Source organism: Medicago sativa, chromosome 7 (genome assembly GCF_051527215.1).
Source record: "Medicago sativa cultivar Bolivia chromosome 7, Bolivia_mono, whole genome shotgun sequence".
Lineage (NCBI taxonomy): Eukaryota > Viridiplantae > Streptophyta > Magnoliopsida > Fabales > Fabaceae > Medicago > Medicago sativa.
Window position 1 is genome coordinate 87,277,593 of NC_140755.1, and position 117,060 is coordinate 87,394,652.

Consider the following 117,060-nt stretch of genomic DNA (forward strand, 5'->3'; position numbering starts at 1 on the left):
CCCTTCTATTTTTTGCCAAAAATAGTTCCTGTTTCATGATAAGTCCATGTTCACAAGCCAAATCAAAGACCTCAGAGTGTTTTGATCAAGAACTCACCTTATCTTCAGTTTTGATCAATCTCATTCTTGAAAGTCGCAAAAGAACAGCTGCATAGAATCTCGGAGCGTTTCCACCACAGGTGACCGCTTCCATAGGTCCACATCCCCTAAATGCTTTTGGACTAAATCTAGCCTGTATACTAGAGACAGTATTGAATGATAAATCTATGATTCATTGGTATATTTTACAAATTTACATTAAAATGATAACATGTCAAGTTTCAACTAATGTGACTTTGACCTGAATAACAAAAACTACAAATTCAAGAAGTTCAGGAGCAGGATAATGAATTTTCCGTAGGAACTCCTAATTGACCGAGTTCGCATTTGGAGACGATAACAGCAACCTGGAATTGCAAAATCATCTTATATTCATGTAAGAGAAAAACTTAAGATGATATGTATTAACTGTTAAAATACCCTGGAGCTGGAAATATGTCACATCATCATTGTATCTTAAAATATTTTGGAGTTCCTAAAATGATATTATAGGAGTAATTTCCGTATTTCATGAGGTATTTCCTTCTTTAAATACAATTAAGAATCTAGTATTGCCACAAGTAGAGTTCAGTTCTTTGTACATTGTATGGCATCAAATCAATATCAATTTCAGTTATTCATTAGCTTATTATCTCTTTTCTTTCATCCATACGAAAACCCTACATATTAACAAAAAGGACCAAAAACAATTTAAAACAATACAAGATTTAAAAAAAAAAAAAAAAAAAAAAAAAAAAACTAATCTAAAAAGTTGGATGAAGCTTTGGAACTGCTACAGTTGGGCTGGGAACAGGACCATATTATAGACTCTCACAAGTTAGAAACTGCTTTTAGATCTCAAGACAATGCAGAGAAATTTAACAAAAACATTGGTTTTGTTAAACTTATGAAAATGAAAGTGACTAAATGCGGTAACTTACATTATCAACGACAATCACGTCTACAGCTTCACTTTCTGTTAATGTATCAACCATATGCTCCACAAATTTTCAGCATAATCGGGATTTGAGATGAGAAGGTTCTTGGTATTTACACCCATTGACTCCCTAGTGAAAGGTTTAATGCACTTTCTACATCAAGATACGCACAATATCCTGCCAAAAGAAAGAATAGAATTTATTAAATTGACAGGAGACGATACACAAAACAGCAACATTCTCCAACAGACATGGGGAAAAAGGCTAAGACTTAAGAATACTGAGCATCTTGCATTCAACCGACAAGTAGTTTACACAAACTTTATTCAATTATTAGGCCTAAAACTCAAAAGAAAAGTCTCTGAGAGACAATCATCTTAATGCGCTCTGGGCACGCTCACACAACAAACAATAGTATAGTTTCAATAAATAATATAAGCAGAAATCCTTCTCAAGAAACTAATCTACTTCCAAATGGTGGAGATGCTTACAACTACCTGTTTTTCATTTTCCATACATGACAAGAACTTCTTGGAGATCCTATAACCAAATTATTTGATTAACTTGTAATTCAAACAAAGTTCTTAGCCTCTTATTGCTTAGTATTTTCGCTATGCTAACCTACTTCCAAATTATGGAAATCTTATTAGTTTTTAACCTGGTGGCACTATATGCATTAAGGAACAAAGATGATCAAGGAGACAAGAATGAAACAATTTAGCTTCATTTAATAGTAATTGTACATTTCATTTTTCATATTTCAAAAATTCCAGCATTAATTTACTGGATCATCGGTTGGCAAAAAAATACTTCATCTATATATACCTCTCATTGCTACAGGTATAATTCTTAATTCTTAAACTGCAAACACCAATAGACAATAAAGCCATCTGATGTATGTAACAAAATTGAAAAATAAATAATTCTTATGATATAATATCACATATATAATAATAACAACTAGATAATAATACTTATATCCTCAGCATCTTTCAAAAAACTGACCCTTCAGCAGCTTCATATGAGTCTTTGCTTGCAGTACAAGGTATTTGATCATCGTTTACCATGCAGTAGGAGTAGCTACCTTGGGCACATAATTAAAATGTCCCCTCATTCCTCCTCCTCTTCCTCCATTTCTTCCTCTTCCTCTACTCATCTGATACAAATTACCATTATGATAACCAGGGTTCATAGACCGAGACATGTTGTTTTCTCTCTTTCTGTTATACCCATCCCATGTTGCCCAATTACTATTCCAACCATTTCTTCCTTGATATTTGTTATGCAAGTCAACACCATAGTGCTCCCTCTGAATCCACCTCTGAGAATCATTCTGACTATTTTTCCATCCATATTCTTTTGCATGTTCATCAACAGGAGCACGATACTGTTCCCAAGGGTTCATTTCCCATCCCTGAGCAGCATATTTTGGTTCAGAGGGCTTTGGTACGTTTTCTTCTTCGTCCCCCCATCCAGGACCAGTCAATGACTGATTCAAGAGGAGAGAACTACCGAGAATCACGACTGCCTCGGGTTTTTGTTCCATGTTGCGGCGGGCCTCTGCTTCTCTCTCCACATCCAGATAAAGTTCAGGGTCAATACTTGCATTCCAATCTACATCGTCGATGTAAATATTAGGATCAGGCAATGGTATGTCGCAGGGAAGGTCGTTGATCTCAGCCCAAAACCTGTTTTTTGCATTGTCAAATGCCTCTTTGACAGCAGAGTCATTCCAGTTTACCACTTTGGGGTGCAGACACATATACTTATTGCCTTCTATTACCTTTCTCCATGGAACTGAACCAACCGAATTACAAAACTTCTTTTCCCACGAAGGCACTGTTGGAAACCTCTTAGCTGTGAACCAAAAGGAATACATGGAATCAATTTTGATAATTTATCACATCGAGATAGCATGACGCTTAAATGTAATTCTAACATAATGTGGCAAAGGAGTGAAAAACATGCAAAACTCGTGAAGAAGAATAAATACTTGTTTATTCAATGGCCAAATCTAGACCACTTTAGTTCAAAATCCGAAACAAATTGAATTTTTACATAGCTGGAGGTACAAAAGATCGACCGCTAAGCTTTCCTATTCAACAATTGAATGACGTAAGGATATTTTAAAAAGTAAATATGCCTCCAGAAGATTTAATTAGTAGATACCTAGATAGTTTCAGTTTAACATACAACACTCCGAGTTCGAGTAAAAAAGAGTTGGCTTCCTGTAAGCTACATCAATATAATGAGGTAGGGTTTTGTTTACAATGTGTCATATCAAGATTCGATTACTAGATATTCAATTAGAAATAGCATAACCATAGACAACATGAAATCAAAGCACGGCACAGACAAAAGTGATTACAGAACATAATTGGCAGAACATCCAACACAAACAGAAACATAGTTATCCATCAACCCTGTACATTTCAATAATTGATTGACGTAGGGACCAACCAACCTGATGACCATGCAAAACACCAACCAAAGAAATGACAACATTTCATATCGTTAGTGGCACTCCCTTCAGTTATTGACAAGGAAATGAAACCTAAACCCTCCATCATATATATTTTACAACCCCACCCTGCCCTTATCAATTGAGTCAAACAAGAAAGTCCAAAATTTCAAACCAAAATCCCAATTGAACACATTCAAAAGTGATTATAATCAAAGTTTTAAGAAAACCATTTGCTACCACAATTGAAACAGCGTATCAAGATAATTTTCAATTACTCACAACACATGTATGTGACATCAATCATTCACAATATCAAAATTCCAACATAACTTCATTTTAAAACATTGATCAATTCTAGCATTCCTTAACACAAATCAAAATGAAAAAGAGTAAAAATAGTTTCACAAAAAACATAAGTAATCCATGCAAAAAAACTGAAGAATGGAGAAAGAGAAAATAAAATGGAAGTAATTAACTAACCCAAAGGTGGTTTTCCATTATTGGATGAGGATCTCCACTGACCCACTTGATGATAATTACTGAACCCTTGGTTTTTTGTCCAATTAGCCATTTCCAGAATCAAAAGAGAAAGACCCAGATGAGGAAATTGAAAAGTTTTTATCGAAAACAGCGAAGAAACACAATTGAAGCAAAAATTAGCAAGCTTTGGGGAATGGGATTTCAGATAGAGAGAGAAAGACACGTGATGATGATGATGATGATGATAATTTGGACTCAAACAAAGACAAAATTATTCCGAGGTTTCTTCTGGCTTATGACATCACTTTGTACTTAGTACTTGTCTATGACTATGTCTATGTGGAGTATTATTTATAGCACATGTTTTTTACTTTCCTTTTGTCTTCTTCAAAAAAAATTTTATTTACATTTATTTTTTTGAGTGATTATGATTTATGAAAAGGTGGCAACCCAATGGCTTAAAATAGTATAGTATCTCATTTTTTGATAATTAATTAACAAATATCTCTATGTGAAATAGAATAATTACATGACAAAGTTATCAAATCACATAGTCGATATTTGTTTGTATTTTAGAAAATTATTATATGACAATTGAAGTTTTTTTTCTAAGGAATGTCAATTGAAGTTATTAGTTGAAGTATCAAATAATTTTGAAATTTCATATATGTGTATATTTTTTATTATTTATTTTTATATTCATTTTCCTCTCCTCAAACACTTTTAATAATATTATTTTCTATAGAAATACAATCTTCTTCATCATACATAATAATGTATTTGTTTGTTTTTTTTATATTATTTCTTTCTTATCAATTTCGTTATTGGAAAAACTTTTCATTTCTTTCTCTCTCACCCTCTTTTAATATTATTATTTAGAAAAATGCTAACAAGTGTCCTAAGCGTATTGTTTAAGCATCTAAAAGTAGCAATTTTTGCATTAGAAATTGTACGGTTATGACTTTAAAAAGTGTTTGACTTGTATTTTCAAGACATAGTTTCTTTTTTTGGGGTTCCTTAAACAATGTCCTTAGGGCACTTGTTAGCAAGACCCATTTATTTATTGATACAATTTGTCCACGTGAGTTTAGTTCAGTTAGTATGGATATTGCATATATATGCAAGGTCTGGGGTTCGAACCCCGGACACTAAAAAAAAAATTATTGATACAATTTAATATTAGTTTTCTACAAGATTGATACAATTTAATATTAGTTTTCTACAATAAATTTTTTTTTTCCATCATATATAATATACGATGATAAAGTTATTTTTGTTAAGGAATGAATAAAGATAAAGTTATTTCTTTTGCTCTAAATATAATAATATATTAGTAATAAAGTATCCGTTTTTGTTAATGTTATTTCTTTCTTTTTTTATATTTATTTCTAATTGTTTTTAATTTTGGAAATATTTTCATTTTTCTCTTTTTTTCTTTTTCACTTTTAAAATTATTTTCACATGGAAACAAATCTTCATCATTTACGAAAACATGATTTGAATATGCATTTATTTTTATATCAATTTTTTACCAATGATTTAATAATCTTTGAATGGAAGGATGTAATGCTTTTTATATTTTTACATATTTTTTCATCAAGATTTTTTATTAAATAGGATATTCTAATATAATATTCTAATATAATTTTTTTTAGTAGAATAATATCATTTATTAGTCCTACCTGTTAATTTTCACAATTTATTTTAATATTTTTTTAAAATATTTCGTCTTCTTTAATATTTCCTCCTTTTTTTTTTGTGGTGGCCGGGGTTCGAACCTCAGACCTTGCATATATTATGCGTTGTCCATACCAACTAAGCTAAGTTCACGAGGACAATATTTCCTCCTTCTAGTCGTGATTGATAAGTACTAGCAATCAAGTAATAAGTTACTTTATTGATATTTCATTTGATTAATATTAAATTAAAATTAAAGCATTTAATGTTTTCAAAATATAAATAGTGTTTAATGAATGAAAAATGTTTTAGAAAATATTAATTTAAGGTGTCTTGAATGAAACAAGTTCATATTTTATCTATTTTAATTTTTATTCAAATAAAATGTTATGATATAATAATTTGAGTTAATTTTGTCATTCTAGTTTATCTTCATAAATATTTTTTGATATTTTTTGTTCACGTCAAAAAGTTTGTTGAATAGATAAATGGCATCCTTGTTGCCATATTTTCCACAACTAATTAAAATACTCCCTCCGTCCCTATATCTAAACACCTATTTGACTTTAATTTTTCCCTAAATGTAAACCCCTTTTCAAATTACTAGATGCATTTATTATTTTTTTCCTAAACATACCCTTAATTAATACTCCCTCCGTCTCACAATAATTGTCTCTTTACCAGTTTTTATTTTTCTCAAAATAATTGTCACTTTAGAATACCAATGCAACATTTATTATATTTTTCCATTATTATACCCTTATTTATTAAATTTCATCCAACTTAACTACTCCACTAACTACAATTAATAAGGGTGTTTTAGTAAATGATACTAAATTTACCATCAAAATCAACACAACTAATCATTTCCTTAATAACCGTGCATAAACCTTAAACGACTACTCTATTATTTAGAGATGGAGGGAGTACTATTATTTTGTCTTGAAATATGAATAGTCAACTTTAATACACAAATAAACAAAGGATAATTTGGTAATATTAACACACAAAACAGACACATTAATTAAACTGACAACTTTTCTTAAGAAATGTAAAAAAAGCAAAGGGGGTTTACATATATAGGGATGAGGGAGTACACAACTTGTTATCTTTCATATTCACAAGATTAAGAATGAGTGTTTTATGCAGGTCTATTTCCACACAATAACAATCAAAATGACCATGAGTGACCTCTTCCATAGGTCCACGTCTCCCAAATGCTTTTGGACTAAATCTAACTTGTATACGTGAGACATTATTGAAGGATAAAGTAATGGTTCATTGGTATAAATTGATATTCAAATGATAAAAGGCACGATTTCAAGTAACGTGACTTTGATCTGATTAACAAAAACTAATAGAGTTTTGGAGTGCGATAATAAAATTTTGGTCGTGTTTGAGTCATCATTCACGAATGTAAACTTTGACTCGTTGCAATTCCTAATGGATCAAGTTCACATTTGGGAACAAGAGCATCAACCTGAATGATAAAATTGTTGAAGTGTAATTCAATCATGATTGTTAGAGTTTGGTTAGTAGTTGGTTAGATAACTAACTAACTTGTTAGTTAGTTACCTTGTGTAGCAAGTTAGTGTCTTAATTTTTGCTGTAACTATTAATACTAGACTTTTCACCCGTGCTATCGCACGGGTCTGATATAGATGAAGATTATTTTTGAACAAATGATTTTTAAATTGCTAGTTGCGACTAACATGTATGACATTTATATTATATTCGCAATAAGACAATCGAATATAATGACATGAAACAAAATAAATTTATCACAACTTTACACTAATATAAGATTTTATCTTACAAAAGTAGTCTAAGTTATAAGTTTTTGCTGGATGGGGTAATAGGAACGTGATCACTACTTGATATTTTTTAGACAACTTGATCACAACTTAATCATATTAATGTCCTCCACATGTTTGATTGTTTCCTCTGTGATCCAATTCAGTTCACTCTCTATACATCCAATAGCTTATTTTGTTGTTTCAAAAAAAAAAAAAAAAACCAATAGCTTGTCGCAAAAGTGTGTCTAGGAAGCTTATTAATGCATTGTTCAATATCAGTGATTTATGATTTTTAAGATTGAATTAGTAATGTGACATAAACACACTTCAGTGGAATACAATTGTATTTTACTCTTTATTCTCTTTCAATTTTACTAAAAGTGTGCCAATTGATTAGGAACATACCTAATATGCAAAACATGTAGTTTTTGAAAACTTGGAAATAAATTGATACTTCACTTGCTGTTAAAAAATAAATAATTTGATACATCAGACAACAATAGAACCCTTATAAGAGTGTGAAAGCCACTGATCCAAGATGACATCACTTCACTATAAAAAATCACGTGGGAGTGCTCTTGGCTTAAAACAATATGACTTTTTTAGGAGAATTGATGGTTGTTCTTTATATAGTTAGTAAAATTAATGTATTAGAATATTTCAGCATAACTATAACTATAGTTTACATAAGTATTCAACACCAATAAGTTGGTCACGGACTTACACCATTACAATGTGGGAAAAAGAGTGTTATAACACCAAAGCCACTAAAAAAATTCATCAAGACACATTATTTGCCTCAATTGAAAGAAACTTGATCACTTATACTCAGCAAACTATACAGAGGCAACTTCTGCCACAGAGAAGCATGAGTTGCACAGTTATAAGGCACCTCTCACAAAATACAACAGTCTAAATGAATTCGGCAAGCTGAAAAACAGTGATATGGATAGTCTGCTAGCTACGTCTCTCTTGATTGATACATCAACTCCCCACTGAAGATACAATACAGCAACCAAAATCCTGAAACAGTATGCATATATCAACACTGCAAAAACTACAACACACTACTCAGACAGAACAACTCCAACTCGAAGACAGGCTAAATCAAAGGCAAAATGACCAAACTATCATGACTTGACTTCCCCTTTTTTGGATAAGAAAACATGTCAAAAACAATAAGATTAAAGAAAACATGTAGAGCATCTCATCAAATATAGCTTTAGTTGACCACATTATGCCAGGTTTTGGTTGTGATATGTCAGGGTAAAAACAACATACTCTATTATCATATATCTTTTCTCTATCGAGACATGAAAAACTCAGGGCATGTGAAAAAGTAAAATACATCAAAACAACTTCCAAAATTCCTACAGGAACCAAAAAACATGATAAGTAATAAGCCTCCAAATTATTCATCAATGTATATCTAAAGACTAAAGAAAGCAAAATATAATCAAGCATCATTCTCATAGTTAGGGTACGTAAAACAGTAATTGTAGCCATTAGGGTTTTGGAAAAATTAGGGCTTCAAAATTGGCTTGGGACAACTTTTATATATAGATAGATAAGCTTTCGGGTTAACTTTTATAGATAAATAGATTAACGATTTAGTTAGGGTAAAACAGTAATTGTAGCCATTAGGGTTTTGGAAAAATTAGGGCTTCAAAATTGGCTTGGGACAACTTTTATATATAGATAGATTCTGAGTTTGTGTAATTGTATACCTCTATCAAATTTGAATATTTTAGATTCTCCTCTTATCTTTAACTTCATAATTCCTCTCTTTTTTCTCTTTCTTAGAGATCTTCTTATCTTTTTTCTCTTATCTGCGGTTTATATACCTTAGAAATACGTCATAATTTCAGGTTATTCATTACCTAATTCTTTCTTTTCCTCCTTCCCTACCAAACCCCTAATACTTTAAGAAATTATCAAAAGAAATAAAAAAAAAAAAATAGCAAGAGAGGATAAAGAAAGATAATCTAATTTAAATAATTGGATGACAAACTTGTTACTACGTACTAGAGTTGGGCTGGGCACATGACCATTATAGGCTCTCACCTTGAAATTCAGAGAGAGAAATTCAAACAAGTTTCTAACTAGACTCTTACTTAATGCCCATTCTTTCTCTAAGCTTCACTCTTGAGTTAACCATAAAATGATCATAGCTTCAGTTAAAATAATGACTGATATATGATATATCGATTTAGAAATATAACAATAAGAACTCATTTGTAGTTGCTATATATAGATTATTATTTTTTCCAGGTATGAATGTATGCAAAAAGGAACAGAAAAAAATCAAGAAGACAAGAATCAAACAATATAGCCTCATTTAATTGTAGTTGCATATTCATATTTCAATAATAACAGTACTAATACATTATATCATTGTTGGTCAAAGAAAAAAATACATTGTATCATGGATCACCACACAGGTATCTCATAACATCACATATATAATACCTAGATAACATAACTTATACCCTAACCTACTTTCATAAACTGACCCTCTACAAGCTTTATAGGTGTCCTTGATTGCAGTGTAAGACATTTGATATTCATTTACCATGCACAAGGAGTAGCTACCTTTTCCACGTAAGCAAAATTTCCCCTCCTTCCTCCACCTCCTCCTCTTCCTCCATTTCTTCTTCTTCCACTATTCATCTGATACTCAATACTGCCATGACGATATCCAGGGTTCTTAGACATAGATATGTTGTTTTCTTTCCTTCTGTTATATCCCCAACATCCACTATTTCTTCCTTGATACTTGTTATGAAAGTCAACACCATATTGCTCTCTCTGATTCCATCCTTGATAATCATTCCGACCATTTTGCCATCCATATTCTTTTGCAGCATGTTCAACGGGAGCATGATACTGTTCCCAAAAGTTTATTTCGTTGTTTTCATGTTGGTTCGATTCCCATCCCTGAGCAGCATAGTTTGGTTCAGAAGGCTTTGTTACGTTTTCTTCTTCGTCCCCCCATCCTGGACCCGTTAAGGACTGATCCAAGAAGAGAGAACTACCGAGAATCACGACTTCCTCGCCTTTTTCTTCAATGTTGCGGCGGGCCTCTGCTTCTCTCTCCACATCCAGATAAAGTTCAGTGTCGACACTCGCATTCCAGTCTATATCATCGATGTAAATGCTAGGATCAGGCAATGGTATGTCGCAGGGAATGTCGTTGATCTCAGCCCAAAACCTGCTTTTTGCATTGTGGAATGCCTCTTTGGCAGCAGAGTCATCCCAGTTTACCACATTGGGATGCAGACACATATATCTCTTGACTTCTATTAGCTTTCCCCATGGAACTGAGCCAATCGAAGCACAAAACTTCTTTTCCCACAAAGGCACTGTTGGAAACCACTTATCTGTTAGCAAAAAAGAATAAATAGAATCAATTGATATCTACTTGAACATAGCCAAAATCAAGACATTATAAGATCAAAATATAACCATAATCAAAACAGTTTCATGTATGCTACACCGATGAAAGGAAATTAAGCTGCATATTAACCAATTTAATGAGATAGGGTTTTGTTTATAATATGTCACGAAAAGATTCAATTTAATTTTTTTGATAAATAATTACAGTTTTGTAAACGACAAAAATCATCAAAATAAGATTCATAAAAATATATTTAGTTTCTTTTATATATTTAGCCCCTCGTAAAATTTCGGCTAGCTTCGTTGCTCATCAAAACAGTTTCATGTATGCAACATGGATGAAAGGAAATTAAGCTGCATATAAGAATAACCAATTTAATGAGATAGGGTTTTGTTTATAGTGTCACGAAAATATTTCAACTCACCCCACTTTTTCTATTATGCATCGATACAAATTAAAAAGAAAAAGATAAAATTAAAACAGTTTGACATCAAAGAGTAAATCCATGCAAAAACTGAAGAATGAATAAAAGCAAAGGAAAGAAACTAACATTGTTTTTCGTTATACGATGATGATGATCGGTAACCCATTATGACGATGATGTTGGTTTGGAACACAAACAAAGACAGTGTTTTGAGGTTACTTTCTCTCTTGCTTCCACCAAATATGACTTCCAATCACTTTACTTGTATCTCTTATATTTATTTATAGCCTATGTTGCCAACAAACAAATCTCATTAAGTTATTTAAATTATTTATTTAAAAAAAACAAAACAAATCTCATTAAGTTATTTAAATTATTTATTTAAAAAAAACAACTTTGCCGAATTATAATAGGAAGAAACAATCTTTTTTTAAAGAAACAATCTTATCTTCTATAACAAAATACAAAGAAAATACATATTTTGGGCTCTTTCGAAAAGGAAAAAAAAAAATCTTTTGGCCAGAAATCTTTCTTTCATATTTACTTTTTATTTAAGTTATTTTATCACTTTTATAGTATTATTTAAACTTAAATGATGAACTAAACAAAATTAGTTATATCCCTCTAAAATAATAACAAGAAACAATCCATAGTAGGTAGCGTTTGGCTTGGATTATTTCCGGTCTAAAAGCTAATTTAAAACAAAGTTAAAATTAAGGGTTTTAAAAAAGAAGTTAAAGTTGTTAGGTTACTTTATTAGGGTATTTTTAGAGCATGTTTGGCCCTCCTTATTTTCTACTTATCTTTCACTTCTAAGGAGAAGTAGGGTCAAACACAATTTTAACAAAGCTCTTTCTAAAAGAAGTAACTTATTTGTAAGGAAGAAAACTACATAGAAGTGACTTTGAAAATAAGGTGTTGAAATCAACTTTAAAACTACTTACACGGCATTTTACATTTTTGATTCACCATTCGATACCTACCTGGAACATTTTTACTTTTATTTTATTATTTATTGTGTACCTCATTTCAAATTTTGCTGGTGCCCACCCAAAGCATTAAATATTTTAGTTTTATTTTTTTATTTGTATATTAATTAAAAATGCTATCGCATATCCAGCCCAATGGCCAACGTTTTTATTTTCTAATAATTTCAATAGCAACGTATGTATACAACTAAAAATAAACTATCTAATTTCTTTTGAGGAAAATATTATAGTAATATATACATGTTGGGCTATCTAATTTTTTGACCAGATATTATCAAAATATTAATTATCAAAATGATTAAATATGTTACAAGGTATTATTATATTTATAGCTAATATATTATTAAATTCTCTTCAAATAATTACTCTTGTAAAATATTTTGTATGTGTTTAATAAAATTATTTATGAATTTTTATTTATCACATATGCAAAATTCATATATTTTCCTTATTTATCAATTAAGATCAAGATTTTCAATGAAAATATATTTTAAAAAAAAGAGTTTGTCTAATATGTATCCGGTCCAACAATAGACCATCATATTTTTAAAAAACTTTAATAAAATGTTATTTTTATTTTCAATTTTTTATTATCATAAAATTTATGCTTTACTATAATTTTTTTAACATCTATAAATTGTAAATGTCCATCTTCGGCCTATTTTTGAGAGGTCTATATTAGACAACCTTAAAAAGTTTTACTAATTAAGTTGGAAAAAACAACAAATAGCAAACGACTTTAACTTTAACTTTAAAGTTTTAATTTGCAATTTTATTATCAAAGTAACTTTTAGACCTCAAAAAAGTAGGGCCAAACGCACCCTTAGTTTTACAGCTATTTTTAAGTTAAAAGTTGTTTGTTAAAATATTGTACAAAGTTTTGATTCTAATATTTGGTTTTTTCATTTCCAATTATACCCTATAACGAATTCTGTTATGAGATTACTATATTTTTGGTGTCATTCAAAAAGATAAGAATTTATATTATATGGTATTATATTTGTTACATTGTTGGTGTCATTGAAAGTATATGTATAGTTTTTTTTAATAAGAAAATGATATGCATAGTTTGTTACAATATGCCTTGTACAAAATATATGTATAGTTTGTTACTAACAAGTAGTTCTAAAGTAACATTCAACAACTTTTGACCAAAGCTCATTCCATTCAATTTTATACATTAAAAAAAAGTACTTTTTTATTAAGTACTTAATTGATATTGTGTTTGGCCTACATTCTGCTTAAAAATGTAGGAAAAAAAAGTCGGGTCAAACTGTATCTAATTAAAACAATATTGGACACTATAAGAAAAATAGAACATGTGCTTTCCTATGGTTCTTAAGTAAAAATACACTTTAAATCAAGGTTTTACAACTCGAGAGTTTACCTCAACTCGTTTTGCCTAGGTAAACTCGACTCGAGAACTCGTACGAGTTTACCTAAAATTAAAATTATACTCCCTCCGGTCCTATTTACAAGAAACAATTTAGTTTTTAGATACATTAAATAATTTATGTATTTGATTTAGGTTCTTGACTAGATACATACATTATTCAATGTATCTAAAAAGTCAACTTTCTCTTGTAAATAGGACCGGAGGGAGTATAAAATTTATTATATGCATGACATATAAAAGCTAATATAATATTGTAAATAGGTCAATAGTGCATATGACTTAATTACAAAGGCAAATTATACCAAACTACCATAATAAAACGTTATGTTCAACTTAGCATCAAAATACAAAAATTAACGCACAAAATCATAAGTTTCATAAGTCTCTAAGTTTAAGTCATCCATAAAACCATCTAAAAAAGAAAGTTTCACAAGTTCCTAAAGTTGTTAATAAAACTATCTAGAAAATAAACTAGTTAATTTCTTCAAAAGGTCAATAAACACCACCACCGCAACCCTAACCGGCGTCGCAATCATCGGCGTCGAAATATGAATTTCCACCGTTGGAATCGCAACCCTAACTGATATGTGCTCCCTTGTTCATGGTTTGAGAACTTAGAGAAGAAAGAAAAAAAACGTTTCATCTCAGGAAGAACGTGTTACTGTAAAAGTAACTATTTAGTAAATGTTTCAGTCTTTGGACTTGTAGAAAATGAATTGGGTTTTGAAAAAAATGGACCCAAAAAAAGGGCCGTTTTTTTTTGTTAGATGTAAATTCGTAAAACTCGGTCGAGTTTACACGAGTTTACTGAGTGTTAACTCGGTCAAACTCGTCAAAGTCAAACCTTCCGATTTTACCAGAAATCGAGTTTATCTCCGAGTTAACACGATTTTGGTACCTAAAAATGTAAACTCGGAGTGTTAACACTCGATTTGCGAAACATTGCTTTAAATACACTTTATGAGTTATAACAAACTTTGACAATATTATGATGAATTTGAGGAAATCATGAATAATTTAATAAGAAGCGTATAAAAAGCACCTAACATAATGCACTCAAGTTTTATAAAGGAAAACACTGGTATATAATGAACACAACAAATCATAATTTGTAGGTTGCCTAAAAAAAATCATAGTTTGTAAATAGCATTCACGTATCGTTTGGGTACAAATTTAATGTTTCTATTTAACTGTGTTTTTTTATCGTTTATAGTTTAAGGGTACACAATATTAGAGGTGGAAATAGGCTAGGTCGGGCCGGGCTTTGTAAGGCCTAAGTCTGGCCTACTTCAAAAATTATAGGCCTGAGTCTGGCCTATTACCAGTCATAGGCTCATATTCGAGGCCTGGCTTGGCCTATTTAAAGGTCCGATGAATTCTGAAAGTCTATTTAAAAGCCTATTTTACACTAAAGTCTAGCAACACATGTAAGCCTACTACTAAATAAGCCAAAATTTACGAAGGCCTAAAGCACATGAATATATCTACAACTAAATAATGAAATCTTATGAAGGTCTAATCACATCAATATATATGCTACTAAATAACTAATCATATGAAGACTTGAGTTTATGAGAAAAAAAAACTTCAACGATATCAATAATGGAAGATATATTATACATAAAAAGCTTAATAGGTCGGTCCGACAGACTTAATAGGCTTTTATGTAAGCCTTAGCCTGACCTATTTAATTAAATAGGCTTTATAAAAAGCTTGAACCTAACCTTGTTAATAAACGAGCTAGGTCGAGTTAGGCTTTAAATAGGCTAGGCCATAGGCCCCTGTCGGACGGCCTGGCCTGTTCCCACCCCTACACAATATGCTAATTATACTCTCTATCAATTACTCCTACTAACTACTATATTTTTCATACAAACTAAATTAATATTTTTTTTCACAAACTAAAACAAACTAAATTAATATTATCTATTTGAAAAATTCAAATTTGTTTTTTTTAATAAATATTATTTTTTTTGTTATCTGCAAATTTAAACTTTGTTGGAACAAAATTTTGCTACTTATAATATTGGTTCCATGAAAAGTTGAGATTGTATGAATAAGATGAGTAACATTATTAAAAATTCAAATGCAAAATAAAAGAACAATTTTGACGGAAAGATTAAAATACCCGGTGGAATAAATTTTGTTTTGCTTTACAAACAATTTTTAGATGATTAACAGTTATTTGTTACGAAAGAGAGAGAAAGGTGGTATGTGGAAAGAAAAAAAATTGTTAGTGAGAGGGGGAGTAACTTTTTTTTGGGTAGTGGCCGGAGTTTGAACCCTGGACCTTGTATATTTTATGCATTGTCCCAACCAACTGAGTTAAACTCACGAGGACAAAGAGGGGGAGTAACTAACAATTGTTTCTTATGGGGGAGAAAAATAATAGGAATTTATTGGATATATATATATATATATATATATATATATATATATATGTATATGCACACACACTAGCGAAAAGACGGGCACTCACGCTCTTTTTATTGCACTAATGTTTGAAAATTATAACGATGTTTTTTTATAACATTTTGATTTTGATTAAAACTAAAACTATAAATGTTTGTTATTTTCACGTTATAACAGCCCAAACTACTCCCTCAAAAAAAAAAAAAACTAACTAACTATGATTATCTATTTCAATGACGCCAACAATATAACAAAAAAAATATAATCTAAATTCTTTTTTTTTAACACACCAACAAAAATCTTTATTATAGAAAAAGTTGGTTAAGGGTATAATTGAGATAATAAAAAGTAAGTATAAACATATTAATCTAGTTTGTTAAACTTTTTAAATGATAAAAGAAAAAAATCAAACATATACATACATATATATATATATATATATATATATATATATATATATATATATATATATTCATATCGTGTTTGTTACATTTGTTTTAATATTTAAATTTATTCTTATCTATTTGTTACATATGTTATTTGTATTGAAAATTGAGTGTACTTTTGGAAAGAAAAATTCAACCCAAAAGTGATGAAAGGGATAGTTTTCTTTATATATATATATATATATATATATATATATATATATATATATATATAGAGAGAGAGAGAGAGAGAGAGAGAGAGAGAGCGCAAAATAATAGGGATTTAGGCTAAAATATGGTTTTAGTCCCTGCAAATATGCCTCATTTGGTTTTAGTCCCTGTATATTTTTTTCGTAGTTTTTGGTCCCTGCAAAATATTTTGCTTTTGGAAATAGTCCCTACCTGGAGGGAATTTTCAAAAACAAAATATTTTGCAGGGACCTTTTTAAAAATCAAAATATTTTGCAGGGACTATTTTTCTACAAAATGGGTTCAGTCATTATATGACACGTGTGCAAATCATCATAAAAGTGGGGTTAGGGACCAAAACCAAAACGAGACATATTTGCACGGATCAAAAACTACGAAAAAAATTACAGGACTAAAAGCAAAACGAGACATATTTGCAGGGACCAAAACCATATTTTAGCCAGGGATTTATTGGTGGATTATAATGATGTATAATAGAAAGAAAAAACTCCAAAAATCCACTTCCTTCAAATGTACTATTTTAAAGAAGAAGCGAGTGAAGTAGTTTATAGCATAATAAAGTTTTTTATACATCTAAAATCGTAGTAAATAAGTTATCTGGTTTAGAATATTTAGTTTTTAATTTGGCTTATAAGAGGGTATTTGCAGGCTCCCATTCCCAGATTACAAAAAGAATTCATCATTGCCTCATCAAGCAAAGGGATATTGTAAAAGCTTTGTTTGAAATCACAACCTTATTCCTTACTAATTTGTTATGCTTTTACTAATTCAAATTTTGAGTATTTAGGTTGTTTGCTTGGAAAGAAAAGTCCCCAAAATTTCTCATACAATGGCTGCTTTTGATTTTCATGAAACACGGCAAACACTCAAGTCTAAATGGGTTTTTCCAAGCCTTTTTGGTGTGTACCTCTCTTCACATGTTGAACCAAGTTTGTGTTGTAAAAGTTCTTGCACTGTCAAGTGAAGTTACACTCCCTGTCATGTGAAGTTACACTCCCACCAGATGAAGGCAAGCCACTGTCTCATACAAGTATGTTCAATGACCCTCCACCTGCTTTCTCCAATTCTGATTAAATAGAATCCAAAATAGCATAAAAAAGGTTATCATAACCAAGCGAACCATCATTCACCGACACATTAGAAGTGAAAAGAGCATAATCAAGATGATGACACTGGTGTTGCCAATATTAAAACAAAAATCATGCACAGATTTTTATTTGATAAAAGAAAAATATATAAATAGCCTAAAGCTCTAAACACAAATTTCGCATTCATTACTAACTAAAATTTCAATAAACAAAATTTCTTAACCTGTGCAAGACGTGGGAAATAAAACGAGTATAATTTATTTGGTACTAATATGATTTACTTAGTCTTGTCAAGAAAAATTGATTAACTTAGAAATATATACTTTGAAGCATACTTTGATTTTTGTTTGACTAAGGGAACATATACTAAGAGAAAATAAGGCAACTCATCATTTACACTGCAGTCTTGTAATTGGAACCTTTTTTTGACTAATGAACACAAAAACACATTTCCTACAAATAGATAAGCAGGTTTCAAATGGTTTTCACACAGTCACATTATAGCACACGACAATTCCAGTAACTTCAATGCAGTTTGCTCATCTACAGAATGGTTGATGCCTTGAGAATATGATTGCAGTTAGGCTTAGATCCTCCATGGACATTTGTTGACGGGAATGTTTTAAGGCTTACCCAATTTTTAAAGATAACGTCTTCTCATGTCCATAACTAGTCACAAAATCTCTTTATTTTTAGCCAAAAATAGTTCAGCTGCTTCTCTAGTTCTAAAAGCTTCCCCTTCAATAAAGTTAGTTTCCTCATCTTTAATAATGAGTCCATGTTCACAAGCCAAATCAACGACCTCCGGTTCTACCCAAAATCACCTTCCAAACTTGATACCGATTTGGCCAGTTCAGTCTTTTCCATTGCTGCCAGTGCTAGTATATTTTTTACCACTTGCACACAGACCATAATACCCTCAACCTGAAAGCACCAGATGTCAAGAGAGAAGAAAAGAATTAAAACAAGATTGGTCTTTGGGAAAGAAAAGGAGAAATTGGGTAACTTTCTATATGTTACTAAGAAGCAGTAAGATACAAAAGTAAAGTAGCAAGATTGACAAGTCTTCCTCAATAAATTATTTAGTTATAGCCCTGAAACCTGATGGTATTTCAAATATATACCTCGCCTTATCTTCAGTTTTGATCACCATTTTTGAAAGTCGCAAATGAACAACTGAGTAGAATCTCAAAGCGATTCCACCACATGTGACTTCTTCCATAAATCCACGTCCCCCAAATGCTTTTGGACTAAATCTAACCTGTGTACGTGAGACAGTATTGAATGATAAATATAATGGTTCATTAGTACAGATTGACATTCAAATGATACAATGCACAATTTCAAGTAATGTGACTTTAAACTGATAACAAAAACTAAGAGTTTGGGAGTGCGATAATAATTTTCCATACTGATTGAGTCATCATTTGCAAATGTAAACCTTGATTCATAGTAACTCCGAATTGATCATGTTCACAATTGGGAACAAGAGCAGCATCCTCGAATGATAAAATTGTTGAAGTATAATTCAGCCATGTTAGTTAGTGTAACGCCCTCTTAAAGTGTCTAGAATTTTAGAGAGCGTTAAAATTTAATATTGGGTACATTAAATTGCAATATAGAAATTTACCTGTGAAGACTATTAATGTACATATGTCTCTAGGACTCCTGGTCTGATTATCTGATAACTTAACATATTATCTAGATGATATTTGTACTAACTGACGAGCACAAAATATTATACATAATCTGATACATAATTTCCATAAACTGATAAGGACTAAAATACATCACAACAAGTCCTGAGACATATTTCCACATATAGACATCACCAATGAAGCATCATAATCAATATGTAGCCTTTTCTTAATCTACCCTCTTGGATGACTGTGGACCTGAAAAATAATAAATGGAATGGGATGAGACATATTGTCTCAGTGAGCTCCACCTATCCTAGGCTGCAGGAAATCCTTGGGGATACCTATATGATTGCCCTCTGTCTAAATTCAACCTCTTTGAGGTTTATACATCTTTAACTTGTAATCATATCATAACTGAATATTTAATCACGTTAACTTTCATTTACGTTAGTAAGTTAGCGTTGAACAAACAATATTATCTGAGTTAATTTTACGAATAAACCCAGGTGGTGTAACCCCGGAATTTATTCCTCTGATAACCGGTAATATTTCCAACTGGCGGGAACCCAACTGACGGGGATACCGGACTCCTCTGATTATTGTGGGGTCATCCTCACGGATAGTGCCCGTTCCAACTGGCGGGAACCTTTTGTATCCTAACTGGCGAGGATAGCAAAAGCCACAATTCAATAAATCAATTAATGTCATATCTGATAATGAGAATTAAATTCTCGTCTCTAACTGAAAATGTGTCAATAAATATTCACTTCTCTAAAATGGTAGTTTACCCGGGTTAGTGACCTACCCATGACTGATATTCTTGGCTAATGTACTCTAAATATTTCTTACACCAATATATATACATTATGGTAGTTTGCGATTAGAGGATTTACATAACACATTTCGGCTACACATTCGGGAATAATGAGAGTTTAGATTCTTAGCCAACTAAACCATTATATTACCTTAAAAGTGTAATTTACATTAGCTAAGAATTGAAACAAAGTAGTAAAATCCAACAATTCTCACTTTCCGGAATTTTAGCCGATATTTGCATATTTATTCATACTTACGTAAAACTTGTCACGTTATTTTTCCTCTAATTTCTACATTACCATAAGCATATTTATCAACATAAAAGCTATTTTAGAGTACACTAGCAAGGGTGTAACTCTTAAATCAGATTGTCACTAAATCATGTCCTAATGTACCAAATCATAATCTATTATTCTAAAAGCATAATTTATTCTAAACATTCTTTCATATTAATACACATAGCAATATGGTAGTATTTGGTTGGAGGTTCTTATAACAATTTTCGGCTACATATCCGGAAAAATGAAAAGTTCAATCCGTAACCGCCATTGGTCGCGTATTCATTTAAAAGTTTTTCATTCCCGTTAGCCAAAGATAGGAACATACCAAATATTTAACAAATTTCCAATTTCTGGAATCTAGCCGAAATCATAAACATATTTTTTTTTAAAAATGTATTGAATCCTTGCCTAATAATTTTCCTCCAACTTCTATACTAACATAAGCATGGCAATTAACATAAAAGCAAATTCTAGAATATATTAGCAAGGGTATTAGGCCTAAAACATATTAGCACTAACAGGGGCGGAGCTGGCTATAGGTGAGGGTGTGCACCTGCACACCCTGGATTTTCGTAAATTTCATGTATCACCATAGGTATTTTGCACTCTGCACACCCTGGCTTTTCATCTTTGCACCTTGACAATTGAGTAGCACTCTGACCACTCATCTCTCAAACCCAACACTTATGTTAGTATTAAATGACATTAACCAATCTGTGATGTATACTGACAAAGCTGCGTTATCTTTTTTTGCTTTTTGTGCTATCATCCTAACATTTTTATTAGAAGCATAATTAAAATGTACAATTGAAGGAATCAGACCAGTGTTTCGTAGTTGTAGTAGCTTACTAAAATTATACAGTTTTCAATAAGCTAGCGCAATATTATTGTATAACCTGAAAAATATATATATAAACATAACTTTAGTTGTAGTGTCTAATGATTTATTTGTTGTTTTTAAATTTAAATAATACCCTATCATTGCTTATGCTTGAAATTATATAATTTTTTAATGCGAAATTATATAAGTGTACCCACAATATTTTATTTATCTCTATATAGGATTTGTAAACTCTTCAAAACCAAAACAAAAATTAAACTATATAAATATTTAGAGGCTAATAATATATTTTATTTTTATTTTTCATTTATTAATTATATTTTTTAGAGGATATATATATATATATATAAAAGGTGTCTTCTATCATAACCCATATATATATATATATATATATGATAATAATAATTAATTAAAATTAAATAATTCGCACCCCCTGGTCCAGGGTCCTGGATCCGCCACTGAGCACTAACCATGTCCTAAAGCTCAAAATCATGATTTATCAATCTAATAGCATAATTGGACTACCCAAAAGGAAAGGTTTACTAACTAAAGGAACTCATAATCTTGTGGAGGTTCCTCTAGAACACTTTGTGGCACAATCTTCAAATCCAAACCACTAGTTAAGCTCCTTCTCCTTCCAATAGTTCCTATAACATTCAAACAATTTAAAAATCATAACACCCATAACACATATACTCACTAGAAACATGATTTTGAAACATTCTCACAAGGAGCAATTTTTCCCAAAAATGAGGGTTTAGGGGCGGCCTCCATAAGGAGTAGGAAAGGGAAGAATTTTTGACACTCACCACTTGCTTATTCCACCAAGGGTATCCATTAAAACATGATTCCTAGCAATTTCCCATGGATTTGGAGACAAAATTGAAGGATTGGAAATATGAGGAAAGGGGGCGGCTAGCTTCAAATGAGAGGGAAGGATGAATTTTGCTTGTGATTCTTGCTATGCACTTGTTATATCACCATTACTAAGCTTGAATCATGACATTTGGAGTGATTTTGAGAGATTGGAAAAATTTGAAGATGATGATGAATAGTAGAAAGAGAGAGCCGATGGTTAGTTTAGAGAAGGAATGAAAATGTGTTTGAGAAAATGTGAATGGAAGTGTGGAAAGTTATATAACTTTCTTCCTTTAAAAAAATCTTTGGATGGCAATTGTCCTTTTTGCCCTTGGTTCAATATATTCTCATAGATAATTCGGAAAAATAGCTGACATAGATAAATGGCAAATGACAGTGTTGTTAAGCGGGATATTACAGTTAGAGTTTGGTTAGTAGTTGGACTTGGTTTGGTTAGATAAGTAACTAACTTGTTGGTTAGTTAACTTGTGTAGCAAGTTAGTGTCTTAGTTTTTTGCTTAAACTAAAAATACTTTGAGTATGTGTCATTGTATGATAACCTCTATCATTTTTTAAAATTTTAGGTTCTTCTTTTACCTTTAACCTCACAATTCCTCTCTTTTCTCTCTTTCTTATAGTTCAAGTTACCACTTAGCACTAACAAAAAATCATGTTATATTCACATGAGAGCGAAACTAAAATGAAATGTATTAACTGTTAATATACCTTGGAAATATGTCATCACATCATCATATTAAAATATCTAAGAGTATCTTAGATGATATTTTAGGAGTGATTTCCATATTTCAAGATATATTTCTTTATTTAATTACGATTAAGAAACAAATATTGGTACAATTAGACGTCGGTGATTTGTACACTGTATCCTATCAAATCAATAACAGTTTCAGGTTATTCATTCTTGAAAGTCAGAGAAACCCTACTTTTGAAACTTACGACAATGCACAGAAATTTAACAATGTTGGTTTTGCTAACTATTGAGGATGTAAACGACTAGGCACATTTACTTACACTATCAACCACAACCACGTCTACAGATCCACTTTTGTTAATGTATCAACCATGATCACCAAATGTTCAGCACAATCATGATTTGAGATGAGCAGGTTTTTGGAATTTACACCCATTGACTCCACAAGTGAAAGGTCTAATGCACTCTCTACATCAGGATTTTCACAGTATCCTGCCAACAAAATGAACATAATTTATTAGTTTGACAGGAGACAACGCACAAAACAACACATTCTCCAACAGAAATGGGGTAAAGGTTTAAGACTTAAGAGTACTGAGTATCATGCCTGAGTCAACTGAAAAGTTTTTTGCACAAATTTTATTCAATTCTTGAACCTATATTAAAAATCAAAAGAAATCACTATTAGACAAAAGCAGCTAAATGCAGTTTGGGAATGTTCACACTCTAGTTCCAAATGAGGAAAAGCTTACAACAGCCTCCGTTTCATTTTCCATACTTCGCAAGTATTTCTTGAAATTCAAACAAGATTCTTAGCCTCTTAATGCCTAGTTCTTTCCCAAAGCTTCACTTTTGAGTAACCAATTAACCATGAAATGATGACAACTTCAATTAAAATAATTAATGATATGTTGGTTTACAAATATATCAATAAGAACTCATTAGGAGTTACTATATAGATTTTTTTTCGGGTATAAATGTATGCACAAAGGAGCAAAGATAATCAAGAAGACAAGAATCAAACAATATAGCATCATTTAATTGTAGTTTCATATTCATATTTCAATAATATCAGTACTAATGCATTGGATCATCGGTCACCACACAGGTATTTCTTAAACTACAAACACCAAAAGACCATATAGCCTTCAGGTGAATGCAACAATATTGAAAAACCCATTATTCTTATATAACATCACATATATAATACCTAGATAACATAACTTATATCCTGCCAACTTTCACAAAACTGACCCTCTAGCAGCTTCATAGGTTTCCTTGCTTGCACTCCACAGCATTCGATCTTCATTTACCATGCACTAGGAGTAGCAACCTTATAAGCAAATTTTCCCCTCCTTCCCCCACCTCCTCCTCTTCCTCCATTTCTTCTTCCTCCTCTATTCATCTGATACTCATTAGTGCCATGATGATATCCATGGTTCTTAGACCAAGACATGTTGTTTTCTTTCTTTCTGTTAAATCCATCCCATGTTCCCCAATTTCCTCTCCCACTATTTCTTCCTTGATACTTGTTATACAAGTCACCACCATATCGCTCCCTCTGATTCCATCCCTGAGAATCATTCTGACCATTTTGCCATCCATATTCTTTTGCAGCATGTTCAACGGGAGCATGATACTGTTCCCAAGAGTTTGTTTCATTATTTTCATGTTGGTTTGATTCCCATCCCAGAGCAGCATAATTTGGTTCAGAAGGCTTTGTTAACTTTTCGTCTTCTTCGTCCCCCCATCCAGTAGGTCCCAATCCAAGACCAGAAGAGGACTGATTCAAGAGGAGAGAACTTCCTAGAGTCACAGCCGCCTCTCCTTTTTCTTCTATGTTGGGGCGGGCCTCTGCTTCTATTTCCACATCCAAATAAAGTTCAGAATCAACACTTGCATTCGAATCTACATCATCTATGTAAATGTTAGGATCAGGCAATGGTATGTCCCAGGGAATGTTGTTGATCTCAGCCCAATACCTGTTTTTTGCATTGTCGAATGCCTCTTTGACAGCAGAGTCGTCCCAGTTTACCACTTTGGGATGCATATACATGTACCTCTTGTCTTCTATTAGCTTTCGCCATGGAACTGAGCCCACCGAAGCACAAAACTGCTTTTCCCACAAAGGCACTGTTGGAAACCTATTATCTGTGAACCAAAAGAATAAATAGAATCAATTGATAGTTTAAGGGACAACTTATTAGCACACTGAGATAGCATGACACTAATATGTGATTATAACATAACGTGGCTGTAATAAAAATCATGCAAAACTTGTGAAAAATAAATTTTTTATTCATTGAATAGCCAAATCTAGGCAGCTTCAGTTTAAAACACGATATACCAGTTAGTATAAAGAAGAATGTAGTTGAAGTAAGCAGGAAATTTAGATATCTTTGCATTACTTTATTTCAATTCAATGACGACAAACATCATCATCATCAGGCGATTTTAAGTCTTAACCAATAAACATCTCCTTGAACATGGCCAAAATCAAGACATTTTCAGATCAAATATAACCATAATCAAAACAGATTCATGTACAAAAAGATACACAATTTAGCTGCATACAAGAATAAGCAATTTAATGACATAGGGTTTTCTTAACAACGTTTCACCAAGAGATGATTTCTAGATATTCAATTCGAAATAGCAAACCGCACCGCATGAATTCAAAGCACGACACAGACAAAAATTATTACAGAACATAATCAGCAGGAGATCCAACGCAAACTGAAACATAGTTATCTATCAACCCTTATGGAAAAACCCCAATTTTTAAAACCAAAAAACCCCAACTGAACCAATTCAAAAGTAAAGTGATCACAATCAAGGTTTTGATGTCTCCACAGCACAACTGTGCTCCGTCAACCTGCATGTGACAGCAATTATTCACAATATCATGATATATTTACCAATTCTAACATTCACCCACTTTTTCAACTATGCAACAAAACAAATTTAAAAGGAAAACAGAAAATAAAAACAGTTTCACATCAAAGAGTAATCCATGCAAAAACTGAAGAATGAACGAACCTAAAGGTGGTTTTCCGTTATAGGATGAGAAGGAGGATCCCCACTGACCCACTTGATGATGGTTACTGATCCTTTGGTTTCTTCTCCAATTATCCATTTCCAGAATCAAAAGATAAAATCCCAGAAGAGATAATTGAAAAAGTTTTATTGAAAACGGAGAAGAACACACAATTAAGCAAAAATTAATAAATTTTGGAAAAAGGGATAACACAGACACGGATTTTAGAACAAGGTTATGGAACTAGAGAAAACATGATGATGATTTGGAACACGGAGAGAAGAAGTGTTCCGAGGTTCTTTCTTGTATTTATAACACGTGTTTTTTTCACTTTTTCTTTTGTCTTTTACTTCATTCACGTTTACTTTTCTGAGTGATGAGGAATATTATTTGTACCTCAATTGGTAACCATGGCTTAAAATAGTAATGTATCTCAAATTTATGAATTAACAAATATATATAATCAATTCCTTCAAAAACAAATATAATATCTATGAAATTATAATGTATTAATTAGTGGTAGATGCTAGATATGTGTACCCTTGATTATTTGGATTAGGGTTTGATTTTTTAATCAAGGGAAGAGATCAATTCCTTAGATTGTTTTTAAGGATTAATGTTCACATTAAGTATGAAGAATATATTTAATTTACCAAGTTACTACAAAAAAGATGAAGAGTGAACATCTACAAACAATAATTAATGTTTATAATGAATTATTAATTAAAGTAACTATTTTGTCCTCGTGAACTTAGTTAAGTTAGTAGGATATTGCAATAATATATGTAAGAAACGAAGTTCGAACCCCAGACACTCTACTTATCCATACATAAAATGTGTGAACTTCAGCCACTATACTACTAAACCAAAAAAAAAAATATGAAGTTATGTATGTAAGTTAATCCTTCTCGAAATATAACATCATATAATGTTCATTTCTCTCTCTTTATCCCTCTTTTAATAAAATTATTTTTCAAAATTTGTTAATTTTATTTAGGAATTCAAAATTTTCATTTAACACTACTACATTAACAGAGTTGGATTTAAACTTGAGATATCTAGTCAAATTGAAAGAGGTTTACTATCATCTCATATGAGTATCCCGCTAAGTATTCTTTGTTGTATATATTGTATAATAATAATGTTTTCCTTAAAGGAGTACAATAATAATGTTCTTGCTTAAAAAATATTATAATATTAACAAAATGGTTTTTCTTTATGTTATTTCTTTCTTTGTATTTCCTATGCTTAAAAAATATTATAATATTAACAAAATAGTTTCTCTTTATGTTATTTCTTTCTTTGTATTTCCTATAGAAACACAATCTTTTTTCTTTATGTTATTTCTTTCTTTGTATTTTCACAAAATCTTTTTTCTTTATGTTATTTCTTTCTTTGTATTTTCTATAGAAACAAAATCTTTTTTTCTTGTGCAAGAAACAAACAAAATATTTTTTTTATCAGATATAATATGATAATAATGTCTATCGAAAACAAGTTAAAAAAAATAATGTTCTCTCTTTAAAAAATATTATAATATATATACTAGTAGTAATATATCCATTTTCGAAATATTTTCATTTCTCTCTTTGTTTAATATTTTTCGTATGGAAAAAACGTGACTGTTCATTGTATACTAAAAGAACAAGGCCTTTATTCATATTTAATTCGGCTTGTAAAAAGGTTATTTGCAGATTCCCATATTACAAATAAGTACTCACCATTGCATCTTCGGGGGAGATTATGAAAGCTTTTTTTTTAAAATCATAAGCTTATTTCTTACTAACATACTATGCTTCTACTAATTCAAATTTCGAGAATGTCCCTTGTGTTGCCAATGTTAAAATGAGAATCATACATAGATTATTTTTAATCAATAAAAAATTATATAAATAGCCTAGACACAAATTTCAATTTCATCACTAGATAAAATTTCAATAAACAGAAAAATATTTAACCTATGCAAAACATGAGAAATAAAGCGAGTATAATTTATCTGGAATTAATATGATTTACTTAGAAATATATATTTGGAAGCATACTTCGATTTTTGTTTATAATACATCTGAAATTTTGGATTTCAGAGTGTTGAAAAATCTGTTTCTTCATAGCTTTGTCGCCTGAAAACAGTTCACAAGCATAGGAAGACAGAACCATAGGAACCAGAAAAAGGGATACACAGATTCATCCAATAAATACATAAAATCTAAGAATCTAACTTGGAATTAGGGAGGAGGTAACAGAAAACAAGGCAACTCATAATTTACATCGCATGTTTCAAATGGTTTGACTAATGAATCTAACTTTGACTAATGAATAATACAATAGCAAGTATTTCCTAATACATAAGCAGGTTTCAAATGGTTTACAAAGAGCAATCAAATTTCACTTTTTCTACTGTGATTTTGCAGTATTCCACACCTAGCTCTAAAGTGTTTTTCACATAGTCACATCATAGCACCTGACAATTCCAGTAACTTAAAATGCAGTTTGCTCATCTTCAGAGTGGTTGATGCCTATTGAAAGCAATACTAATGTAATAAGAATATGATTGCAAAGTTTTTTGATCACATAATGTCTCCAATTTGGCTTAGACCATCCATGGAAAATTTGGAGGTTTAACTAATTTTCTAAAGATAAAGTCTTTTCATGTCCATAACTAACTTGTCACAAATCCTTTTATTTTTAGCCAAAAATTGTTCAGCAGCTTCTCTACTAGTAAAAGGCTCCCCTTCAATGAAGTAGTTTCCCTCATCTTTCATAATGAGCCCATGTTCACAAGCCAAATCAAAGACCTCTGATTCTTGGCAAAAGCCTCTTCCAAACTTGATACCCAGTTCAGCTTTTTTCATTGCTGCTGGTGCTAGTTTATTTTTTACCACTTGCGCACAGACCGTGATACCCTCAACCTGAAACACCAGATGTCAGGAGAGGATAAAAGAATTGATACAAGATAGGTGTTTGAGAAAGAAAAGGAGAAATTGGGTAACTTTATGTTACTAAGATACAAAAGAAAAGTGGCAGAATTGAGACAATCTTCCTCAAGAAATAATTTATAGTTCTGAATCAGAGGTATTTCAAATATATTAAAGACCACACCTTATCTTCAGTTTTTATCAATCCCATTCTTGAAAGTCGCAAACGAACAGCTGCGTAGAATCTCAAAGCATTTCCACCACAAGTGACCTCTTCCATAGGTCCGCGTCCCCCAAATGCTTTTGGACTAAATCTAACCTGTATATGAGAGAAACTATTGAATGTTAAATCTAACGGTTTCTTGGTATATTGCACAAATTGACATTCAAATGATAAGATTCAAAGTTTCAAGTAATGTGATTTTGACCTGATTAACAAAAATTAAGAGAGTTTGGGAGCGGGATAATGAATAATGAATTTTCCGTAGTGCTTGAGTCATTATTCGCGAATGCAAATCTTGATTTGTAGCAACTCCTAATTGATCAAGTTCGCATTTCGGGACAAGAGCAGCAACCTGGAATTACAAAATCATCTTATATTCATGTGAGAGCAAAACTAAAGACGAAATGTATTAACTGTTAAATATCTTGGAAATATGCCATCATATCATCATTGTATCGTAAAATATTTTAGAGTATCTTAAAGGATATTTTACAAGTGATTTCCATATTTCATGATTAATTCCCTTACTTATTTACAATCAAGAATCTATTATTAGAACAAGTAGAGGTCCATATTTAATCACATCAAATCAATAGCAATTTCAGATTATTCTCTCTTTTACTTCTTCATTCCCTACCAAAACCCTACAATTTTAAGAAATGATCAAAAACAATTTAAATATACCAAGAGAGCATAAATAAAGAAAATATAAATAGTTGGATGAGTGTCTGTTACGGCTACAACAGGGCTGGGCAAACGTCTACTGTAGCCTCTAATCTTGAAAATCAAACACTGCTTTTGGATCTCATGACAATGTAAAGGAATTTTACAAAAATGTTGGTTTTGATAAACTAATGAGAATGTAAAACCACAGTAACTCACACTGTCAACCACAATCACGTCTACAGCTCCACTTTTTGTTAGTGTATCAACCATGCTCAACAAATTTTCAGCACAATCAGGATTAGAGATAAGAAGGTTTTTGGTATTTACACCCATTGACTCCACAAGTGAAAGGTCTAATGCACTTTCTACATCAAGATATGCACAATATCCTGCCAACAGAATGAATAGAATTTATAAAATTGACAGGAGACAAGTAGTTTACTATGAATCTTGCATGCGGAAACTGACAAGTAGTTTGCACAAATTTTATTCAATTATTGTGCTATATTAAAATTCAAAAGAAATCACTATTAGAGAGAAGAAGCTTAATGCAGTCTGGACACTTTCACTCACTAGTAATGTTTCAGTAAACAATACTCTATACAAGCTGATATATTTTTCAAGAAACTAATCTACTTCCAAATAATGGAGATGCTTATAACTGCCTCTATTCATTTTCCATACTTATCAAGTATTTCTTAGCTTCTTATTGCCCAGTTCTTTCTCTATGCCTCACTTCTGAGTAACCGTGAATTGAAATGATGCCGACTACAGTCAAAATAATTACTGATATGTTGGTTTACAAAAATGACATCAAGAACTTGGAATTTCTATATGGTGATGTAGCATAAACCCTTAACCTGTACATTTTCCACTTAAAAGAAATTAAACATAACCATGCAATAGGAATTCTCATTACATGCTTGATGAATTAAATGCTCAACCAAGCATTAAGTTATTGTGTGTGTGCATGTGTAAAATGGGCAGCACACTGACTGTGGAGTAGACTCGTGTTGAAACTTAAGATAGCACAGAGTAGCAGTGGATCTTTATATTAATTTTTTATAAGTGTCTTCATATATCTGTAGAGTGTAAAGAAAATAATAATTTCCCATAACAAGCTCCGACAGTTCATTATTATTGCTTGGCTAAGATTTGATCCTTAACTCAGATCACTTCATGTTTCAGAAATCCTATTAATAATTTAATAGCCATTTTCATATTTGAAGTACAAATCATGAAATTCTTTATCTATGTGTTTTAAATATTAAAATACCAAAATAATAATATGTACCTCCAAGCTTTTGAGCTTCTTTAATAATTTGAAGGGCAAGTGTTGTCTTACCAGCTGCTTCTCGTCCATAAATTTCAACAATCCTACCCTAAAACATTCAAATGTGAGGCATATTAAGGAAACCTGTGGATATGTATTAAAGTGAAGGTTGTATTATTTGTGTCAGCGTAGTAGCTTATTTATATACTTTGTTAATTTATGCTACATTCGGAGTATAAAGTGTGGACACAGACAGAAACACAAACACACCAACACCTTAGGAAAAAAAGTGCAACATTGTCACTAGGACGATCGACCACATACTGTAAGCATGTGGTACATATCCCGATATACCAAACAACGATCTAAAGGATAACAATTAACAATACTAGTCTAGTTATCACCTTTGGTAATCCTCCAATTCCAAGAGCTATATCAAGCTTCAAGGAGCCTGTAGATACGACATTGGCATAGCGTACACGAAAAAACTTCTGCAAAGATAACATTGACTCCTTGCTAAACTCGCTAGCAAGCTGTGAGACAGCCAAACAAAGTGCGTTATTTTTCTCTGCTGCTTTGACATCGTCATGGATCGCATCACATTCTAAATCTGAAGCTTCAGCTGAAACTAGAAAATGTTTCAAACATTAACACCTAATTTTCCAGACTACAAGGAAGAGAGACATACAAACACAGAGCAAGAGAAAAAGAATAAGAATGATTCCTTCGGAAGAAAGCCACTGAGAGTTCATGCGAAATAGACACACGTGGGTACATAAGGAGATATGGGAACTAATACCTGTAGTAGAAAGCGAGCAGGTGTTTACACCAATCCTGGTCATTATTTCTCTAAATCCATTCTGTTCAAAAATAGTCATAATTTAAGATAAAAGTAAATAAAAAATAATCATTTCAGAGATAGGGAAACTTAAGAGCACAAAAGAAAGACAGAGAAACAAAATACAAAAGAAAATGAACTACTGGTAAATGATTATTGTAGAACAGCAACCAAATGCATATAATCACCACAAATTGCAAAACTTAGGTGCCATCAATTCCCCTAATCAGTGTTACAAGTGGTTCGTATCGAAAATTAGTTCCTCATTTGCTGTTAGATTACCTGATACTATCTCTTTCTAGAATAAAATCTAACTCTTTTATTTGCTAAGTGAGCCCTGCGTCCTTCAACGGTGGTGTTTTCAGATAAATGTACAAAATATGTAACTTTTTAGCACATTTGGTTGTTACTTTAATACTTGTAGTTATCAGGACTCAGGAGTTTCATTGGCTGAGCAAATGTTTTGGGTTAAGATAGAAACAGACAATTGACCACTACTCGTTTTCTTTTCTTTTTTGTTTGTAGACGAAGCGGCAAGCGCCACCTGAAACTCGAACACCACGTATCTGCGAGGTCCCGGGTTTGAACCCAGGTGAAGTGCTTAACTTGATGTATTAGTTCAGTCTATAACTATAAGGTTAACTACATCAAAGGCCATTACTTTTTGAGAAAACATGTAAACCTAAAAGAACCAAAACTCACATACATCACAGTACACACTGAGTGAATGATAATAACTATGAAATTAAATCCACAAATTTGTTCAATTGGAAGCATAATCACAGTTCAAATTCATGTTCTAATTGTTTAACTTATAAATATTAAAAAAAATCATGGTAAGCTTCAAAATGAGGATAATAAACACTAATTAGTAACAATGAATGAATAACGAGAGGAACCTGGCGCGAAGGGTGGAGGAGAGAGGAAGAGAGTAAAGGCCTTGCAAGGAGATGGAGACGAGTCGAAAATTGCATATTTTCGGAAATGGGAAAGGGAAGCTTTAGTGCGCTGGTCTTACTCACACTCATCGATTTCTTAACTTCATACCCATTTTCTGAGAGGAATCAATTCGAAGCTGAAGAATGAAAAAAGAGAGGAGGAAGGGTGTTTTTGGGTGGAGGGAAATGACAACCTCTTTTTGTTTAGTTTTTTGGGATCTACGAGACATTTTAATTTTTTTACATAAAATAAAATGTGGCATGAAAAAATAATATAATAATACGGTTATCAAGAAAAAATATATTTTTGGTCAAAAAATAAAAATAAAAAAGTATTTTGGTTGTTGAAACTCAAATATGATCAAATTAAAGGTTGATGGGAGTATTTTCACTATTGTTGATGTGACATAGTTTGGTGGTTGTTGGCTCCTAAGGGGAGCTTATCTGACTGAGTTGAACATCACACCTTAACTTAAAACCTTAAGGCGAGGGGTTTATGACTCATCTCACTTGTAAAATGTTCAACATCCACATGTTTATCATATAAAAGCAATCTTCCTCTTAAGTGTGAGTCGATATATTCTTTACGAGCATGCTTCCCCTTAAACATAATCTTCTTTTGCATCCATATTTACTTGCTTCGTCGTTGGTGACACTTAACGTAACACACTCCAATAAGACTTGTTATGCATGAACACTTTGTCAATAAGACTTATGACACAAGAAGTTGGTTCAACCATCAGTTTTGATATCATTGTTGGATCATGAGGGGGGTCATGGGGACCATTACATTCGGTCTCGAACAACCACGCTATTGAGTAATATCTTAATGCAAAACCTTAAGATAATGAATTTATGGGACTCATCACTTGCAAAGTGCTCAACATTCACCTTTTCATCTAATGTAAGACTTTTACTCATATTTGATATAACAACGGTGACTAAATCTATGATCAACCATGATCCCTTCATGTGTATCAATAAAATATCGTAACACACATGTCTAGAATGTGATGGACAACAGTCGTGTGAGTTGATACATTCATATAGTCACACGTTCATGGTTATCCAATCATTAATTTAAGATTGGTATTCTCAAGTTATAAAACAAAAGTTAAATCTTCCTTTTTTGAGTCGTTCAATTAAGATCAAATAGTGGTCGTTGTCATGATTTTGACCGCGCCAAATCCAATTTCTACATGCTCACATGAAATGCAAATCTTAATGATGATATAATTATTATTTTTATTGTCTTAAAATTAAAAGGTAACTTGTACATATATTGAAAAAAGATCAAACCAGCTTTTTCTTCATAAGAAAAATAGTTGCTTTCTAATTATTTTGTTGAATTAAATAAATATTTTGGACCAGACCAGTTGCCGAAGCAGCTTTGACGAGTCCACATTCGGTACAACTGCAGCAACGTTTTTCTCATTCTCATTCTCATTTCACACTCCCAAACCCAAAATCTGAATTGAATTCTCTACTCCAAATCCAAATCGAGCATTACTCTCTCTGCCATGGCAGCGACATCTCAGGCTCATCTCTTCTGCTTCTCCGCCACCGTTCATCGCAGTCTACACCTCCAGAGTCGTTCGCTTCCATGCCTCACCTTTCGCCCCTCCAAGGTCCTCTTTAACTCTTTTACTTTATCCAATTTTATTCATCAACTACGTTAAACCCTTCAAATATCATAGATCTAATGCAAATCTTAGTTATTGCCTCAATTATTTTGAATCATAAATTACTGCTATCTCTAAGTACCAAATTTGTTGACTTTAGTGTTGAAGATGGCTGCTTTCTTTTCTGCATTTCATTTTTTGAATTGATTTGATAGATTTGGATGATTAAATGTAAAAGAGACATATAAACAAATCCATTTTATTTAGTAGCTCTGTGATTTAAATTTGGCGTATTTACACCATTAAGCACAGCTTTGATGAAAATATATGACTGTAGCTATCTGTATGTAAATGAACAGAGTGATCGGAGTGTGTATAACGACGAAGTTGGCATTAATGATTTAATGAACATTAAATGCACAATTAGTTTAGTTTATCATCTATCTATGTTTATGTGAAATTAGTGGAAATCATGTTAAATCTTTTTGATTGCATAGGATGCCACTCCTCTGAGATTAAAATGCAGAGGGTCTATTTGGATTGACTTATTTGAGTTTATCTACTGACATCACTACTTGTGAGAGTGTTTGGGAGAGTTTATAGAAACAATTTACTACATTTTCATAAGTTTTCCAGGATAGCTTACAAAATTAGTTGGACTATATTTTATCTTTTGTTATAGAAATAGCTTATACATAAACACTTTATGACCAAGTACTTACTCAATAAGCGCTTAAGTAAAATATTTATAAAAAGATGGGCAATAGAGCTGGCTTGCAGAACGGTGTATATTATATATTCTTTTAAATGAAAGATTGCTATTGCAATTATTTTGATATTGATACTAAACAGGAAGCATATCTCATATAGTTGTCAGTTGCTATGAGTTTGGAGAGCCATGGTGCAGAAACTGCTGCTTCTGACGCCAAAAATACACTAAGTTATGCACCCGATGAATCAAAATTGAAGGTCGAAGAAAAACAGGAGTCATATTCAACAGCAGAAGAAAATGACACGGAAAAAATAGCGTTAGGAGAGACAGTGCAGGAAGGCGTTGATCAGCAGAAAAGAACTGCAAAAATTCATGATTTTTGTTTTGGCATTCCGTTTGGTAAGTGTTCCCAGTTAGATAGAATTTGGTATTAGTATGTTAGACGACTTTACTGTTAAGTCTTTAATATATTTCACTTTGGTGTTTGTGTGTAAAAGTTTGGCTTAGTTGCATTCTTAGTCTCTGCATTTGTCAACAATAACAACCAGAGTTTCCCACATGGTTGGGTTAGTTACATGGATTAAATGATGCTTGTTATATTGTCTCTTTCCTTTCACCCAGGAGAGGACTTGGGAGGGGGGTGTACTTTCAATACGATATTCTAGTTGACACATCTAATGTAGATTTTTTTATTCTTTAAAAAAGTTAGATCTAGGTAAGTTGAAAATAAGTGAAAGGGAAAAAGAAACCAATTATACTTTCTGTTCAAAGTGTGTTGTTGCAAGTTAAGTGAAAGATCTTGAAAATAATACAGTGAATTCATTTGCCTCAAGAATGCCTTTTTGAAGGCAAGTGTTGTATAGATTATGGCTATCACATGTCTCGTAGTTCAAGAACAACATTATGCTGAACAGGGTGTAGAACTTGTGGGTGACCTTTTGGTTGTAACAGCAATCCATAGGAAATGACCATACATTATTTCAATACAAAAAATAAAATAAAACTATGTCCTATTGTTCAATTTACCCTCTCTTTAAATATTTATCTGTCTTCTGTTGTAGGTGGATATGTTACAACCGGAGGCATTATTGGATTCCTTTTTTCACGGAATCCTGCAACACTGGCCAGTGGTGTGCTCTTTGGGGGTGCTTTACTATTCCTCAGCACCTTTAGCTTGAAGGTCTGGAGGCAAGGAAAGTCAAGTTTACCATTTATTCTAGGACAAGCAGGTATAAGATTTCATCAGCATTAAGACGCCATTGGCCTTGGAGTTAAAAATAAAGAAACATAAAAGACTGCAGCATGATTTATTTGGATAGTTGTTCTTTAATCTTGTTTCTTTATTTTGCAGCATTGGCAGGGATCCTTTTCTGGAAGAACTTTCAGAGCTACTCACTGGTACTACAACTTTTTTGCCAAAGACTCTCCTTATATAATTCCATACTTCATTGTTATACTCATTTACTTTTCTGCATGTAGGCAAAGAAAATATTTCCAACCGGCATCAGTGCTATTATAAGGTATCTCAATCTGTGGCTTCTAAACTGTTTATAATTTGTGTTTGAAACTGCTAATTGTTCTTTCATTCGGCCTGTTGGCTTTGAGACTATTCTGATTTTGATCTGACTCCATGTATGCGCTGTTTGCAGCTCTGCAATGCTCTGCTTTTATGTATACGTGCTCCTCTCTGGAGGAAACCCCCCACCCAAGAAATTGAAGCCATCTGCTTGAGTGATGAGATAATTAAAGGTTATGTTAGCCTATAGAACGCGCGAGATATAGTTTCTTATTTTTCTGTGAATTAAAATAAAGTTGTAAGGTTATTTAGCCAAGTTACTGCTGATGTATTTATTGCATTATGATTCCTAGGCATATAATATAGTGAATACTATTTGAAATTTGGTGGAAAAGCTTATTTGCTTGCTACAGCTACATACATAGTTTCGATACTAACTAACTACATGGCACATGCATTTTGATTTGGCTATGAATTTTGGTGCCTTGTAAACTTCCATATACAAATACACATTATTATGATTATTTGGTGATGAATTTTGGTCCTGATGTCCCATTGACTATTGTAGTTTTAGGTAAAGGAGATGTTATTTATTGATCATATCCTAGCCCTATAGGTACAAGGTCAGGACTTTTGCATGATTCATACCACTGGTGAAATAACAGAATTTTGCTACGGCGATATTACTTGGGGTAAAACTATGGAAATGGGAAGCTCTCATGTTTATCTTTTTACATTGCACCATGACTAGTCTTATATTTAGCTCATCCTGCTGGGTTTAGATTAAAATATAAAATATAAACATGGTGAATTTTCTGAAAAAAAAATTGACTCAGCCAAATATAAAAACAAAATGCTATTAAGGCTATTAAAATAAAAACTATCAAGGATAATTTACGTAATAACTTAAATAGGATAGCTAGTTGACTTGCATGAACATGTACGTTAATGTTTCATGTCATTTTTTAGATAACTCTTCGGTTTTCAAAGAAAATGAGTCTGTAAAACCTTACTGAAAAATTGTTTATGCAAGAATTGAACTCGGTTTCTCCCGAAAGGATTATTCTTTTGGTGATGGAGCCATTCAATCGCTTGGTTAATGTTTCATGTCCTTTTTGATAATTATGAATTGTATATGATTCTGATTTTAATAGTAATAAACTTTTCGCAAACATAACATGCTTTGTTTTACGTTGTCTGAGAAAAGTTTGTACGGTAGAGCACCATTTGGTCAAACGAAATCGACCACTTCAATTATTTTCAAAAATATTACTATTGTAAGACGATGGCTAGTTTTGCAAGGATTAGTGTATGTTTGATTTCAGTTTTGAGGGGTTAAAATTAATTCTAGAGATTATAGAATAGATTTGATCATATTTGAATGATTTAAAGAAGAATTAATTTTGCTTGTAGATTTTATACTTGAAATTAGAATTTGTAGTTTTTGACTTCTACCTGGAGATAAATTTATCGTTAAATCCATTTTTATATAAATATATTCAAACATAAACTACTCAATTAACTTTTTTCAAAATCAATTTTACAAAATCAGTTCTTTCAAAATTAATTTATGTCACCTTAGGATTAAACGTACACTTAATTGTACACATGAATACATACATTATGAAGGGTGGTCGATGGCTAGTTCAAGATGGGAATATGTGTTCTTCGTTATTGATGCATGGCTACTATCATGAACAAAATTATTGAGACCACAAGTGTGTAACTGATTTCTTAACTGATGTTGGGAACTTGGAAAGTGGGATGTTCAACATTTGATGCGTATCATTTTGAATTGGCTTGTTTATGAAATTGTAGGGTGCCTTTATCATTAGAGTTCTTCTTAGTTTTTTTGTTATCGAATAGTTTGCCAAAATATATAACTTCAATTTGTTTTAACTGCAAAATAACCTATATTTTCTATTTTCAAATATTTGCACAAAAAATGTTGAAAATAGAAAATGAAAGTATTAAACGTTTATGCAACTATTAAAATGCAAAAAAAAAAAAAAAAAACAATTTTGTCAAACCAAACAGACGGTAGTTTCGGGGTGCCGTTCACCGTGCGAGACCTCAATAGGTCTCTTACGGTACAAGACCTTCCTTTTTTTTTCCCCTTCCTTTGGACAATAATGTGACCTTTGATTGCAGGTGCTGTGCAATGGTTACCTAGTATAGGAGGTCAAAAGTATAAAAATAATTTTCACAATAATTTCATGTAAATTTTGTTGGTATTAATAATATACGGTCAATTTCGGAATCTATAAATAATATATAAAAATCATACTCCAGCAAAAATTTATAATTGTCCTTTTTAAAACTTATCTTAATTTTATGTGTCTAATAGTCAATTTGCAAAATATAAAACCAATTTGTTTCTTTCTTTTTTCTTCTCCTTATTGTCCAACTCCCTTGTTTATACTATATATAAAGAAAACTATCCCTTTCAGCACACTTTTGGGTTAGACTTTTCTTTCCAAAAATATCCTTAATTTTTAATTTTAATTGTAAATACAAATAACACATGTAACAAATAGATAATAATAAATTTAATTTAAGGAGAAAACTTATACACAATTCCTTATGAGTTGTTCTTACTGTTAGCCAATTATAACATAACACGTGGATTACTATACCACGTCACTAATCGTCCCCGTTAACCCTCTTTTACCTCCGTTAACCACAGATCAAAATCACAAAAAACTAGGATAAAACAAAAATTTATGTTACTTTTTTATCAACCGATTTTATGTTGTACATTTGTGTTGTTCCCCTCAATACAACCGACAAAGATTGCCAAGTATTTTCATATATCTTCCACAAAAAACAGTATTTCCATATTATTTTGTTACTTGCACAAAAAACAGTATTTCCATATTATTTTATTAATATAAGTTACTCTTCCTTAACCTTTGATCAATTGTAACAAACGTCAGCAAAAAATAATGGTAAAGATTAGACCTTAAATCCTCTAAAAAAAGATTAGTAACAAACGTGAGCAAAAAATAATGTTAAAGATTGGAATTTAAATCCTCTAAAAAAAGATTAGTAACAAACGTGAGAAAAAAATAATGTTAAAGATTGGACTTTAAATTCTCTAAAAAAAGATTAGGACTCAAAATATTTTAGAAAAAAAAAATTTGTTAGCACTATATTAAATATTAATTATCAATCAGTTTCCAGGAGAAGAACATAATTTGTTGTCATTTGACGAGGTTGAAGGGCATACTCATAACTTATATCAACAGGAATTCCTAAACTCAATTGCTCAAGAAAATATGCCACCACATATTTTAAAGGTAAAAAAAGGTGCACCTTTGATGTTGTTGCGAAACATAGACCCTAGATATGGCCTGTGTAATGGGACACGATTGTTATGTCGTGGTTTATTTAAGAATATGTTGGATGTGGAAATCGTAACAAGAAGCAATGCTGGAAAAAGAGCATTCTTTCCCAGAATTAAATTAAAAACAAATGTGAGTTCATGACATCCCTTTGTGCTTAGTAGAAAACAGTTTACCGTTAGACTAAGTTTTGCTATTACCATAAATAAGTCACAAGGGCAGATCATTCCCAATGTGAGAATCTATCTTCCACGACATGTTTTCAGGCATGGTCAATTATATGTAGCTTTATCAAGAGGAGTTTCTCAAAATTCAACAAAAGTTCTCATTAAAGAAGGGAAAATAGAAGGAGAAGATGGAGACTTTACGAAAAATGTAGCTTTTAAAGATATTATTTTATCGTAATCATAACAATGTTTCTTTTACATAACATGTCATTTATACATTTATGTTATGATGTTACTAATTGAAATATCAATAATTGTCGCAAGAAAGGGGGGGTTTGAATTGTGACCCTTTTTAAATTTGTTCCTGAAACTTTAAATGAAGTTTATATACTCAAGAATGTTCTTGGTTAAGAAATTAGTTCAAAACAAATAATCTTTGATATGAGAATAATATGAAGAATGATTATATAAGCAGAATGAGAAAAATGAAGTTTTAATTTGATTTTATCTTTAGTGAAGTAAGTTAACCGATTTTACTGAAGTATTATGGAAGTATTATATAAATGATAAAGTGATAATTTAATGAGGACCAGAGAACTCTGGATTTAATGAGGTTGTGATTAATTTGGACTAGATTATCTTGGAGAGTAATTTAATTAGTAAGACGATATTAAAGATTAGTTATTAGGACCAGAGCACTCTGGATTATAAAGTAAAATAAATGACAAGAGTAAGGAAGAGAGAATAACACAGGAAAGTTATCCTGGTTCACCAAACCCGGCTACTTCCAGTCCCCACACACCTCGTGTGAGATTATCCACTATAGTATACAGTTGGCAGAAACTTCTAACCAACACTATAAGGTCTTGATCACACCAGATCAGTCTGTAACCCCTGTATTTTCAACCTCAGCAGGCTTCTTACAATTCTTTGCACTAGCAAAAGAAAGGTTGAACAACACTATAAGGTCTTGATCACACCAGATCAGTCTGTAACCCCTGTATTTTCAACCTCAGCAGGCTTCTTACAATTCTTTGCACTAGCAAAAGAAAGGTTGAAATTTTCTATCTCAAACTATTAAGCCCAATAGACTTGAGAACTAATATCACGCTTTGTATGGTGATTGGTTTTGTGTTGATCTTGATATTTCAACACATGAAACTTTTACAAACACAAACTCAAAAGGATAATGATACAAATAAATATAGTGAGAGCTTATGGAGTTTGCTTATGTTTGTAGAAGAGCTTGATTGAGAGAATGATTGAGAGATTGATTGCTTTTGAGAGATAAATGCTTTTGTAGTTCAAACTCTTGCCTTTAGCCTTCAATGACCTCTTCTATTTATAGAGCACGAATAGCCTTTGAGGACAGGTCACAAAAGAGCTGTTTGAAACCATTTCAAACTGAAAAATGCGCTCCAAAAGTTGCTTGGGGAACAAGTGTGCAAGCTGTCTTCAGAGAACGTTCTCAAGAACGTTTTTCAGTGATCAACCAAAACTTGGGCATGAAGCAACACGTTTTTGCAAGGTGTCTATGAGCTGTTAGCCTTCTTTCAGAAACTTGGAGGCCACTTGAGATGATGTATGCTTGATGTCATTGTGTGATGTCATAGAGTGACTCCTTTCATGATGTCATGTGAAAATATCTTTTGAAGAACTTTTCCTTAATGGACCTTTTTCCATTCTTTTCTTAATGGGTCGAAAATCTCATGGGGCCTAATCAGATTTTATTCCTTTGTAGTCTTGTGGTCCATGTGCACATATTTGTCAATGATTGTATTAATTTATTTTTGCCTTTAAAAGCCTTAAAAGAGTCTTTATCCTTAAGATCTTTTATTCCTATCTTTAGTGTGACAAAGAGAATTAATTTCCATTGATGTAGACATTGAATGTGTACAAAAGTTCCAATTTGTCTATTTGCTTGCTCTTGATATTTCGATGGAAATACTTGTGTGATTATTTTGTGAAGCAAGAACGTTCTCAGGATCATTCTCATGAAACATGCTCACAAAATTCATTAGTAGATAACAAGATAAAATTTGTTTGTTATCTTTAAAACATCAAAAGAGGATTTTGCTTTCAACACTAATTACTATTAGAATAAACAATAAATGATCATTATTTTATCTTAATTTTATATGCGGGCAAACTAAAATATGTTGAGTTCAAAAATAATTTTGTTATATGCCTTGAGAATATTTTGTTTATAAATCAATATATCAATTATTTCCATTAATATTTTAAAATTTAATCAAAATTATACAAAGTTAGTCTTTAGAAGATTCTCATAGAATAGAAGTTAGTCTTTGAAAAAATTTCATAGAACGAAAGTTAATATTTAGAAGATTCTGATAGAATGATAATCAGTCTTTGAAAGATTTTCATAGAACGAGAGGTTAGTCTTTAGAAGATTCTCATAAAACGGAAGTTATCTTTTGAATGATTCTTATAGAAAGGAAGTTAGTCTTTAGAAAATTCTCATAGAACAGAAGTTAGTTTTTGAAAGATTTTCATAAAACGGAAGTTAGTCTTTGAAAGAATCTCATAGAACGAGAGGTTAGTTTTTAGAAGATTCTCATAGAATCGAAGTTAGTCTTTGAAAAAATTTCATAGAACGAAAGTTAAGCTTTAGAAGAATCTCATAGAATGATAGTCCGTCTTTTTGAAAGACTTTCATAGAAGGAGAGGTTAGTCTTTAGAAGATTCTAATAGAATGGAAGTTAGCCTTTGAATGCAAAACACTGTTAAATATTCGCACTCGTTGCAGATTTTATGTGTATCTATGTGCAGAAGCAAATTTTTATGTATTAATGAGAAAATCGATATGATATAATTTTAAAAGTTCATCACAATTTTCAAAATATCAACATTAATGTAGTGTTTTTATTAAATATCTTTATTTTATATGTAAAACACCGTTAAATATTTGCACCGCACTCGTTTATCAGCTTTTATTTAGTGAATTCAAACACAAAAAACCTATGAGTACAATTTTTTTAAAAAAAAAAAAAACTATATTAAAAATATCCATTCATGGTAAAGGGGAGTACAATTTAATTTAATTATCGAAAAATTCAGTTTAATGTTTTATTAATTGTATCAAAAGATCCATTTTCACAATATATCCAACAATACCGAAAACACTTTTTTATTAAATCTGATTCTAAATTCAATTGCATTCTTTAAAATCACTATACATGTTTAAATAACAAAATACTAGCAGGTCACAATTCAAAGTGATCGCATCCATCCATTAGAATAAAAGTATATCTAATGGATCAAATTCATTTTGCAACAAACAAAAAAATAAAATAAAGGTCATGCACCGTACATGACCCATGCAGCTTGCCTACCGTAGCCAGATTATTGGGGGTTAATTGGAGAGTTTGGATCGATGGTAGTATAAATAATAATGATGGCAATGTGGTACATCGTACATATATAATCAAAACCAGGGCACATCAATGTGAGTGTTTTGATGGATGTTGTCAATTGTGATAGACTGATAGTGGATTTTTTTTTTCTTTGATGCAAATTGTGGATGTGGATGTGGATGGATGAATAATCTAATTGGGTTGAATATGAAAATGGAAAAAGTTGAGTCAACTTTGCGTTATTTTGACAAAAAAATTGACATCAAATTACACAACTTAAATATATATAGTTGACAAAAAAAAATTTGGACAAGTATAGTTGACAAATTTTAATTGACGATTAATAAATTAGATTTTTTTTTTTTGAGAAAAAATTAGAAAAAATTATTTTGACAACATAAAAGTTATTCGAGACCGAGAACGGTATTTTCTACTGTTGTTATTTTAATAATATTTTTTTTCTCTCCTTTAATTTTTTGACAAGTTTGCTCTCCTTTAGTTAAATTTGACACTTATATTAAATGTATTTTTATATGATGTCACAATAGTCATCAAATATTAATGTTTCAAATATCAGAACTCTTAATAAATATAATAAGATTTGTCAAAAAAATAATAATAAGATATTACAACTTATTAATCATCATTTAAGAGCATGAATATCGTCCGAAAATGGATTTCTTGTATGTAGTGGAAATCTCTACAGTTTTCTGCAGTGTCAATATCAATACCATTAAACACTTTATCTTTCTTGATATCTGCATTAATTCTCTATGCTTTCACTAGACCCTGTAGAGAATCCAGTCCCATATCGCCAACATGTTTGGGCGGTTTCCCTATTTTCAATGTTTTTTGTCACCATGACTTTGATAATTGGTATGTACCCTTGGGTATCATTTATAAGCAAATTTTCACTTTTTAGGTTTATTGAATAAATGATGTATGTGATCTATATCATTATTGAATAAAAGGTCAAAATTTGCTTATAAATGAGACCGAAGAAAGTATATCTCTATGGCAACGGTGTTTTGTTGCTTTTCCATGACACTTGTTGTTTTTTAATCAATATACATGTCCTTTTATTATTAAAATGGTTGCTTTATTATTGAAGAGGATCAAAATATGAAGTACTTCCTCCATCCTAAAATGTAAGCAAAAAAGACAAATTGTTATCCTATTTAGTCTTGTTTTTTTTTAAAAAAAAAAACCATCTTTTTCAATAAAAATTTTTCTTTATTCTCATGAAATTAAATGCAAATTACATTCAATTTTCTTTCTCTTCCATTTTCTCCATAACCAATAGTCAATGAAAATTGTTTTTTACATCTTCTCATGAAACTTATTTCAAAGAAAACACAAAAAATTGTACTCCAAATTCTTATGTTTTAGTTTTCTTAACAAATGTGATTTAAGTTTTTTGGCTTACAATTTGGAACGAATGAAGTATATTGTAAGATAAGTGAGGCCCATTTTAAAGTTTTTGAGGAGTGGTACGTATGGATATTTGTACAACCCATAAATATGACAAATCATTAAATGCCCTACTTATAATAGTGTATGAAACTCAAAATGAGTTCCTTAAAAATGATTATTGGAGATGCTCTTAGAGTGCCCACATCGTTAAACAACTCACATTATTGTTGTTCCCTTTTTGTATGAATCGATGGGTGTGGTCGATGAAAGAAAACAAATATTGAATTCTATTGCTACCATAGCTTGATTAAGATACTCACCAAATTCTATGAAACTTATATTTCCCGTTCAAATTCCTCCAAAAAAATAAGAGAAATGATATTCTAACAACCATTTTGTGACAACTTATGTGACAACTTTATCTCTCATACTCACATTATCTTTTTACTTTCTCTCTCTATTGCTTTGGTTTCCGTGTCACTATCTACTTTTCCTTTGAAAATTGGTGGTTGTCACAAAAGTTGTTGATTTTTGGTTGTTAGAATATCATTGCTCAAAAAAATAATATACAAATTCATCTTGTTATGTTACTACCTATAATGAGAAATAATATTTATACAACCATATTATAACTTTTGACAACTCTATTTTTCATATTTACATTATTTTTTTATTTTTTCTCCTCTTTTTTTCTCTTTCTTTTGTTTTTCACCAATAAAAAGATAGAAAAAAATCGTCACAAATGTTGTCACAAATAATTATATAAATATTACTTCTCATCTATAACACTCTCATTAGAGATATCTAAATACATCAAATTACGATTTTGGTTGTCATTAGTTATATAATATTTTGAGTTAGAGAGAATATCTTTCTTTTCATTAGAAAGTGATGAATAATGGATTGTAATGGTCGTGCTGCACTGAGGTGACACAACTAAATTATATGGAATATCTCATATCAATTGTCAAAAGTCTGCATAACTGTGTTGCCTATGCCTAATAACCAACCCATATCTTCAATTGGAAAGGAAAAAGTTGATGATAGGGATTCCATAATAAGCGTGAACTATCATCTCCAGGGGTAGTGAACTATGTGTTTCCAAATGAAGACCACATCCTGCTAGGTTAACTTTGTAGACACGTACTAGCCAGTCATTTTCACTAGAACTAGAATAGATGGAGGTTTTGATCAACAAGTGGTTCAATAGTCAAATCTAATTAGCATGTTCTTTGTGATCTTGAATCTTCTTTTTGATGTTGTAATCTTCATGTTGTTAGGTTACATGACATTTTGTATCTCTGTTCCATCGTTGAATTTTAGGTGATAAAAAGCAATTCTGGCGCTTGAAAGCCATGTTTCAGTGACAAGCTAGCTAGACTATCAAGCATTGTTATAGGGTTTTTCAGGTAGGGGTTCTTTTCTTGCTAGCTATATGGACATGTACTTTAAATGGTCACTTCATGTCGGACCAACAGTGCTGACTACATTGTGCGAATTTTTCTTTTGCAAGCCCTAGTTTCCAAAAAAATTGTCCAATGTGCCCTACATTGAAAATAAATATCCAACATACTATACTTTCACTTTTGCCGTTACATAGCTCCATCTGAGATGGCACCATGTTCCTTCATGATGGCTCCATCTCAGATGGCGCCATCCTACTTGTTTTTTTTTTCGATTTTAATTTTTTTTGGCTTATTAATTAATACCTCCTTTAGGATAGATCAATCTCAGTTGGCACCATCCTACTAGGTTCTTTTAATTTATTTATTTTTCTTTATTTTTATACTAAAAATTCATTAAATAGAAAAAAAATATAAAATAACATAATAATATAGATTTATATATTAGAAAAAAATAAAAAAACAACAAAAGTACTACTGGCGTGCAAGATTAAAATTAGGGCAATTTTTACGATAACGACCCTCGTCTCGACACAATCCACATTTTCTTGGAACCTTTTCAACTTCATTCATTTCGGTCCTAATGCGAGTGGTATTTGGACGACCCTTTTCGGTCTTCGTGTAGACAAATTTGGGAAAAGTTCAAATCCTACATATGCGGGCCAATAACTCTGGTGGTGAACTGGATTGATATATTAGAAGAAAAAAAAATACAACGAAAGTACTATTGCCGTGAAAGATTAAAATTAGGGCAATTTTTGTGATAATGACCCTCCACCTCGACACAATCCATATTTTTTTGGAACCTTTTTTATTTTATATTTTTTTTCTATTTAATAAATTCATTTAATAAATTTTCAGCATAAAACTAAACAAAACAAAAAAAAAATTAAAAGAACCTAGTAGGATGGTGTCAACTGAGATGGAGCTTTCCTAAAGGAGGTATTAATTAATAAGCCAAAAAAAATTAAAATCGAAAAAAAAAAACAAGTAGGATGGCGCCATCTGAGATGGAGCCATCATGAAGAAACATGGTGCCATCTCAAATGGAGCGGAGCTATGTAAGGGCAAAAGTGAAAGTAGGGCATGTTGGATATTTATTTTCAATGTAGGGCACATTGGACAATTTTTTTGGAAACTAGGGCCTGCAAAAGAAAAATTCTTGTTCTGCTTGATCATGTAGCGATAAAATAAACAATCTGATAAAATAATTAATGTTTGATACTAAAAATGAGTTGAACAATAAATTTAAATATAAAAAAATCATAGAGTCAAAAGCCGCAAAATATAGCTCTCAATTAGAATTAATTTTAACGATAAAAACAATTTTATTTAAAAACGATTTGCTCGTTAAGAAGTTGAGGTGCCTGCACTTAACACTGTTTTGTATGGAATGAATTTTAGATTAAATGGAGAGAGACCCATTTAGGGTATGTTTGGATGATCAAAGAAAGTGAAAGGAAAGATAGCAAGAGGAAAGATTGTTGAAGGAATAAAAGTGGGTAGAAAGTGAATGGAAAGTGAGATGATTTTTTAGTTGTTTGGTATAAATGAAAGTGAGAAGAAACTGAAAGGAAAGAAAGATATATACACATATCAAATGACAAAAATGCCCTGCATTAAAATGAAATACTATAAATTAGTGATTTTCACTTTTAAAAAATAAAACAGTGATTTTCATAAAAAAAAAATACGATATTGCCTAAAAAAAGTAACAGTGTGAAATTAAATAAATTTTATACAATAGGTGCCTTGAGATTGACGTGAATGAATTTTTGGCAAATAAGCATGTGTGGATATACTTCAAAAAGTGAGGGCCATATTGTCATTTCCCCACATTAGATTCTCGTTTCATGCTTTCTTCTCATTTTAGGGAGGAAAGTATTTTAATGTGGGACCCACCTAAATTACACAATCATTACACTTTCTTTCCTCTCTGACAGAACATCCAAACGATGGAAACACAGTTTTCAATGAACTTTCTTTCCTTGCTGGTTTCCTTCCACCCTCTTTCCCTAGAACCAAACGCAACCTTAGGGTTTGTTTGGTTGCAAAAAGAAAGTGTGAGGAAAGATAGTGAAAGGAAAGATTGTATAAGGAAAGAAAATGAGTGGAAAGTAAGAGGATTGATTTGGTTGTTTGGTATAAGAGAAAGTAGAGAAGAAAGTGAAAGGAAAGAAACATATACTTTTTGTAATTGACACATATAACCCTAAATAAAAATAATTGATAGATTAAAAATAATTATATTTAGTTATTTACTTCTACGTATTTATTTTATAAAATTTAAATGCAGTTAGTAAGTCAACTACTGTGATTTAAATTTTTTAAAATTTAACTACTAGTACAAGCTGTATATTCATAAAATTTATAATACACCACTATGTTAGTAATTTAACTAAAGAAAGATGTATATTCATAAAATTTATACTCCCTCCGTCCCGGAATATCTGACCCATTTTCTAAAAAAAAGTGTCCCAAAATTACTGAGTTATTTTAATTTTCAATACAACTTTCATCATTCCCAATACAATATAACACTAAATAATAATACTTTTATCATTCCCAATACAATATATTCCATTTTTCCCTTTATTTATACATTTTTCTTAATCTGTGTGAAATGAGCCAAGGGCTCAGATAAATTAGGATGGAGGGAGTAGTTAGTAATTTAAACACAAGTACAAGCTAAGCTACTAGTACTATGATAATGGTGTAGTAGGTTATGAAACGTTTCTACATAAAATAGTAAAACTGTGATTTTTAGAAAGTTAAAACAATATGGTAGTAAGGGCTATATTGTCTTTTTAATTAAAAAAGTTTGTCCCTCCACTTTCTCCTCATGCTTGAACGGAAAGTATTTTTATGTGGGAGCCATGTGTCTCATTCTTTCCTTTGCCACTTTCACTTGTTCCAAACTATGGAAAATGTTTCTTTCCACAATCTTTCTCTCCCCCTCACAATCTTTCCATAGAAACAAACACACCCTTAGAGAGTGATCAATTAAATATTATATTCAATGTGTCATTGTCTCTCTCGAATTAAAATCTTTTTCATTTGACAAAATAAATGGAGAAAACAATTTGGAGAGAGATACCATAAAAAATAGATAGTGGGTCTTTCCATCACCATCATTAAATATTTTATATTTTTTCAAAAAAAATTGTGTCTTTATCTCTTCAAATAGAAGAAATATAGATGATCTTAACTCGTCTCTCTAAATGGATGTTTTTTTATACAAATTCACCTATTTATTTATTTATGAAAAATGTTATGTGGACAACATTTTTGTGGTGCGGCACCATATATTTTTTTTTTTTAGGAAGTGGCACCATACATATAAATGGTGTTGATATATTGCGGGTAAATGTCTCTTTGTGCAATATTGCTTTATAGGTTAATGGATATGTTGGATATTTCGTTGATGGCAATCTCTTTTATCAATATTATTTGAATTATGTTTATTTATTATTTCTTGTACTTAATACTGTTCGGTTCCTTTGATCTTGAATCGAATACTGATAGAAATTTCTATTGGGTTAGCCTTTTTAATCGAAACCAATATCTACTAGTTACTAGGCTGAGAGATCGAAAACTCACATTTGTTGGAATAAACTTCAAATTTGTGATAAAACTCAAGTGAATCATGAAAACAAAGTGAAAGGAGAGAATAGAGAAATTTGAGTTTAGATAGAAAAGAGGAAAAAATGATCAATGAATTGTAAATGTTTGTTTAACTTGCGTGATTCTGTTCATACTCAATTACAATGTGCCTCTTTACAGTAGTACAGTTGCATTCTAATGTTCTCTTTATATACACAGTGTAAAGTTTTAACTATAACCATGGTTATCTGACTAACAAGTAAACCTTATGATCAAGAAACTCTCTAACTAACTTAATCTTATCCAACTAACTAAACTATAACATATATACATCTTACAACTATACGCTAGACTAGTAAACCAACCTATCTTCGGGAATAAGCCTCTAGGGTTGATCCTTTGTGTTGACCCTCTAGACCCATAATCCTCGTTACATATAATCCTCTGGACAACTAATATGAATTGGGCAAATAGTCATTTTTCGTCCCTGAATGTAACGAAATTCCAAAATAGTATCTGATTGTGCACTATGTTAGTCAAAATAGTCTCTGATGCTAAAATGCTTCGTTAATACAAGCATATCAGTCCCTCAATATACTTACTTACCACCATATTAGTCCATATAAGTACTTAGTTATTGCCATGTCAATTCATATAAGAAAAGAGTTTATGTCAACATTGTCACATGGTTTTAACATCAGAGACTACGTTTACTAACGAAGTGTACAATCAAGAACTATTTTGGAATTTCAAAATATTGAGGGACTGTTGTGGTTACTCGTTACAAATTCAAGGATGAAAATGACTATTAACCCATTATGAATTATTGTTTTTTTTTTGTCAAGTAACTTAATGGCTGGAATTCACACATTTTAAATACGGAGAAAATGATGAATTTATGTGATATAAAGGTACACATATATTTGTTAAAGTATATTAAGAGGACAGGCTACAAAATTCTGTAAAAAAAGAAGGTATAGTCTTCAAAAAACAAGATTTAGATATAAGTACCTCCTATATTTTCCACAATAATAAATATTTTGGACAACAATAATAAATACTACTCCTATTGAGAGTATTAATTACTACAAATAAAAATAATGGCAGTAAAATAATTTCACACAAAGGTAAATATTTTACAGGAAAACACATACTAGTGATAAGAGCTTTTAATCGTAACCTCAAGGTAGTGACTTTAAATTCTCCTGGAGACACTTCTAAAACGATTATTTATGTGATTTTAATAAAAATTTCTCTCATCCCCAATTTTTTTTTTTTTTACATATCAACAAGTACCCTAAATAATTTAACATCATATCTTTTTATGAAAGAACTGATTAGGGAAGTTTTAATAAAAAAAATATTAACGTAACTTGTTGTATTTAATTTTTTTTAGAAGGTTTATGTTTCTTATCTATAATGTTAAGAGAACATGCAAAAATATGATAACCTAGCTAGGAAAAAAATAATCACACAAAGATGAATATTTTAATGTCTAAGTAAATGGGGAGTAAAAATATATCATAAAGTAGAAAAAAAAATCACAGGGAGGCTGAACATTTAAATTAAAAAAAAATTATCATCTAAATTGTTTTGAATAATAATTTTTATTTCATAGAACTTTTTTTTTTTTTAAAAAAAGTTTATTGGATAAGAAAAACAAAGTTGTGTTTTAGAGCCCATACTCAAGCACGCGAGGTGTGACACTTAAGTGTGAAGAGTGAGTTTGGTGATGTGTCATGGTATACTAACGTGGTAGGGTACATATGAAGATTGCCAAGTGGCATGCTTTTCTCATTAGGGATAAATGCATGTCCAATTGAGTGGTGCATTTGTCTCCAGTAAGATTTAAATAATCTTTTATAAATAATTATATAAATTTCTCATTAAAATTTGCTCATGTGACTATTGTCATGTATCTAATGCATTACTCCATGAGTAATATAACAAACCATATGCATGATTGTTTAGTTACTTATATTAAAAAAATGGGAATTAATTCAATATTTTATAAAATATAACAATTGTTCAACATTTATACCTATTTTATTTAAGTGTAGTCTTTTTTTATTCTAACTAGCGGAAAGACGGGCACTATCGTGCCGTCTGTCCGCTCTTTCTGCTGCGCTAACGCATGTGATTATTTTATTATGTTTGTTTGTATAATTTTGATTAAAATTTTTAAATTTTTAAATATTAATGGAAATTATTGATATATTGATTTATAAACAAAATATTGTCAAGACATATAACAATTATTTATGAAATCAACATATTTTAGTTTGCCTGCATATAAAATAAAGATAAAATAATGACCTTTTATTGTTTATTCTAATAGTAATTAGTAACATCTTAACATAAATGTATAAATGACATGTTATGTAAAAGAAAAATTGCTATGATTGCGATAAAATAATATCTTTAAAAACTACATTTTTCGTAAAGTCTCCATCTTTTCCTTCTATTATCCCTTCTTTAATGACAACTTTTGTTGAATTTTGAGAAACTCACCTTGATAAAGCTACATATAATTGACCATGACTGAAAATATGTCGTGGAAGGTAGATTCCGACATTGGGAATGGTTTGCTCTTGTGACTTATTTATGGTAATAGCAAAACTTAATCTAACGGGAAACTGTTTTCTACTAAGCACAAAGGGAAGTCCTGAACTCGCATTTGTTTTTAATTTAATTATGGGCAAGATTGCTCTTTTTTCCAGCGTTGTTGGGACCAAATATTCTTGTTAGCACTATATTAAATAAATGTTAGCACTATATTAAACATTAAATATTAATAAGTAGGGTTCTCACAATTCATAATTTGTTCCCTAATATTTTTTTAGAGGATTTAAAGTACAATCTTTAACATTATTTTTTGCTCACGTTTGTTACTAATATTTTTTTAGAGGATTTAAAGTCCAATCTTTAACATTATTTTTTGCTCACGTTTGTTATTGTTCTTTTTTTTAGAGGATTTAAAGTTCAATCTTTAACAATATTCTTTACTCACGTTTGTTACTAATCTTTTGTTAGAGGATTTAAAGTCCAATCTTTAACATTATTTTTTGCTCATGTTTGTTACTAATATTTTTTTAGAGGATTTAAAGTACAATCTTTAACATTACTTTTTGCTCACGTTTGTTACTAATTTTTTTAGTGGATTTAAAGTCCAATCTTTAACATTATTTTTTGCTCACGTTTGTTACTAATTTTTTTAGTGGATTTAAAGTCCAATCTTTAACATTATTTTTTGCTCAAGTTTGTTACTAATCTTTTTTAGAGGATTTAAAGTACAATCTTTAACAATATTTTTTTCTCATGTTTGTTACTAATCTTTTTTTAGAGGATTTAAAGTCCAATCTTTAACATTATTTTTTCTCACGTTTGTTACTGATATTTTTTTAGAGGATTTAAAGTACAATCTTTAACATTATTTTTTGCTCAAAGTACAATCTTTAACATTATTTTTTGCTCACGTTTGTTACTAATCTTTTTTTAGAGGATTTAAAGTCCAATCTTTAACATTTTTTTTTCTCACGTTTATTACTAATCTTTTTTTAGAGGATTTAAAGTCCAATCTTTAACATTATTTTTTGCTCACGTTTGTTACTAATATTTTTTTTTAGAGGATTTAAAGTCTAATCTTTAACATTATTTTTTGCTCAACCAGTTTTTGTTACTGCAACAACATCCGGCTATCTCGCCTGTGTTATTTCCAGTCTGCATTCAGAATTATCAACTGAAAATGAGTAGAAAACCAAGCACTTGATGAAAGGTTAAGGAAGAGTAACTTATGTTAATAAAATAATAAAATAAAATGGAAATACTGTTTTTTGTGGAAGGGATATGAAGATACTTGGCAATCTTTGTCGGTTGTATTGAGGGGAACAACACAGATGTTCAACATAAAAGTGACATGAGTTTTTGTTTTGTGCTAGTTTTTTGTGAGTTTGATATGTGGTTAACGTTGGTAAAAGAGGTTAACGGGGACGATTAATGACATGAATTTTTTTGGTAGTGAATACTATTTTTTTTTTGTAGTGATTAGTGACATGAATTATTAATCCACATGTTATTTTATAATTGGCTATTTGTATTTAAAATTAAGGGTATTTTTGGAGAAAAAAAAGTCCAACCCAAAAGTGTGCTGAAAGGGGTAGTTTTCTTTATATATAGTATAAATTATAAACTTTATTTCAATTTTTATTTTTTCTACAATATTAAACTAAATCAAATTTGTTCTTTTTCATAAATTAATTAACTAGTGTCAAATGACAATTCATAGATATTATTTATAGGAAAATGCTATTTATCTAGAAAAATAGCATCAAGAATTTTTCAAGACACATGTGGCAAGTTTTAATTGCATGATTTATTTGTCCACTTCCTATTTTTCAGCCACACCTCCTTGAATTGTGGCAAATAGTGCATTGTGATTGGTTGCTTTTTATTCTTGAAGAATTCTTGATGTTTTTTTCTAGAGATATAGCATTGCTCTTATTTATATTGCAAAAAAAAAAGGACAAACAACACTAACTTGCCATCTCCACGCTAGTACGAAGATACCATTTTGCGGTCAATTTTTGCGGCCAAAAGAACTAACAACTTCAATACATAGAATTGCATAATTTTGTACTTGAAATTTTTGTTCCCCCCACCACATCCTCTCTCTCCCCCTTGGATGGATTTCTCAATATAGAGGGGTTGTACGTTAAGGTTCCTATAGTATAGAGGATAACATAGCACGTGAACTAGATAGTGTATATACCATACATGCATGTGCTCACAACTAGGAAAACTACTATGTATAGCCAATGGCTATGCTTGCTTGGAAAGTTTTGCTATCAAGAGCTATATAGTGGTGTATTTTCTTCGTGATATTACTTTTCTCCTTGCATATATATAATCATCAAATCAAAACGCTAATACAATATTAGGGTTATCTCCACTAGGGCACTTCTCCGTTACATGATCAATTTGCTTGGTAGGGGACACTTTTAATTCTAACTTCTAAGCCACAGAGACATGAGAGTTCTCGTTCCTAAATGAGGCCACTTTATGATTAATTTGGATTATCTAACCATTAATTTGGATTATCTCAGCCATTAATTTGTTGACCCAAAAACATCTTTTCCTATATATAGTGATACGAAGAATATCTGTTTGATATCGATAATTCGGTGTATAGCCACTATAACCAATCAAATATATTGGTTAGCTAGTGCTTTTGATGACTAAAGTTTGTACAAGGACTTGAAAGTTATATACAATCACACAAGATGTATACTATTTCAGCCCATCCTCATCCCACGAGATATGCGTCACAAATGAAATATACCTGCAAAAACATATACACCGATAAATTTAAAGCATAATCTAATAGACACCAACATGTGTGTACTTCGGTTACCTTGTAATCGGTTGGCTGAAAATCCGCTCTTCAATCTTAATGATCTACACCCGGTCACTATTATAAGCAAAAATCTACTTCTTAGGTTCATTTGATAAATGATGTATGTGGTCCATTAAATAGACCACATACATCATTTATTGAATGAATCTAAAAAGTGAAATTTTGCTTATAATAGTGACCGGAGGATGTAAGTTTGATACTCTAGGTACACCGAAAATAACGATGTGCTCAATTAATTTTGTTTTATACTTTTATTCAAAAAAAAAATTGTTTTATACTAAAATTCAGTTAGAATTTATTGTTCTCTTACATACTTGTCTCACTCATAAATATATTTTGAAACTAATCATATGAAGCAAATAGTGAAATTTTATTAAATGTAAGTGGAAAACTTTTCTTTTGATTTTCACTCACATTGTATGCCACTTTATTTAACTAAATTTTTTATCTTTTTGATCTAAAATATTTTCAAAGTGGTGCAATTTACTCTACATCACCAAACTCTCATTTATTTGTTGGATTAACCGAGATTAATGACATAATAAAATGAGGCAGAAATTCATGTGTATAAGGATTAAAAATATATTTAATTCAAATTAAAAATATTATATATTTACAACTTTAATCACTGGTGCCTTAGTAAAAAATATGAGTCTAGGCATATATGCTCGTGAACCTAGCTTAATAGATATAGATAATACATTATAATATGAAGGGTCGGGGTTCTTACTTATCACCTTAAAGGGTGAATTTCACACTAGACTTTTTTTTTTTTTAAGGGAGATGGGCATATGGGCATCTATACATTTGTTAATGTTGATATTCCATATTGGTAAGCACAATAAATGTTCTAAAATACCCAAGAAGGTCCCAATGTGATCATAGTGATGATCTCTTCTAACTTTTTTTGTTAACTCTTTGATCTTAAAGGGAATAAGATATTAATAATTTGGAGTTCAGTTGAGAGGTAAATAAAGTTTAAGCAATTGTTCTACTCGGAAATCAAACTTAAGTTATTCTGAACAATTCATCATTTGGTGGAACTGACTGATTAACCACTTTAACTCAATCATTTGATTATGTTTAATCACTAAACTCTTGAGAGATGACATTAATCATATCCAACGCAAGAGATAGTGTATATAAATGCACGCATATGAGACCTAAGTTATATCAAATACTCCTACATGTTTTGAAATAGTAAAATCTCAAACTCAGTAGAAAGTCATGAGCAAAGTGATGTTTTTAAAAAGTAAAGATCTTATCATGGAAAGTTTCTTGTAATGGATAAAGCAGACAATAATAAGTTGTGCACAATTAGCACATTTATAGAAACCCTCTCATGACACGTTTCGGTTTTGGAATGGTTGCAAGTCTGATAAATTACTCACAAATGATGCAGCATCACTTTCATGTCTGATAACTTCATGACAAGTTACACCCAAGTCAAGGTCTATACTTGCCCCCATCGTTTTGATTCAATATCTAGCACGTGAACTGATAACGAAACTTCACAGAAGGAATCTCTTGAGCTGGATGAACCTTCTTCTACAAGGAAAAAAATGGTGGAAAAAGAGCATATTTATATGGTGTGGTGGTGCACGGTGAAGACAATTTTCTTACTAAGAAAAATGTTAAGTGTGTTTTTAGGGTTTTTTTTTTTGTGTTAAACGTTCGGTACTTAAAGAAAATGAGTTGGTAATCTAAAATTCGGTAGAAAGATAAACAAAGTTTGACCAAAAATTAATGTTTTTAGGGTATTTTTTGACAAGTATCTGACTTATTTTTTCAACAAAAATTTTCTTTTGATATTTCATAAACAATATCCTTAAAGCAATTGTTATCATGAATGTGTTGTTTTACCACACCATATGCTTTTCAAGTTTATTATCAAACTAATATCCTTTTCAAATTAGTTACTCCAACATTTATGGATTTTCTTTAAATGCATTTTTGGATTTTCTTTATTTTTATTTTCACAATTGCCACCAACATTTATGGATTTTCTTTATTTTTATTTTCTTTAAATGCATTTTTGGTCATCTTATTTTTGAAAAATTGAAGTTTGGTCTCTCTAACATATATGTGAATTGCATAGAAAATGAGGTGTTAAAGGATGAAACTGAGGCACAATACCAATGGGTCCTTCAGAAAAAGATACTGAGCATTTTATAGTAGTTCCCATAATCAAGCTTTGCTCCTTAATAACTTTTTAATAAGAATATATATAGGAAAACAAAGACAGAAGTAGAAGAGGCTAGCTAGGGCTCCAAATAATACCAATAACAAGTATTACCATTTACCAATACAAGAGAACTGCTGTTCAAAAAAAAAAACAATACAAAGAGAACTAAATGATATATATGCACACACATGCTATAGATTAAAAATGACAAAACCACCCAAATATGGATATAAAAAAACTTTCTAGCATACATATGTCTTGAAGTAGTTTACATGTAAAATTTTAATTTTGGATGGTACAACACTACCTCATAACCACCTCAAGTTATCATGGCTCCACACCCAAGCATCTTCACTATCCTTTTTTTGCGGTGTAGCTTTCCTAAGCTCATCCTCCCATATATTCAAATAAGAAATGTCTTTCTCTTATTATAAACAAAATAAAAAATAAATAAGGAATGTCCACTTCAATTTAAACTTGTGATAATCTTGTAGATAAATGCGACTTTAGATATCGACTTCAATTAATATTAAGCTTGGTGTTCTTTTTGTATTTTCCACATAACATAACATCACTTCACTTCAACTTTATATTATAGGATCAAATTTAGGAGTTAGGAAGATGCTAGCTTTCATTCCACTACTGGTATGCGGATGCCCTTGTGACCATCACGTGGACAGTCCCTACATGATTCAATTTTCCCTTTCTTATTAAGATGTCAGTCTTGCACAAAGTGCTTCTCCAGTTCATGTCTACATCGGCACCAAGAAGAAACCACTTTCATAACACACAAACATGATTATTATCGTTTTACCATATATATTGCATTGCACTCAATCACATTAATTTATCTTCATCACACGTGTCATATAATTAAGTCATGTATTTTTTTGTTTTGGTTGAATTTGAATCCTCGTATATACGACCATCATCATGCAATAACATTAAGCAAAATTTATTTGCATATAACAAGCTAGATTATTTCATCAAAACTATGATGACACCAAAGAACTAAAAAAATCAAACAAATCTAGAAAAAAGAAGACTATGTTGACTACGATAAAAACCATCCAAAATGAAAGTAAGTGCAAGAGAACATCAAGTATGATTTCAAGATGAAAAATCAAAACCACTAACATATAACAGAACTGTTTTCTTCTCTATAAATGAACACAATTGCAATGCAATATCACATCTATTTTTTAATCTCCAAGAGATTGGTGGAGAATTCTTAATACCTCTCACCACATTGACCACAAGCAATTGATATATGTATATAGTTGGTTAATTAACTAGTGTAGTGACTCGTGACAAACATGAGTGACTTGTCCAAGCTTATATGATATTTACCTATCGTCATATTTCGGTTAAAAAGAAATATAAAATAAATAAATTTTAAAATATAAGAATATAATCGTTAATTGTTTTCATGTGTGAATTAAATAATTATGTAAAATTCAATATAAATTTATATACGTGTGTGTATCGATATAATTACAAACTACGTATATAAATAAATTTAGATTGATTACAATAGTACTTTTTTTACCAAATTAAAATTATTAATTAAATTTTTCTTTTGAGAAAAAATCATTAATTAAGTTTATATTTAGCATTCACAGTCATGTATTCAAAATTATATATAGAAAAATTTGAAATATACTTTACTAGTAGAAATCAAACTTAAGTTAGATGAGAGAGAGAGAGAGAGAGAGAGAGAGAGAGAGAGAGAGAGAGAGAGAGAGAGAGAGAGAGAGAGAGAGAGAGAGAGAGCAAATCTAATGATTGAAATCAAGGTAGGACAAACCACAACAATAGAATGCACATGAGAGAATTCAGACCCCTAATTAAATGTGAGTTTGTTTTTCTTCATAATAATCACACTAGACATGCATAATTATGTGAGATTAGGTTATTGGTTATTGTTGTATGATATTGGCTATTGGTTTACATATGACCACAAATGTTAACTACGGGTTTGGATCCCCTCAATTGCGGGAGAAAAAAATAACTTGAAAGTTATGTGGATGATCTCATTATTAAAATGTCTTGGGCTCTACAACTTATAAAATTATAAGGACTTAAAAAAACTCATAGAAAATATAAGTAGGGTCCAATGCATTTTAATGGTGTGATCCAAGTTTTTTTCACAATTGAGATGATCCAAATCTGTTAACTACACTTTATTCTTTGAAAAACGCTAACAAGTGTGTTAGGATCCTTGTTAAGAAGCTCAGCGCATTTAACATTTTTAAACTTTAAAAATTAATTTTTCCTTCATAAAACTTAAAATTTATTTCCCTGTTCTTAATAAGTACTTATTAGCATAATCCTTATTTTTATTTTCTCAAAAAATTTAAGAGTAATGCTAGGGACACTCTCTTTTCAACACTCTCTTTAACACTCACTCTCTTATTGGATGAAACTATTGTATGTCCCACCATTTTAAGTGGAACCTATTTCCAATGTGTGAGACCCACCTTGATTTAAACCAATAATGAAGTGGGTGTTTGGGAGAGTGTTGAGAAGAGAGTGTTACTAGCACTACTCAAAATTTAATGACATAATGTAATTACAGGAGCATCTATAAGGAGTAAACTAGGAAAATTTTAAAAATTTGAGAAGGTCAGATATTTCAGGACAATGCTTTTTACAAATAGGTCGTATATTATGGATAGAGAGAGTATAAATTCTCTTGATATAGATGAACTTAAAAAAGTTTTCGTGAGCTTAGCTCAGTTGGTAGGGACAATACATAATACTCCTTCCGGTCCTTATTATAAGAAAAAGTTGACTTTTTAGGTTCATAGAATAATTAATGTATCTTATTGTAAATATAGACTAGATACATCACATACACAATGAACCAAAAAAGTCAATTGTTTCTTATAATAAGGACCGGAGGGAGTACTTATTAGCATAATCCTTATTTTTATTTTCTTAAAAAATTTAAGAGTAATGCTAGGTCTAGGATTTAAACCCGACCATCACCAAAAAAAGATGAACTTGAAAAAATATATTGGAGGAGAATTTTGGTTGATTTAGCCTCTAACTCTCGGTCGACGATATACTTGATTTCTCCACAATCATTCAGCATGTGTTCAAAAGAACTTGAAAAAATATATTGGAGGAGAATTTTGGTGGGTTTAGTCTCTAACTCTCGGTCTCTGCAATTATTCAGCATGTGTTCAAAAGACTCGATTTTGCAGTTAAAAACTTATCGTGACCCGGCGAGGATGAAATTACAAATCAAAGCTTTTAGCTTTTACGGTGAAAACTACATTGAAACGCGAGAGTAGATCGGTCACCGCGGCTGCAAACACATGCTTAGTTGGTAGATTACTTTTAGAATAGGTCCCCAGAAATTTGTGTCCCATGACCTCACTAAACTTGAACACCAAGAGCCTTACGGTAGGGGCCAACCCGGCAAACACTCTAAAACCAAAATTAAATTCATACTGTTTTCAAAATCTGACAACAGTGACTTCAGCTTAAGTGCATAGTCATCTTCATGGGACCTCAAATTTTCCAGGTCAATTGGTACTCCATGATCATGAACCCAGTCCGTGCAATGTGGGTCCACTATTCTTTACATAATATTTTTTTTCCGCACATTAAAAATGCACAGTGAACCTCTAAAAGAAGCATAGTGAAGTTGGTTAGTTACACACACAAAAATAACCAAATCACTTATCGATATGTCAGATAAATAAGATACATTGAATGAGGCATGATTTGAAGATGCAGCAAAATATGAGAGACTTTTGTACTAGTAGAGGCTAAAGGCACTGTTTGGTAAGGCCACATAACTAGCTTATAGCTTATAGCTTATAAGCTCGTTTGACAAAATAAGTTCTGTTTGGTAACATTTTTTACAACGAGCTTATAGCTTATTTCACGAATTTCAATGAGCTTATAAGCTATTTTTCAGAAGCTACTTCAAGTAGCGTTTGAGCTTATAGCTTATAGCTTTTCATGTTTTATTCCATTTATACCCTTACCACTTTAACTAAAACCCATGTTTACCCTTTGTAATAAATAGCTATTTTAAAAAAAAAGACATGTTATGTACTTATGTTTAATTAAATTTCAGATTTCATTGGTTGATAATAATTTTTTTTTTAAAAAAGGCTGATAATAAAATTACATGCTCACGTTATGTTTTGGTTACAAAATATAGACTTGCTTTTACATAACATTTCCCTTAAAAAAAATGTTACTTTTTAGTTAAAAAAATTACGCTATGTTTTAAAAAAAAATTGTTGTCGCAATTAACTTTTTTTTTAAGAGGGTCACAAGTAACTTTTGTTTAATTTTTTTTGGAAAGGTTTTGCTTAATTTTTTTTTATATAAAGTATAAAAACTAAAATAAAATAAACAGTTATTAAATTTAAAATATTTAAATTATCAAATATCTTAAATATTAATTTATAGTAGTATAAATTTTATATGAATTAATAATGTCCTTTTATGTAATTTTACATTTATCAGCTAGTTCAACCGCTATTTTTACCAAACACTTTAATTAGCTTATCAGCTAAAAGCTATCAGCTAGCTTATAAGCTATCCACTATTTTTACCAAACAGAGCCAAAGTATATACACAAGTTCGACCAAAATAAAGACTATTAAAGCAATCACCTTAAACCTAAAAAAAATATTTGTATGAAATCTTTCTTTTTCTATTTAACGTAATTGGGTTGACCTGATGGCAGTGGTTTGAGATTTTAGATTACTATTCTCAAAGTTTTAAGTTCAATTCTCTCAAGTACCATTTTATATGAGATAATTTGACTTTTTCAAAAAATAAAATAAAATCATCATAGATCTTTATACCCCAGTAATGTGTGAATTCTCTAGATGTTTTTGCATTATCGCTTTTTTAAAATTATTGTGTACTAAATTTTCTTTAACGTGAATACTTTACAAAAATAATAATTAGAATTAAGTAAAAAAATTACAGAAAATAAAAACGGCAACACACTAACTTTAGATTACTTTCCTAAGGTGTTTCGTAGGCATGACAATGGGGCGGGATGGGGACAGGTTTGGCCTTCCCCATCCCCGTCCCCTACTCCCATATACTTACATGTTATCCTACCCATACCAAACAGGGATGAGAAATTGAATCTCATCCCCGTCCCCAATGGGTTCGGGTATTCCCGCTCCATCCCCGTCCCCGCACTAAATCAATTTTTTGAATAAAAAAAGAGTTTTTTAAGCTTCAATGGTAATGTTGTGATGCATTATCCAACAATTTGCGCTCATTTTAACATTTCCTTACCGAATAATTCAGTTGCTCCTTTAACTATCAATGAAAGTTCTTATATCATGACAATTATCAAACCAAATAACATGGCATATCATTATCAACCCCCTTTACAAAAACAAAACAATGACCTTTCTACATTTGGGTAGGGTTGGGTATGGGTTCGGGGTGGGTACATATATCCCTGTTACCCGTCCCATACCCGTATTTTAAAATCGGGGAAAACCCGTCAAATCGGGGTTGGTTTGGGCGGGTACCCATGGGCACGAGTTTTGTTGCCATGCTTAGGTAGGATGGGTTTTAAGAGTCTTAAGGCATTTAATATGGCTATGGTTGGCAAGCAGGCTTAAAAGTTGATTTCTACTCTAGGGTCTCTAATTGCTCGATTACTCAAAGCTAAATATTCTTCTCAAGGTGATTATTTTGAAGTTGGTGTAGGCCATAATCCTAACAATGTTTGGTGTAGTATCTGAAGTGTGAAAGATGTAATTCGCCGCATATCAGTCGATGAAGCATAGATACGGAAGAATGCATACCAGCCTGGGATCATCCTTGGCTTTGTAATGCTGCACACATTTTTTCGACTACTCATCAACATTTTGAGTGGCTGCATATCACTATTTTCAGACTTGTTGATTACACCTCATAAGCAATGGAATATGGGGCTAATTATTGATTTTATTGACAATAATACAGCCAGTAGTATTTTTAATACTCTGTTGCTGCCTTCGGTGATTCATGACATGTCTACTTGAAAACTTGAGAAGGACGATGTTTATACAGTTAAGAGTGCATATAAGGACATTATGAATCATGATATGGAAACTTTACAACATCGTGTGCCAGGAAATTGGAATTGTGTCTGAAAGGTTAAGAATTTCTTGTTGAGAGCTTGTCTCAAATGTTTGCCTACGAGAATTTGATTGCAAACCAAAGGTGTTCAATGTCCTGATCAGTGCACGGTGTGTGAAGGCTACGGTGAAGATAATATAATCTGTTTTTTATATGTAGTAAATACGTGCTTTGTTTGCAGTGTACCAGATTATGTAGTCCTTTGATGGTTGCCTTTGATCCTGCTGCAAGTTTCCCGACAAGTGGGTTTCCTATCTTTCAACATTTGGATCAGCTGCAACAACAAATATTTGGTGTGACTCTTTGGAGTATCTGGAAGCATAGAAATAACAAGGTTTGGAACAATGTCATCGAAACAGCTCAAACTATTTGTGAACGTGCAGGTTCCCTTCTCATTAGCTGGATGAATGTCCAAACTATTCGAAATCATACTTATCGACATTCCACTACACTGGGAGATCTGCATTGGCATAAATCAAGTCCTCTCAGGTACAAATGCAATGTAGATGCTTCCTTTTCTCATGCTTTTAATCGAGTTGGCATTTGCTATGTGTATTCGAGATGATGAGGGTCGTTTTGTGTTAGCTAAAACCGAACGGCTGATTCCACTCCTTGATGTGGACTTGGGGGAGACTTTAGGTTTATTATCAGCACTTTATTGGATGTGCGATCTGTAGTTGTGTATTGTGGATTTTGAGCTTGATTCCAAAATTGTGGTGGATAGTCTCTATAGTAGCAAAAGTGGCGTTTCTAATTATACTGCAGTGATCAATGATTATAAACCCATGTTAGCTTATGATTTAACAACCTCTTATGTTAGGTTTATTTGGAGACAAGCCTACAAAGTCGCTCATAGCTTTGCTAGGGTGGTTTAGTGTCATGCTAATTTCCATATTCATATTAAGATTTCATCTTGTATCTCTCTTATAAATAAAATGCAATAAGTTTCTTCTTTTCAAAAAACTTAGATTACTTTCTTGTGCAAGTATTCTTTTAACATGCAAGACATAAGTCTATCATTTTCTATCCTTTGTAATTAAAATCCATTGTCAAGATATTCCTTTTTGATATGCAAACTATATCATTAAAATCTAATTTAATTCATCAGACTACATGACTACACCCTCTGGTCACTAATATAAGCAAAAATCCACTTTTTAGATACATTCAATTAATGATGTATGTGTACATCATTAATTGAATGTATCTAAAAAGTGGATTTTTGCTTATATTAGTGACCGGATGGTGTATTTTATAGTGTTGTTATATATTCATTACTTTAATTCAAAGATTAACGCGTAATTTTATTTTATAAAATTTGGTATCCGATCAAATGATCGACTAATATAGACACCATTTCCACCTTATACTTGTGGGGAGTCCAATTGAAATAAGGGAAAAATTCTACATGTATCAACCTAACACAGAAATTGTTGGCATTTAGAGGATTTAAACATGAGACATTAATAAGAACACACTTTGATGACCCAACTCTCAAGTATACGCCACTATACCAACCCATGAAGTTTAAGATTAACCCTATGGTAATTGATATTTATATATTTATACATATTTAATATATTTATATTTTTACATATTGTAATTTGAGTATCCAAATAATGTAATTTATTTTTTATTAATGAAAAATAATTTAGCTTCTTCAAGATCTTAAGTTCGATTCTCTCTGATGTCAATTTGAGTGAACTAATATAGTTTCTTAAGAAAAAATATTTTTTATTAATGAAAAATATCTTTGAATCAATTATGAAAATCAAATTAAATGAATGGGTTATACATCACATCTAGATGTCGAATCAATATTCAAGTTCTAGTATACACAAAATAAAATGAGACCAATTAGACTCAACTGGATAAACTTGTGCATGTGAAATGTGAAATTTTGGTTCTTAGTTATAACTTTTTTACCCTTTTCTTAAACTCGGTATCCAATCAGTTATCGACTATAGATAAATTGTTGTGTTTAATTATATTTCAAAATAACCATAGGACAGGAATATAATAGCGGTGTATATAAGCAAAAAAAAATTGTTACTCAAAGCATATGAGAAAGTTTGGGTTTTTTCTTCTTCAAAAAAAAATTTGAGAAAACTTGGACAACACGTAAAAAAAAATCATTGCATCTAATTTTCTATTTAAAATTTATTCAAATGTATTAAATTTCATATTAGTGATCAATGAGGTTACGTCTAACAACAAGGGAGAATGAAAACGACACAATTGAAAGAGGTACTCACATTTAATTTCCGTACACTTTGTATATGATTACTACCGGTGTATGGAACTTGTGGGAAAAAAAAATTATTTTACTTGTACTTTGTATCTATGACCAATATACACATGATGAAAAATTTGTTACCATTACAAGGTGCATCAAACGCACCTCAAGGACACCTCCATCAGACTATCAGGTTTGCCTATAAAAGGTGGTGACCTCTTCAAATTGTCTTCTCAACTTTTCATTTGCATCAAACATTTCCTTATACCTTGCCTCAGCAGAACAGTATTCAACCCTGAACCCCCTCTCTTATTAAGCAATTTTTATAAGAAGAAAAAAATCATGGTTTTAAAACTTATTGGTTTCTCAAAACATGTCATATTTTCATTTACAAAAACCATTATAATTCTAATACTTAATTTTATACTTTACAAAGCTGACTCAGGCTGCAACAATTCTGTTACAACTTCATTAGTTCAAATTCCACCCTATGATGTTATCATATCACTACAATCACAATCCTTTGATGGCCATTTGAGCTTAAAGGACAATGAACATGCTGCTAATGACTTTGGCAACATACACCATTTTCCTCCTCTAGCAGTGTTACATCCAAAAACTGTTTCGGATATTTCACGTGCCATAAAACATATTTTTGAAAAGGGGTCTGATTCAGAGCTGAAGGTAGCTGCTAGAGGCCATGGACATTCTTTTCAAGGTCAAGCACAAGCACATCAAGGACTAGTCATCAAAATGGAGTCACTTCAGAGTCCTGAAATGAAAATTCATACCGGTGAATTTCCTTTTGTCGATGTCTCAGGTGGTGAGTTGTGGATAAACATTCTGCATGAGACTCTAAAACATGGATTGGCACCAAAATCTTGGACAGATTACCTTCATCTCACTGTTGGAGGCACTCTTTCAAATGCTGGAATAAGTGGACAAGCTTTTAGGCATGGACCTCAGATTAATAACATCTTCCAGCTGGAAGTTGTCACAGGTAATGTGATTTTAGCCAAACACATAATTTCTTTGAAGGGGTGGTTTTGTTTTAGTTTCTTTATAATGATGTCAATCACTTTGGAATGACTTCCAATCATATTAATCTAGTTTTCAAAATGCTTTGTTGCAGGAAAAGGAGAGGTGGTAACTTGTTCAGAAAACCGAAATGCTGACCTTTTTCACGGTGTTCTCGGAGGGCTTGGTCAATTTGGCATCATCACCAGGGCTAGAGTTTCTCTTGAACCAGCACCAAAGATGGTGAGTGTTCCCTCATTTTGTAATATATTTTTCAAAGAATCAGGTTATATGTGTGAGTTATCTTTCAACTTCGCTGAAGACTAATTTTCTCGAAGAATCTCGCTGACCACCTTTATTGAGACCACCCCTCTCAACCATGTTTTTTTCAATTCACAAGGCTCTAACTTAATACCTTACTTAAAAAAATATGACCCTCACTCTACTCAGATCAACTTAATGTTAGTACATCATTCTCTAATATGACAGATCAGAAAAAACTTCTCAAGAGTAAATTTTTTATGACATAATCTGTGACATTTTACAGGTGAAATGGATTAGGGTGCTCTATTCAGATTTCTCTATATTTACAAGGGACCAAGAGTACTTGATATCACTTAAGGACAAAATTGATTATAATGAAGGATTTGTAATCATAAATAGAACTGGCATCCTTAACGGTTGGAGATTATCTTTTGACCCCAAAGACCCTCTTAAAGCCAGCCAATTCAATTCAGATGGAAAGACTTTCTACTGTCTTGAGATGGCAAAATACTTCAACCCTGATGAAGCTGAAGTCATGAATCAGGTAAGACACCAGTAATCTTATTCAGTGTATGTTGGATTGATGGTGAGTTTGACAAAATTACGGTGACACCGTGATTTTGTTGAAGCTCCAAAGTGTAGCTTTTTTCAAAATAAATTGCGGTGGCCCGCCGTGATTTCCTCATCCTCACCTTCAATCTTATATTCAGGTTTACATCATTAGTTCTGTGAACAACTTTTCATTTTTTTACCCATTAAAATGCAGGATGTTGATCACCTACTGTCACAATTGAGTTATATTCCACCCACACTCTTCCTATCAGAAGTTTCTTACGTGGAATTTTTAGACAGGGTGCATGTTTCTGAGAAGAAGCTTAGAGCACAAGGCTTATGGGAAGTTCACCATCCTTGGCTGAACCTTATGATCCCAAGGAGTGAGATTCATGACTTTGCTAAAGAAGTGTTTGGCAATATTCTCAAGGACACAAGTAATGGTCCCATACTCATTTACCCTGTCAACCAAACTAGGTATCTATCTAGTCTTAGCTTGTCAAACTTTATGCCTTCAATCAGTACATGTTTGGATTCACTTTTTCGAACACGATTTACCATATTTAGATATTCTCGAGTATAATTATTTTTATTTATCAAGTTAGTATTTGGACCTTAAATGGAAAAGAAATAATTTTGACCTCATTTTCATTGTTCAATTCGCTTTTAAGTGATTCTATTCAAACATAAATTGTTTTATTTTCACCAAATTGAAGAACCAATTTACACACACTTGTACTGTTCTTGACTTTTGTTCTCATGATCAGAGTCATTTTCTCCCTTTCATTGTACCAGATGGAACAGTAAAACATCTTTTGTCACCCCAGAGGAAGATGTTTTCTACCTAGTGGCATTCCTAACATCAGCAGTCCCATTTTCTACTGGTGAAAACAGTTTAGAATACATTCTAAACCAAAACAAAAGGATTCTAGATTTCTGCACCCATGCTCAACTAAATGTGAAGCAATACCTTGCACATTACGACACACAGGAAGAATGGCAAGTTCACTTTGGGTCACAATGGGGGGCATTTGTGGAAAGAAAAAGAGCCTATGACCCACTAGCACTGCTTGCCCCTGGCCATAGAATCTTTCAAAAGGCAGTGTCTTCCTCCATTTAGTTTTAGTCTTTTAGAATTAAGGTTGTAAAATATTGATTATTAACCTTATATGTTTTCATGCTCTCAATAATTGTAAATTTGTAATCATGGCCATTGAATTTTCACTTCAAAAAGATATGAATGCTCACTTTTTGGGCCATAACTACAAAATTGACTAAGGAAAACACCAACAATTCGTTAGTGGGACTATGAGCATTTGGAAAAAGGGGTCCTCTATTTAGTATGCAACAAATTTGAGTTTACATCTTTGCACCACCTTTGTAAGGAAAAATAAAAGCAAAGAAAGGGAATATGAGCATTAGGAAGAGCTTTTTAAAAGTTTATTTCCACTTTCCTTGTGACATTGCACATACGAAATAAACATATATTCATAATCAAGGAGAACCAAAGAAATTATCTATTTTCCTTTTTAACGTTTGCAAAATCAGGGTTGCTTACAAGGATTTCAACAAACTAACCGTAATACCCCACCCACAATGTAACACTAACATATACTACATAGTAGTACTAATATTACTAATATTTGTCATTCCAAATAAAAACAGTAAAAAGACCAACTATATTTACAAGAAGATCTTTTCATAGTATTTTTAACAAGTTTTTCTCTCGATATTACATGATTCATCGAGTTTAAGAAGGATGGGTTAAGTAGACAAACACAAGATTATCACCCTAGTTAAAGAGTTGCAAATATAAGTGCATACAACAGTGACAATAATTATTCACCCTTAGTCGCACCAGTCCAACCAAGTCCGGGCCTGCTTACTTTATCCTGTGGTTCCTCATAGTCTCTTGCATCACGGATTGAAGCTTCAAAGTCAGTCGAATCACTTGCAACAGGAAGAAAGCTACTGATATCATCTCTGGCACCAAATCCCCCAGCTCGAATTACATCATCAGCTGTTATGGATGCCTCCATGTTAACATCCCCGGATACATCACTCTCCTCAAGAGATGTACCCTTTGGACGATTTTCTCCACCTTTCGAATCACCTGGCTTTGTCTCTTCGACATCTTCCGAGCCTCTTGTAAAATGTTTTAAAACATCTTTGTCATCAATCTTAGAAAGATTGGTGTCAGTAGATACATCCTTCACTGGAGTGCTCCCATTTTTATCTGTTGAACTCAAACAGGAAAGGTCTTAAACAAGAGCATCATGCAACATTAAATAACCATTACATTACATTGAATGAAAGCAAATAAAGTAGAAGTAGCCTAAAATACAGAATTACTGGGTAAAGAGAACCCTATTAAGTAAAAAACTAAAAATTCATTTCCAGATTACCTCTAGAGTAGTTCAGAACAATTTGAAATAAATATATCATGCAAGTATGCAACCAAGGACTAAGAAATTCTTCCAATAAAAATATATTATGCAGAAAGCAAAGGTTAAAAAAAGTAGGGAAATGCTAACGAGTGCCTTGGACTGTTTAAGAATTTTAAATGGTAAGAATCATTTCTAAATTTGGGATCTTTAACCAGTGTTTCGGGACACTTGTTAGCAAGACAAAAATGTATACACTATTTTGAATAGGTGAAAAACTTAATTAGTTTTATATATAGGCTTTTGAAAAAACTGTTATATCTCTGTAGACAAAATGATTTGCCCACAGTGCTGTACTAACATGCATTAGGGTACAATTCCACAGCTGTAAACTTAATCGATTTTTTATTTGTAGGCTTTTGAAAAATCTGTTATATCTCAGTAGACCAAATGATTTGCTGATAGTACTCTAACATGCATTAGGGTACAGTTCAGCAGCTATAGATTTATTGAAGTGGAAAAATACATTACACAGAAAAGGAATTCATTCATACTAAGACTTTAAAAGGCCAAAATAATGAAGATAATTTTGGATCAAGTACGAATGATTTCCATGAAGAGTAAATTGTGTATGGATGAATAGTATACAGTTTGTTTGCATGTCACTGCTTTGGCATGCTACACTCATTAAGTCTATCCTAATCTTTTCTTCAAATAAATAAATTTGATTTCCTAATTTCGACAGTGATGTGTCAACCAATATTCACGGCTTTATTACTTTATCACAAACACTTATTCATTTGTTTTATCTGAATAAATCAAACAACATGATTTACATTCCCAACTGCTTTACTTTCTTTTTTATGGGCAAATGTTAGTAAGTTAGTTGCTATGTTAGTCCTTAAATGCATTACTTTTTTTTTTTTTTAAACTCAGTATCCGCTCTAAGGACCAACTACTCCGAGTGATCTAATCTCACAGTTCACTTGTGGGGGACCATTTAAAACCAGAGCAAAGTTCTAAATGGACTAACCTGCCAAAATGCATTAAGGGATCGAACCTAAGACCTTGAGATGAGCACGCTCCAGGGTCTAAGCAGTGGCGGAGCTACACCAGGACTGGGGTAGGCCATGGCCTACCCATTTATTCTGTGAAAATACCATAATACCCCTGAGGTAATTTTAATATTGCTACATATGCCACTAGCCAACTACACTTACACTCCAAATTTTCCTCCAAAGTCCAAAACGTGAAAGTTGAAACTGGAAAGAAAAGAAACTGCTTTCTCTTCTCTGCATCTCTGCATCAATCTCTCCGCATCTACTCTCTCTGCAAACCGTGAAACTGGAAAGAAAAGAAACTGCTCTCTTCTCTGCATCTACTCTCTCTGCATCAATCTCCAGAATCAAAGTTTCATTGGTCTCAATCTCTCTACAAACCCTAAAAATGTAAGTGTATCTCTGAATTTGATTCTTTATCTGTTAGTAATGATAGTGCTTCAATTTCTTTTTGTTTGTTAATGAATTTGATTTGATTTTTGATTTGGTTTTCAATTTCAATTTTTACATAACCCTAATCAAAACAAAAGGGGATTTTTAGTGTCACGGTTTTGCGGTTTATGCAGATGTTTGCTCTGTTAGTATTTAGCTTCTGATTGCTTTTTGGGTCTTTTAGTGTTAGTAAGCTTTGCTTTTGGTTTTGGGACATTTTCTTTTGTTGTTCTGTTGCAAATGAGCGTAGTTTTTCTGCAAGCTAAATTGGTTTTCCTTCTTTACTTTCATCTCTAAAAGTCTGGTGTTGGTGTCATAGTTTCGGTGCTTGATATGAGTTGTTGTGTATCCATGATATTATCACCCATGAAAGCTTCTGATTAGTTGCAAAATTCTATAAAATTTGAATCTCCATCTCTATCTCTTACGGGTTTCCTGTGTTAGGCATGGCTGGTTCTATAAAATAAGGATTTTTTATTTTTTATTTCTTTAGCTTCCTTATGCAACAGATTCTGCAGCTATTTCTTAGTTATATAAACACTGCAGCTGCTATAATTTTGTTGTAGTAAACTATTTCACACCTGATTTGAAAGTAGCAAAGAGTAACTTATTTGTTACCTATATGAATTAATCATCTTATTTGTTACCTATATGAATTAATCATCTTATTTGTTACCTATATGAATTAATCATCTTATTTGTTACCTATATGAATTAATCATCTTATTTGTTATTAACCGTTTGTTGTGCAAATCTTTCTCACTGGCCAATGCTAATGAAAATATACTTATATGTTGTGCAGGAAGAAGAAGATGAAGAATCAACAAATCCATTCATTTTACAAAAGGAAGGCCGATGATATTGTAAGAGATGAAGAAGTTATAATTTCTTCATCTGAACCTGAACAAGTTTGTGAGAATCGAAGAATTGAAGAAGATGAGCCTCGTCCTTCAATTATTGATGATTTCAAGGCACTCGGAAAGCGTAAAGTGCATCTTTAGGTATGTAATGAACGACTTTATTATATTATGTAGTTTAAATTTTGAATGATCGATTTTTGGTTTATTACGATTTAAATGTGTTGTGTTTAATATGATTTATATATTTTAATTTATTTTGATGGCGAGATGGCGGCCACCCCAAACTTTTTTGTCTGGCTCCGCCACTGGGTCTAAGTCAACATCACTGAACCAACCAAAGTGAGTTTTCCAAAACCCAAATGCATTACTAACTTTAGCATAGTAATATCAATCATCCACCCGGATGGAAAAGTACTTGAATTGAGTATAATCTATACAACTAATAGGGGATATACATGATATTTTTAGTGTAGCCAATTTCAATATACTTAAATTACCCTCAAATTGTTTTACTCTTAAATTCATTATTTATTATTTATAACTCGGTTGCTATAAATATGTCTTTGCACCCTTAACAATTCAATAATTTTTCAAATTTAAATTTACACCAGAATTTAAGAAACTAAAAAACTAACTACAATTTTAGTCAATATGTTGGAAACAATTTTTATACATGTCCCCGTCTTTACACAAAGTAATGAATAATAGCACCCACCTTGCATCATTTTATCCGATTTGTATTTGAGTGCATTCCTTATCCAGTTCGTTCAGATTCCACACGAAATCCTTGACCTGCAGTGCAGAAGAAAGTGCGAAGTAGACATCAAAGAAATAGCAATGAAAAGGAATTAGGAGAATAAAGCAGTAGAAGTAATACCTAATTGATTGAAAGCGAAGGATATAGAAGAAACGTGACGAAAAATAGATTCTGGAGTTGTGTTTGTAATTGCGGTGTGTGTATTTGTTGACGACAGAGCTGAAGAAGCCACGTGTGTCCAACACTCTGCGTTTTGCCAACGCTGGAGTCGTTTTAAACTTTTAAGGTTTAATTAAGTTTTGGGTACTTATAAATATCTGCAGTTTTGTTTTTAGTCCCTATAAAAATAGAGTAATGATATTTTGACATCTATTTGATGACAACTTTGTTGACAACTTTGTTTTTCTCACTTCTTATTGGTCAAAAACAATGGAGAGAGAAAAAGTAAGAGAGAGGATAACAACATCATGTGAGTATGAGAGAGAAAGTTGTCCAAAAGTTGTCAAAAAGTGATTGTCAAAATATCATTTCTCTAAAAATAAATCACATTTTTTAGTCCCTACAAAATTTTCTGTTAGTGTTTTTAGTCCCTGTTAAATTAAAATTTGTTTAATTATGCTTAAAATTTTAAATTTTTTAATGATTTTTTACATACTTGTTTAAGACATTATAAAACGTTCCGCCGCAATAAGTTAACTCAAAATTTTATATTTAGGTCCAAATTTTCGTTAGTTTTATCTTCAATTTTTGGCGTTTTAAAAAATTATATTTAATTCATTACATGTTAAAAAATTCTAATTTTTTATAAAAGAGATTATTATAATGTTTTAACATGTCTGTTAAAAATCATTTAAAAATATAAAATTTTAAGTATAATTAAACAAATTTTAATTTAACAGGGACCAACACATACTCTTAGTCCTTGTAAAATTAAAATTTGCTTGATATTGTGCTTAAATTTTTAAATTTTTAACATATTTTTTACATATTTAGAACATTATACAAAGTTCTTCCGAAAAAAATAACTCAAAATTTTATTATTAGGTCCAAATTTTCATTAATATAATCTTGAAATTTTGGCTTTTAGAAAAATTCATATTTAATTCATTACATGTTAAAAAAAACTAAAAGATTTTATAAAAGAGTGTCTTACGATGTTATGAACATATCTGTAAAAAATCATTCAAAAATTTAGAAGTTTAAGCATAATTAAACAAATTTTAATTTAACAAGGACTAAAAACACTAACAGAAAATTTTGTAGGGATTAAAAAGTGTGATTTGTTTTTATAGGGACTAAAAACAAAACTGCAGATATTTATAGGGACCAAAAACTTAATTAACCCAACTTTTAATAATAAACACTCTACGTTTCAAAGTTTTAAGGAATTCAAAATTAGAAGTAAAGTTTTAAGGAATTCAAAATTAGAAGTTTTTTTTTATAGAAAAGAACGAAATTTTGACTTTACAAAATTGAATAAAGTTAAATGCACAACTTTTAAATAATTTTTTTTTTTTGCATAGGCCCTTGGAGCACATGTTAACATGTGACTTGTTTTTGTTATACTTACAACATGTGAAGCCCTGATACTTCAAAATGGATGACGTATCGTATCCCCTGCGTATCCTGCACCGATACCTGCCTGATACTTCCCGATACGTATCAGGAGAGTATCTGAAGATTAAATTTTATTTTTTTAAAAAATAATTATCCGATACTTCCCGATACGTATCAGGAAAGCATTCGATAATTATCCTGCACCGATATCTGCCCAATACTTCCCAATTAATGTTAACTAAAATCACTTAACTCTTGAGTATAGTACTTCTTTTTTGGATCGATATAGTATAGTGCTTCTTTTTTGGATCGATATAGTATAACACTAACAATGTTCCTTTTGGATATAGTATATCACTTATGGTGCTCTCTTAATCGTCAATATTATTTATATTTATGTTGATGTGCTACGAGTCTATGACTGGTTTCTTTTGTTTGTTAATATATTTGCATATTGAAAAAATGTTTATAATTATATTGTACATTTAATTATATTTTTTAATTAACGTATCCCAGACGTATCATATCTTGATTTTTGAAATTTTCCCATATCGCCGTATCGGTGCAGTGTGTAAAAGAAAATGGTATACTGGTATATTTCATTGATATGAAAGTAGGGAATATATACAAGGTTTCCTCCATGATTATAGGAGATAAAAAATGAAAACATAACTACAAGAAATAAATGGAAAGATATACAAGGATATGAGTCAACTATAATTTGAATTCCAAATTACAGCAAATCCCTAAAACTAGTCAATTCAATTAATTCCAACATCCCCTCTCAAGTTGGTGCATGAATATCACACATACCCAACTTGTCAAGAGAGCCAGCAAGAGTCCTGGAAGTTACTGCCTTAGTAAGCATATCAGCAAGTTGTTGTTCTGATTTTACAAACGGAAATGCAATAATACCAGCTTCAATCTTTTCTTTGATGAAATGCCTATCAATTTCCACGTGTTTTGTGCGGTCATGTTGGACAGGGTTATGAGCAATCTTTATGGCAGATTTATTGTCACAGTAAAGCTTCATTGCATCCTCTTGTTCACATCCAAGATCCTTTAAAAGGTTTTTAATCCATAGCAGTTCACATATTCCTACTGCCATCCCCCTGAATTCTGCTTCGGCACTTGATTTAGCAACTACTTGTTGTTTTTTACTCCTCCAAGTTACTAAATTTCCTCCCACAAAAGTGAAGTAGCCTGCAGTAGACTTTCTGTCATCCGTAGATCCGGCCCAATCAGCGTCGGTATAACCTTCGACTTTGAGGTGACCATGGTTTGAGAATAACAAACCTTTTCCTGGAGCAGATTTTAAGTACCTCAGTATTCGTTCCACCGCATCCATATGCGGTTTTCTTGGGTCATGCATAAATTGGCTCACAACATTAACTGCATACGCTATGTCTGGCCTAGTATGAGACAAATAAATTAACTTCCCAACTAATCTTTGATATCTTTGACGATCCGTACTAGGCGCATCAGCACAACAAAAGTTTTTGTGATTTTGTTCTATGGGAGTTTCAATTGGTTTGGATCCAAGCATTCCTGTCTCAGTTAACAAATCTAACACATACTTTCTTTGAGAAAGAAAGATACCATGCTTGGACCTTGCAACTTCGATCCCCAAAAAATACTTTAGATCTCCAAGTTGTTTCATGTCAAAATTAGAAGCTAAATATCGCTGCAAGCTCGAAATTTCATTAGGATCATTTCCAGTCACAATCATATCATCAACATATATTATCAATGCGGTGATCTTACCATGATTATGTTTAAGAAACAAGGTGTGATCGGAATTACTTTGTGTGTAACCAAAAGACTTCATAGACTTAGTAAACCTTCCAAACCAAGCTCTTGGTGACTGTTTTAATCCATATAGGGCCTTTTTAAGCTTGCACACCATAGAAATATTTGAGTACCTTGGTATGCCAGGGGGAGGATCCATATACACTTCTTCTATTAAATCTCCATGTAAAAAGGCGTTTTTTACATCAAATTGAAGAAGCGGCCAATCTTGATTTGCTGCTAATGATAGTAATACCCTCACTGTGTTGAGTTTTGCAACTGGTGCAAAAGTTTCTTCATAATCAACTCCATAGGATTGAGTGTAACCTTTTGCAACTAATCTCGCTTTAAACCTCTCAACACTTCCATCGGCCTTATGTTTGATAGTAAACACCCATCTACAACCTACAGTGCTCTTTCCAACCGGTAAGGAGACAAGTTCCCAAGTAGCATTTTTCTCCAATGCTTCCATTTCTGCTGTCATTGCCTGTGTCCATCTCGAATCTGCTAGAGCTTCCTGCATGTTACTAGGTGTAGATGCAATGGATAATTGAGATGCATAATTAGCATATGACTTGGACAACTTTTGGAATGACACATAGTTATTTATAGGGTACTTTACCTTACAATTAGGGTCAGGTTCATACCTTATTGGAGGTTGTCCTCTATTAGTACGAGGGGGAAGAGTATAAGTGCTAACAACAGGGTCAAAATTTAATGGACTTGAAGAAGAGTCATTATTTTCTATATCAGTGGAAACATAATTTTCTGTATCAGCAATAGAATGAATAGAAGCAATAGTTTCAGATGGTACCTCTGCAGAATTTTCTGAGGATTGGATCAGCAGTGGGCTTGACGTTGAAGAGGAAATTATACTATCATCTTCGGTCATATTCTCATTTCCAATATCTTGATTCTCATCTTCAATATCTTGAATTTCATTTTGATTTTCTATTGGCATAGTATCAAATAACATGATTTCATGGATGCGTATTTCATGATTCTGCACCTCTACATCACTTCCCCTCTGAGGTGAAGAATGGAGTGTTTTAGAAAGAAAAAACAATTCATGTTCATGAAAGGTAACATCCATTGAAACAAAATATTTTTTTGAAGATGGATGATAAGCTTTATATCCCTTTTGAGTGGTGCTGTATCCCACAAAAACACATTTCATTGCTCTAGATTCTAATTTTGTTCTTTGGTGAGGATGTAAATGTAAATATACGACACAACCAAAAATATGGGGTGGTAAATTATTGATAGAGTTAAGTGTGCAGTGATTAGAAAGAACATCAATAGGTCTTCTAAAATTTAGCACACTTGAGGGGACTCTATTAATAAGATAAACTGCAGAGCTTAAAGCTTCACCCCATAGATAAGAAGGAACATTACTCCCAATCAAGAGTGACCTAGTAATCTCCAAAAGGTGTCTATTTTTTCTTTCAGCTACTCCATTCTGCTGAGGGGTATTAGGACATGATGTTTGATGGAGAATACCAACTGATTTCATAAAAGTTGTCAATTTATTATTGTGGTATTCTCCTCCATTATCAGACCTAACTATCTTGATTGGAGTATTAAATTGTGTTGTTATCATTTTGTGAAAAACTTGAAAGACACTAAACAAATCACTTTTGTGTTTAAGAAAATATAACTAAGTCATTCTTGTACAATCATCCACAAAGGTCACAAACCACCTCATTCCATTATTTGTGGGAAAGGGAGATGGTCCCCAAACATCTGAGTGAATAATTGAAAAAGGAGCATCAGCTCTACTATTATTTATAGGAAAAGAAACACGGTGACTTTTTGCCATTACACAAGTTTCACATTTAAAATCAGAGATATTACAACGACTAAACAATGAAGGAAACAGTCTCTTAAGATAGCTAAAAGATGGGTGTCCTAATCGCTTATGCCATTGCCAAATATCTTCTATATTTCTAGCTTGTAATCCATCACTCATAGAGTTAACTAGTGCTTTTCCTTTGGGATGTTGAGAGTTACCTTCAAGATAGTATAATCATTCTCTTCTTTTACCACTGCCAATCTTCTCCTTTGTATGAACATTCTGCAAAATACAATGTGTGGGAAAGAACAAGAAGGCACAATTAAGGGACTCGGTTAGTTGGCTAACAGAGAGAAGATTGCAATTGAGAGAGGGAACAAAGAGAACATCATAAAGGGATAATGATGGTGAAATTGACACTGTACCAATACCCATAACATGGGAAGAAACACCATTAGCATTTATAATGACTCGAACAGGACTATTAGAGGATAAATGTGTAAACATATATTTATTATAAGTCATATGATGAGTTTCACCAGTATCAATTATCCATTCATTACCACAAGTAACAGCAGAAAAACAACAAGCAGATTGAGATGTACCTGACATAGCAACAAATCCAGAAGCACCGGTAGTATTGTTATTGAGAGCATCCTCCTTTTTCCCTTTTGGGTGCCATTGAGGATAACCATGTATCTTAAAACAAGTATCTGCGGTATGGTTGTTTCCATTACAGTGTGTACATTTTCGGTTTCCTTTATTGGAATTAAATGGCTTTTTCATAGCCATTGCAGCACCTTCACTTTGTGTTGTACAAAGCATGGCTTCTTGGCGATTTGCCTCAACACAGACATTTGCATATACAGTTTGTATACCTGGAAGCGGTATGGTTGCAAGAATTCGACCACGTACCCCATCCAAGTGTGAATCAAGTCCTGCTAGGAATATGTATACACGTTGCGCATTCAGTTTGTTGGTATATGTCTCAACATCTTTAGTGCACACCATGGTACAATCTTCAATCGCATCAATTTCCTGCCATAGTTTCTGTAATTTTGCAAAGTAAGTAACAACAGATCCACCATCTTGTTTAATAGATATTACCTCACAATAAAGCTGATATGCCTTTGATGCATCTTGACTAACAGAGTAAGTCTCCTCTACCGATTCCCAGATCTTCTTGGCTGTAGGTAACCGGATGAAAAGCGACCTAACATCTTTTGTCATTGCATCCAGAAGCCAAGACTTGACCAAACAATTCTCATCTTCCCAAGTTTCATATTCATCAGAGGTTTTCGTTGCAGGTGCGACCTTCTTTCCAGAGATGTAACCCCAATGTTTACGACCTCTAATCTTGTTTTCTGCATTTAGGGCCCATTCGGTATAGTTTGTGCCATCAAGACGTTCAGGTGTGAGGGATGAATACAGATCATGCGTATGTGGAGCAGAATTTGATTTTTGAGCAGAATCTGATTTATCACCAGAATCTGATTTATCTGACCCATTCGCCATTTTCTTACTCATAAGCTAATCTCCAATTCCTAGAAATGAGAGGTAATTGGAGTCGGCTCTGATACCATGTAAAAGAAAATGGTATACTGGTATATTTCATTGATATGAAAGTAGGGAATATATACAAGGTTTCCTCCATGATTATAGGAGATAAAAAATGAAAACATAACTACAAGAAATAAATGGAAAGATATACAAGGATATGAGTCAACTATAATTTGAATTCCAAATTACAGCAAATCCCTAAAACTAGTCAATTCAATTAATTCCAACACAGTGTCGTATCCGTATCGTATCTCGTATTCGGGCTTCACAGCTTACAACTCATGAGATTGTAATTTCATGTAATCAGCCCCTTAAATTTAAGAATTGGCATTTTCTCCTTGCAAATCGTTGGACGTTTAACATTTTAGTCCTTCCATCAATTCTTTCTATTAAAGTTGGTGATGTGGAGTTTAGATGGTGTGGGAAGCTTTGTTTGAATGTGATTGATTCCACATAATACGGTGGTTTCTTGCCAGAATTATGTTATAGGGGGTAATTAGCAAAAATTTTAGCAATGAGTATTTCCCTCTCATTAGGCATGGAAAGGGGTAACATTTCGGTGATTTTGTCTTTATCCCTTTTTTAACTAATAATTCTCTCTCATAAAAATAATTTATTTTAATTACTTGTCTTTCATTCTTTTTCATCTAAAATACATTAAAGTCATCAGAGTCACCAAAATGTAAAGTCGTTCAAGTATTTCCCGCATAGAGAGTGAGAGAGATGGTGTTACGTCGAAAAAAAAAAATTCTAAAAAAAAGAGCAATTGTGATCATTGAGGATGTAGTTGAGTTGTCTAAGACATCAAAATAGATCATCCTTTCTTAGAGAATGTCTTATCTAATTCTAGTTGAGAATGTCTTAATTGATCATCATCTGCTTCCTATAACTGAGAGGTGGTCGTTTCAAATTGGTGAAAAAGTAGTCTCTGCCATTGGATTTTTTTTTACAAAAAAATTTATTCATTCATGTTCAAGTTCGGCTCATTTGGTTCATGAACCAAGTTCAACGAGTCAATTGTCGAATCGAATTACGAACTTCAATAGAGTTGGTTCGGTTCATTGTCAACCCTAAACAAGATGCATGGGTCAAGGCAAAAAAAAATTCATGCCAACCACCATAACCTGGAGTCCATCCTCGTAGAAAAACGTAGGTGAAATCGCAGCCAACACCAAAACAAAAAATTGTCAGTACTTCCCACCCCCCACGCCTCCTCAACAACGTTGCTACCTCCAAAGGCAATCCAAGTGAATATCATAAAAACAATAAATTTCTATAAATAATGTGATAAAATTAAAGTGATCAAAATACTCATAATTTATTTTTGACTACGTTGCTACCTCACGTAATTATATTTATTTTTGACTAAATATTTTAATGATTATTTTGTGAATAAATTGGTGTTCGGATTCGAACTTCGAATTTGCATGTTACGACTGTTGTCCCATTCTATTACTTCATCCGTTTCAAAACGAATGTCGTTTTAGTCAATTTTAAACATATTAAGAAATAGAATGAAATAATCATTAGACATAACACTTTTACTAAACTGCCCTTACTTTATAAGAAAAAGACAAACTTAAGTTGAATTGAAAATTATGCAAGAGAAAAGTTGGAGTATTTATTGAGTGAAAATTATATCGATCTTACTCTCCTTCACTACCTTTCTTACAGAACCGAACCTTTTCTTCAGGTCGAGATATTCCAAATATGCAATTAAATAATTAACAATCAATTAATTACTCAATTAACCCAACCACATTTGATCAGCGTTGAAGAGTGTATGTGAATTTGAACTCTTCAACCCGTTGCAACAAACAACACCACAAACTCAATTCGAAAACCCTACTCATCCCAAATTCAATGTCACCGGCGCCGATGCACTTCCCTTCTCCGATCAACTCCGATGACACAACTCCACATTCTCCTCTCCCCTTTGCCCCTTTCAACGCCGACGCCGTCAACCCTCCTACCGCCGCAACCTCACGTGGAAGGTCGAAGCCGAGACTTGTCAAACTCAGGAAGCAATCGGCGTCACAAACCGCAAGGTCTAAGACCAGAACCACCGCCACCGCAGTTGAAAATGAAGGTTCTGGTTCCGGTTTCAATCCTTTTCGCTCCGATCAGGTAAGTGAGGGTTTTGTGTTTAGTGCTAGAAAAGTTGATTCTGATTCTGTTAGGGATTTGAATTCCGAAAAGAAAGAAAGTGATGGTGTAGAATTTGTGTTTAGTGCTAAACAAATTGATGATGCTAAACCGAATCCGGTTTCTGGTGATGTAAGTAAGAAATTAAACTCGGAAGAGGAGAAAGGGAAAGTTAATTTTACAAAATTTGTTTTTGGCGCTGTTAGAAACGATTTGCATTCTAGTTTTAATGTAGAAAAAGAAAAATCTAGTGTACCTAAGTGGAATTCATGGTTTGCTGATTACGGGGAGAGGGAATGTGTAAATGAATTTGTGTTCGGAAAGCAGGAATCTGTTGACAGCAAGAGGAATTCGGGTAATGGACCCGGTGTTTTTCATGCTGAGACGGAAACAAATGGTGATGTTGATAAAGGTGGTGATAAGTGTGGTAATTTAGACGAAGATGTTAAGTCGAAGAGTGGAAATGGAAGTGCTAATGGTTTTTCTGCTATTTTTACTGACATTTCTGATAGTAAATTAGTAGATGAGATAAATAAACTGAACATCAACGATCATGAGGGTGTTCGTATTGCTAGAGATTCTACGAGTTCACATGTAAGTAGTAGCAATGGTTTTGTGTTTGGAGGAAGTCACAAGGTTTCTAGTGTTAGTTCGGGAACTAATACTGGCGGTGAACATTTGTATACCAATGATGATTCTGACAGCGCCAAAGCTTGCGGAACAAATGGTGTCCAAAATGGAACTGCTCAAGGTATTGATCAGGATGCTACAGGAATACCTTGTTCTAAGACAACCACCAGTCAGGATGGGATCAGAGATTTTCACGTGTCTGAAGATGCTCAAGTGAATGGAATTGAAGAGTCTTGTACGGGCTTTAAACCTCCGGCATGGGATCCTTCTTGTTTTAAAGACAACTTATTTTGTAAGTTGAATAAAGAATTTGAACCCACACATAAGAGTAAATCTTCCAAAGAAAAAGGATCAAAATACATGAGACGAAAATTGAAGTCACATTCATTGAATAAGAAACAGACAAAGCTAGATCATTTGCCAAAAGAAAACAGTTCACTTGAAACCCCTGAATCTTCTGGTGGCTTTTCTCCAATGGATTTGTCTCCCTGTCAGGAAACAACAGCAGATGATGAAGATCTAAAGGCTTCAGAAGAATCAAATGTTCTGCACCCAGCGATTGCTACCGATTGTAAAGACAGTCAGAGAGGTGGAGATCTTGATAATGGCAAGTCCTGTTATGGAAGTTTTTCTGTAGGCGAATTTCATTTCTCTGGCGCTGATACAGTCTTGCCTAAGATGCAGTCCGAAGTGTTCGGTAGTAGCTTTTCTGGTGTTTCAGCAGATGCTGGGTCTGACCTCACCTCAAACTCTGAAGAGAAAAAAGCTGATGTATTTTTTGTTGATGGTCTGGGTGATTCGAAAGAGAAAGATTTTGCATTTTCTGCAGGATCCACTGTAGAGGGTACTTCATTGTATAAGCGTAAACAGAAGAAGAAATTTAGGAGGAAAATGGGGTTTGACTCATTTGTTATCTCTCCAAATGTGAATGGAAAGCCCGTATCTTCCGTACAATTTTCACCACTTACCACTGCGAACATGTCATCACATTCTGATGTGATGGACAAGTCTCAGGTGAACGATCTTTTCAAGGAAGGGGGCGATGCGTCATCTGCTACAATTGAAGCAGCCTGTCACCAATGGAGACTCAGGTTCTGTCCATGAATAAATTCAGCTCTTTTAATTAGTTTGGCCTTGCTAATTTCTGTTAGGTGTTTTTGTAATTGACATTCATTATTTTACGATCTACCTATATTTTATCTAGGGGGAACCGTGCTCATAAAGCTAAGGAATTTTCTAAAGCTGAGGAACTCTACACACAAGGAATAAATTCCGTCCCTTCTAGCGAAAGATTAGGATGCTGCATTAAGCCTTTTTTACTGTGCTATAGCAACCGTGCAGCAACACGTATGAGTCTGGGAAGGATTAGAGAAGCTCTAGAGGATTGCACAATGGCTTCTTCTTTGGACCCGACCTTTCTGAAAGTACAGATGAGAACTGCTAAGTAAGGGTTTTGTTTGTAGTTTTATAATTTCAAAATAGTGTTTTTTCCTCTCACTTATAATGACATGTGGTTTTCCTCCTCAGCTGTCACCTTTTGCTAGGGGATGTAGAAAATGCTCAGCGATGTTATAACAAGTGCTTGGAGTCCGGTAAAGTTGTTTGTTTGGATCGGAGAGTAACAGTAGAAGCAGCTGAAGGTTTACAGAAAGCTCAGGTATTCCAATAATTCTCTTTTCTGCTCTACTGTGACAGTTTTATTTTGATGTATTTTTGTGAAACTTAATATTATCTTTATATCCTGATCTGTTATTATGTTAGATATGGGCCTCAGGCTTGTTGGTGTTAATAGTTAGTAAAGGGGTAGGGGTGAGCTCTATAAATAGGAACGAAGAAGGAATCAATAGGCCGTTAGCGAGTAACTCATAATTTGTTCGGAGAGGTTAGGTGCTCTCAGTTCAGCCTAGAGTTGCATGTGAATGAGTGCTCTAATAAATTTTTTGCTTTTTCCTTCAATTTTCCAAAAATCAGCTGGTTCCCATAACTGGTATCGGAGCAATTTTGAATCTAGAAAATTTCATGGGTAGGAAATTCTATGGCAGCTATTGGATTACAAACAGTATTGGAGTCTACGTTTCTGGGGTTTAACATGAACTTTCACCTTGAGGACAAAGGTGAATGTTTGGTGTGGGGGTGGGGAGCATTTCTGTTACTGTTAGTTAAAAGGTTTGTCTTTTGCTGTTAGCTAGGAGGTTAGTTTGTTAATTAGACTGGGTTAGTTAGATGAAATAATCAAGACATGTTACCTGCAAATAGGGAGGAGGGATTAGAGAGTGGGCATCGTGTCATTTGAGAATAGCAGGGCCTTTTTGCATTGGGAGGTAGGTAGACCCTCAAAGTGCCGCGACTGTTCTGCAATAAAAGGGAATTCTTCCCCAGATTCCAGCCATGAGAAATCAGTTTCTATCATATCGCTAGCACCTGAGTTACATTAGTCAGTCCAGCAGCAATTGCTCGTCAATTCTTCTCTTCAATCTTATTTTGTTCGCTCTCACAAGGTACACACATTTTAGAAATGTCTAATGAGTGTTATCCTCATTAACAGGAAGTGGTTAAGTGCATGAATGCTGCTGCTGAGCTTTTGAAAGAGAGGACTTTGGATGCAGCTGGTTCTGCTTTAGAACTACTTACAAAGGCATTGTCAAAGAGTTTATACTCAGAAAGATTGCTCCAAATGAAGGCGGAGGCTCTGTATTTGGTATTTTCTATTCAAGTTATTTGTCCACTCATCTTAATGTGTTCCTGTTGTTTCTTTTTTTGTTGCTGTTTTGTTAAAATATTTTGTATAATATGACTGATAAAGTTGCTGTTTATTTATGGTTACAATGTGCAGCTGCAAAAGTATGATGCAGCAGTTCAGCTTTGTGAACAGAGTCTGAATCTTGCAGAAAAGAATTTCCGCACGGCAAATAGTGCAGACAATTCTAATAATCCCATCCATGATAGTTACTCAAGTGTAAAATTGTGGAGATGGTCATTGATATCTAAGTGTTACTTTCGTTTGGGAAGGCTGGATGCATCACTTAATGTTATTGAAAAATTACAGCAAACAGCATCTGTCAATGACAAGTAATTCAATCTTTTATCAAGCAAGGCTGATTTTCTATTTGCCATTTCAATCTAGCATTTTTTTTTTCCTTTCAATACTAAATGTTTTATGCTCATTTCAACTGTGTAGGTGTGTGATTGACATTGAAGACTTGTTGTCATTAGCTGCTACAATACAAGAACTTTTGAACCACAGGGTAATTTCTAGATGTCAATCTCCCTCCCTATATGGCATTCATGAATGCCAATGGTAGTTATTAAAATGTCTTAACGGGCCTCAGGTTTAGTGGCTCATCAAGCGTACTGCATACTCTGGATCCTAGATTTCTTGCATGTCCTTATGAAATATTATCACTTTTGAATGTATTCCATTTATGAATTAATGTATAACACACACAAATCTCTATATAAGAAGAGGCGTCCAAAAGGGCACGAATCTCTATATAAGAAAATCCATATTGTAGTTAGTTTTATCTGTTGGAAAATTAGTGTTACCAAAGAAGTGGAAATTTTTTATGTATTCTTTTTTGCAATGTGATATGGCAAATATAATAATTTTAGCTTCTGAATCCTGATTAAGTTTGATCCAAACAAAAGAATAAGTATGTTAACTTCTTTTTTTCCGAACTATTTGAAGATTTGTATCATTTTTAGGTAATTAATAATATTATTCCTATTATTTGTATATTGACTCTTATCCTTATTATTATTCTTCTTAAAACCAGCATGCAGGAAATGATAACTTTAAATTGGGAAACTATACAGAAGCAGTGGAGAACTACACTGCTGCTTTATCTAGTAATATCAAATCACGGCCTTTTGCAGCAATTTGTTTTGGCAACCGTGCTGCTGCTCATCAAGCTTCAGGTCAAATTGCTGATGCCATTGCGGATTGCAGCATGGCTATGGCTCTTGATGAAAATTATGCAAAGGTATGCCTTTCTGAAGTCCTTTCAATCAGGTGAAATCTTGACTTATAAAATTAGGAAGCAATTTGAAATACTGAGAGAAATTTTCATTTGATGTTTCATGAAATCTGATAATTTTTTATGGTTTCTAATTTATTAAGAACTTAAAGATGGACTGTGGAATAATTGCACTAGTTTTGCAGGCAATTTCTAGAAGAGCCACCTTGCATGAGATGGTTAGAGATTATGAACAAGCAGCTTGTGACCTCAGGAGACTTATTTCTGTTCTTGGATCTCAATCCAATGAAAAGGCCAAACATTCTGAATCGCCAAATGGATCAAGTGGTGGGAAAGAATCAAGGCAAGCTAAACAACGTCTGCTTACCGTGGAAGATCAAGCCAAAATGGGGACCCCCCTGGACTTTTATCTCATTTTGTAAGTTCTTTATTCAATTGGGGGTTAATTAAATCTTCTCTCTATATCTTTATTTAGATACCTGGAACAAAGTTTGCTTTTTGTTTGAATGGCTACCTGGAACAAAGTTGTATGGACAAATGTGTCAGAATCCCTTTTGGCTGCCACTTTAGGGTTATCTTTATGGACGTTATAGATGAGAACCTCAGTCGATGGAAGAACTTTTGTAACTACGATTTAGAAAGATGAGGAAAAATAGGAAGTGTTCCATGTTTCCGTAACCTCAAATTAGGTTATTTGCATAATTGTATGGATATCAAATGTTTAAAACAGGGAATTTTTAATGACCGACTAAGTGGCCTTTCATGCCTAGTGTTGAAGGAAAACTCTCCCTTAGGTTGAGAACTTTAGTGGATGGCAGAACTTTTATAAACAGCTCAATGTAGAAAGATGAGAAAAAATAGGAAGTGTTCTGAGTTGATGAAACCTGAAATTAGGATATTTGCAAAACTGTATGCATATTAAAAATTTTATTTTGAAAATGTGTAATGACTAAGTGGTCTTCCATGCCTAGCATTGAAGGAAACTCTCCCTTAAGTTGAATATTGGTTTATTTCCCTTTTGTTGATGTTTTGGAGGGTTGGTTACTCCATTTTTATGCCAAGGCATGCCACTGCCCACAAACAAAGACTTGCAGTGGTGCTTATAGATTACCTATCAGCAATGAAGGGCCATTTACGTGAAAGGAACCAAGACCATGGCATAGTTTGATCCCACCAATCGAGCCTACCCTCAATCGGTTTGGGTGCTAGCATGTGCATGATAGAAACTGGTTCAGATTGCAATGAGAAAATGTAGTTATTCTATTATCTCCCTTATAATATATGGTAAGGTAATATTTGCCTGTCAGGCTATAACCACTGATGTCAGTTTAATATCAGCAATGATATAGATGGATTCACAATGGGATGGAGCAAAACGTTAGTTGGACTTAAGAGGCACCCTGATCTCTCCTATCTATACCATAGTCACAGCCTCCTGCTGTCCTCCTCTACTCTATTCTCAGCTTAGATTTTTTTTCTAGCTTTACTGTTGAATTTCACCCTTATAATTATGTTTGCAGTTAGTTACCAGCCCAATGATACAAATTATTCCCTTGCCGACTTGGGGCTTTGACTCCGGCAATTCATCTTCACCTGTACCCTCACAATAGGATGTTTCTAAGCAATACTCCTCCCTCCCGCCTGCTCCCAATGCTTTATCCTTGTTCCCAGTGTGAAATGCAGAGAAACTAGTCCTGTATGGAAGTCATAGATTCCCACGAATTTTCTAAATTAGGAAGCACTTTCCATTTGATAAGTACACCTTGACCTCCTTCTAAATAGCTATTGGTCAATAGCTGAGAATCTCTAATGATTGAACTCTCAGCTCACAGTCCTCAAACTGAACTGGTGGTAAGGGATTACTCAAAGTTGTGGAAGAGATGGATTTCTTAAACATTGGCACCCGAAGTAACAGGCATGTGCTGCTGCAGCAGGTAAGTCCAGCTTGCATGCAACTTGTCTAAGCCTCTGAGATTTTATATGGCAGTCCTGGGTTTTTTGTTCATTGTACTGGTCAAACATACCCATCTTCGGGATTGATGCTTGAGATATACAAACTCTACTGGTTTTATACAACGTCTCTTTTGTTTTGATCAGTCTTGGCTCTGTTCTAGGCTCATCATACTAATTCCAAAATGATTCTTCAATTCATAAATCATTAGGTTCCTTTCAGCCAGGAGTTGAGTTTCCGTTTTAGATAGTTCAGGTGTAGAAAGATTTATACCACAAAGGGCCATAAAAGGAGAGTTAATTTTGTGGAACTGCTATAGTTGATATTGCACCTATTTTCAGTTCAGTGAAGCTATTTAGGCTACTGCTTAATTTTTGTACTGGCAAGACATTATAAATGAATTTAATGGCTATTATTCAGCTTCTATTGGCTGTTGTAGCGAGTTAGACTAGGAGCCCACTGAGACAGAAGCAGGAGTAGGCCAATTCACTGTATCTAGAAGCAGAAAAGTTACTTCGAACATATGAGTATGACCATGCCATTAGAATATAATATACCATTCAATAACATAAACCACTCAATCGTAAAGTTTGCCTCGTCACTACTGTCCAAATCACTTAAGATAGTCAGTAAGAACTACCCCAAGCTCAAAGCACCTCCTAGTAGAAGAGTAAAAGCACACGGTATACTATTATAAAGTAAATGTGGAGACTTCATGTTATGCAACTACATTTTCCATTTTTGGTTCACTTTGTTTCTTTAGATGCTTTGTTTTGTACACTTCATTTGTATAACCATTTGAGGCTATCTACTCTCAAGCAATTCTACCACATAGAACAAATATATTATATCATACATTTGAGCATATTAAGTTGCCCGGGAAAGAAACGTTTTCGGTTGATCAATAGTTGCTAATTTAAAACATCCAATTCTAAATTATGTTCTTTTCGATGTCAACAATACCAGAGGAATTAAACCATCGGATACAGCAGCTGATATCAAGAAGGCATATCACAAGGCAGCTCTCAGACATCATCCAGATAAGGTTTGAGCTTTTCTATGTCTGCATTAAGTTATCGTAATGTAAATATATTTCTTTTCGCTGTTTCCTTTTGGTATAAAGGATAGCCTAACCCACATTTGTAGTGTTTAAACTTACATTGGGATTTTTATTTTCCGCTTGAATCTAGGCTGGTCAGTTGTTGGCAAGAAGTGAAGTTGGGGATGAAGGCAGTGTCTGGAAGGAAATTTCCCAGGAGGTGCACAAGGATGCTGATAGGCTTTTCAAAATGATTGGAGAGGCATATGCTATACTTTCAGACCCTGCCAAGGTTGTATGCATGATTTTTTTCACTGTTAATTAATCTGAATGCACCATTGACTTTAGTTTGAAAATGCGATCTGGGTGAGCAAGAGAGATAGTAGACAAATAGCAATTGAAAATATACAATCCATGTACCAATAACATGCTCAACTGAAATGCTTAAGTTCACCCACATCTTAAACACACTAACTTTCAAGTTCATATATCATATGCTGCTAGCTCTGTGCAAACAAAGCTGACCCAATTAGTCGATAAGCAGGTCCTTAAAAGTTGTGTGAATTTACAGGCAGACTAGTTTTCTGAACTTATACTGTCCATTGTAATGTTGTTCTTTTTATTTTAGTAAATGGTTTGTTTTATTATCATACTAGGTATACGGAAATTGGAGTATGATATGCTCTGTTTTCTGCAAGACACATAATGGACCTCATTAATTGTGAAATGTGCCTTCTGGCTTTGTCAGTTGGGAAAGCCAGAATTTTGTACTCCCTCCGTTTCAAAATGAGTGTCGTTTAAGGTTCTTACACACTAATTAAGAAATATAATAATGATGTCAAAAGACATCAATTTTACTAAACTAGCCTTATTTACTATTGGTGTAATGCTTTGTAAGGGTACAATTGGAAGTAAAATAATAATTCTACATTGAAAAGTGCAAGTGACATTCATTTTGAAACTATTTTTTTTTGGCTAAAATGACACTCATTTTGAAACGGAGGGAGTATTAAATATACTAGACAGTTTTCTCCTTTGTTTTCCATTTTTCTGCTTGGTCCTGGGAAGTTTGAAGTTTTAGACTGGTTCAGTTTTTAATATTCATCAAGGATCTTTTTTTTTCCTTTCAGGTCAAGGATCATTCTTTATAATTTAATATAAAAACTGACAAGTTTTTCTTTCATTTATCATAGCGCTCGGAATATGATTTGGAAGAGGACATAAGGAAACTTTACAAACAAAGGAATGGAGGTGGCGCATGCAGGAGATCTTCAGACGTTTATGGGAATGGAAGATCACCCGATGGTTATAGATCTTCCTATGATAGAACTTCTAACAGACGATATGGACATTATTATAGAACATATGGAGATTCATATTCTCGATGGTAAGAGGTTAACTAGACAAAGGACATCAACGTTCCTTTGCCTGGTCCGAATGAAAATGACTTTCCTTCCCATTCTTGATGGACCCAAGTTTCATGATGGTGTGAAAAGGAGGCTCAAAACTGCTTTTGCAGGTAACATTGACTCATATACTTGGTCCGGTTGAAAGTGACTTTGGTCATGACTGAACTTTCCTTTATCTTTTAGTCTGACTCAGCGCTTGGGCCCTTGCTGCTTTATTCTTTTGGCCCGACTCCGGCCATTGCAAAAATTAAGATTGCGCATAGATATTTATTGCAAGCATGATATAACATAAGATCGAGAAGGCAGGAAAGGAGGCAAGAACAGGCCCCGCCATCAATCAGATATGTGCTTCACTAACTTAACTAAAAGCAAGGCATTGATACTTAATACCTACCTGCTTATTGTTGGAAGGGAAGGGGGTTATTTACGGAGAAGTTCTGGCAAAAACTTAGTTGTGTCCACATAATTTCTCAAATGTAATAGATGATGTAGAAGTTATGTATCTGGATTGTGAATCTTAATAGGAAGCAATGTATTGCAGTGCAAATCAATTTAACTTCAATGTTTATTTACACCTCATTTTTTGTCACGATCCCACTGGAGTGAAGAGTTGAACTCCCCACTTACTTAGATTGCCAAAAGCACCATCCAACGTCCTTTACCCATTTTTAATTTTTATTGTTTTTTTGTTTTTTTTTTCTATGGTAATAAATGGTTCCAAGTTGTAAAAAAAAATCTATAGTTGGTATAATTTTCCCTCAGGTTTTGTTATGTGGAAGTGTACCTGATTAATTGAGGACTCTTAAGAAGAAAATTGCTTCTCCCTTTCAAAATTGCTTATTCCCTTAATTCAGTGAGTTAACTCACGCTCGGCATTTTAAAGATCTGTTGAACCGGCTTAAAAAGTGATTGAACCGATCTTAGAAGTGTCGGCGTGTGTTAACTCATGTTGAAAAATGTTGAGTTAATTCACGTTGAATTAAGGGAATGAGCAAAAACGAAAGGGAGAAGAGCAATTTTCTCTCAAGAATGAGATGTTAGAGGGCATTTGAATCACCTCTTACTGATTCTTAGTTGATTTTGCAACCGATTACCTCTTCATAAACTCTGTTTCTGTTTTTTGTGAATCTCTATGTATTTGTAAGAAGACAGACCTCCCTGGCCTGTGTAAGAAGGAAAATTATAACTAAATTGGAACCGAATAGTTTGGCCTTCATTAGAGAGCATTGACATTTTATCTGAATGTCAAATTATAATAATACTCGCAGTTTCCAATAAATAGACTAGTAAGCCACAGTTGTGTATATACTCTCATCCTTTGTAATTTTAAGTGATTTTCTTGTGCATTTCAGAACAGAAGAACATTCATGCGTCTATAATAGTCTATTTACTCAACTGTATTTTCAACCATTTTATGTTATGTGATAGAAAGTAGTCTAACTAAATTTTTTTCCAACATACTTTGTTATATACTTATTTTACTCGCTGTTTCAATCTATTTGTCCCGTTGAACACTTTTTTGATTAAGATGCCATTTTAGAATAATAAGACGATTTTTATTATTTTTTACGATTATACTCGTTTATTTAAATAATCCACCTAATTACTCAATCCGTACTGCATGCTTTCAGTCACTCCAACTAATATGGTTTCTTTATTCATTACAAATTACACATTATTTTATCATAGAAATCCATACAACTAGTACTTCTCTTATCTAACGGGATTACATTTACCTCTCCAATCTAACGACATTAGTGGGGCTTGAACATGGAACTTCCGTGTTTAAGGTGTGTCGTTTTACCATTAGATCAAACTCGTTAAAATGTGCATTACCTTTATGACATTTATAACGAGATATTAATAACATGGCATTGCTATATCTCTCGACTGAGTTTGTCCCGAGAACTTCCTGAAAACAATTTCAGCCAATTAAAAAGGGCTTTGCACGGGCGTGGTGTGTGATGTGGGTACACCTTTTATAGCAATGCCATCGTGATTTCCTTATGAAGCAAGATTTCGGGATATCAAGTATTATCCTTAATAATAAGTATGTATTGTTTATGCTTTTGTTATTCGGGATATTTGAAGCTAGAGACTAATCTCAATAGATTTAGTTAAAAGAATCGTATAATGTTTAAATACTGTGAGAAATTTTTTCACTAAGCCATCACGACTAACAATATTAGCTGTGCTTTTTCTACCAAATCCAAAATCAAATTGATAAAAGCGGTTGTCATTTTCTTTTATACTAAAAAATTCCGCTTCGTGAGTTTTCGCCATAAAAGTTTCACTGCATAACATTTCTTTTCAAATAAGTACTCTTTGATACGTTAAAATCATACATAAAACCCTTGACGTCGCCTAATTTGAAAATTATGAAATTCCATTTTTTTCATTTATTTAATTAGGTATCAAGATATAATATTGTTTATGCATATGCCTTGGACTTTTCATGTGGCTTCATATAAGTCAGAAGACATCATGATTAATTAATTTTTTTGAACAATCCTAATTAATTAATTAATATTAATGGGGGCAGTAAATTAAAGTTTTTCTTTTTATATTTTTTTAACTATTTGTATTCTAACAAATACTTCAAGGGACAAATTCATTGAAGTCGATAGAATAAGAATATATCCCACATTTATAAGCAAAATATTATTTTTTAGGTTCATTGAATACCTTATGTATTTGCTATATAATATAGACCAAATACATTGGGTATTTAATGAATCCAGAAGTAATTTTTTTTTATAAATGTGACCAGCAGGAGTATATTATCAGACTAATTATTAATACATTTTCATAAGATATATGATCGTAATTTCAACTTATAATCATGACTCCAAACATCACTTTGTAGACAAGCAATTCCTACGAAAATAATCTACTTGCAAAAGGAGAAAGAGACTATTCAAAAAGTTTATAATTTGTAACCAAAAATATACAATCAAATAACTTTTACTTAAATAATCCAATTAAATAATTTAGTTTATCCGAAACTTGTTAAAAAGCATCTTTAAAAGAATATATTGCTAGTATAATTTGCATACCTTTTTTTTGTTTGACAATAGTATAATTTGCATACCTTTCGAGTACTATTCTAATAAATTGTAGTGTCAAATATTGACAACGATGCTAATGAAAGTTAAACTACTTAGTAAAAAGTAGATTCATGCTCTACTTAGCATGAGACCTCATTGTTCAATGGTCAGTATTATCATAACTTTTTATTAAAAAAAAATTCACAACAATTTAATTGGAGCAAGGTTGAACCAAATACATGAAGATATGAACTGTGATTGACTTTGAAGGTTGTTCTTTTTGTTTTTTTGGGGAATGATTTAGGTTGTTTTGTTTTGACAACGTTAACGAGTTAGGTTGTTCTACATTAAAATTAATCAAGATTTTTTTTTTTTTGAAAGAATTAATCAAGAATTATAGGTTGTTCTTTAAATGATGATTTTGCAATCGATTAAATATTTTTTGTCGTGATATTAATAATTTTAACTAATCAAATACACTATATTTAAATCATCCAATATCTTGTTCTTGTTATCATCCAAATCCAACTGGTTTGCCAGATTTTCCCCCCATTTTTGTGTAAATCAATACAACGGGTTATATTGTGCTATATATAACATAATTAACCATTCCTTAACCGACATACTGGTAACTTTTTATTTTCTTAAAAACCATAACACCAAATATTAATTAATATTTAGGGTTTTCTTAGTTTCTTTTATCATTGTTGCTCATAATAAGTTGTGTACGTGAAAATAGGCAAATTGAAAGGTAAGCGTAAATAAGAACCTTTCAAATAAAGCGACATTGTAGCACCCTTTTACATCTTCAAAGGAATAACTTATTTAAGAGTCATATTCAAAGGAATCACTCATTTAAGAGTCATTATTAATATACACACATTACATGCAAATATATTCTAAATTCTAAATATTAATTTCACCATCTCAACAATATCAGTGACATTCACACAACATCATGATCACAAACTTGTTCTCTTTAGTTTTTTCAGTGCTCATTCTCTTTTCCTCTCCCTTCCTCACATCAGCATCTGATTCTAATGGTGGTATGAATCATATATATTAGATATTTTTCTATTATCATATTCAAAATCTAATGTTAGAATATTTAAATTAAAAGTGGTAGATGTTGTTATTGTCATACATTATATGTTCAATTGATTGAACTAAGAGTTTTGATGATTTATATATCTTTTTGGATGTTTCTCACAAACATTATTATTTATCATGGTTAATTAGCTTGTATTTGTCCCCTCTCATTCTTAAAGCATTTATACGTATGCACAAATTTAATCTTGGGGCTTATTATTTTCTTTTTTCAATCAAACTCCCTCTAGTAAATGAAACTAATTTTGTTTTCCTCCACATTTTCGTATTGTATGTTCACATCGAAATTTTGTTTCTTACAAGATGAATGATCACATTTACAATTGAAATTGTTTCATTCTTGTGAATGATGATCTTGATCTAACAATTGTTTCTTATTTAATTATATTTTTTCTATTGTATATTTGCATGAGAATTATATGTGTATATATATGTCTAATGCCAATTATATGTTTTTTTTACTACCTTGATGATCGGCATAGTAGAAGAAAACAAGCATCTTCAAGATCCAACTGCTTTTTAATCTTAACCAATTACATTAAGAAAGTAAACATCAAACAAGTTGCTTTATATGTTTCATTTTAAGGCTCTTGAAATTTAGTGGTCCAAATAATTTAGAAATCATGGTCATATATAACCATTGGTATCTTAATGCTTGGTTTAATTTTAATGTTTTTGGTCATGGATTTTCTTCTTTTTTTATTAGGAAAAGAATACAACTACAAAAAAGGAGATAGTAAAGGACCAGAGAATTGGGGGAATCTCAAACCAGAATGGAAAACTTGTGGGACTGGAAAATTACAATCTCCAATTGATATCCTAAATAATAGGGTGCAAGAACTTCCTCAACTTGGTAAACTTGAAAAAGATTACAAACTTGGTCCTGCTTTCCTAAAGAATAGGTTTAATGATGTCATGGTAAGCCACTAAGTGCATTTTTGTATTGACGGTTCGTTTGGGATCACTACGGTGTGTCCATTCGACAAACTCATCGTGATTCCAAACATTTAGGGACCGCCAATCTTATTCGAACTAAACTTAATAAATACACATTTGCTTAAGGAGACTAAACATGTGCTTAATGTTTCAACAGCTCCAATGGAGAGGTGATGTAGGGAAGCTTAATATAAATGGAACTTACTACAAACTAATACAATGTCATTGGCATACACCTTCAGAGCATACATTGAATGGATTAAAGTGAGTTTTCCCTTAAGTTGTATAAGTTCTTAATATAAGCATAAATGAACTCATTCACACACCCTTTTAATAAATCATTTGCTATTACTATGTATTAATGTACTGTAATTTTTATCTAGGTTTGATATGGAACTACATGCAGTCCATCAAAATTCTAAAGGAGAGTTTGCTGTGATTGGGATATGGTACAAAATTGGTCGTCCAGATCCCTTACTTTCAAAGGTTCACTACATTTTTTCTATTTACTTATGGAAATTTATTTAAATGTATTTATACACATTATTCATACATATGTACTACCTGGTTAAAATGAATGTGTATAGTAAATTTAAGTGTACTTATAAATCTATATTAGTAAATAATTATAAAGTAAAATAAATGGACTTCCTAAATTCTAATCAAAGCTGAAATTCTGAGCTTGATCATATTAATAAATATGATAATTTATCAACATGATTACTCTAGAAATTTAATTGATATGCACAAATAAAGTCAAGCAAGTGTGACCATTGGATTACTAAAAATATATATATTTTTAATCATATATTTTTCTTTTTGGCAGCTACTTAACCACATAAAGTCAATCCGTGACAAGGAAATAGATGTAGGAATAATTAACCCAGCAGAGATATTCAAGTTCGCAGGCACAAAATATTACAGATATATTGGTTCTCTTACAACTCCACCATGCACTGAAGGTGTTATTTGGACAGTTTTGAAGAAGGTATATACTTTAATTTCATGTGATTCTCTTAACTATATCATACACTAATATGTGTATGTATTAGACACCCTTTTTAATGAACTTTTATAACATGTTTATTACAGGTGAAGACAATCTCAATAGAACAATTGAAGGCCTTGAAAGCAGTTAATCATGTAAGTAAATAAATACATACAAGTTAGAGTAAATACCCAAATTTTCATTGTATTCGTAGGACCATACCAATATATTCTTAGTCTTATCTAAATTATGACTGTTTCTACAGGGATTTGAGGAAAATGCAAGGCCAACACAAGATCTTGATGGAAGAAAAGTTTGGTTTTACAATCCTAGAAAGGAAAAAAAGAGTACTTAAATGTATGTAAGATGTGAATGAAATTTAAATGCTTTATTTATTCAGCTGGCAATAAAGCCGAGAAAAAAAATGACAACTGAATGAATAAAGGTCATTTCAAAAGTTTCAAGGCATGATAAACACATCTAGGGGTGTGGCAATTTGATTCATTCATATCCATCCATCGAACAAATACTTGTTAATGAATTGGTTTTGGATCCATCAATTTAAAACTATCTTTTTGTGTGCTTTAGCACAACTTAAGTTGTGTTTTGTGTGTTTGTCTTTGTGGTAAGTTTGCTCGTCATCTTATGAGTATTATCGGTTCTAGGTCAAAAATAAAATATATTTAAAATTAAATAATTATGTACTTTTATGTAATTTTATATTTACAACAACTAAATTTATCTAACCGTTTAACTTCAAACGGTCGACTAACTTTTAAGCTATTGACTAGGTTATAATTTAATTTTACCAAACAAGACCTTATTGGCTAATGAATTAAATGGAAAAAGAATAGAAGCAAGAGGAATTTGTCAGATTGGATGTTTGGGTTCCAACTTAACAAAATGGATTGGTCAATTTCGTTCTATTTACATGTTTTTAACGCATAAAAAAGATACTCCCTCCGTCCCTTAATACTTGACACAGTTGACCTTATTAAGCATGTCAATGCATAATTTTGAGCTTAAATATCTTGAATAATATATTAGAAAAAATTATGAAAATTTGATATTTTAAAAATACTCATCGAGACAAATCTAACGACATCTTATATGATATTATTTATCTTTGTATATTAGTAGAAAAATATGGTCAAAGTAAATTAGGTCAAAATTACACATTTTCAAATGGGTCATCTATTGCGGGACAAAGGGAGTAATAATTATTTTTTTTATAACAAGTAAATTATATATTCAACTACCATATAAAATATCCCTAAAAAAAAACTACCATATAAAATAGAGTTTAATTGTGGTGGGTTGACGGTCTAAAACAATTTTACACACACAACCAATCAAAACATTTTGAATCACCACATTAATTTTTAATTTACGTGGGCCAAATGTGGCAATTCAGATTGGTTGTGTGTGCAAAATTGTTTTGGACCGTCAACCTACCACAATTAAACTCTATAAAATAACCATATTAATAATAATATTGATACTTTTTTTATAAAAAAAAAAAGATAATCGGTAAAAATTTATAAATCAAAATAAAAAATAGAAAATATGAAATAAATTCAAAAATAATAGAAGATATATGAAATAGATGCTCCTTAATTTATCTTATTCTTTTCTTTTTGTGAAGCTTTTTTTGTCGTTTTGATTTGTCCACTTTATCAAAATCCGACGCTTTTCTTATAAACCTTAGCTAACCTCATTTGTTGTTCATCAGTTTGCTTTTTTTTTTTTTTAATTAAAATCACACTTCTTTAGTCTTTGTAACATTATATTTAGGTTTTTTAGAGATAAAGAATGGCGACAAGTTTTTTTTATAAGGATTAAAAATACTGACATAAAATTTTACACGAATTAAAAATGCTGAGGAAAAATTTACAGAGACTAAAAAATGCAATTTTATTTTGTAAGCACTAAAAACAAAATTTTAAATTATAAGAGTCATTTACTTAATTAACCTTACTTATTAAAAGCCGAAGCTTTTTCTTTGTTTTCTCCCCCTTTTAAAACCTTCATCACCCTCTCTAACCTCAATCGTTCCTCCGTCATCCTTTTTTTTAACAGACAAAAATGGAATATATATTAACAACAAACAGGCCCGCCTCTTCAGCACAAGACGTGTCAGAAGAGACGACTAAAGTTCACAAACAAAGTTCAAACAGAAAACTGTCATCCTTTTTTATTCTTCGTTTTTTTTGTTACCCTATAGCTTCATTATCTGTTTGTCATCATGATTCATGAGAGCAACGATTCATCAAATCTTGTAATTGAGATTTTAATTTTAATTTTTATTTGTGCCGTGTATATAATCGAGTCGGATAATATTTGGTTAAGGGAAATGTTAACAAGTGCCCGAGACACTTGTTAAGGAATTATAAAAGGAAATATTACCTCGGAAATTGTGTATTATACTTTTTGAAAGTTGAAAAAAATGATTTTTGCAAAGCAAATCTTGACTTTTATTTTTACTCTTAGTTTCTTAACTAGTGCCGGAGGCATCGGTTAACAAGACTCTTTGGTTCATGATGTTAAGGATTCCCTTGGTAGCCGTGTTTTTAATTTTAATTTTTATTTGCGCCGTGTTTATAATCCAGTTGGTCTAATTTTAATTTCCAAAGTAGGAGTTTTTTCTATGCGCCGTGTTTATAGAGTACGAAACTAAACATTAAGCTTCATCAAACAAAAAAAAAAAAAATCAACAACAAGCTTAAAAAAGGTACCCTAAACTAAAGATAATATACACTCGTATTGTTTTTTTGACAAAATACACTCGTATTGTGTTAACAACAATTATAATTGACTCCTTAAAAAAAAAGGTATAATTTACTAATCTTTTGGGCTTATTTGATAAATAACATAGAAAATTGTTTTTTGGACATAAAAAACTTCACAATGACATAAGTAAAATACTTAAATGCACCCAATGGTAGTTAACTACCGTTGAGGATCCGACATCAGTTAACTACCGCTGACCCTAGTGGTAGTTAACTACCGCTGAAATCTTTTCTCCAATTTTTTGCATATTCTTTACGCTGCCTTATTCTCCCCTAATTCTCTTCACTCTTCATCTTCTTCTTAACCCTTTCCCACATTCTCATTTTTACCAATTCTTCATTTTCATGCATTCTCTTTCTAATATGCTACAATTTTTTTGAATTGGGTATTTTTTGTTCAATTTTTCTCACGTTGAATTGAGTATTATTCTCACATGTTCAATTTTTGTATCCATGGATGCACAAGCTGGGTTAAATGCTACTATGTCATCTTCAACAAATTCATCAAATGAGTCACTCACTGATAACTGTTTTTCATTCCATTTGAATTCAAAACCAAACCCTTCTCTTTCATGGTGGTTACTTCATGAAAAACCAGACAAAAATGTTCATGTTAATCTCATAAAACAAGAACAAGGAAAAGTTTTGCTTTTGAAAGAATTATGGAGAAGGAAAAGTTGAGACAATTTAAAAGAATTGAATTGATTGCTTCTGAAAATTGTTTACAGCGCTATGATGGAAGCACTTGGTAGTCATTTGACTAATAAGTATTCAGCGGTATTTAACTACCGCCGAGGCCCAGCAATAGGGGTAATTTAGTCATTTACTTGTGTCATTGTGAAGTTATGAATGTCAGAAAAACAATTTTCAATAACATGACCTATATTTGCTGGTTTTCGGTGCAACATCACCATGGTCACATTTAGTTTTTTTTGACAAAACCATGGTCAGTTGGTCACATTTAGTTGTTGCACCATGCTAGATGTCACCACCTTATTAACCATAACGATAGTGGAAAATAAGTTAGAAGCACTTCAAAATTCGTGCTCATAAATTTCAAACTCTCATCAATCAAGCAAAGCAATCAAATGTTCTAGTCTTAGTTACCAAATGTTGCTCGCAATGACGGTCCTTAAACTAAAAAAATTTGTGATAAGACCTCTAAATTAATATTCTTCATGGATCTTATTACAAATTTTTTAGTTATCCATTTTAAACAAGTCAAACTTTTTTAAATTAATATTTTAAAAAAGGAATCAAACAAGTGAGCTAAGCTAACCGTTTTTTTAACCGTTTTTTTAAAAGCATACTAGCATGGTAAGCCAAGCATAACTGATACTATGCACTTTTAGCACACCTCTTGCAATTACTATAAGAAATCTGAATAGTACAGTCTGCACTTTTCAAGCACTCGTTGCTTTCGTTTGGTTTCTTTTACTAATCAAGTACAAGTATATGCAACAAGGATTTGGAACTCATTCATACCATTGATAACACATGCTTTAACTGATTAATAACTAAACAGAGAACTCATCGAAATCACAAATTCATTGTACTACAAGTTTACAGCACAGTTCCTTAAAAAAAAAAGTTTACAGCACAGTTAACATTTTTTTTAATTATCATATTATAAGTACAAAGTTTCTACTTCTATTAACGATGATAAATTTCCATTGGAAATCTGTGGGGCTTGAGTTTTTCTCTCCTAACCAAATATTTTGCATACCAAAAAACTTATTATCGTGATCTTACACATTCAAATTGTTAATTTATCTGCTAAGAACAAGTTGTAGAGTAAATGATCAATTTCACTTTTGAAATTGCAAGACTGTTAACTTTTCTTTTTATTTTGAAAGAAAGACTATTAACTTAAAATTATAAAATTAATGAAATAAAAAAATATTTAATTTGTATCCCCAGGGAGAGGTATACAATTTTTTATACTTACATTCAATTATATAACATATGTATATAATATATTTGTGAAATTCACAGAAAAAATAATGTATACATTATTGAAGATATTTTGAAAAATAACATTGTTAAAATTTTATCGTGATTTGATTCCTAAAAATAATGTATACATTATTGAAGAAATTTTACGCGTGTAGAAAAATAGTTTCATTGTTTCTTGAAAAGAAAAAAAATTGTTTCATTGTTGGTGCCTATAAATTAATCTAATTTCCTAAAAATATAGTATATAAATAATCTATTTAAAAATCTTTGAAATTAAAAATATTTTATCATATAATTATTTTGAATTTTGAAATACCCAATCTTAGGGGGGTGTATTGGATTAGGATTTTAAAAGACTATTTTAATAAAAAAAGTCTTTAAGATTTTAAAAGACTGTGTGAGATTGTATTGATTCTGTAAGATTTTAAAAGACTTTTTATGTAAAAGACTTTATACACTCAAAATTTTAATGGATTTATCACACTGACTTTTAAGGATTTCAAAGGATTTTATGGGATTTTAAAATTTTAAAGGATTCAATGAATTTTAGGGGAAAAAAGAACAAACTTACAAGCGTGAATGATAAAAATAATGAACAAATAAATTCTAGCGTTTGAATAAAGAAAAATAAAACCAATAAAAAATTCTTTTACTATTGATTTTAAAATTTTAAGGATTTTATGGATTTTATAAGATTTTAAGGGACTAAAAAACACTCTTAACACATTATTGTCCATACACATTTTTTATTTGTTAAAAATGTTATTCCCACAAAATTCAATTGTACATATTTAAAATTATGACAGCCCTTACAAATCTTTCAAAAAAAAAAAAAATTGTGTCAACCCTCATTTTGTGTTTGAAATTAGAGAAGTCGTTTGAGTTTTTCTAAGAGAGGTGAGAGAGAGAGAAGAGAGGAGGGAGAGGGAGAGGGAGAGAGATAGAGAGAGAGAGAGAGAGATAAAATGGAGAGATAGAGAGACGAAGAGAGAAAGGAAAGAGGGGGGAGGGGAGAGAGGGGGGAGGGAGAAGAAAGAGATAGTAACTTTTAAATGAAAAACAATCCCAAGAAATCTCATCTTTTCATGAAAGACTTTTTCTTGTTAAAATTACACTACAAAATCCCACAAAATCCATCAAAATCCAATTTATTAAACAATCCTTCAAAATTTGAATGATTTTGAATACCATGAGACTTTTTTTAAGTGATGAAAAGTCTTGATTGAATACCTCAAGACTTTTTTTAAATGACAAAGAGTCTTGATTGAATACCACAAAACTTTTTTTAAGTTGCAAAAAGTCTTGATTGAATACCACAAAACTTTTTCATAATTAAAAAGTCTTTTAAAATCCCATAGAATCCTAATCCAATACATCCCCCTTATATTTTGAAATTGCCTTGCTAGTAATGTGAATATAGTTTTTTTATTTTTTTGTTCAAGCGTGAATATAGTTTTTTTTAAATTCATATTTTAATTTTTTGTCGATTTTAATAAATAATTTTACTGGGTAATATTTCATCAACTAAATTAACTATTGAACTCACATGTTTATTGAGCATCACTAACAGCAAATTGTTCAAAAAAACACTGAATTCTATTAATTAATTCTATTATTATTGTCAACATTTTACTTATCTCCCGATCGAACTCTAGGTTAAAGGATCTTTGGGAGAAACAAAGAAACTAAATTAACTACTTCCTACAATTTCAAAAATATAAATATTATCCAAAAACTGTAACTTTTATTATTCACCGTAGATCACACAAACACCCACCTTCATCCACGGTCAAAATAAAACACATCCGGAAGCGCACAATAGCCAAATCATGACCCACAAAGCGCACATTAACACCCGCTTTTTCTTCTCTACGCTCATCACCATGGTTCTTCTCTCTTCACTCATCTTAAACTACGCTATTCCCTTTCTCTTTCTAGGGTTTACATTCTTCTTCGCATAATTAGGGTTCCTTCAATCGCATTGTAGTTTCCTTTCACCACTTCATGGATCACTCCACTCTCTTCAATCTTCAGGTTCGTTTCCATTGATTTTCTTCGCGTTTTTCTTCTTACGGTTTTTTTTTAGTGTTTGAATTGGATTAGTGGAATTGGTTTGAATTTGTGGTTTTTTTTTGGTTTTTTTTTATTGCGTTGTTTTTGTAGTCTTTGGTGAACTTTGAACTTCCAGAACAAGATGATGATTTTGAATATTATGGGAATAGTAGTCAGGATGAGAGCAGAATCACCAGAGGTAGGCATTTTTTGTTTTTGTTTTTTTGTTTAATTTTTAGAATGAAGATCCAATTCTGTTTCCGACAATTTTCTCGCGACTCAATTTAGTTCTCGAAAAAAAAGTAATACCAAACTATTTCAAATTGGGGACCAATTAGTTTCTATGTTATAATGTGTTATCAGAATAATTTGGTTTTCGAGTAAACCACGGAATTTGTACATGACTTTGTAAGGCGCTCTCAAATAAGGTACTTGACTTATGAATATTTCAAAAACGTCCCTTTATCAAATTTTACTTATATTAATCCTTCAAAGAATATGCTAGAGATTAATTTGATAGTAAGTGGATAAACTTAGGATCAGATTGATAGTAAGTTGTTAAAATATAGGGACTTAATTGATAGTGAGTGGTTGAATATAGAGACCAACTTGACTGTTTAATAGAGTCAGCTCAAGGACCTTTTTGAAATATTCATTATTTCAGGGACACCTATTTGAGAGTGTCCTTCAAAGTCGGGAACTAATTTAGTGGTTTACTGTTTGGGTATTATTTTTTGTAAGGGACTAAATTTGGTCTTATTTTAATCCTCTTTCAGGCTTTTAGATTAGAGAATTTCACCGAATTGTTTATTTTATTTTATTGAGTGATGGTTCTGTTTGTTTTGATGGTTGGTGATTGTTTTCTTTTAAGAGGTTTGACTTATATAAGTATGCTAAGTGTCTTTGGGATGCTTCTATGTGTAGGTGGGGCAATTGGAAGTCATAGTAATGGGAATGTGTCTGGAAGGGATGTAAATTTGTTGAAGAAGAGAAGTTGGTCTAGAAACAGTGATAACGAGGAAAAGAGTGGTTTTTATGAGACACCTGTGATGGAGGAACGATACCGATCAATGCTTGGAGACCATATTAAGAAATACAAGAGGAGGTTTAAGGGTAACTCAAGTAGTCCTGGCCCAAATCAGGTTCCTGTTCCTTTTTTGAAAAGTAATAATGGATTAAAAGCTCACAAGCCAGGGAATGAGCGCAACAGAGGATTGCATGATGATGAAACTTTATCTGAATGGATAAATGGTTCCAATGCTCAGAAATCAGGGAACTTCCTTGATACAGATTTCATACCGCAACAACGCACTAATAGGTTTGTCTTTTCTTCACTGTTCATTTTAGAGTGTTTGAGGTTTCTGAATAATAGTCTCTTTGTTTAGGTTACAATAGACCTTACCTTTTCTAAATTCTTTTCAGGGTTAGGTATGAACCTGCATATGTGGATGTTGGGAATGGCATAGCTTATAAGATTCCTCCAATTTATGATAAGTTGGCACCACTTGTGAACCTTCCAAGCCTCTCAGATATCCACGTTGAGGACTTTTTCCTAAAGGGTACATTGGATTTGGGCTCCTTGGCTGAAATGATGGCATCTGATAAGAAGTTTGGAAATAGAAACCGAGCAGGCATGGGGGAAACTTTATCCCAATATGAATCACTTCAAGCACGTCTAAAGGACACATCTGCTTCTAATTCAACCCACAAGTTCAGTCTGAAATTATCTGAGGCTGATTTGAATTCCTCCATTCCAGAGGGGGCAGCTGGAAGGATAAAGCGGTCTATTTTATCTGAGGGTGGTATATTGCAGGTTTACTATGTGAAGGTTTTGGAGAAAGGCGATACTTATGAGGTGCCTATGATATAAAATGTGAAGAGTTTTATCGTTTTATCTTTACCACACATTTTTTTTTTGTTTACATGTTGCTTTGTCTTTCAACTGCTTCAGATCATTGAAAGAAGCTTACCCAAGAAACAAAAGGTAACGAAAGACGCTGCTTTAATAGAGAAAGAGGAAATGGAAAAATTGGGAAAGATTTGGGTAAACATTGTAAGAAGAGATCTACCGAGACATCATCGGAATTTTACTACTTTTCATCGAAAGCAGGTCGTTGATGCCAAGAGGGCCGCAGATATTTGTCAAAGAGAGGCATGCCCTGTTTCCCCCTTTAATAGATTGTTCCTCTATATTTCAAATTGGTTTGTAGTATTTTTAATTTAATATTAATATAGCTGTCTAGTTTAAAGCTTTTAAAGGCTTGTTTTGCATTTGCATTTTAATAAGTGTATAATCTATTTTTTTTCAGGTTAAAATGAAAGTTAGTAGATCGCTTAAATGGACGAGAACTGCTAGCATGCGCACCCGAAAACTAGCTAGAGACATGCTACTATTCTGGAAACGAATAGATAAGGAGATGGTATTTTTTAATTCGTTGCTCAAGTTTATTTATTTTATAGTGCAAGTTAGTGGAACCTGACGGTTGTAAATTCTTCCTTAAGCCCTATCTTTACTTTTGAAAACATCTTTCATACATGAGAGTTGATAATAGGTTTTATCAACTTGACTACGTGCCTTGGCCATATGATTATCTAATGGATGACATTCTTGTGTTTGTCGTGTTAATGAGATTATTGAGATGGTGTCTATGTACTAGGTGATATATGCACTTTTCAAACCAAGATATTAAATTATGGGGTCTGAGCTATTCAATTTAAATGTTTTTTAGATTCAGATAAGTAGATTATGGGGTCTGAGCTATTTGGTGGACTGTATTTGAAATTACCTTTTGAAACCTGAACATTTCGTGCTGATGTAATAGTCACTCATAGTATAGATTAGACTTGAATATGCTTTAATTATTCAATTTCATCACTTGCAGTTAGAAATTAGGAAAAGGGAGGAAAAAGAAGCTGCTGAAGCTTTGAGGCGTGAGCAAGAGCTTCGAGAAGCAAAAAGGCAGCAGCAAAGACTAAATTTTCTTATACAGCAGACTGAGCTGTACAGCCACTTTATGCAAAACAAGTCAATAGCTTCAGAAGCTCTACCCATGGCAAACGAAAATATAAATGATGAAAATGCGCTGATCAACTCTTCAGCTGCTGGTCTTAACGAGGAGGAAGATCCTGAAGAGGCTGAATTAAAGAAGGAAGCTTTGAAGGCTGCTCAAGAAGCAGTTTCTAAGCAGAAAATGTTGACAAGTGCTTTTGACACTGAATGCTTGAAGCTGCGCCAGGCTGGTGAATCTGATTCACTTCAACCAGAAGTTTCTGGAGCAAGCAATATTGACTTGAAGACCCCGTGAGCTCCCTCTCTTTATTTCTTTTTGTGTGAATGCATATCCCCATATTCTAGACTACATAGACATGTAAAAACATACACATACAAATTTACATTGACGGTCAATTAGATAGTATTGAGGCATGTGAAATAAGCAACAGCGTTCATTTTAATCAATTTTTGGATTGTTGTATTGCAGCTCCACCATGCCTGTGGCATCCACAGTTCGGACACCTGAATTATTCAATGGCTGTCTCAAAGATTATCAGCTAAAAGGTCTTCAGTGGCTAGTTAATTGTTATGAGCAGGTTGTTGGGCACTCCTAAATAACGTCTCAATGATTTATTTATTTTGGTTGCTAATTAGAAGGCTTTTGGTCTCTTTCAGGGTTTAAATGGTATTCTTGCTGATGAGATGGGACTTGGAAAGACCATTCAGGCTATGGTTTTTTTAGCCCATTTAGCTGAGGTAGCTATTCATTCAGCCTTTTTTGTTCATTTCAATGACTTAATATTCAGTTTATTTTAACATGCTTCTCCCATGCAGGAGAAAAACATATGGGGACCTTTTTTGATTGTTGCACCCGCTTCTGTATTAAATAATTGGAATGAGGAGCTCGAGCGCTTCTGCCCTGAACTTAAAGTACTTCCTTATTGGGGTGGGCTTTCAGAGCGGACAGTGCTTAGGAAAAGTATGAACCCAAAGGATCTTTATCGCAGGTAATGTTATTTTCTTATGCATTTTCATTCCCTTGGAACACAGGTGGCAGTAATGGCCTTATGCTTAGGGTAGATGTTTGAGAAAGATGAGTTTTTCTTGTAATAAATAAAATGTTGCTAACGGTAGAAAAATTTTCATTAAAAATATTGAATGAACTAATCAGTAAATATGGTAGATTTTGTAAGGTAAACTTGAGAAAAATATGTTTTGTTCAGCTACTGTTTTTCTTCGATTCGATTTCAGAAAGACAATGAGATATTTAGAGACTGTTGTTGGTATCAAATCCCTGCCTGTGGTGGTGCGACAGGCAAAGAGAGAAGGGGAGGGGTGGGAGGGGCGTTGAATAGAGAGAGAGAAGAGAGAGGTTACAGGGTTTGTAATTCAAATAAATTAAAAGGACTAAAAAAGAACATTTTAGTTGCAAAAATAGCTTGGTCTATGGTGGACCTCATGATGTGGATTTCCACTCTAGAATCCCCAGTTATGACCCAACCCTAACACCATCAGAAATGCTAATGAAATTTGTCTACATCGCTGCATTATACTGGCTGCAGTATAACAGTAATAATACAAGTACACAATTAGTAGTGTACTTTCTCCAACTAGGATTTTCTTGAGATTGGTAATGACGATGGATTTGGTAACTTCGAAAAAGATTTAACAATGTAAGCAAATTTCTTGATCCGTTTGTTGGGAATTTGGCTTCTTTGGTTTTTATCTGTCAGCTTAGAAAACTGAGTTAAATACGTTGTTGGTCCATACAAAATCTTGATTATTCAACTTTAGTCAATATAAAAGTTCATTAGTTCTCTGTCTCGATAAAAACACACAATTTTATATTTTAGTGGGATTAAAATTGAATACATTTTTATATGGAGTGAAGTTTAGGGACTAAAATCATATTTTCCCCTAAAGCATCTATCTAATACCACAGTACAGTTATATTCACATAAGCTGCAGATACCAATAGTACATTTACAGTCACATAAGCTGCCGTGTAATCAAACTTTGTAGGCATTTTCAGGGTATTAATATTTAGGATGAATTTAGTCAAACAAACTTTGTAACATTTTTAACAAAAATAAAACAGAATTTTAGTTTGGGATGAAATTGAAACCCGAAGTATTGGGTTGAGAAGTATATTAATGCATTGTCATTTGTATAGAATCATCTTTGACGCGAGCCTTTTGAATTTTGAGGCTAATACATTATTTTGTCCTTTACTCACCATTAATAAATTGAATTTATTAAATTCCAATTGTAAATCTTTTTTATCTTTAATTTTGAACACTCTAATTTCTATTTTACCTTATTTACCAGGGAAGCTAAATTTCACATTCTCATCACAAGCTACCAGCTGTTGGTCTCTGATGAGAAGTATTTCCGGCGCGTGAAATGGCAGTATATGGTTTTAGACGAAGCTCAGGCAATTAAAAGTTCCAACAGGTATGCATTGATATCAGTTTCTGGGGGGCATACGTGAATGTCGTTAATTATTAGTTGCTCATTGCTCCTTCCCTTTATTTAAACAAAAATATTATTAGTTATTTTGTATGGTGCATATTTTTAGTTTTTAGTTTGTATAGTTTTGTATATATTATGTCAGTTGTGTGGTTGATTAATTATTTGAAGTTACGTTAACATCTATTTTTTATTTTTATCATCGTCACCCTTTATTATTTGAAGTTACGTTAACATCTATTTTTTTATTTTTTTATTTTTATCATCGTCACCCTTTTAAAATTCACAATTTATCCAACAGTATAAGATGGAAGACACTCCTCAGCTTTAACTGTCGGAATCGCCTACTGCTGACTGGTACACCCGTTCAGAATAATATGGCTGAGTTATGGGCTCTTCTTCACTTCATTATGCCAACTTTATTTGACAGCCATGAGCAGTTTAATGAGTGGTTTTCAAAAGGGTATATATTCCTAATTATTGTCCTTGGATAATTTTTCTAATTTAACTACAGTCTGACCAACTTTTATTATTTATGACATTATAGAATTGAGAACCATGCAGAACATGGGGGTACTTTGAATGAGCACCAACTTAATCGATTGGTAAGTGTATTTCCTGTTTGATGGTAATAATGTTTTATTGCATTATATTGATTTTTTTTAATCAGAAATTGTATGGGAGTATAAAACCTTCATTGTGGAATACGAGGTGATATAAACTGGTTTACCTAATCCCTGATTGATCCAAATTCACTAACTAACTAAGTTTACCTATCAGGGGAACTTCTATGATAGGGACTTGAGTATTATGGGGTACCCATGTTCCACATCGAGTAGTATGGGAAACTCGGTGGGGGTTTTAGGGGACTTGGTTCTTTCCCCTTGATACGTTTCAGAATGCTTGGGATCAGGAGAGAGAGATCTACATTGGTTGCAAAAGATTTCTCATTTCACACAGATTATTGAATTCATATAATGATTCCCTTCATCCTGATTTTCCCTATTTATAACCCCTTCTAACTAACCAAACTAATTTAACTCTATTATCCTAACATATCCACAATGTATAAATAAATATCCTTATGAGTTTATGTTAAACAAAGATACGACAATTGAAATTACAATAGGATGTCTTATATGGCGTCTTTTATTTTTATTATTGCTAATTGTTTTTAACATCTTAGAAATTTATTATTTCAAATTTTTGCTATATACTCACTCAGTTGCTCTTCTCTTAACAGCATTCAATTATAAAGCCTTTCATGTTGCGTCGTGTTAAAAAAGATGTAGTTTCTGAGCTGACTAGCAAAACTGAAATTACCGTGCACTGCAAGTTAAGTTCTCGGCAGCAGGCTTTCTATCAAGCAATTAAGAACAAGATATCTCTTGCTGAGTTGTTTGATAGTAATCGGGGACAGCTCAATGAGAAGAAAATCCTGAATTTAATGAACATTGTTATTCAACTAAGGAAGGTAGGCAATTCATATTATTCAGTATTTTCTCTCTGTTTTTAGTTTTAGTAGTGTAAATTTTGTATTAATTCCAGTTGAAATAAGGATTGTTGTGTTCAAACTTTTAATTGTGTGATTTTTTTTTCCAACCATGATTACTCATAGTAAATGTTGCTCTTTGGATATGTTAGGTTTGCAACCATCCAGAGTTGTTTGAAAGGAGTGAAGGAAGCACGTACCTTTACTTTGGAGAGATTCCAAATTCCCTCCCTCCTCCTCCATTTGGGGAGTTAGAGAATGTATACTATTCTGGTGGGCACAACCCCATCTCATATGAGGTACTTCCAGATTTTTTACTTGCTGTATCAAAAACTTATCGTACCTTGAGCTAGTTTTGGCATTGGTAACACAAATAGTAATAGCCTGAATTCAATAAGGAAACTCAATAAAATTAGGAAATAGTGTCTAATATTGCTTCTATAATTAGATAATTCAGTGATTCTACAATATACTGTAAAGATCTTTTTTGGATAATTTGAGATACACCATGGATATCTGGAGGATGATAGAAGCTATGCCAATGCTTTCACGTTAAACTTTTATCTGTTTTGGCCAGTGTATGTCACAATTTTATAACATGCCTGATTCATAATGGCTTATCTTCTATTCACATCTGATCATAGTCTTAAATGGATTGATTTTCACCTTATAATTCTTTATGTGACACAGTGCCTCCTTGTTGTTTTTGTTCCATTTTTTCAGATACCGAAACTTGTCTATCAAGAAATTATGCGGAGTTCTGAAACTCTCAATTCAGCTGTTGGTCATGGTTTCTGCAGAGGATCTTTTCTGAAGTATTTTAATATTTTTAGACCAGATAATGTTTATCAATCTGTCTTTTCAGAAGATATGCATGTTAAAAGTGGAACCTTTGGGTTTACCCATTTGATGGATTTATCTCCACAAGAGGCAGCATTTCTGGTTAATGGTTCTTTTATGGAGCGACTATTATTTTCTATGATGAGATGGGACCAGAAATTCATTGATGAAGTTGTAGACTTTCTTACGGAGACCACAGATGATGATCTGGAATGTAGTTCCCTTGAAAAAGGAAAATTGAGAACTGTCACACGAATGTTATTGGTGCCATCAAGATCTGAGACCAAGTTTCTTCAGAACAGATTACCAACTGGACCCAGCCATGCTCCTTTTGAGGCCTTGGTTGTGCCACATCAGGAGAGGCTTTTCTCAAATGCAAGGCTTCTTCACTCAGCTTACTCATATATTCCACCAAGTAGAGCACCCCCAGTATGTTATGTTTCTTTATTATCTAGTCTTCTGTTAGTTTTTTCAAAATAATTGCCTTCTATTAACAATATGATAATTAACTATCAACCATGTTTCTGTTTTCCTTCCTAGATCGGTGCTCACTGTTCTGATAGGAACTTCTACTATAAAATGATTGAGGAACTGCATGATCCATGGGTTAAGAGGTTGTTTGTGGGATTTGCACGTACGTCTGATTTTAATGGTCCTAGCAAGCCAGCTGGTTCTCATCATTTAATTCAAGAGATCGACTCTGAACAACCTGTTTGTAAGCCTGCGCTTCAGTTAACACACAGTATTTTTGGGTCTTCTCCACCTATGCGAAATTTCGACCCAGCAAAATTGCTCACTGTAAGTATTCTTTTACCCCCTCTATTGTTTCTCGAGGGGTACCCCTCATCTCGACTTTTGTGTCAAATTGATCTTGTAATTTAAATAATTTTGTTTGATATAGGACTCTGGGAAGCTTCAAACACTTGATATATTATTGAAACGCTTACGAGCCGGAAATCATCGTGTTCTGTTGTTTGCTCAGATGACCAAGATGCTGAATATTTTGGAGGTATTTTAAACTTTTCACTGTCAACCTTTTGATATTGCTACCTATTCATTCCTACCATGTTTTGGGTACTGGCTTTCAACTTTATTGGCTTTTTATTATGCTGACTGGTGATTTAATTCTTCTTACAGGACTATATGAACTATAGAAAGTATAAGTATTGTAGACTTGATGGATCAACATCTATTCAGGATCGCAGAGATATGGTCAGAGACTTTCAGCATAGGTAATGTATACTTTGTAATTTTTCCATACTGTAGTCTCTGCTGAACATTACTTATTTCATTATTTAGCTTTATATAATTTTTTTCTTAATTTGTTGTAGGTCTGATATTTTCGTGTTCTTACTGAGTACAAGAGCCGGTGGATTGGGTATTAACTTGACAGCTGCTGACACAGTCATATTTTATGAGAGTGATTGGAATCCAACATTAGATCTACAGGCGATGGACAGAGCTCATCGTTTGGGTCAGACAAAAGATGTTAGTTCCATCTCCCTCTCCCCCCCTCTCTCCCTTCATCCTCATGGGCATATCTGTTGTTGCTTATTTTTTGGGATCTCAGCAATTGATCCCTGAAGTTTTCCGTTCTTCACATTCAGAAATGTTGCTTCCCTTCCTTTACAGAAGCTATTCCTTTTGAGTTTGTAACCTCTGAATTTGTTATTTTAAAACTAATACCATATGTTTTTTCAAATTTGTAGGTTACCGTTTACCGACTTATATGTAAAGAGACAGTCGAAGAGAAGATTCTTCTAAGAGCTAGTCAGAAAAGTACAGTACAGAACCTTGTCATGACTGGTGGTTCTGTTGGTGGTGATCTTTTAGCTCCTGAGGATGTCGTATCTTTGCTTCTGGATGATGTTCAGTTGCAGCAGAAATTTAAAGATATAGCTCAGGTTGGTTATGAAATCTGGTCACTAGAATTCATTATTTTACAATATGTAGTTGAACATCCCTCTCATTAACAGAATAAACAAGGATTAAAGTGCGTTCCAGAAAGCCAAAAATCTTTATTTTTTTTCTGATTATGTTTCACCTCGCTTATCCTTCCAGGTAAGGGATAAGCAAAAGAAAAAACAACCTATGAAGGGTATATTGGTGAATGAAGATGGTGATGCATCTCTCGAAGATGTATCAAACCCTGTAGCCCTGGGTACAACAGATTCTGATCTTGCAGTCGACCCAGAGGGATCAAAGTCCAGTAATAAAAAGGTATCTTTGTACTTACAAACTTATTGATTCTGAAAATGCTTTGAATCTTATTTCCGTCATTTTTTTCACTGACTCATTTCAATCGGCTGCGTTCTAAAAATCTGTTCAAATTTATCTTGGAATTTTTCCCCCATCATTTCTGTTGCTCTAGTTGTTGAGTGATTATACTTTATTTCAAGCTGTTATAAATTGAGTAAGGGTAGTTTAGAAAAAATAAAACTCATAATTAAGGCTTGGCTTACGGTTCTTTATCTTTATTCCTTTCACCAAAACACCATGTATCTTGAACTGGAGGGAGTAAAATGATAGGACTTCTTCCAAAATATTTTAAATGTCCAAGTATTCTTTCTTGATAATCTGTACTGTAGGCCTAATAAAAATATTTTGATACTTGTTGTGTGGATACTGGATAAACTGTATCGTTTCAAGGAAGTATATTCAAGTTTTGAAAATATTTTTGCTTAAAATTGGGGAAAGGAGACATGCGTGCATTAAATAGATGCATATTTTATCTGCTTTACTGGATCAATTGTATATTTTGCCGTCCGATATGTGGATCTCTGTTTGAGAGGAAAATTGTAGGGCATAGAGTATTTGGGTATCTCTTCTGCTGTTTAAATAACAGAAGAGGGCCCTGTTAGAGAAGACACAGTTAACTTCCAATATGATCCTTGAACCATCAGGAATGAAACTCGTGTCTATGTCTTTTATAACCAGATCATTGTGTAACAGTTGACAATCAAAATGTGTAGTATTTTATTGGTTTTATCGTTTAGGTGATAGTATTCAAATGTTTTTGACTTTTTAGATGTACTTATTTTGTGAATTTGTTATTTTCAACTGGTAACATGGTGTTTAATTGCGCAGAGAAAATCTGCCTCCGATAAGAAAACTTTGAGGCCAAAAAATTCTCAAAAGACTAGTGAATTTGATGCCACGCCTATGGACAACGAGTTGGATGATACTGATCCAGTGGTTCAGAAACCCAAGAGACCAAAGAGAACAAAGAAGAATGTGAATGAAATGTTTGAAGAGGCTCGTACTGGGACAGCTACCATGGTCCCAGGGCAGACACAATATCAACCTCCACATGATGGAGGTTCAAAAATAGAACCAGGCCAAGGCACCTAATATTTTACAACAAACTGCGAGTCACTTTTATATCAGCCCTGTGGATCAACAGTTTTGTGGAGACTGCTAAATTCATTCTCAACATGATCAACAGTTTCTAGTTCCCTGTTTCTTGGTTCTTGTCTGACTGTAAATAATGGCAGCAAAGTTGAGTCAAGACAAGCAAATGAATGCTGTATATACTAGGTTGTATAATGTAGTACTAAATTTATGCTGGTTGTAGATCTCCACCTCTTCCAGCGTAGTTGTACAGATTGGACCATCATCAATCATTATAGTTGGTTTTTTTGATGCCACGAGCAATATTTAAAACTTAAATGATAATTAATATGGTAGTAAAGCTACCCTCACTGAGTCCATTCCTTGACAATTTAGCAGCACCACACAATCAAAATATGATGGTGTGAGTTTGTGACATGTTAACAAGTTGTTTAATTTATATTATGCAGGGATTAATATTGGGTATTTGAGATGTTGATTGTTTGTTTTTCGAGTGCTTTGGTAAAAGATGCAAATTTGCTCTATTTTTCTAGTAGTATGGACTAGTGAATTACCAGATTGGTTTGCTCGTCCTTGTGAGCTTAACTCAGTTGGTATGGACAATGAATAAAATATGCAAAAGGTCCGGGGTTCGAACCTCAGCCACCACCAAAAAAAGATTGGTTCGCTCACCTGTGCGTCCAATTGGCATTTGGTTTAAGGGGTTTAGACTTAGGGTGCTACTTTTCACCCTGTTTTATTTTAAAATTCACATGTTTCACAAGTGTACTCTCGGATGACAGTTTATCTAGAAGTACACTTTCAAATAGTACTTTTTTTTATGCATATATTTGAGGTCATGTTGGGGGTATAGAAGTTTCTCTCATAAACTTGTTTACTATGTAAAGCACAATCTTGCTGCTCTACTTTAGTGAACCACTCTTGCCTAAGATCAGTACTCCATTTGTTTCTAATTATAAAACCCTTTTGTATATTGTCACTAAATATAAGTCCGTTTGCCAATTTTTAGATACATTTATTTCTTTTTAAAATGTTCAAGTCGACATTTTGTGCATTATTTATATATAAATGATAATTTAGTATGAACAAATTGTGTACATTATTCCATCAACTTTTATTAATTTATATGTGAAAAGTGTTGAAGAATCTTATGCTTAGAGATAAGGCGCATTAACTATTCTATTAATTTTTCTTAATATATGTGAAAAGTGTTGAAGAATCTTATACGTAAGATAATGTAAGAGTTGTAACATTCAACGAATTGTGGGTAAATTTGCATGTTCTGAAGCTAAATTTTTGCAACAATTTTTTTTTTTAAGAAACGAAAGAATAATTCATTAATTAAAATCATAAGGCACAAGAAATGCCATGACAAACCTAATAATTCATTAACCTAAATTGTAGTGCTAGAGACACTTTTTTTTATCACCCTTTTTAACATTCACTATTTTATTGGATGAAATGAATGAATCCTATATTTTAAAAATGGGTTCCATAAAATGTTATGAGACACATGAATTTCATCCAAAAAAATTAATGAGTGCTAGAGAGATTTGAAAAGGAAGTTTTTCTAGCACTCCTCATACTAGTTTTCCAATAAGTAAAATAAGGCACTAAAACAACCTAAATCAATATATGATGTTGGAAGATTTATAACACGACTCTTGTGGGATTTTTAATTTGATCTTTCACTATCAACCTAAATATAGTTTCATAACATGTCAAAATGACCTAACTTGTAGGGATATCCTAAGACACCCATTAAAGAACCCAAACCCTAATTCCAGAGCTTAAAACCCGTAAATTTGTGACCAATTGCCATCATTGAGCTAGAACTTTCCATTAACAAATGCTTTTTTTATCATTAATGTACGAGTCTTACAAACGAGTGCACTTGAAGCACAAGTATTCATTAAGCATTTTAAAATAAACAATTAATTTTTAAATAAGTC

At 32.3% G+C, this 117,060-nt stretch overlaps 9 protein-coding genes, 2 long non-coding RNA genes and 1 pseudogene across 18 annotated transcripts; 6 read left to right on the forward strand and 6 right to left on the reverse strand.

Moving 5' to 3' along the window:
• Positions 1–272: 272 nt before the first annotated feature.
• LOC146909752 (uncharacterized) lies at positions 273–4,186 on the reverse strand (annotated as a pseudogene). Its single transcript, XR_015018788.1, has 5 exons — positions 3,961–4,186; positions 2,084–2,873; positions 1,282–1,325; positions 1,020–1,193; positions 273–446 (listed from the first exon to the last, which is right to left on the reverse strand). The product of XR_015018788.1 is annotated as an uncharacterized LOC146909752 (transcript).
• Positions 4,187–9,727: 5,541 nt separating this feature from the next.
• On the reverse strand, positions 9,728–10,805 carry LOC146909753 (uncharacterized). Its single transcript, XM_085724408.1, has one exon. It carries the CDS (start codon positions 10,716–10,718, stop codon positions 10,002–10,004), a length of 717 nt encoding a protein of 238 aa, XP_085580534.1. The 5' UTR covers positions 10,719–10,805; the 3' UTR covers positions 9,728–10,001.
• Positions 10,806–18,927: 8,122 nt separating this feature from the next.
• LOC146909754 (uncharacterized) lies at positions 18,928–19,810 on the reverse strand. Its single transcript, XR_015017561.1, has 3 exons — positions 19,405–19,810; positions 19,187–19,273; positions 18,928–19,035 (listed from the first exon to the last, which is right to left on the reverse strand). It is a non-coding gene; the product is annotated as an uncharacterized LOC146909754 (long non-coding RNA).
• A 3,372-nt stretch (positions 19,811–23,182) lies between these two features.
• Positions 23,183–26,242, reverse strand: LOC146909755 (uncharacterized). 4 transcript variants are annotated; one of them, XR_015017560.1, is made up of 3 exons: positions 25,962–26,242; positions 24,177–25,073; positions 23,183–23,414 (listed from the first exon to the last, which is right to left on the reverse strand). XR_015017560.1 is itself a non-coding variant. In XM_085722793.1 (2 exons), exons 1-2 carry the CDS (start codon positions 26,056–26,058, stop codon positions 24,232–24,234), a joined length of 939 nt encoding a protein of 312 aa, XP_085578919.1. In that variant the 5' UTR covers positions 26,059–26,242; the 3' UTR covers positions 23,951–24,231. The 4 variants fall into 4 exon arrangements, 1 of the variants encoding a protein (XP_085578919.1); XR_015017558.1 differs by having other exon boundaries at positions 24,133–25,073; XR_015017559.1 differs by lacking the exon at positions 23,183–23,414 and adding an exon at positions 23,530–23,578 and having other exon boundaries at positions 24,133–25,073.
• Positions 26,243–28,142: 1,900 nt separating this feature from the next.
• Positions 28,143–33,063, reverse strand: RECA3 (RECA homolog 3). Of its 2 annotated transcripts, none has more exons than XM_085722794.1 (8): positions 32,774–33,063; positions 31,836–31,896; positions 31,441–31,664; positions 31,058–31,145; positions 29,980–30,152; positions 29,303–29,449; positions 29,059–29,193; positions 28,143–28,868 (listed from the first exon to the last, which is right to left on the reverse strand). In XM_085722794.1, exons 1-8 carry the CDS (start codon positions 32,900–32,902, stop codon positions 28,590–28,592), a joined length of 1,236 nt encoding a protein of 411 aa, XP_085578920.1. In that variant the 5' UTR covers positions 32,903–33,063; the 3' UTR covers positions 28,143–28,589. The 2 variants fall into 2 exon arrangements, with proteins under 2 accessions (XP_085578920.1, XP_085578921.1); XM_085722795.1 differs by having other exon boundaries at positions 31,441–31,658; positions 32,774–33,022.
• Positions 33,064–34,196: 1,133 nt separating this feature from the next.
• Positions 34,197–37,198, forward strand: LOC146909757 (Transmembrane proteins 14C). Its single transcript, XM_085724260.1, has 6 exons — positions 34,197–34,440; positions 35,305–35,545; positions 36,208–36,375; positions 36,498–36,544; positions 36,626–36,666; positions 36,796–37,198. Exons 1-6 carry the CDS (start codon positions 34,333–34,335, stop codon positions 36,875–36,877), a joined length of 687 nt encoding a protein of 228 aa, XP_085580386.1. The 5' UTR covers positions 34,197–34,332; the 3' UTR covers positions 36,878–37,198.
• Positions 37,199–66,155: 28,957 nt separating this feature from the next.
• On the forward strand, positions 66,156–69,191 carry LOC146909758 (cytokinin dehydrogenase 1-like). The gene is made up of 5 exons (XM_085723001.1): positions 66,156–66,920; positions 67,053–67,180; positions 67,485–67,745; positions 67,968–68,230; positions 68,549–69,191. The coding sequence occupies exons 1-5, from the start codon at positions 66,263–66,265 to the stop codon at positions 68,871–68,873; spliced, it is 1,635 nt and encodes a 544-aa protein (XP_085579127.1). The 5' UTR covers positions 66,156–66,262; the 3' UTR covers positions 68,874–69,191.
• Positions 69,192–69,365: 174 nt separating this feature from the next.
• LOC146909759 (uncharacterized) lies at positions 69,366–73,518 on the reverse strand. Its single transcript, XM_085723002.1, has 3 exons — positions 73,365–73,518; positions 73,203–73,279; positions 69,366–69,989 (listed from the first exon to the last, which is right to left on the reverse strand). The coding sequence occupies exons 2-3, from the start codon at positions 73,210–73,212 to the stop codon at positions 69,592–69,594; spliced, it is 408 nt and encodes a 135-aa protein (XP_085579128.1). The 5' UTR covers positions 73,213–73,279; positions 73,365–73,518; the 3' UTR covers positions 69,366–69,591.
• Positions 71,233–72,698, forward strand: LOC146909760 (uncharacterized). Its single transcript, XR_015017643.1, has 2 exons — positions 71,233–71,585; positions 72,430–72,698. It is a non-coding gene; the product is annotated as an uncharacterized LOC146909760 (long non-coding RNA).
• An 8,168-nt stretch (positions 73,519–81,686) lies between the features above and the next one.
• Positions 81,687–91,678, forward strand: TPR15 (Heat shock protein DnaJ with tetratricopeptide repeat-containing protein). Of its 2 annotated transcripts, XR_015017644.1 has the most exons (12): positions 81,687–83,807; positions 83,921–84,160; positions 84,244–84,373; positions 85,262–85,414; positions 85,550–85,785; positions 85,895–85,961; positions 86,490–86,696; positions 86,876–87,108; positions 89,608–89,686; positions 89,832–89,972; positions 90,874–91,199; positions 91,273–91,678. XR_015017644.1 is itself a non-coding variant. In XM_085723004.1 (11 exons), exons 1-11 carry the CDS (start codon positions 81,805–81,807, stop codon positions 91,069–91,071), a joined length of 3,687 nt encoding a protein of 1,228 aa, XP_085579130.1. In that variant the 5' UTR covers positions 81,687–81,804; the 3' UTR covers positions 91,072–91,678. The 2 variants fall into 2 exon arrangements, 1 of the variants encoding a protein (XP_085579130.1); XM_085723004.1 differs by having other exon boundaries at positions 90,874–91,678.
• Positions 91,679–94,989: 3,311 nt separating this feature from the next.
• LOC146909762 (alpha carbonic anhydrase 4-like) lies at positions 94,990–97,765 on the forward strand. Its single transcript, XM_085723005.1, has 7 exons — positions 94,990–95,182; positions 95,950–96,161; positions 96,337–96,443; positions 96,563–96,665; positions 97,006–97,167; positions 97,272–97,322; positions 97,433–97,765. The coding sequence occupies exons 1-7, from the start codon at positions 95,095–95,097 to the stop codon at positions 97,520–97,522; spliced, it is 813 nt and encodes a 270-aa protein (XP_085579131.1). The 5' UTR covers positions 94,990–95,094; the 3' UTR covers positions 97,523–97,765.
• A 6,047-nt stretch (positions 97,766–103,812) lies between these two features.
• On the forward strand, positions 103,813–115,462 carry INO80 (DNA helicase INO80-like protein). 2 transcript variants are annotated; one of them, XM_085723006.1, is made up of 23 exons: positions 103,813–103,946; positions 104,076–104,163; positions 104,889–105,282; positions 105,387–105,819; positions 105,916–106,116; positions 106,274–106,384; positions 106,847–107,265; positions 107,444–107,552; positions 107,632–107,712; positions 107,791–107,963; positions 109,285–109,410; positions 109,727–109,888; positions 109,973–110,030; positions 110,669–110,899; positions 111,070–111,216; positions 111,641–112,186; positions 112,298–112,555; positions 112,659–112,766; positions 112,895–112,989; positions 113,089–113,245; positions 113,467–113,661; positions 113,819–113,977; positions 114,845–115,462. In XM_085723006.1, exons 1-23 carry the CDS (start codon positions 103,917–103,919, stop codon positions 115,106–115,108), a joined length of 4,545 nt encoding a protein of 1,514 aa, XP_085579132.1. In that variant the 5' UTR covers positions 103,813–103,916; the 3' UTR covers positions 115,109–115,462. The 2 variants fall into 2 exon arrangements, with proteins under 2 accessions (XP_085579132.1, XP_085579133.1); XM_085723007.1 differs by lacking the exon at positions 104,076–104,163.
• Positions 115,463–117,060: the final 1,598 nt, after the last annotated feature.

Bases quoted from the DNA above. Each gene is read 5' to 3' on its own strand.
- LOC146909753 (XM_085724408.1), bottom strand. From the start codon at position 10,718: ATGTGTCTGCATCCCAATGTGGTAAACTGGGATGACTCTGCTGCCAAA.
- LOC146909755 (XM_085722793.1), bottom strand. From the start codon at position 26,058: ATGGATAATTGGAGAAGAAACCAAAGGATCAGTAACCATCATCAAGTG. The intron at 25,074-25,961 runs GTTCGTTCATTC...TTTGGTTCACAG, and splicing joins TAACGGAAAACCACCTTTAG to ATAATAGGTTTCCAACAGTG.
- RECA3 (XM_085722794.1), bottom strand. From the start codon at position 32,902: ATGAGTGTGAGTAAGACCAGCGCACTAAAGCTTCCCTTTCCCATTTCC. The intron at 29,450-29,979 runs GTGAGTTACTGT...TTGTAATTCCAG, and splicing joins ACGTGATTGTGGTTGACAGT to GTTGCTGCTCTTGTCCCGAA. The intron at 28,869-29,058 runs GTGTGGTCTTTA...CTGGTGTTTCAG, and splicing joins TGATAAAAACTGAAGATAAG to GTTGAGGGTATCACGGTCTG.
- LOC146909757 (XM_085724260.1), top strand. From the start codon at position 34,333: ATGGCAGCGACATCTCAGGCTCATCTCTTCTGCTTCTCCGCCACCGTT. The intron at 36,545-36,625 runs GTACTACAACTT...TTCTGCATGTAG, and splicing joins ACTTTCAGAGCTACTCACTG to GCAAAGAAAATATTTCCAAC. The intron at 36,667-36,795 runs GTATCTCAATCT...CGCTGTTTGCAG, and splicing joins GGCATCAGTGCTATTATAAG to CTCTGCAATGCTCTGCTTTT.
- LOC146909758 (XM_085723001.1), top strand. From the start codon at position 66,263: ATGGTTTTAAAACTTATTGGTTTCTCAAAACATGTCATATTTTCATTT. The intron at 67,181-67,484 runs GTGAGTGTTCCC...GACATTTTACAG, and splicing joins TTGAACCAGCACCAAAGATG to GTGAAATGGATTAGGGTGCT. The intron at 67,746-67,967 runs GTAAGACACCAG...ATTAAAATGCAG, and splicing joins AAGCTGAAGTCATGAATCAG to GATGTTGATCACCTACTGTC.
- TPR15 (XM_085723004.1), top strand. From the start codon at position 81,805: ATGTCACCGGCGCCGATGCACTTCCCTTCTCCGATCAACTCCGATGAC. The intron at 85,962-86,489 runs GTAATTTCTAGA...TCTTAAAACCAG, and splicing joins AAGAACTTTTGAACCACAGG to CATGCAGGAAATGATAACTT. The intron at 89,687-89,831 runs GTTTGAGCTTTT...GCTTGAATCTAG, and splicing joins TCAGACATCATCCAGATAAG to GCTGGTCAGTTGTTGGCAAG.
- LOC146909762 (XM_085723005.1), top strand. From the start codon at position 95,095: ATGATCACAAACTTGTTCTCTTTAGTTTTTTCAGTGCTCATTCTCTTT. The intron at 97,168-97,271 runs GTATATACTTTA...TGTTTATTACAG, and splicing joins TTTGGACAGTTTTGAAGAAG to GTGAAGACAATCTCAATAGA. The intron at 97,323-97,432 runs GTAAGTAAATAA...CTGTTTCTACAG, and splicing joins CCTTGAAAGCAGTTAATCAT to GGATTTGAGGAAAATGCAAG.
- INO80 (XM_085723006.1), top strand. From the start codon at position 103,917: ATGGATCACTCCACTCTCTTCAATCTTCAG. The intron at 107,964-109,284 runs GTAATGTTATTT...CTTATTTACCAG, and splicing joins CCAAAGGATCTTTATCGCAG to GGAAGCTAAATTTCACATTC. The intron at 113,662-113,818 runs GTTGGTTATGAA...TTATCCTTCCAG, and splicing joins AATTTAAAGATATAGCTCAG to GTAAGGGATAAGCAAAAGAA.